The 144,179-nt window shown below is 29.7% G+C and overlaps 8 protein-coding genes across 12 annotated transcripts; 5 read left to right on the plus strand and 3 right to left on the minus strand.

Moving 5' to 3' along the window:
- Positions 1-3,794: 3,794 nt before the first annotated feature.
- Positions 3,795-9,512, minus strand: LOC123292330 (WD repeat-containing protein 43). Of its 2 annotated transcripts, XR_006535003.1 has the most exons (9): positions 9,264-9,512; positions 8,707-8,957; positions 7,709-7,925; positions 7,447-7,631; positions 7,099-7,267; positions 5,758-6,194; positions 5,316-5,554; positions 4,314-4,642; positions 3,795-4,227 (listed from the first exon to the last, which is right to left on the minus strand). XR_006535003.1 is itself a non-coding variant. In XM_044872953.1 (8 exons), the coding sequence occupies exons 1-8, from the start codon at positions 9,432-9,434 to the stop codon at positions 4,431-4,433; spliced, it is 1,881 nt and encodes a 626-aa protein (XP_044728888.1). In that variant the 5' UTR covers positions 9,435-9,512; the 3' UTR covers positions 3,795-4,430. The 2 variants fall into 2 exon arrangements, 1 of the variants encoding a protein (XP_044728888.1); XM_044872953.1 differs by having other exon boundaries at positions 3,795-4,642.
- A 2,813-nt stretch (positions 9,513-12,325) lies between these two features.
- LOC123292334 (cytochrome P450 9e2-like) lies at positions 12,326-20,646 on the plus strand. The gene is made up of 6 exons (XM_044872957.1): positions 12,326-12,674; positions 13,197-13,363; positions 13,492-13,823; positions 14,133-14,361; positions 14,424-14,906; positions 20,440-20,646. The coding sequence occupies exons 1-6, from the start codon at positions 12,472-12,474 to the stop codon at positions 20,619-20,621; spliced, it is 1,596 nt and encodes a 531-aa protein (XP_044728892.1). The 5' UTR covers positions 12,326-12,471; the 3' UTR covers positions 20,622-20,646.
- A 4,977-nt stretch (positions 20,647-25,623) lies between these two features.
- Positions 25,624-31,274, plus strand: LOC123292343 (glycine N-methyltransferase). The gene is made up of 6 exons (XM_044872968.1): positions 25,624-25,675; positions 27,355-27,591; positions 29,504-29,631; positions 30,097-30,238; positions 30,307-30,427; positions 30,894-31,274. The coding sequence occupies exons 2-6, from the start codon at positions 27,383-27,385 to the stop codon at positions 31,254-31,256; spliced, it is 963 nt and encodes a 320-aa protein (XP_044728903.1). The 5' UTR covers positions 25,624-25,675; positions 27,355-27,382; the 3' UTR covers positions 31,257-31,274.
- Positions 31,275-33,542: 2,268 nt separating this feature from the next.
- Positions 33,543-51,428, plus strand: LOC123291361 (organic solute transporter subunit alpha). Its single transcript, XM_044871620.1, has 6 exons — positions 33,543-33,684; positions 47,923-48,077; positions 48,735-48,973; positions 49,621-49,717; positions 50,301-50,553; positions 51,178-51,428. The coding sequence occupies exons 1-6, from the start codon at positions 33,543-33,545 to the stop codon at positions 51,426-51,428; spliced, it is 1,137 nt and encodes a 378-aa protein (XP_044727555.1).
- Positions 51,429-52,817: 1,389 nt separating this feature from the next.
- LOC123292326 (sodium/calcium exchanger 3) lies at positions 52,818-82,143 on the minus strand. Of its 3 annotated transcripts, none has more exons than XM_044872949.1 (8): positions 80,343-82,143; positions 63,880-63,971; positions 56,380-56,525; positions 55,416-55,538; positions 55,262-55,340; positions 54,449-54,607; positions 54,168-54,339; positions 52,818-53,785 (listed from the first exon to the last, which is right to left on the minus strand). In XM_044872949.1, the coding sequence occupies exons 1-8, from the start codon at positions 82,064-82,066 to the stop codon at positions 53,581-53,583; spliced, it is 2,700 nt and encodes an 899-aa protein (XP_044728884.1). In that variant the 5' UTR covers positions 82,067-82,143; the 3' UTR covers positions 52,818-53,580. The 3 variants fall into 3 exon arrangements, with proteins under 3 accessions (XP_044728884.1, XP_044728883.1, XP_044728882.1); XM_044872948.1 differs by having other exon boundaries at positions 55,413-55,538; XM_044872947.1 differs by having other exon boundaries at positions 55,262-55,538; positions 80,343-82,142.
- Positions 82,144-102,106: 19,963 nt separating this feature from the next.
- On the plus strand, positions 102,107-111,227 carry LOC123292320. 2 transcript variants are annotated; one of them, XM_044872931.1, is made up of 7 exons: positions 102,107-102,693; positions 103,054-103,710; positions 104,973-105,908; positions 106,252-106,401; positions 108,607-108,774; positions 109,589-110,128; positions 110,685-111,227. In XM_044872931.1, exons 1-7 carry the CDS (start codon positions 102,114-102,116, stop codon positions 111,035-111,037), a joined length of 3,384 nt encoding a protein of 1,127 aa, XP_044728866.1. In that variant the 5' UTR covers positions 102,107-102,113; the 3' UTR covers positions 111,038-111,227. The 2 variants fall into 2 exon arrangements, with proteins under 2 accessions (XP_044728866.1, XP_044728867.1); XM_044872932.1 differs by having other exon boundaries at positions 109,589-110,120; positions 110,707-111,227.
- Positions 111,228-117,241: 6,014 nt separating this feature from the next.
- Positions 117,242-126,039, plus strand: LOC123291364 (the record flags this gene model as incomplete). Its single annotated transcript, XM_044871624.1, has 10 exons — positions 117,242-117,390; positions 117,624-117,674; positions 118,086-118,318; positions 119,269-119,375; positions 120,034-120,259; positions 121,562-121,808; positions 122,848-122,898; positions 122,981-123,195; positions 124,597-124,703; positions 125,689-126,039. Coding segments are annotated over 10 exons (1,737 nt in total), but the record flags the coding sequence as incomplete, so codon positions are not given.
- A 3,937-nt stretch (positions 126,040-129,976) lies between these two features.
- Positions 129,977-135,210, minus strand: LOC123292331. The gene is made up of 4 exons (XM_044872954.1): positions 134,764-135,210; positions 132,447-133,104; positions 131,103-131,188; positions 129,977-130,666 (listed from the first exon to the last, which is right to left on the minus strand). The coding sequence occupies exons 1-4, from the start codon at positions 135,179-135,181 to the stop codon at positions 129,987-129,989; spliced, it is 1,842 nt and encodes a 613-aa protein (XP_044728889.1). The 5' UTR covers positions 135,182-135,210; the 3' UTR covers positions 129,977-129,986.
- Between the last annotated feature and the right edge of the window lie 8,969 nt (positions 135,211-144,179).

Below are 144,179 nucleotides of genomic sequence, written 5' to 3' on the forward strand. Positions count from 1 at the left end.
GTTGTAGTAGCAGTATAAATAATTATTTAGTGTGAGGTGTGAGTTTACAATATGACTAGATTTATTATAAACCAACGATTATTAAATAATACAGTGACATATACACAAATAGTATACATATATACACATGTGGTCACTGTGTGTAGTAAAAGGAGTGCGGTAAAAATTGAAGGAAAAATTAACTTAAGAGAGATCAGTCAGAGCTCATTTGTTGGAAAGGAAAACTGATAGTGATTTACTTGCAGAAAAAGATAATTCGGGTTTGGTCTAATTTTTTGCATTTTTGTTAGTTTAGTTACCATAAATCAACTTATAAAAAACCGATCAAGTACCAGTTGGACTCGCACACAAAAGGATTCGTACTATCGTACAAGATATAAAACTATGTACTTTTTAAATACTTGCAACACGCACTACAAGCATGCATTATAAGTAAGCTACCATAATATAATTATAATAAAATACAAATATTGAAATTTTTTTTAAATTTTCCTGGCAGATTTTTTAGAATTCTCCATCTCCATTGTTTGTTGTTATAAAAATTTCAGCAGTCTAACTAATGCGGTTTTTGAGATACAGCTCGCTGATTTAAAGACATTCGAGCGGACAATGGAGCCTTAGTAATAGGGTTTCGTTGGTTTCTCTTCAGATTTTAGACCAAAAAACACATTTGCGGAAACTTCTTCAACACCAATGGCTATCGTTTTCCGATATTAGGCTAAACTCCGTTACAGAAGCGAGAAAAAAAGAACCCGTTATCTTTCATCATCTTACGGTCTTTCAATTAGCTCGTATTTAAGATTTGGGATTACTTTTCAAACCATCCAATTTTTGGAACTTTTTGTATAAAGTGCCTTAAGTGTGTATTTTGTTCGTACTGTGATACGAATATACACGAATAAGAAAAACATATTTGAATTATATTAATGTGTGGATTATATTTTTTGTATAGGTGTATTTTGTTTGTATATTGGTATAGTGATGTGCCGAATCATCATTTTTTACAAAATAGTTCTTTTGCAAATTTTTATGTGCAATTAAATCATTAAAAAATTGAATCAACCTGAAATGATTTATGACCTGAATGCTCAAACCTTTTACAATAAGTGCAAATTTAAAAAAATAAATGGAAGTTTTTCTTTATTCGTTTTTATAAATTAGGATCGTATTTATGAAATTTTTTACTGTATTCTGTTATTTTAACTTTATTAGGGGTTGATTGGTGAAAGACCCTCAAAATTACGTTTTTCTGTTGTATTCATGCTAAAAGGATGGGATTTTCACCAATCGACTCGGAATAAAGTCAAAGTAACAGAATAGTTCTTAACATTATATTATTCACATCGCACCCCCCCCTCGGGAAAATAAGATCCCCCGCCCCCAAATTTAGGCTTTTCAATTTCCAACAACCTGGTTATTTTCTAAATTTTCCATTTTTTGGTATTTTAATATCGAAAAATATTTTTTCGTCTCTATTTCAAGAAAATTATTTAAAAAAGGATTTATTCAACTTTTATTATAATATAAACTTTGAACATCTACACTTATTTAAAATTTTTGAAATTTCATACCTATGATAAAATTTCAAGATGTTAATTTCTTTTTTATTAGCGAAAATATTTAAAGAATTTTTAAATTATCTTTAATTAAAAAGATTAAAATGATTGGTGAATTTTTAAGAAAATAAATATTGTACTTTGTAATATATTATTTGACAAATACTATAGGTAATACAGAAAGTTTGTGAATTAATGAGGGTGGAAATATCGGTAATCCATCATCATAGGCATCAGTAGAATGAAATTATTTAGAAGACACTGAGAACTCGGGTATTGACCGAACTATCGATAAAGGCACATAAAAATTGTGAAGTACATTATTTTTTAATTGGATTTAAAGTGATTGTTTCCCTACAGTCTTGTAAAAAAGACTGTTTATTGCACGGTATACACATATAAACCAAGTACTTGCTTTGTAGTCAAGTAATGAGTTACTTTTGGCTTTACAATACCACGCAACTGCAAAAATATATAATATATTATGTGAAAGTGTTGCTTATAAATTTGATAATATAGATATCGCTCTTCAGTCATCAATACTCTAACTATAGTCGTCTCTATTCCTCGACAACCTTATATTTTTATGGTATTATTATAAATTACAAGATTGTTTAAATATTTTAGATAGTTTTTTATCACACTCTCTAGATTTGTTGATATAGACATATCCAATTGATAGGATAACCTATACCATTCATCATTTTTTCAGCCAACTTTGAACGATAAAATATTAATAAAAAGCTCGATGACCTAGGAATTTTTTGTGATTTTCGGAAACTTTGTTAATCAAAAATGTATTTATAAAGTTTTATTCAAATTCCTAGTAAATACAATCTGCCTTGAATATATTATGAACTTTCTGGATATTATGTCAATAAAACTGTACAATTAAAAGACTGACACATTTGGAAAATATTTATTACGTTTTTTATACTTTTACTTAAACATATTAAAAAATAATCGTAAATTGAAATATTCATACAATTAAAATTTACAATTTAAACAAACAAATATTTGATAACATTCAATAATAGAAGTGAATCAGCTTTTCAAATTTATTTTTTTTTATGATAATCATTTCATTAAGTATTCTTATCCAGGTACTTATTTATGAATACCCGGTTTTATCCACTTCCAACCGAAAAATTTTAACAAGATGTTCATATAGGGAACTTATTGTATCGGGTCGGAAAAACCAAATCGAAATTTTCAGAACAATGGAAGTGAGATTCTACTGTATTTATAATAATTGAATTTTGTCGGTATCATATCGAGAATTGAATTTTGTATCGATATTCTAGATATTCTAGCTTTTTTTCAACGCATTATGTCAGTTGATAAAATACTCTATTTACTTATAGAATAGAGCCATCTAGTATCGAGTAGTACAACTAATAATATGGATTCCGGCGAAAAAGTTTCGTAAAATGTAAGAAATATAATGATATGGCAACTTAGTTTTTGAATTAATTAAATTTTTATGGAATCTAGAGAGTGTAGTTTTTCAAATAGTATATGCAATATGTATTACCTTCATGTAAATTTAAATCTATACTAAGAACATAAATACAAAATTTTTTGTGAAAAGAACGAAAACGTTAAGGAATATTTCGGAAACAGTGGCCTGCTTGATTGGGGAGAAATTTTTTTAACGTTTCACTTTTTTTCTTGTAAGAAAACAAAATTTTTACAATTTGCAAGTAAACTTTAGTATATGTAGTAACTAGTTACCAGTAATTATTATGTTACTTAAAGACAATTTGGTGATTCACTGATAATCATTCTTCTCCGAGGAAAAATGAAAGGCCATATATAATTTTGTAATCCCCTTTTTAATTTTCTTTATTTTGATACCCTACTCGATAGGTTTGGTTTATTTTTTTTTATTCAAGTATTACTATTTCGAGTCAAAAATCCGCCATTTTGCCTTTTTTCAAACATTCAAGGACATGTGGATTTTTAAGACGATGATACGTTAACTGCCGAAATCCATCGAGTCGTTTGGAAGATACGAGGTAATAAATAAATTTACAAACAAATATACATGCAACATGCATACAAGATAGGAACGAAAGACATAACACTCCTTGACAGTTGGGAAAAAAACACACACACAAGAAATCTCGTAACAAATGTATGGTCATACTTTTATTTTTCTGAATATTTACATAACTTACAAATTACAATTAATATTAATTATGTAAAAAAAATGAAAGAGACAAACGTTTTTGTGTGTTTTGTAAAATTCTCTGTATACAAAAATAGTAAAATTACTGTGTGGATCAAATATTATTAACAAACAAATAATATAGTCCGTGGGACAGTAAAAGTGCTTTTTAAAATGATACATACATACTAGAATTTTCGAAAGCGCAACGTTCTCAAATCAGCACGATGACGTCATATTCAAACTATCGATTTGAAAAAACGCAACAAGAAATTTGTCGGACATCATGACCACTTTAAACGTTTAAGCAATAAAATATTTTGTTCGCCAAAAATACTGCATCGCTGAGCTTGCGTACAACCTCGAACATTCTGTAATTAAGTATTTTTGCCTTTCAATACATACGTAGCTCATTTCTGCTGAATTGTTGAATAATTATTAATGTTATCAAGTGGTCATGAAGTCCAAAAAATTGCCTTGTGCGTTATTTCAAATCGATAGCTTAAATATGACGCCATCGTGCTCATTTGAGAATATTTGAAAAGTCGTAAAGAAGAGCTTAATAGAATCGCCAAAAGGAAGCAAATCACAAAATTTTAAGTATGTATAAAGCACCCTTACTGTCCCACGGACTAATATCTTTTCATTTATAATTTTAAAATTATTATAATAACAATTTGAGGACAAAGTTAACAATCTAATTATTAATCATCCGATGACGAATCATTTTCATGATTTTCTTTATTATTCGTAATATCAACCATTTCTATATCAGAATTTTCATCGTCTTCTTCATCATTGTCGTCTTCATTTGATGAATTTCCATCATCATTCATTTCATTTTCATCCCATTGATCATCCGAATCGGATTGATCATTTATTTCAATATTATCATCACTACTGGAATCACTGGAATCTGTTTAACAAAACAAAGGTAATTAATTTAAAATTGAATAATTGATAATAGGGAATATTAATGTATTTTTATTTATATTTTTAATTCATTGTTTACACCGTTATAACAAAGTAAAAAATATAAATACTGCTTAAAAATGCTGTATTTAAGTGTAAAAAAATATTTAAAATACATTATAATTTTGAGATATTTAAACGCAGTTTTTTGGCACTCTCTATTGATGACGTATAAGTACGATATCTGTCAATTGGTGACAGTTCAATGTATAATTTACACTTTAAAAAAATGAATTTACAACACAGAATTTACATTCGTTATTATTAAGTTTTTTAATAAAAAGCCTTAGAATAATATAATTTAATGAAATACCATATAAAATATAAATATTTAATATCATACAGTATGTCAACAAATTTGACAAGCCCGTACTATGATGTCACGTTCGTATAAAAATTTGAATTTCCGTTTTAGAAATTTTTAAATGACCTCACTGAATTTGTACTTTTATTAATTAATTTTAAGTAATTAAAAATATATTAATTACTAAAATAATGGTTTATTTGAAATGTCCAGTCATTAAAGTTACGGAAGAAAAATATTTGAACCAAATTTAAATTTTATGAATATTCCCTATTGTGTATGGCATCCTTTCTGACATCTGTCAACTACTAACCTGGATCTTGATATACTAAAGCAGCCTGTTCAAAATTATCCTCTTCGGTACTTGACGAAATTTGTGTTACCAATAATTCAAGTCGCCCTCGTAATCGTGACAATGATGGTAATACATTCATTCGATGTGTTATCAAACCTAATGTTGGATGAATTAATTCACTCAATTCTGGATTTGCCAGTAGTTGACTTGCATGAATTTGAACAACATGCTTTAACCAAATTGTTCCACTTTGACTCCTAGAAAGAAGAGATATTTGATCTTTAATTTATTAAGGTTTAAAATATTGGCAATAAAAAGCCAATAATTAAAAAATTTGTTCGTAGCATCAATATTTTTAAGCGTTACAAACTTAGGACTGAACTTAATATACAGGGTATAAAAAAAAAGAAAAGAATAGAAAATCGAGATTTATTTTGATAACAAGTTTCAAATAACTTACCACATAGTTTTTCCTTGTATTAAAGCAGTTAATTCACTAATTAACGAACTTAAAACTTGTACAGGAAGTCGTTTAACTGTATTCCGTACAATATTTTCATCTTTATTTGCAAAAACTGTTTGTAAAATATGTTTATCTTTGCTATGTAAACCTTGCACTAATAAATTTGCAACATTATTTGATTTTGGTACAGAACTTGAATCGGGTAAATTAAGAACTAAATTTTCTAAACGTTTTTCCATTGGCACCTCATAATTATCTTGTTCTAATTTTCGTTTTGTTGTTATTTTACTGCTTAAATTATTTGGTGCTAAATATTGTATATTTTTTTCCGTTTCTGGTGTTTTTGTTTTCGATACGTTTTCTGTACTTTGTATTTTTAATTTTTTTGGATCTGATCGTACTAAACATTGTAATTTTTCGAATGTTGAAATTGTCTGCAAAGAGAATATTTTAAGGTTGTTATGAAAATAAATCTTATATTTTTTAAGCAATTATGCAGGGTTTTTTGGGACGAAAAATCGATCTAGCTAAATTGTTTTATTTTTAGAAAATTTTGTTTTATCCGTGTTTTCAGAGAAAACTGAAACATACTGCAAAATACGACTCTTCCTGACATTTATTGGTGTTTATCGTAGCTAACGAAATAAAGTACATTAGCGGGACATTCAAATTGGTATTTGTGTGAAGACATTTTAAACGGTACTTATATTAGTGATACAATTTGTGTCTTTTTAACTCGAAAAATACCCAGCAAAGGTCGGTCATCCAGTTCTGTTCTTGGTTTTCGTGAAAAACGATGTCAAAGTTACTTGTTTAAGACAGGTTATTAAATTGTATTATGGGGAAACTTCGATAAAAACACTAATTATGGTTCATAACTCGAGACCCAGAAATGACAGCTTCACAAAAAACTAACACAGTATTTATTAAAAAATTCTCATTAAGCAGGAGCTGTCACAGTGGTGAAGAGGAGGAGACAATGTCTCATCTTCTCTGTTACTGCCCAGCTTATGTCATGAGGAGATGGGCTTATTTGAGCCAGCCTATCTTTGACGACCCTCCGACCTAAAGTCAGTCGACGTCAAAGCCCTCCTGCTGTTCTTAAACAGCTCCAAATGGTTCATGGAGTAGTGGCCGGGGATGGGCCAACCCTTGTACGTAACACAACGAACGTTATGGTCTAAGTGTGTCCCACCCCAGGACAGCAACTCTAACCTAACCTATTCTCAACATTTCCGTTTTTAGTTTTTGAGATAATTAACAAAAAATTATCACAAAATTAGAGTGATGGTTTGAGCCAAAAAAGAATATAAATTTGGATCAGAAAAGAATACTTACAATTTTTTCGAAGACCGTTACATGATAGGCTCCATAACCAATTAAAACTGAGTTCTCATCATCCATAAATGCTGTTAAAATAGGAATTTTACCGATTTCTTTATTCTTTGAATCATCTCCAACTGCTATTTGTAATGTTACTTTTGGTTTCAATGGTTTCGCACATTTTCTAAACACAAAAAAAAACCATCACTTTTAAACTGAACAAATCTCAAATCAATCACCAATACACCAAAATTTTGTTCGTATCATCAATATTTCTAAGCGTTACAAACTTGAGACTAAAATTAGTATACCCTGGATATATATTTCATATATGCAGGGTTTAACTAGAAAAACTTCGCTCACCCATTTAAAGTCTGCTTATAAATATGTACAACTCCATTTTGTGTCGTTGCAGCCATATTCATTGATCCAGAATCGGATGTTACAATCGATATATTACTCGCCACATCTTCCATAATAAATCTTGCAATAGCATTCTGATTATTCGAATTCTCGTTTAAGCTCCAACAATTCAAAAATCTGTCTGTCTAAAATATAATTCGAAAAGGTAAAAAATAATTTGTTGTTACATCGGAAAAATCGGGGAAAAAAATATATATATTACCTTAGCACCACTGATAAAATAGCCATTTGATTCGTCGTCATTTGTAGGCACATATTTTAAAAATTTCACATCGGATGTATGGCCTGTATACTCTTGAATTATTTCTTTTCGATCATAGTTCCATAATTTTATACTTCTAGATGCGGTCAACAAATAAGGTTTCGATTCCAAAACTAATGCACTGTATACGGTTTCATTTTTATTGTCTTTCCATTTTCTGTAGAGAAATTAGAAATAATGAAATTTAAATTTGGTTCAAATATTTTTCTTCCGTAACTTTAATGACTGGACATTTCAACTAAACCATTATTTTAGTAATTAATATCTTTTTAATTACTTAAAATTAATAAATTAATAATTTATTAATTAATTAATAAAAGTACAAATTCAGTGAGGGCATTTAAAAGTTTCTTAAACGGAAATTCAAATTTTTATACGGACGTGACATCATAGTACGGGCTTGTCAAATTTGTTGACATACTGTATGATATTAATTACTTACATTTTATATGGTATTTCATTAAATTATATTATTCTACAGCTTTTTATTAGAAAACTTAATAATAACAAGTGTAAGTTCTATGTTGTAAATTCATTTTTTTAAAGTGTAAATTATACATTGAACTGTCACCAATTGACAGATCACGTACTTATACGTCATTAACAGAGAGCGCCAAAAAACTGCGTTTAAATATCTCAAAATTATAATGTATTTTAAATATTTTGTTACACTTAAATACAGCATTTTTAAGCAGTATTTATATTTTTTACTTTGTGATAATGGTGTAAACAATGAATTAAAAATATTTAAAAAAATACATAAATATTCCCTATTTAGTGGTTCCAGTCAAAAATTTGATTTGGTCCGAAAAAAAATAGTTTTTTGAAAGAATTCTGTTACAATATCACAGAAACTATGGAGCAATTCGATTTATAAGAATCAGATAAATTGTCTCAATGCCATTAAAATAAGAAAGAATATATAACAAAATATTTACGTTTTAACAGATCCATCCGCTATATTCCATCGAATAAAATGATTATTACCACACGATATTAAACCACTTCGCATACTCCATGTTAAACAATCAATGTTGGTCACAGCCGCAGCTTCATCGGAGCCAAGTGTTGTTAAAATTTTCGATTCAAACGGTGAATAAATTAATATTGAACCGGATCTGGTCCCTAACGCTATACACTGTGAGAATTGTACATCACTGTCGGATCGTTTTCTTTTACGCCATGGTGACTAAAACAAAAATTTTGAACTTGAAATTAGCGTAACACTTATCACAGAAGATAATTATTCAAAATCATTAATTATAGGTCCGCCCAACGTCGTTATAACAGATTTTGAACTTCCAAAATGTTTTTAAAACTTATAAGTCAATCAGCTTTTAAATTTCCGAGAACACTTTTATAAACTAAAATTAACGCATTTAAATGAAACTGATAACTTTTAAAAGTTAATTATAGCTATTCCGAGACACTTTAAAATTAAATAATAAAAATTTTTTGAATATATTTTAAGTTATTTAAAGCACATGGTGCTTACCTGATTACTTGATATTTGTATCCATTTTAAGCAAGTGCATGGTTGATTTAAATGAAGTGATGGTGTATACTCATGTTTCAAAATACTTGTTGATGTTTCCCATATTTTTAGTTTACCATCAACACCCAAAATTGCAAAATATGCACCATCTTTTGAAAATTCTGATTCCATGGTGTTTTTACAACCGCCATATATTAGAATACATAACCCTACTTTATCATCTTTTTTTGATGATAAATTTCAAAAAGATGCTAACTTCATACTTGTAAACAAGGACATGAAGTCTATGGAATGATATGTGTACACATGCTACCATAGACAATAAAAATGTTTTTATGTATGTAAAGTGGTACAAAACTTTTATTATTTTATAATTTTAAGAGCAGCTCTAAAAAACCACCCAAAAATGTATACTTACTTTGACAGGGACACAGGGGAACTTACTGGCAGTATTTTCTCAGTCATCATATCGTACCCACTTACAGGCGCTAGCACATCCATCGCATTCTTTATGTATATAAACTCTTTGGATTCAAAACCATTCAAATGGTTTTGGAAAATTTTTTTTTGGAAGTGTCTATTTCTCGGCAAATATACAGGATTCCGCTTGAAGCTACTTATTGAAGAAATTAAAGCGCATAATTTCTGAGATTGTTTACTCTATAAATTCATTATTGTCAAATTAATTGCAAAGTTAAAATATGTCTTATTTTAATGGTATTTTTAGATTTGCGCGAAAAGTAATTAACGACTTTGATGCTAATAATTCCATTTGATAGGTTTTTACAAAATAAAAAACTTTTGCTCTTTAAGTTTTTGAGATATAAACGATAGATCAGCCGCTAGATTAGAAAAACCGATTTTTTTTATGCTTTTCTATCGAAAAAAAATCTGCCATTTTGTTTCTGCACCTCGTCCTTATAAAAGGACTTTCAATCTACAAGGATTTAATTTGTTATACGTTATGTAAACTATTGGACTTGCTTCTTTTCTTTTCAAGTTTTATTTAACGCAATTGGGTTTTTTTATTAAAAATTTTTTCTACATATTATTATTTTATTACATAATGTTATATTAATTTATAATAATTGATACTTACTTTGTGTAACAATGTTTTAATTAAGTAATTATTATTTTTTTTAAGATAAAGACGTTTTGCAATATTTACAAACTCAGTACTATATGCGAGTTTTAATTTTAATCATGTTGATTTAAACACTTTCATTATTTAATATTATAGTCCATACGCTAGATTTTTAATCCATGAATATAATAATAATAATGGGGTTTAACCTCCGTTTCTCTGACATATACACCTATAACAGAGGCCAGCCACATCATTATTTGTTAATCTTTATTTATTTAATTACTAACATATTTACAATTCGATGTGGGTATGGAGTCGGTTGCTTCGTTCTAATCCCATCGACGACAATGTGATCAATTCTACCGCCCTCATTAATCATAATTGTTCACACTGCCGCTGCCTGGATTCGAACCCGCAACCTAAGTCTAAATGGACAAACAGCCGAAGACAAACGCCTTAGACCGCTCGGCCATTTAGGCTCATGAAACAACACTAAGTTTAGTCCCAAGTTTGTACCTCTAAAAAATATTGATCCTATGAACAAAATTTTGGTATAGGTGTTAACAAACACAGTAAGTCCATTTCCGGTTGCTCTCTGCCGGTCTGTGGACACGAAAAGAAATATCAAACTAAAATTTTTATAGCGTGCTTAGGACGTAAAAAATTAGATCAAGTTCGTAAATGAGCAAGATGGATTAATAAACACCTTTTCTTTGTAACATTTTTTCGTAAACATCACTGTTTACCCGTGAGGGCGCAAATTAAGTTAGAACATTATAGTATTACAAATATATGTTTTCTTAAAAACTACTCTTTTGCTCCTATAATTATCCCGTTGAAAACCGAACAAGATAATTATTTTAAATTTTAAACTCTTTTGCTTATACTAAAAAAAATGACAAATAAACTAAAAAGGCTTCTATCTGCCACGTACAAGTACAATGATTTGCAATTAAAATAAAATCTTCATCACTCTATTACTATTAAAAACATATTTTAATATTGCTGCATCATAAAAAAAAAATAAACATAGATTACTACAAATAAAATAATTATCATTATCTTATTGTCAATAAACTTGACACCATCTTCACAATCCATCTACGAATAACTATCCAAAAATTGCAGAACATAATAAACTTCTAAATTCTAGATAATTTATGGCAAAAAAAAAATCATAATATAAGGTAGATAAATTCTACAAAAGGAGCCATTTTTGAGAAAAGCTCCTAAAAAAAGTTTTTCCCAAGGGTGTGGGCCTTCTTGAATTTTCCTGGATATGTAGCCTATACCAATTCTAGAACCACATTAAGGTTTAGCCTTGTGCCCAGTTTAATCGAAATCGTTGGAGCCGTCTTTGAGAAAACCCGAAAAAACTTTTTCCCAAGAGTGTGGGCCTTCTCGAATTTTTCTGGATATGTGGCTTATACCAATCCTAGGAACACCTTATAAGGTCTAGCCTTGTGCCTGTTTCCTGTTTTGCCCTAGAGGGAAATACCCTTAAAAAAAGGCCTAGGAAAAACATGAAAAATCGTCTGGAATTATGACCAAACTGAACCTATGTACCAAGTTTGAGAAAAATCGGTTGAAAATTGAAGGCTCCAGCTTGGTAACAGACATACCGACGGACACAACATTTAAAAAAAAAAACCTTTTTTGGAATCAGGGACCCTCAAAACGTGTATTTCCGTTGAAACTCCGATATCGATTTTTTTTTTCGATCACAATACTTATAATATAATAAAGTAAAAAAGTAGCCTTACGCATCGCCTTTCGGTCGCCATTTGTACTAGTTTTCAGGAAATTTTTTTTTTGCTTATAATTCTATTTCATTTTCAGCAGGTAATTTTTTTCGTGAAAAAACTTCACAGAGGTATTGATAATTTTCTTAGTAAAAATCTTCAAACTTGACAGCCAAGGTCAAGGCATATTATTAATTGTAGAATTTTATATATCTGATATTAAATTGCCACTTTAAAATCAAATAAAAAATCCAGGATTCAGCGAAATAAAGTTAGTTTATCAATTACAACTTTACTAAACTGTTTGTGTACGCTAAGCTCCTCGATCGAGTCATTTAGCAGTATTTTTTTGTGTGTGTTTACAAATAAATAAAAAAAAATGTTAATCATAGCACTAGTGATTTTAACAATTATTGTGGCATGTTATTGGTATTTAGTGGCACCGTTAAGTCATTGGGAAAAACGTGGTATACCTTACGTAAAAGGGTACCCAATTGTGGGTAACTTCTTTTGGCATGCCATTAAAAAAACATCTATAGGGGACGATTTGATGACACTTTACCATGCGTATCCAGAAAAAAAGTAAATAATACATTTAGATCTAAATCTTTTTGCCAGAACATTGTAAATAATTTGTATACCCTTGAAACTCGAGAAATAAGTTTTATCGATCAAAATGCTCAAAAATACAAAAAATCTTGGATGTGTAGGCGCATATCTTACGCAGACATTAAATTTGACCAATGTTTTCAAGCTCAATGAAGAGGTGACTACTCCATAAATGGTAATCGATAGATGAAAACTTTAAAGTAGAAAGTTGTTATTGATTAAAAAAGCGACATTTTTTGTTCGAAACATTTTTCCGCAAACCGTACAGTTTAGTCAAAAACGGACTGACATGCTTTACCCAAAATTGTAAAAGTATTTTCTGAAACATCATTAGAAAATTTCTGAAAACTGAGAAATGGAGGCCAAAAGTGGTCGCCAAAATTTAATAGATTTTTTAAACTTTTCAAATTTATTAAAAATAATGCAGCCACTGAGTATTTCAACAATTATCTCAGTCAATTTGTTTATTTTCATTTTTGTTTGTTTCAATTTTAGATGTTACGGAATGTTTTTATTTGGAAGACCAGCAATATTTGTTCGTGATTTAGATCTGATTAAGAATGTATTAATTAAAAATTTTGATCATTTTGGTGACCATTCCGATTCGATATTTTTGAATGGTATTAATCCGGTTGTAGATCGAAATCTATTCTCTTTAACCGGTAAGATAATTTTCCATATTCCCATTTTTAAATAAAATTTCAATAAAAGACCTCGCCCAACTTCAGCCAAGGGTCTCTAAACTTAGGATAAACTAAAATTGTCATCAAATAAATTTATCATTAATCAGGGAATGATTGGCGAGACATGCGAACAACCTTAAGCCCGGCATTTACTGGTAGCAAAATGCGTGGAATGTTTCAATTAATGGCTGATGCTGGAGAAAATTTTGTTAATTACTTTATAAATGAAGCTAAAAAGAATGGTGGTAAACCATTGAATGTGGAGTTAAAAGAAATTTTTACACGACTTACAAATGACGTTATTGCAACAACTGCTTTTGGAATTAAAATTGATTCTTTACGCGATCGAAATAATGATTTTTATCGAATGGGTGGAATGGTCTCAAATTTTTCAACATGGCGATGGCTCTTAAGTAATTTTCTCCCACATGTAGCTAGAGTAAGTATATTCGAAACTTTGGTAGAGGTTTTCATAGAATTACCTAAGTAGTCCATTTCCGTTTGTCCGTCTAACAATCTAAGTCAATTGAGTCTTGGATTACGGTAGGATCCATCTTGTAAAACGTTAGAGAGAGAATAAAAGTTTTAATATGAATCTTGTGAAAGATTTTCGAAAAAAAAAAAATTTGTTAGCAAACACTTCAACAAGTTTTGGGAATTTTCAAATCTAGAACAAATGGGCCAACGAAATAGTTAACTATACAGGGTATTTCAACAATTAACTCAGCCAGGTGTTTTTAATTTTCAGTTTTTCCGTATTGGTTTGATTCCTAATGAACCCATCGATTATCTTCGAAAGATCGCACTTGAAACCATAAACATTCGAGAACGTGATAATATTTATCGTCCAGATATGTTACAACTGTTAATTGAAGCTAAAAATGGTTTGTTAAAACAGACTGATACAAACGAAGAAATAAATAAAGGATTTGCCGCTGTAGAAGAATCAAAATTAGTTCAAACAAATAAAAAAATTCGTAAGACCTTTTGAACACATTAGGTGAAAATTATTTTTGTTGATTTTTGTTTTCTTTGGTAGATTTGGGTGAAGATGATTTAGCGGCACAAGCTTTTGTATTCTTTTTGGGTGGATTTGAAACTGTATCTGCAGGTTTATGTTTTGCTGTTTATGAACTGGCCCTCAATCCTGACATACAGCAACGCCTTTACGAAGAAAACGAAAAAATTTTGAACGAAAATAATGGGAAACTTACATACGATGTTTTAAACAAAATGAAATATTTAGATATGATTATGTCAGAAACTTTACGAAAATGGACAATAGCAGCCTTTTTGGAACGAATGTGTATCAAACCATATACTGTTGAAGTGGAGAAGGGTAAAAACATCACTTTAGAGAAAGGAACAGTTTTATTTTTCCCAGTTTGGGCTTTGCATCGTAATCCCGAATACTACCCTAATCCAGAAAAATTTGACCCAGAACGTTTTAGTGATGAGAATAAAGATAAAATAAATCCAACTACATATTTACCTTTTGGAACTGGCCCAAGAAATTGTATTGGTAAGTAAACAAAATTTGAATTTTGTAGAAAAAATTAGATATATTGCGAATTATAGTCTCGCGATCTGTGAGAAAATTATACAAATTATCCGAAATCTTCGAAATCTTAGTTGGTAATAGGTAGTAGCCAACTCCAATTTTTGACCCAAAAAGTACAAAAATCGGGTGCATTTGATGACTGGTCGAATAGTTTTCGAGATACAGACTAAAATCTATCAAAATATTGCGATATCTCAGAAACTTTGCATCCAATCATTAAACCAACCTGATTTTTATACTTTTTGGGTCAAAATTACCTCATCCACCGAGTTTCATCAAATTCCAAAACAAAATATTTTTTGCGATTTTCTCGATTTTTTCAAAGGGGTACCCCTTAAAAAAATGACAAAAAATCGAAAAAATTTTTTTAACTCCAATTTCGATAAAACTCAGTATATAAGGTAATTTTGACCCAAAAAGTACGAAAATCGCCTGCATTTGATGACTGGTCGAATAGTTTTCGAGATACAGACTAAAATCTATCAAAATTATGCGATATCTCAGAAACTTTGCATCCAATCATTAAACCAACCTGATTTTTATACTTTTTGGGTCAAAATTACCCTATCTACCGAGTATCATCAAATTCCAAAACAAAATATTTTTTGCGATTTTCTCGATTTTTTCAAAGGGGTACCCCTTAAAAAAATTGCAAAAAATCGAAAAATTTTTGCTATCTCCAATTTCTATAAAACTCAGTTTATAAGGTTATTTTGACCCAAAAAATACAAAAATCGGGTGCATTTGATGACTGGTCGAATAGTTTTGGAGATACGGACGAAAATCGATCCAAATATTGCGATATCTCAGAAACTTTGCATCCAATCGTTAAACCAACCTGATTTTTATACTTTTTGGGTCAAAATTACCCCATTCACCGAGTTTCATCAAAATCCAAAATAAAATATTTTTTGCGATTTTCTCGATTTTTTCAAAGGGGTACCCCTTAAAAAAATTGCAAAAAATCGAAAAATTTTTTTTATCTCCAATTTCGATAAAACTTAGTATATAAGGTAATTTTGACCCAAAAAGTACAAAAATCGCCTGCATTTGATGACTGTTCGAATAGTTTTTGAGATACGGATTAAAATCGATTTAAATATTGCGATATCTCAGAAACTCTGCATCAGAGTTATTATACCATGTATATATGAAATATACATAGTATATTAAGTTTAGTCCAAAGTTTGTAACGCCTAAAAATATTCATGCTACGAAAAAAATTTTGGTATAGGTGTTCATAGAATCACCTAATTAGTCCATTTCCGGTTGTCCGTCCGTCCGTCCGTCCGACCGTCCGTCCGTCCGTCCGTCCGTCCGACCGTCCGTCCGTCCGTCCGTCCGTCCGTCCGTCCGTCTGTGGACACGATAACTCAAAAACGAAAAGAGATATCAAGATGAAATTTTTATAGCGTACTCAGGACCTAAAAACTGAGGTCAAGTTTGTAAATGAGCAATATGGGTTAATTGGGTCTTGGGTCTGTAGGACCCATCTTGTAAACCGTTAGAGATAGAACAAAAGTTTAAGTGTAGAAAATGTTCTTTATAAAAAAATAAACAACTTTTGTTTGAAAAAATTTTTTGTAAACTTCACTGTTTACCCAAGAGGGCGCTTATTAGGTTCAAATTTTATAGCATGCATTAATTTGGGAATATCAGTGTGTGTGTAGCTATTTTATTATTATTATTATTATTATTTATTTTCACCATAAGATACAAACGTACATAGGTATAGTCAACATGAAAATTAAATAAATTAAATTAAACTATAAATAAATTAAATTAAACTGTATGGGCACGACGTTACAATATGCTTCTTCAGCTCACGTTTAAATTTTGGCATGCTCTCTATGTTTTTTAACTCTCCGGGAAGATTATTGTACAATTCACTTCCAATAATTTCCGGAGAGTTTTTGAACTTTTGCAATCTGTAGTTTGCAATATGCAAATCATTATTATGACGAGTGTTATAATCATGTATTTCATTTCTAAGTGGTAGGTTTTGATAATTTTTTCTGATAAATATTAATAGCTCGTAGTAATAAATGCCATAAAATGTTAGCAAATTATTCCGCTTAAAATGATTAACACATGATTCTCGATAATCAAGATTAAACATGAGCCGAATAATTCTTTTTTGTAGTATAAATATTCGTGTACAATCTGAACATTGTCCCCATAATATTACACAATACTGCATGGCAGCATATACAAACGCATAATACACAGCCAATAAAGCTTCAGTGTTATGAGTTTGTTTTAATTTTTTGATATAAAAATAAGCCGTGCCTAACTTTTTACACACTGTATCCACATGTCGATTCCATTTCATACCTTCATCCAGAATTATACCTAAAAATTTCATTTCGCTTACTTGCGTAATCGGATATTTTATTGATGACGTAATAATTGATGCATCAATAACTTTATTTTTAAAAACTAAAAATGTTGTTTTAGTCATGTTTATAATTAAATGATTATTTTTGCACCAATCAGCAAATTGTTGTATTACAATATTCATTTCATTCATTAAACTATGTATATTATCTGAAGATAATATCACAGAGGTATCATCTGCATACATTAATAATTTACCATACTGTATAAAGGACGGAAGGTCATTTATGTAGGTCAAGAACAATAATGGTCCAAGATTTGAGCCCTGTGGAACTCCAATGTTGACACAGAGTGGGCTTGATTTTATACCTTCAACATCCGTTATTATTTTTCTATTATCTAAATAGGACATAAACCAGGAAAGTGGAAGTCCTCTTATCCCAAGACTTTCTAATTTATTTAACAAAAACCTGTGATTTACCATGTCGAAGGCTGAAGTTAAATCAAAAAATAGTGATAAAACATATCTTTTTTTATCAAGTTCTTTTAGAACATGATGCGCAAATTCATTACTTGCAGAGCAAGTAGAGTGTTTGGGTCGGAATCCATGTTGGCATTTAGTCAAGATGTTTTCCGTTTCTAAAAACTCAGAGAGTCTATTGTACATGATTTTTTCTAAAATTTTAGCAAATTGCGGTAGTAAAGATATAGGTCGGTAATTTTCAGGCTTCGACATTTCACCTTTCTTAAAAATTGGTTTTATCATACTGATTTTTAAAATATCAGGAAATATCCCACATTCAAAAGATAGATTGTAAATATAAACTAGCACTTCCGCTAATTGGGATAAGTTTTCTTTTATAAGTTTAATAGGTATTTCATCAACTCCACATGAAAATTTGTTCTGCATTGATGAAACAATATTAATCAATTCTAACTTAACTACTGGTCGTATAAAGAACGATTTAATGTTAAGGCACATTAATATTTGATTTTCTACCAACTCATTATTGTGGTTTTGTCGGAGTTTTTCGATAGCAGCTGTTGCAAAATATTTGCAGAAAGTTTCTGCATTATCTTTTTTATCAGTGCATAACGAACCATCCTCACTCATTAACTTAATTTCCCCGTTATTAGGCCTCTTTCTGCCTAAAGAATCGTTAATAATTAACCATTGTTCTTTAGTGCGATTGCTACATTCAAGCATTCTGTGCTTAAATAGCACAGATTTTGCTTTTTGAATGTTGCCTTTATACTCATTTTTTTGTTGTTTGTATGCTTGCATTAATCGGCTATTGTTACTAGCCTGGGCTAAATCGTATAAGTTTTTTAACCTCTCACTTTCCTGTATTATGTCGGAATTAATCCAGTCATTTTTTTTATTTATTTTGTTTTGAGTTTTTTTATTGGTATACTAACATCAACATAAAATTGAAAAATTTGCCAGAAAGCATTGTAAGCATTATTAATATCAACACACGCATACACATTATTCCAGTCAGCAGAATTTAACAACCAAGTGAAATACTGCATATTTGAATAAGTGAATGCTCTTTTATAAATATTATTTACACAATTGTCATTTTCAAATTCATTAATACACAGCTCAAGAAATTGACCTTTGTCATGATCCGATATACACGTCGATATGTTAGCTATTTTATAATAATTATAATAATCTATATTATTAATAATCATGTAATCGATACAACTGCTGGTAGATGTAGTTGTACGAGTTGGTTCTGATACCAAATTTTTTAATTTGTACGAATTTAAAATATCTAACAATCGTCGTTTAGCTGTAGTCTCACTCAAATAATCAATATTTAAATCACCACAAACGATGACATTGTTTTTTTCTGACCTTAAATATTCTAAAAGTCGAACAAAGTTTTGTTCGAACAATGTTATATCCCCATCCGGGGCTCGGTAAATAGTCACTAATAATAATTTTTCTTTATTTTTCTTATACACTATACCCGCACATTCGAAATGAATTTCCAAGTATAGGCTTTTTAACTCAATTTCTTTCACATATTTATTAATGTTACTTTTTGAAAATATCACTACACCTCCATGTTTTCTGGTTTTGCGGCAGCAAGACGCAGCTATGGAATAATTGTTTGGTAAACAACAACTTAGTGAGTTTTCATTTTGCCAATGTTCCGTTAAGCATAAGAAGTCAATATCATACTTCTTAATGATAACTTCAACTTGCTCAACTTTATTAAACAAACTTTGGATGTTTTGGTGGAGTATTTTTGTTCGAAGTTTTAAATTATTCATTCTCGATGATTCTTTTATGAGTCTTCCATTTTTGTTTTTAAATTCTCCCAGGTTGTTGCCTACGAAAAAAATACCTTTTTACTATTGCCCCTTTTGGCCAAAAACTTCCATCGTACATGGTATCCTCGAGATCCGCATTGGCTGCTATCTTAAAGCAGGCATTTGTTCCTTTTGTTTCCAGTTTTGACACCTCAAATATTTTACCAGGAATTTTTCCTTGTAAATAATGGAGTATTTGCTCTTCGGTGGTAGTTGCGTTCATTCGTCCAAGGAAAATCCATAACTTTCGGTCAGCAGCAGAGATTGATTCAGGTTCATTTGAATTCCCAACTACTACTCTTCTTTTCCGTCTTCTTACTTCCGTAAATCCATCTGAATCCTGATATTGTCCACTATTGCTTCCTCCAGGATTAATAGTATTAATATCAGGATTAGGCATTACTCTATTTATAGCCAAATCCTTAATAAGTTTTTGTGCGTATGTCACTTGCTTAGTTTTCTGTGGATCGTTCGTTTTTTGTTTACTGTTTGTTGTTGTTTGGTTTGCGCCTCGACTAATTGTACTTAGCTGAAATTGATTATTCTCAGTACCTTGCATATCATTATTTTGGTTCACAACTTGGCTTAATGTATTCAACTCCATTATTTCTCCATATTTAACTCCATATTTAAAAGTGGATATCTTTTTTTATTAACGTGACGTCAAAAAACAAACGATTGCTTCATCAACACTGTCTATATATGGTATTTCAACAATTAACTCAGTCAATTGTTTGTTTTCACTTGTTAGTATTATGATTGTGAAGAATTAAAAATTGATACAATTTATTTTTAATGCAATATACGCTCAAATTATTATTTATTTTTATAGGGTCAAGATTTGCATTGATGGAAGCAAAAATGGCAGTATTTTATATGGTTAAATATTTTGAAATAATTCCAAATGAAAAATCAATGATTCCACCAAAGGTCACAACGAAAAGTGTGAATACAACTTTAGAAAATGGATTTCATGTAGCATTAAAATTAAGAGAACATTGTGATATTAAATAGCAAAAATATACGATTTATATAAAAACAAGTCGATTATTTCATAAATTATTCACCTGCTAAATCCCACGTTTTTGCACAATGCAAAAATTTATTTCAAAACATGTTGATTCCTCATAAAATGTTTTTGGGTACCATAAAATAATCTTTGGAAAAATTGTATATAAAACTTTTTGATGATTAGAGTCATCTCTTATTGAAATGCGTAGTTATTTAATATAATATCATTTAACTTATTATACCTCATATATGAGTCAGCAATCATAGTTCAATATTTACTTAAAAGATGTCATTCTGCTCCAAAAATAAAAGAGTTTTTCGTATGCATGAAAACCAAAGAAAATTCTCCAATCTACGCCAATGATCGTGTTAGATTATTGTTGGATTAACAGGAATAAATTAGTAACAGTATCGTGAATATCGATTGACCATCTGGAAGTCGTTAAATTTTAATTGAACGCTCAACTTCAGATGAGCAATCTTATTAAGGATACCTACCATAATTTCGAAGTGTAATTATTTTCGATAATTAAAATTGAAAACAAATTATTAAACATACAACAAAAAATATATAATATTTATATATAAAAAAAGAAATAATTTTAATAATTAATTAATATTTTTTTAAAATATTAATGTATGGTTTCATGATATGTAATGATCCAGTTGGCGTTAACGCAAACAAACCCATTGCATCAAAAATATTAACAGCTGTAATTAGCATCCATAATGTGAGCTTTGTGGATTTTGATACAAATCGATTTTGTTTTTCTTCGATATGATTTTTTGGGGTTTGATTTAATGTCGAATTAAGTTTTATTTTTAAATCAGAAGATTCATGTTTTGCAACTCCAGATTCTAATGATCCATAACCGGATTCATTATCATTCTTTTTGATTTTATAACTATTTAGATTTAGAAATGGTTTCGATGGAATTCGAATTATTTGTGGAACAGTTTTCAATTCAATTGTGGACATTTCTTTTACTTTGATGTAAATTCTTATCTAAAATCTAAAATAATATAGAAAATATTTATTTTTTAATACAGTCCCTATCCCTCTTCAATCAGAAGAGGGATAGGGACCCACCGGGGGGATATATGTAGCATACATTTTTTTGAAATCCTTATTTTGGCTCAAAATTGTCATCTAATTTTTATGGTATGGTATTTTTGGTTGCTGAATACCAATCCGATGTCAGATTACACTATTACTGGTTAAGCATTTTGACTGTGACATATACATGGTATAAAATTGTAAGACCCAATTTAGCAAAAATACCTGGTAATATTTTCAGCTCCAGAGGAATATTATACCCCAAAATTTCAATCAATAAATTTAGACCTGCCAAACGATGCCCCACAAATACGAAATATTAATACTTACTTAGATAATCAATAAAAACTGAGCACTAAAAAATTGGATTCAGACTAAAGATCAATAATAATTACTTTATTAATAATTAATTATATAAATTGTATTTTATATTAATTAAATAAAAAAAAATCTAGTAAAACGTTTAAAAAAAGTATATTTTTGTGGATATTTGAAGTTTTTAATTTTTATTTTTTTTTAATAAATGTCAGAATTATTTAATTGTGGAAAATTGTCATGACAATATGGCTCAATTGTTCTATAAGACCGATATTCGTTATGTGCGTAGTCATGGAAGGGACAATAAAATCAATGCCAGCGCTTCCAGTGAACAATTTTGGCTTTAAAGGAGGGTGTTATGACTAATTTGAAATTCTTTACATGTAAATGTTATAAAAAATGTCAAAAATTATTGAAAAATACTAATCAATTAAACTTAATGCATTAAAAATTATGAAAATAAGAAATCAAATTGCACAAATATTATTTTTCAAATGTAAATTATCGTAATTATTTTTTTATATTTGTGAGACAATAATATTAAATTTTCAATGTAAGTCATAAATGCAATCTATACAATTATATATGCATCCATACAATTGTATAATTAAAGTAGTGTATCGTTACCATGGAAACGCCTCCAAAAAACTCACGCACGGTGCGAATAGACTTGTTTTAGACATAAAGCTAAAATTTTCGTTTGAAATGACTCACCAGGAATCTTGTTGAAAAAGATGCTCCTTTATGAAAAGATAATTTTTTAGCGCCATGGCGTCAGTTTTGCGCGGTACAGGTGAGTACTGGGGGAATATGAATGTCACACCCTTTTTTGTCTCACCAAATCAGCAAATTTGTACGGAGTTGTTCGATTACTAACTCTACATAAGTATTCGAAAAGAATTAACTAGACTGTGGGACAAAAAGGATGCTTTGTAAAATGATTAATACATACTTGAAACTTCGTGAGTAATCTTTTCTTTACGAGTTTTTTCAGTAATATTAATTATTTGTTAAAAAAAATAAGTTTAAACAATATTCTACCGAGTTATCCTGCACTTTTACGATCAGGAGCATTTTTTAAACGGGATCTTGCAAAAATTTTCCATCCCAAAATTATTTATGCTCAATGACGGATTTTACACACAATCGTGTTTACACTTTTTTTTGCGTCTACAACTGATAGATTTGATATAATTTTGCTAATTAATGAGTCTAAATTCAATGATGAAAATGACTTGACACAATTTTATAGTAATAATTATTATGACTAAGAATATATATTTTATTTGGTAAATAACAAAACTAGCAAAATGGACTAAACTGCAGAAATTATAGTAAACACAAAATGATGTAAATTTTATTATTTTGTAGATGTAAATTTCATCATTTTCATTAACAATTTTTGTTTATTTTTGTGATAAAAAAAAAAATTAATAAAATTACAAAATACCGAACTAACTTCAAAAAAATTCCCATAGAATATAAAAATACATTTTAGATATTACCTGGATCCCCGGACACTCTGGTTGGAACGGTAATGAGAGAGCAGACAAGCTGGCCAAACTGGGAACCACCATGGCTCCCACTTAAGAAAAGCTTGCGAGGATGCCATACCAAGAAGGTCCTGGGTTTCAGTACATCAGTTGTTTATAATAGCCACTGAAAAGTGTAGCGGGGAAAGAGTACAAGGGTCTATTGGCTAGGTGCTCTGAACCATTACTTCGAGGCGCGATGCTCGAGCATGGCCCGCTAGCCTCCATACCATACCATACCATAAAAATACATTTTTTTCGAAAATCGTTAGCTTTCGAAAAAAATACAATTTAAAAAGCCAAAGGTCATCAAGGGTAATAGAGAGGACATTCTCCTGCGTTCTTGACTTTAATCTGAAATTCTATTTTCAAGGTCATTTGACCTGATCTTTAACTTTTACTGTCGTTTGACCTTTATTGTCCTTGAGGGCAATAGAGAGAACATTCACCTATGTCCTTGACTTTAACCTGAAATTCTAGGTTCAAGGTCATTTGATCTTTACATGATCTTGAACATTTACCTGAGCTTACAAGTTATTAACACAGACGAATGAACTTTATTGGCCTTGATAATTTTTGTCTAAAAACCATATTTTGAAGTCGCATTTCCTCCGAAAGCTAACGATTTTCGAAATTACTTTCTAATTTAAAGTGTAATTCTATTTCTTACCTTTTAGGATCTAAATTTAAAGCAACTCTGTGAACTAGACCCAATTTGATATCAGAATTGTATGAACACCAAAGGAAAGGGACTTTTAAATTGAGTAATAAAACAATGCCCACATAAGAAGTCTATTACTTATAAATCATCGTAAAGTCGTATTGAGAAGCTCCTCTTTTTTTTGGAATCGGTGTTCAAAATTTATAAATATCATGATAAAAATTAATATGAACAATTTTATTCTCTATATCAAATAATTTTTTTTAACATATATATGCTTATTAAATCATGTTCACACTTAGTTGGGTTTCAAACGGTGCAGATCTATCGAAAACTATTCGAGTGAGATATATACTCAATCAAAATATTGTTCAAACAAAGTTTATTAAACTTAGATAACATTTCAGTTTGGCAGAGCAAACTGAATTTTTTTGGGATTATATAAATTTATCAGATTTTTAAGTGGAATTCCATAATAGCTTTATTTAGGATACTCTCGTTTTAGACAGACCATTATTTACTTCGTTGGACGAAGTGATATCGAAAAGTTTCAATCTCTGAGCTCAAATCGAATGTTTCTAAAACTTTCTGAATATTTGATGGTTGTAAAGTTCTTGACTGAACTCAATAACTTTAATAACTTAACAATTGACTGAGTTAATTGTTGAAATACTCTGTATAGCAAGTGTTGAATGTCAGTGCTTGTATTTTTTTTATATAATTAATTAGAAGAGTTTAAGAAATCAACACAATTATGTTTATAGCCATTGATTTGCTTTCCGAATTTCATAAATTTTCGATTTGCTAGATTTTTTCCCGTTTTTCCAGAATGTTACACAATACCACTAGTTGAAGCTATCTTCAAATTTTCAACGCCCTATCTTTTATAGTTTTTTTGTTATATCTTTAACCGCTTACAAGATGGCTCCTACAAATCCAAGACACCTAATTGAAATATGTTGCTCATTTACGAACTAAAATTCACTTTTTACGTCCTGGGTACGCCATAAAAATTTTAACTAAATATCTCTTTTCGTTTTTGAATTATCGAACAGGCGGACAGACAACCAGAAATGGGCTAATTAGGTGATTTTATGAACAACTATACCAAAATTTTGTTGGAAGCATCAATATTTCTAAGCGTTACAAACTTAAGACTAAACTGAGTATACCTTGATATATATATTTCAAATAATTTTATTTGTTTCAAATCATAAATTTTCAAGACGTCAGCACCGTGTTATGCTATATTAATTATGAATATTAAAATTAGGTGTCCTTATAAATATGATGAAAAATAACGATTTGTTATTCATTTGCATAAATAAATTTAATCGATTCAATTGTAAATTACTTCATATATTACGATTATAAATTTTATATTAAATTATTTAATAATTATTATCGATTATTGTTAAAATATTTTTTTATTAAATAAATAAATCTTGTGTTTTGTGATTATATTATTTTATTTTTAATATTATTTAAGGTAAATTTTAATAATTATTTTATTTTTAATTTTTATTAATTATAAATTATCGAAAATATGTAGTGTTTTCTTTTAACGCTGGCGAAGGTCTTCTATTGTCCTTGTGACAACTTTTGGCTAAAGAATTTACAATTAACTGTAATAATGACATATTCTTCTCCGAAAGCTAGCGATTTTCGACAAAAATTTTTAAAGAAAAACTATTAGTTTTTAGAACAGAGGGCACCCACATCATTATTTGTTAATCTTTATTTGTTTAATTACAAACATATTTATAATTACATATTGATGTGGGTGGAGTCGGTTAATTCGTTCCTGACCAAGCGACGACAATGTGCTCAATTCTACCGCCCTCATTAATCATAATTGTTCACACTGTCGCTGCCTGGATTCGAGCCCGCAACCTAAGTCTAAATAGACGAACAGTCGAAGTCAAACGTCTTAGACCGCTCGACCATTTAGGCTCTTGCTCTAAATATGCTGAGCCATATTTCCAGTCGTAAATTTCCAAAAGACCCAAAAATTATTTCTTCATACTGTTTTAAACAAAAAAAAGTGATATTGCCTTCTACAAAACTCCAAGAGGGGTTTTGAGAAAAAACTATGCAAAAAATAGACTTTTTCTCAATTTTTATCGCTATAAAGAAAAATTCCTGAAGGTCCATGATAATCAAGATCTCAATAAAATAAATTAAAGTAGTTCAAGAATTGAAGAAACTTTTAGGATATAGTAGGCCTCCACTTGACACGGTTGGCAATAAAATCTCAATTCAGGAGATCTTAAAAACTACAGATTCCAAGTTTGTCTTTTATTATCAGTATTTTTTTTTGATAAATAAAATTTTGTACATAACAAATTTGATCCGGTTATGAAGTTCATTCGAGTTCATCTGACTAATTAGCAACAAGATTGTCAAAATTATTATGATAATAAAAAAAATTTAATTCTATTAATCTCATTCGACCTAGGAATATGTCCATGAGATAACTGACAATGTTATGAAAAACAAATTTGGATAATTCTGTTCTTTTTAATTGAAATATCTGGATGACCGAGCTTTGCTCGGTATTCGCCAATAGATGTCAGCAAGAGTCATATTTTTCACTTTAGACTACTCAAACGCCTCCTTTTTGTTATGTTATAATTCATCAGACATCTATTGGTGTATAACGTAATTAATGAAATACCTTGCATTGTATTTCATTAATTACGTTATACACCAATAGATGTCTGATGAATTTTTCATGGAAAGACGGATAAAACGACATTTCTGATAAATGAAACCTAGCTAGATCGACTTATCGCCCCAAAAAACCCCTACATACTCATTTTCATGAAAATCGTTGGAGCCATTTCCAAGATCGTTGATATATATATATATATATATATATATATATATTTATATATATACAAGAATTGCTCGTTTAAATATATAATATTTCTTATCAAATGATACCATTTTTTCTAACATGTTGCACCACAATTTCCCTAAGGTGCGCCTGTTAATTACCCTTACCTCCTTCGGCATGCCAAAAGCTTTTTTTTGACTCCCTCCCTCTTTAAGTTCTTGGTCTATTTTCCTTAATATCTCTTTTTTGGAAGGTTGTTGAAGCTTTACTCTACTCTCAAGGTCAATTTCTTATCATTAAAACGAAAAAAACAAATCTATATTTTACAGATAAATCGAAACTAACGAGAAAACGAAAATGGCAGATGCAAACGTATTTCATACACGAACACTAGGTTCTGCTGTGGAAGGTGTTCGAGATCAATACGCTGACGGTGTTGCAGCTAAAGTATGGGAAATATTTATCGGTGATAAAAATTCACGAACACAGAATTATAAAAATTTCTTAATTGGTTTATTAACACAACATGGATGCAAACGTATTTTGGATGTAGCATGCGGTACCGGGTGAGTGTTAAATATTATCGCACTTATCTTTATATATATATAAGAAGAAACTGACTGACTAACCAATCAACGCACTGACTGATTCACTGACTGATCAATCAACGCACAGCTGAAATCGTTGGGTCTAGAAACACGAAATTTCGCACAAACGATTCTTAAATGAGTTAAATGTGCACTAAGAATGAATTTTGGGTTTCTCCTAAAAGGATTAAAAGAAAAAACAATATATGAGCTCATGGTTCACAAAAAAAAGTTAACTGTGTGACTAAAAAAATTCATTCTGCAAGTAAACCCATTCTTCAAACATTCTATAGATTTTCAAAAACCAACTTCACTTTTCTGCCCGTAAAGTGAGAATTAAAGGGTAAACCTATTAAAGGTCTAAAGGGGATAAAATGGGCGTAAAAGTTTATTTGAAAAGTGATTTTTCATGTTAGAAATGAAAAAGATGATATATGTGCTTATGGTTTGAGACAAAAATTTACACTATCACTTTTTTATGAAAACCCATTCTTTAAGGGGGTCAAATATGGGATGAAAGTTTTATATGAAACTCTGGCATTTTTGAAGACTTAAACTCTGTCATTTTTTTAAGAATGGATTTAAAATTGAGGCTAAGCGATTGGGAAACTGCTAGTTAGATATTAATAGACATTTAGATGCGCATCATTGCTAATGAATGTTTTATTAATTTGATAAACTTTTGACTCTCTCTCTATGAATTTTATTTTTTTTTATTTGGCCTTAATTACGTAGTTTTATCAATATTCATATTTTTCGGTTTTAACTGGTCTTAATAAGAATACAAATTTTTGTTTGTCACGTGTAGAAAATTTACTCGTTCGACATTCATTTTGTAAACACAAACGAATGAAAGTTATTGACTTATGTTTAAAAGTTACTAGCTGAATACAGAGAATTACAAAATTATTCCTTTTTTGTATCCAATTATTCCATCTGGCAGTCCTGGAGCAAGCTCCTAAATCAACAGCCAAACCAATGTTTATGAAAAATAATGTGATTGGCAAATTCCATCTATGGGGTATGGGTATGGAAGTTAGCGGACCATGCTCGAGCATCGCCAAATAGACCCTTGCACTCTATCCCCGCTACGCTTTTCAGTGGCTATTATAAACCAACTGATGTACTGAAACCCAGGATTTGCCTAGCGCTGAGTTTCTTAATTTCTTCTGGTTCGACTATGGCCGAACCAAACCATTTCCTTCGCTGCTGTATGAGCGCCGGGCAGTAACAGAGAAAGTGGATCGATGTTTCTTCTGAATTTTCTCCGCGTCTGTCACACGCGGGAGATAGTCTTGACCAATCTGATGTTGGAACTTGTTCAGGTTATCATGCCCTGTGAAGAAACTCTACGATGACTCTAATATCAGCTTTGTTTAGTTTTTTTTTCTAAACCATCCCTGAACTATAGCGAACAAAACAAGCAAAAAATTTTGAAAATCGGTCCAGCCGTTTTTGAGTTTTAGCGAGACTAACGCACAGCAATTTATTTTTATATATACAGATTCGTTTGTTGAAGTAAACTTTTACTGATAAGACTCGTCTCTCAATGGTGAAAATATTTTCATGAAATCTCTGATTAATTATAAAAAAGTCTTCTAGGAGAGTCTGAAAATTTAAAATGCAGTCTTCAAAATGCTCGATAACTTTTACATGGCCCTTTTCATACTTTTGATGAATATTTCAGAATTTTTTAGATTTAGGTACTCATTTCTTCTAGAATTGTTTTTCAGAACACTACAAGACTAAATTAGACTATTGGCAGAATCACTAGAGTTTCAAAGCTAACGAACAAAATTAGTTTTTAGTTCATATTAAGACAATAAAAAAGTTCGTTAGCAGCCTTAAAACTACTTAAGTCAAATAAATATATCAATCAATTCTATTACAGTGTTGATTCAATAATGTTATTGGAGGAAGGATTTTCTGTAACATCAGTAGATGCTTCTGATAAAATGTTAAAATATGCATTGAAAACAAGATGGAATCGTAGAAAAGAAAAGGCATTTGATAATTGGGGTGAGATATAATCTTTATTTTGTATACTTTTCATAACTTAATTCATATTTTTATAATTAAACTTGTATACTACTATTTTTATACTTCATATATTATCATTTTGTCTTGTATACTTCATTTATTAATGTCTTCTATTTGTATACTTCATTTATTAATGTCTTCTATTTGTATACTTCATTTATTAATGTCTTCTATTTGTATACTTCATTTATTAATGTCTTCTATTTGTATACTTTATTTATTAATGTCTTCTATTTGTATACTTCATGTATTAATGTTTTGTTTTGTATACTGCATATTAATGTTTTTATTTGTATACTTTATATATTAATGTTTTGTACTTGTATACTTCATATATTAGATAATGTTTTGCAGTTGTATACTTCATGTATTAATGTTTTGTATTTGTATACTTCATTTATTAATGTTTTTTTACCTTTGTATACTCATATTTTGTTTTTGTAGTGATTGAAGAAGCAAATTGGTTAACATTATATGATGATGTAACAGCAGCTGGTATACTTGGTGATGGTTTTGATGCAGTATTATGTTTAGGCAATTCATTTGCACATATGTTAGATTCATTTGGTGATCAACGGGAACAAAAGTATGTAATTTATTATGATGATTGATATCAACAAAATAAGTATACTAATTCGTGTATTTTGTTTACAGAATTGCATTACAAAATTTCGAGAAATGTGTAAAACCAGGTGGATTTTTATTGATTGATCATCGTAACTATGATCATATTATCGATACCGGGTATACACCAGCGAAATGCATATATTATAATGTAAGTACACAGGATTTTTCTTTTAGAAAAACTATATAAAAGTGAAAATTTAAATTAATAACAGTATAGACTAATTAATCATACTTATTTGTGAAATAATTGTTTTAGTTAGGCAATTTTATAAACATGAAAGTAATAATTGTGTATAGAGATACATAAAAAACATAAATTTATATAAAATTTAAATTAATAAGAGTATAGACTAATTAATCATACTTATTTTTGAAATAATTGTTTTAGTTAGGCAATTTTATAAACATGAAAGTAATAATTGTGTATAGAGATACATAAAAAAAAATTTATATAAAATTTAAATTAATAAGAGTATAGACTAATTAATCATACTTATTTGTGAAATAATTGTTTTAGTTAGGCAATTTTAAAAACATGAAAGTAATAATTGTGTATAGAGATACATAAAAAACAAAAATTAATAAAAAATTTTAATTAATAATTTTGTTTACAGAGTAAACATATGACCGATATTAAAACATCCGTACTATATGTAAGTGGTCGTCCTGCTCTAGTAACATTGGATTATATGATAAATATGTCGATGGATCGTACTAAAGATGATCAACAAGAATTAGAAGAACATGGACAAAATGATCATTATAATGATGATACAATAAGTGAATTTCGTCTATCATATTATCCTCATCGCTTAGAACGTTTTAAAGATATGCTATTAGAAACATTCGGTATGCAGGCCCCACATATCTTGTACGGGGACTTTAAAAGTTTAGATGAAATTCAAACACCTGGATTTTATATACATTTTATACAAAAACCAACGAATAATCAACATCATAGTTTTAATCGATTTTAAATAAAATTATTAATTAATTAATTTATATATATATCTATTTTTTTTTTTATAAATAAATATTTTTATTATTTGTGAATATTGTAATACAAATTATTATTTTATTAATAAATTACAAATATAACAACTAACTCGACTTCTTTTTACCCGACTGATCAACGAAAAGAAGTTGTAATGTGTTTATCAGTCTATATATGTGTGTTCCTATTTGGCACACTAGAGACCAAACCTGTGAACCGATTTTGATGATTCAGACATCAATCGATTTGTCTTAACTTTGCGAGTGCTACTGAAGATATTGCAGTAGTGAAAATTCGACCGACCAATTAAATATGGCGACCGACAGACGTCATATTGTGAAAAAATGTATATGTGTTCCTATGTGGCGCAATAGCCATCAAACGCATGGACCGATTTCGATGATTCTTACGCCAATCAATTTGATTTAATCTTGTTATTGCTACTGAAGATATGGCAATAATGAAAATTCAATATGGCGACTACCAGATGCCATATTGAATTATTTCAACTGATGTCCAGACTGCATTAACTTGTCCGCCATAACAATTGCTATTGTTATTTTCCACGATTCGCCCAAAGGTCAAATTAGTATGGCATACATATCGAGACTGACATAGTGATCCACAAAAAGTTTCTTACCGTGTACTAGTAATAATACAAAATTTGTTTATTTGATTGAATGTGCTATGTTTTTGTAGTACCATCGAATTTGAACATCCTGTTTGAATTTGATTTAAGTAAGAGTTGCTAACTAATGATTGATTCACCATTGTGTACACCTAGATAAGTATAGGTTTATTATTTACTACAGTCATAGACAAAAATTATAAGTCCATTTCATATACCTAGACAACGTGCTTAGTTTATTTGAATCGAAAATACCGTCAAGATACCTAATAATAGAAAAGTTTACAATCCAAAAAATGAGAACGGCATTGAATTTGACCAATATTGGGTCAATTTATGTTCATAGTTGATAAAAGAAATACTTACAAAACACAGTGAAATTTATCGTTATTACCTCAAAAACTATTTTTATATTAAATAGTCTACTTTTACAGGGTGTCCAGTAAATTCATGGGCCTAGATTAAGAGAATATGTATAATTTAATAGAATATTCTTTGGAAACCTACTAATTTTGGGTGAAACTTTATATTTTTGTTCTTAGTTTTTCGATACCATTCACCTTTATGCTAAATATCGAGATCTGGACCTCTCATTCTTGAAACTTAATAAAGCTAGGTTCAATTTGGTCACAAATTTGAAATTTATGTCCCAAATTTTGTAGGATAACATACTTGGTTTATCAAAATTGGATATAATTTGGATGTGATAGAGCAAAATCCAATTTTGAAATTTTTATGACGTCATTAAGTACAAAAAATCTATTTTTTTATAACACAGGCCAATTTTATCCACTTTGAATGGAATTTTTTTGAAACCCACTAATTTTGGGACAAGCTTTTCATCTATGTTCTTAGTTTTTCGATACCATTCACTTTTATATCAATTATTGAGACTTGGACTCCTCATTTTTGAATCTTAATACAGCTAGGCTAAATTTGGTCACAAATTTGAAAATAATGTTCCAAATTTAGTAGGATTATATACTTGGTTTAGCAAAATTGGATATAATTTGGATGTGATAGAGCAAAAGTCAATTTTTTATATTTGTATGACGTCACTAAGTACAAAAAATCGATTTTTGTCATAACACAGGCATATCCAAGTTGAAAATAAAGTACAATTAATTTCAACCATAAGCCTTAACTTGCTTTGGCGCTTGTACACCTTAATAAATGCTTCTTTTTAATTCATGATCGTTCGTTAAGAGATTCTGTTTGCATAAATGGGACCATATTTTTTTGTTGTGGACTGTATCTTCTAATGTTTATATAAAAAGAGAAAGTGATTAATAAAATGAATTAAGAGTGTAAGTAACTTTAAAAAAACATTCACTAAGCCACTCTTTAACTCACAATGAATGAATGAATTCAGATTCAATTGAACTTACGTGAAATACTTTACTTAAAAACATGTGAAGTATTGTTACTTAGTATTTTGTATACCTTAAAAACAAAAAGAAGTATTTTGTATACTCAAACGAAAAAAGTATTTATAAAAAGTATTTGAATACTTTAAAGTATTTTTACAAATAAGTTTTTATAAATTAAAAAATTATGTTTTAAAAATATGTGTGATTGGAAAAATATGTTTTAAAATATAAAAATAACTAGTGGAAATTAATTTAAAAAAAAAATAAAAATATGGCCGACAACAATGCTAACAATGGTAGTGATATAACAATGGAATATATTAATGTATTTGGTAGTACACGACAATTCAATTATAATACATCGATATTGTGTCCATTAAATCATGTACCATCAATGAGTGTTTATTTTTCTGGTAATTTCTTTTATAATTTATTTTAAAACTTAAAACGCCTGCTTGCTCGATTTAAAATATAAATTCTATTTTACAAATGGTAAAATATTTTCTATCGTCGAATAAATTTATCTATTTTTTAAAAGTTTTTTTAAAAATTATTTTGAAGTTCGTGAGAAGTCAAGGTGTAAGCAAAAGAATATTAACATCGGAATTTTTCGAAACTGTTTGTGTACTTTCGTTAGTTTAATATAAGTCGTATTCAGTAAATAAGAAAAAACTTGTGATAGAAATATGGTGAAACTAGTTAAAATGAATTGATTCTTTCTGTGTTCTAATATTTTTATTAGATTATTTCTAATTAGCTAGTGCATTAAAAAGTTTTATATAAAATTATGTAGAGGTTATGATTTTCAAAGTTGAAGAATATTTATGTTAGGTTAGGTTAGATTAGGCTATATTGGCTGTCCACGAAGGACACACTTAGGCTATAGAGCTTATTGTGATACCATATATGTGTTTTACCACCTTTCCGCTGATCATTTCATTTATCAGCTCTTCAATTTCAGAGGCTGAGTGCACCTCCTTCATGCATATACCATACCATATACCGCATACCGCGGAAGAATATTTAACGCGCGAAATATTTGACGCATAAGTAGAAAACGTGAACAAATCTTTCATTACGCGACTAAAGATTAACGAACAGGTGACGCGAGTACTGAATTCGTACTCACAAATTCTGAAAAAAGGTTTCTTTTTTGTTTCTCTCATAGGTCACACTGTTCTTGACCTACTAGACCAATTTTTTAGTACATTTAACGTAAAAATTTTGGATTTCTATTGATTGAATTAATATTTCAGATGAGTACAATTTTTTAGCAATGCAATCGTACATATTTATGTTCTTATTATTTTTTCGTAATTCCACAACAGTTGCCAAATACCTATAATAAAATCTCGTAGTGAATTTTAATTCAGTAGTCGGGTAATTTATTTTTTTAGTTTTATATAAAATTATTAAAAATTTAATATGTAAATAGGTTCAAGATTGTATTTATATAATAATTTTATGATTAATTGTTACCTAAAAAGATAAGATATAGTTAAACAATGTAAATTTTATAAATTTCCATTATTTTCTTAATTAGCAAAAACGAAGCTATGAAACGTGTTTGTTAAATGCAAATCTGGCCACAGTTTTTGAAGACATATAGCATTTTCCATGTATAAACAACAAAAATTTGAGTCATTCGCATGTATTTATTAAATACGCGACAGGTTTTTATTTAAAGGGGTGATTCCATGAAAAAGTGTACCATGAATGGAAAAAATATTACTGTTTTTGATGGTAAAAATACTTTAGCATGGTGTAGTACTTTTAGCTTTTTGTATCTTTAGTACCTAAATAATATTTTCTCATCGTTAATGTTAAATTTTCATTGAAATTTCATTATTTATGTTTATAAGAACGTTAAAATTCGTTTATTAGTGACTTTTTGATTCTTTAATATTATTGTACCTACTCAAAAACAGCATTTAAGTAAATTTTGATACCTCTAAAATGAAAAATTCGAATTTCTTTCTGTATTTTTTGAAAAATATATCTCATAATACAACTATTTTGCAATCCAAAGTGATGGTGGTGTCAGTCACGATTTATTTTTTTAAATAAATTTGATTTTTAATTACTAAGGTTCTTTATTTTACCATTTTCCAATAATTTTTTTTAATGTGTTTCGGCCCCCAAAACATATTTTAAAATCATAAATCCTGCAAGGAGGAATATTCGAATTTTAAAAACACTCTCGAACGCGACTTCCTTTTGTATGTAGTGTCAGTCACATTTCCATTTTGTTAAATAAATTATTTATCATATCGTTTTATGAGCACATTTTTTATTCCCAAGGAGTAAATTTTGATTCAACCATGAAACTATACTAAAACTGAAACCATTGACATAATAGTATTCATTATAGTAAGCAAAGTAAAACGCATTTTGGATCAAACCTCAAACCTTTGGGGTTATATTTAAGTATTTTGATAAACCAAAAAAGTTTATCAGCCTTGAAAACGAACATTTATATATATATATATCTACACGAACCACTCAAATATTTAATTATTTATTGCTTGAGGAAACGGTCAATTTTATGAAAGAATAATTATATCAAAAAATTAATTACAATTTTTGCAATGTAATAAAAAAATTTAAATTAGAAACTTTTGACTCTTATAGACAACAAGCCCATGCTAAAATTGTTCGAGTAAAATAACCCATCAAGAATCATGTTGAAAAAGATACTCCTATATGTAAAAGTAAGTTTAAGTACCATGGCGCCAGTTTTGCGCGGTACAGGTGAATGCAGGTGAGAATTAATATGACGTCCCTTGGTGTCTGTCGCGTCCCTGAATCAGCAAATATGTACGGCGTTGCTAAGTATTCGATGGGTATAAATGCCGAACAGAAATAAATCACGTAGAGCTTCGGAAATTGTTTTTTAGCGGAAAGTTTTTCAGCTACCGCCGCTTTTTTTTATGGAACTAGGTTTTCCCCCTTTTACAAGGTTCTAACACAGCTGTATACTGCCCAAAACTAACGCCATGGTGCTTAAACTTATACTTTTACATATGTGAACAACTTTTTCAACATGATTTCTGGTGGAATAGTGATCCGAAAGTTTTTAGCATGGGCTTGTAGTCTAACTTATTATTCAGACACACCTTATAATGCAAAAAAATTGAAAATTCAAATTTGAAATTTTTTTCATAACGGCTCGCACTGTTTATCGTTTTTAAGATATTTCCTTCGGGGTTAGAGTCTTCGAAAGAGAAACAATATAGTTCTATAAATAGTAGTTGTATTAATGCAGTAAATCTATCAACGATATACAACGCATACTCTTATATATTGCTAATCTGTGCACATAGTATAGGAAGCAGCACATGTTGACAGAACATGAATAAATTGAACAACATTGCCGTTTGTATAATTCACTTCTGGATTAGACTAAATATTCGTAAAAAATAATTTTTGTTTATTGTTTTTTCGTAAAGTTACTACTATAAGAAATAAAGATGGAAAAAGGTCACATAAGGTTGTAATTTTATGGAACAATATGACTTTTTATGGGATTCGACTCAAAATTTTCGTATGAGTCTGTTCAAGAAAGTCATATTTTTAGAGATTCACCCAAGCTAATTCTGCTGAAAAATCATGAAGTTGGACCTTACGTTTTGGGATATTCTAAGCATTTTTATCAGTCGCAACATTGCCTATTCCCCTTCCAGATCATTTCCCCCATCTGAAATGCTTCTGATTATAAATAATATACAAAAAGAATCATTTTGAAAAAAAAATCGTCAAAATTGGAGCTGTTATTGAGGACTCCCGAGTAAAAACATTCATTGATGCGACTACTCATGTCTTTAGAAATTATTCAAGAATAAAATTTAGTATCAAAACTAACTCATTTAATTGTTTAAACATCTTATTTTCATTGAGTTGAAATAACTATATATACGTATTATTTTTGAGTTAAAATAAATAACAAAACTAAAAATTGAATTTATGAGTTATAATCTGAATAATGAGTACAACGAACGGATTAATTGAGGGCGAATGCATACTGATTATCCTTGAAATTTATCCTTGCCAGTAAAAGTTACTTTTATATTGACTTTGGAAATTGATTGTCTGATTTCTGATACAAGGTCTGAGAATCCACCCTTCAAAAAACATGTTAATACTAAAAGATATATGATTCAAATATTTCTGTTTAAAGGCGTTAAAAAATCAGACAAGCTAATTATAAATACTTTGACTTTTGTCTTTAGCTGTTAGGAATATGTCATTCTGATATTTTTCTAAACCTTTATAAACCTAGGATCATTTTTTAAGATCAATTTCATAAAATATTTTAACTTAATTATGGAGGTTATTTTGATTTTTTAAAATTATATCAAGTTTCCTAAATCGTACTAATACAGAGTTGTTGAAAACATATATAAAATTAACTTAATTTCTATACTAAACATACGAATTATATTAATTTATAATTTTTGATATTATTTTACCAATTAAATTAAATTTATGATTTATATGAATTATAAAAATTTATAATTTTCGTCCGTCATATTTACTCGAGTCAAAAGACGATTATTTATTATTTTTAGTACCTACTTATATAATAAAACATAAATCCGTGATTAAATAATTACATGAATCCGTGATCCGTACAAGTGATGTTAGATGCTATCTAAATTATATAATTAATTTACAGATTAAAATTTTTAATTTTTGTTATGGTGTTTCTAGCATGAAAGCACTCGTCAACAAATTTTTTTTCACAGTCTCAGAATAATGTTAGCTGTGAGATCTGGAAGTTAATAAAAATATAAGGTTATCAATGATATAGCAACAAAATTTTAATTTAATTATGAGTTCATCGAACATCCATCATTTGATGAACAGAGACGACTATAGTTATGGGTATTGATGATTGAAGAGCGATATCTATATTATCAAATTTATAAGCATTACTTGCAAACAATATATTATAAATTTTTTATTTTAAAGTTAAAAATAACACATTATTTCACTACAAAGCATGTATTTGGTTTATATGTATGTGCCGTGCAATAAACCAAAACTTTTTTACAATACTGTAGGTTTACAATCACCTTAAACACTTGTTATACCATGTATATAAATTATACCAAGGTATACTAAGTTTAGTCCCAAGTTTGTAACGCTTAAAAATATTGATGCTATGAACACAATTTTTTTATATTTGTTCATAAAATCACCTAATTAATCTATTTCCGTTTGTCTGCCTGTCTGTCGTCTGTCTGTCTGTCATCGCGATTACTCAAAAACGAAAAAAGATATCAAACTGAAGTTTTTATAGCGTGCTGAGGACGTAAAAAGAGAGGTCGAGTTCGTAAATGAGCAAGGACTACCATCTTGTAAACCGTTAGAGATAGAGCAAAAGTTTAAATTTAAAAAATGTTTCTTATAAAAAACAAAACAACTTTTGTACGAAACATTTTTTCGTAAACATCACTGTTTACCCGTGAGTGTGCAAATTATGCGCAAATTGTCTAGTATGTATTATCAGTGTTATCAACACTATCTATACATAGTATTTCAACAATTAACTCAATCAATTGTTTGTTTTCAGTTGTTATATAATATAATATTAAAGATTACATCTCATTAAGATGTTATAGTTCACATAATCATATAAACAGTAAAATTTCATTTTATAATTCTTTTATTATAATATTGTATTATGTATTACATAAACAGTAATGTAAGGCCTATTAAATTTTATACACCATATATACTCATATGTATAATAAATGTATACCTACTATTTATAAACAACATAAAGAAAGAGAAAGTTTTTGTTTGATGATAGGACATGAACATGACAGACTCTATTTGCTGATATTTTTTATATTAAATAAAGAAATATACTTATATTTTACAATACTGTAAACACACTTACTTATAGTGAATTACATAAACTGTTTTTTTATTATTATTAGTAAAATTCTTTATTAGTCTAAGAGCTGTGTGCCCATAATCAAGATATATTACCTACGGAAGCCTGAATGTCGCACTGTCAATTCATGAGAAAGTGGCGCTACACTAGCTTATTATTTAAATATGTACTACCCACTAGTTTAAACCAACTAGTTCATTTTCAGCAAGTGAACTTGTGGCATTATGGAAACAAACCTTTTTGAAGATGTCAGTCGGTGATGACTATCCTTTAATTAGCCACTACCGAAACTGTCTGCAATTATTAATAATTGTATGTCCGGATTTAATAATAATATGATAATTTGTCTTATGTATTTAGTTAAAAATTATCTTTAGTATTACTTAAAAAATATAATACTTTAATAAGCCTTTTTCCTCAGAAGATTAAAAAAGATCCACTAGATAGCAGCAGTAGGGGTACACATATTTTTTGATTTCCTGCCATCTAGCAAATCTTTTTTTAATCTTGCACATAAATTGACAGTGAGGCATTCAGGCTTCCGTAATTACCAACCCTTGACCGACAAGAATACTGTACCATCATTAGACTACGAATTGGACATACAAACATGAGCCATATCCATCTAATAATAAAAACTAGGCCAAACCGATGCCCATTTTGCAACTCAATAATGTCGATGAATCGCGTACTTTCTGATTGCCAAGGATACCAACATGAAAGAAATAAAAATGGACTACCCTCAGAAGCCAAAGAAATCCTGAATAATCTCCAATATTTCCCAGGCCTCTTCAAATTTCCCAGGCCCCAACAAAATTCATCATTAAAGTTGAAAATAAGGGATAAATAATTAACCACAAGTCTAAAGTAACCTTAGCGCCCGTACTACCTTAAAGACTCATTAATTGACACACGCAATTTCAGTTTTTTGTAAAAACTTTTGTATTGGTATCGAAACGCCTTAAGATCAAATACCTATTTAAAAACAATTTAGAAAAAACATCTAGTTATATTCTTACTCGCCCACATCTCCTAAACTACATTTAATATGTTATATTGCACATTACCGTTTTATAGTTTTTAGACCATAAACGAGTTTTTTGCACAAAGAAAACGTAAAAAAAAAATTGGAGTAGTGCACGTTTATGATCCGGAAATAATGTTTCGTTACGAATTTTTAAGTGCTGAATATATTTTCGGTATTCACTAAAAATTATATAATATAGAACGTGGGACACCACAGTGTTTTAATGATGAATACATACTTGAAACTTCGTGAGTTCGGCTTTCTTTTGACGAGTATACCAAACTTTCCTTTACGATTTTTTTCGAAAAGTTTATACGTTTTCAAATGAGCATGATGCCTTCATATTTCAGTTCAGAAATTCTCGGACACTATGGCCACTTGATAACATTAATTATTAAACAATTAAGCAAAAGTGAGCCTTGTATAATTCAAAAAAAAAAAAACTTAAGTACTGCATGTTCAAGGTCGTATACAAAAGCTCATCGGTGCAGTATTTTTGACGGACAAAATATTTTATTGTTTAATAATTATTAATGTTATCAAGTGGTCATAGTGTCCCGCAAATTCCCTAGTTTATTTCTTTAGAATGATAACTCAAATATTACGTCATGATGCTCTTTTGAAAACGCAGGAATTCGAAAAAAATCGTAGAGGAAAGTATATGGTAGACTCACGGTCTAATAGTTTTGGTTAAAAGACTTAATATTATTAAGTTTTCTATTTTATCATATATATCTCTTAACAGATTCTGTAATCGCTGTGGTAAAATGAATTGGAATTGTGAAATTTTTCTAAAATTATTTTAAAAATAAATTCGCAATACTTTATCACGATTCGATAGTTTTTTTTAATTTTATATTATTTAACAAATTAAAATAATTATATTTTTAAAATATAATTACAAAATCATTTATATAATTATATATATTAATAAAAATTAAATATAATAATTATATTATACAAAAATATAATTGAAATTAAATTAAGATTAAGATTTTAAGGGCTGTAAAACGAACTAATTAGTTTACAAATTTATTTATGTGAGTATACAAAAATAAATTACTTATATATATTTATTTAACGTTCACTTTTGTTTTTGTACAGCTTCGTAAGGAGCTTCGTTCCTAACGGGGATTCCACGACCAAAACCCTTTTTTTTTTTTTTTTTTTAAACAGACAAAATTTTATTGTGTAAATTAATTATTAAAATTTAGATAACATCTAACATCAATATGTAACCGGATTTACGTATAATTATTTAATTACTAAAAATAATAAATAAATAATAAATAATCGTCTTTTGACTCTGTCTGTCTTGGCGGAGAAAAATTGTCGTTAATTTTTTATCTTATTTACAAAACTCTTCGTCAGAGTATTTATTAAAAGTAGAAGGTTTTTACTTTTTATTCTATAAAAGGTTGAGTAACATAATAAATGGTTTGTTTCTAAACTTCAATATATTATACAACATAACATAATTTTCCATAGAAACAAACTGAAAAACATGAATTTAGCGCAATTGCGATTGGCTCACTGCCTCAACGGGTGTAAAAACGTCTCTACCTTTTTTTTTATTCATAAATATGACTATTTTTTTTATCAATAATTGATAAAAAAAGGAAATATTAATTTTTAAAAAAGTTCCTTAAATATATTTAAGATGAATTAATGCCAGTTCTGTATTTTTGTAAAATATACATGGAAGTTTGTAAATTTAGGTATGCACATGGAAGTAATGCGTGATGTTTTATAGTAAATCAAAAAATTAAATTAAATATGAAAAAGAAGAAAGAAATGATATAGTACATAATAATTTTATATATTTATTCTTTAATAATAATGGCTAGCCATATAATAATGATATTACACTTAAATTAAATTAAATTATTAAATAAATTATTATATTATAAATATTCATAATTTAATTTAATTTGACCTAAAAATTATAAATACCATCATTGTACCTAAATTTATGATTTTTAGTTTTTAATTTTTATTGTTTTATCAAAAAATTACTAATTACCCAATTTTATTCAATAAAAAAAATTATTTACCCTGCTCAATAAAAAAATAGGTAATTACAAACACAAATTTTTCAATTCAATGAAAGACCAAATACAATTTTAGCTATAGAAAAACGAGTATTTTGAGTTGAATTCATAAAAAATTATGATAGAATAGCAACGCCATGAAAACGTTGCTTTCAAGACAGCTAGATTTTTGGCTTTCAAGACATCTAAGTTTAGCCCCAAGTTTGTAACGCATAAAAATATTGATGCTAAAGGTGTTCATAAAACCACCTAATTATTCCATTTTTGGTTGTCTGCCTGTCTGTCTGACGACACGATAGCTGAAAAACGACAAAAGCTGAAATTTTTATAGCTGGTTCAGGTCGCAAGTGAGGTTGAATTCGCAAATGAGCAACACAGGTGCACTGTAGCGCCCAACTTTTGTCTGGATGTATATCGGTTCCTCTATACTGAGGAGTGAGAGGAACGATACTCTTATAACATTGTGTGTAAGAGTGGCTATCTTTTTTTACTTATATGACGTAAAAAAACAAACTAATACATGGTATTTCAACAAGTAACTCAGTCAATTTTTTGTTTTTACTTGTTTTATGTACGTTTACTACGGTTACATTGGGTGCATTACGGCAAAAAAGTTGCAAAAATTGTTGAATTTAAAATCTGAATATTGTTTTTATCAAATTATTTTTTATACACTTTTAGCATAATTGTAATTAAGTCATTAAACAGATTTAAGTCCAAAAAAAATCTGGTATTTACATATTGTTTTAATCTTTCTTTGCTTAATTTAAAGTAAATTTCCAAAATAAATTATGCTACTCAGATGAAATCGCTGTGTGAATCACATTATAAGTTCAGTATATTAAAAATTCACGTGGAAAAGTTAATGCGTCGTGAACGTATCTCGTGTATCTGTTTGTACAAATCTTTTAATTTGAAATAATATTGATTCAAAATAAACAGATTGTGTTGGCGCTGTTTTTCTAATCCAAAAAAAAATTGTTTGCCAATATAAAATTGAAGGAAAGCTTTTTCAGAAATACAACTACATGAATCGCACAGTCGCTTCGCCGCATTGCGTTTTTCCCTTCTGGATGAAAAGATATTATATCAAAATCATCTTCAAGATCACTTTACTTTTAAAATCAGATCGGGTACAGCTTGAAAATATTAAAAACAAAAAAATTATTGACATATAAAAGTAAAATTTTAAGAAAAAATACTTTTTTAGGAGCTTTTATTGTACTAAAACGTAGTAAATAATTTTTATTATTACTCACTCACACATACAAATTTTGATTCGGATGGATTCATGCATAGGATGACTCGAAGCACCTCAAGCCATGTAGATAATCATGTATGAGCACTGCACCAACCGCAGTCCGCCACAAAATTAGCAACGAGTAACATAAGAGTAATTACGATTATCTAATTCATACTGATGATGACTACTTGGTAGTCGAAATACCTATTTATAAAATACAAAAAACTGATCTAGGAAATTGGGGCAAAAATTGGAGTTCTCATTTATTATCTATGATAATATTTATATATGCCAGTGAAATTGTTCAGTTGATGTTATCATGTCTTTTATTACCTAAAATCTTATACTTTTATTTTACTGTACACATGCTTATGCACTCTCCTGTATATATATATTATAATCATAAAATCTATAATGTTTGAATAATATTTACTCTTTTTATATTATGTTTGTTATAGTAGACATTTTAAAGATTTATCTTTTGTTGATTTTTAAAATTAAATTAAGTTTTATAACTATAAACTAAAAATTAAAATAAATATAGTTTTTAAAATACATAAGTAAACAAATCAACCATAAAAAACTATATTTATATTTATTTAATTTATTTATTTAAAAAAAATGTCATTATATAATCCCATAAATCTTAAATTGTCCACTCAACCAGAAAATTTTTACTGTCTAATAATAATAAGTAATTTTATTAGGAAATATTATTTTTATTTTTTATTTAATAATTTGTTTGTAATAATAAACAAATAAAAACTTGAATAAATCTAAATACATGATCAAAATATTATAGTTATTTTCATGTTTTACAAAAAAATCGTAAAAAGTGTATTAATTTTTCACCAATAGTCAAGAAAATATCGTTCTTGAATAATTTACACCAACCGAAAACGTTTTTATTAGCATGCTGCTGAATTATTCGGACGGGCGTTAATTTATCTTAACACTCCCATTTGCGCGTGTATTGCTTTTGATCTAGTCAAACTTCAAACTTTTGGGAAGTTTTGCATTTTGCTTTTAAAATTTTCCATTGCTTGAAAATCATTTCCTTTTAAAAGTTCCTAAGAATAAAATGAACTTAAAATTAAAAACTGTGCCAAGACATGCGTGTTAAGTCGGTAGGAAGATTTTGCTCAAGGATTTTAACTGTGCAAGTCATTAAGGAATTGAATGAATTTAAATCATGCAAGTTTATTGCATGAAATGTAATAGTTTGGAATGCATAAGTCAAACGGAATTTGTGTACACTCGCAGACGTGTACAAAGTCTGGCTTGTTTCTTGGGGAATTTTAGCTTCTCTCATTAGGTCCGGTAAAATCCGTCATTGAGCATGAATAACTTTCACATGGCAAAGTTTTACAGGATCCCGTTTAAAAAATGCTGGTTGAACGCAAATGTGCAGGTTACTGATAGGTAATCCGATAGGATATTGTTTAAACTAACTTTGTTTAAACCAATATGAACGAATCGCTACGAAAAAAATTGTACCATATAATTGGGCTAAAAATTAACAAAAAATGTTCTCTTACGATTTTTCTCTCCCAAAAAGTGTATGAAAAACGTTTTCCAGGGAGTTGTTTCAAATTATCGAAAATTGAAAATTTTGTGTAATTATTCAGCTTTCGAAATTTCAAAAACCAAGGCAGATATCGAAAAATTTCTTGCATATTTTTCGTCTACATTTATGAAGTTATATCAAAATTCATCATCAAAGTTGAAAATAAGGTACAAATAATTTCAACCACAAGTCTAAACTTGCCTTGGCCCTCATACTACCTTAATAGTTTATGGGAAAAACCAAGAAAAAAAAAATCACAAACGGAACACTTTACAAAATACCTACTAGCTGACCCCATGAACTTCGTTTCACCTACAATTAATTTTTTTGATTATAACTTTTGATCAGCGATTATTAATCTACATCAGCACCTGTTTCTATGGAAAATTTACCATACTTTTACAAATACAGTCAAACCTGGGTAAGTGAGAACTGGATAAGTGAGAAAACTCTATGAGTGAGAGTAATAGCCAGGATCCGTCATTTTAAGCTTCCAAAACCTGTATTAGCGAGGAACAGAAACCTCTGTAAGAGAGAGTCGTTTTTCCCTCATGGACCTCCGTAAGTGAGACTACGACTTATTTATACCTCTATAAGCGACAGTGGAGCTTTATTTATTTATATTATTTAGGAGACATATTTATTACATTCGTACTTGCTGTGACTTGTTATTGCTGCGTACCTTTATAAGAGAGAAACGCTACCCATGTACCTGCATTAGTGAGAAACTCAAGTTAGTGAGAAACCTCTATAAGCGAGAATGAGATTGTGCTCCCTTGAACTCTCGCTTATCCAAGTTTGACTGTAGATTTGACTGTAGAAACGACCACCTTCAGATTTCATGACATTCATTTTGATGATAGCTCCAGAACTAATTGAACCAATATAAAAGAATTTAAAATAAATTAATTCTTAAATTGTAAAATTTGGTTGATGAACGAACTAATTTTAATGAACCGTCGTATTAAAATTGTAGTTAAAAATAATAGTGTATTGTATTTCAATTAATTTTTGTTTAAAAATTGATTTGTAACACTTCGATTCTATTCTAATTAGGTAATTCTATGAAGTTATAATTAATTCTATGAATGATATAATTAATAATTACATACACCGGCAGATATATCTACTAGCCGTTACTCGCTAAGCATAAGCTTTATAAGGCATCCTATTCCAATTTGTTTATATAACGACATCTATGAATACTAAACGAAATTAATTGAAATTAAAGGGTGTACCAAAATTACCGCAAGATTTGAATGTTTACTCATTTTCGTGTTAAACTGTTGATAATGAAAAAGCAAAGACAGCGTGACAGCAGACAGTTTAGGCTTATTTAAAATGGAGGACTCCACGAAAAAATAACGCATTTTCACTGTTGAGTAAGTAAGAAATTGAAACCCGGTAGGAACTATGTTCCTTTCGTACAATACAGTAAAGTACAATAACGTAATGGTATAATAAAATAATATTGAATATTTTTTTTTAAGATTTCGTTTATCAAGTTATGAAAATAGACAATTTCTTATTAATTATTATTATAAAAATATGAAAAAATCAATTTTTTGATCATATTTTTATATAAAACGCCATCTATGAACAATAACCAGAAGTTACCAAAGATCAGAATCATTTAATTGTATAGCTTTAATTATTATTTCATAGGTGTCGTTTTTTGGTTACACTATATTTTGTTACCATAGAAATAATATATTATTTTTACACAAGAAATTTGATAAAAATTAAAATATATGTAGAATTATGCTGTTTTTGAGTCATAAAAGCACATTTTTATTTTATTATATTAAAGTTAAAAGTCATCAAAGTTCATCAAGTCATTGGTGCGTGGTTTAGGCGTGAAAATATAATAAATAACAGACAGACACACAGACAGAGTAACTTTCGCATGTATAATATAAAGTTAGAAAGAATTATATAAGTTCTACCTATGTATTATAATTAAATAAGTACCGATTATTTAGCTTGCAATCTGCTGTAAATTTACTTGTAAGTTGAATCAATCAGAACAATATATGTGATTTCATGGCTACACGGTCGGTAATTTTACACAAGGTTTTTACTGATTAAATAATCTGATATTCATTGAATTGTGAGATAACAGGGAAGTTTTGAACTTCTGGTTTGTATATGTTGTTTATTTTTTTTATACGATTATATTTGTCGGTTTTTCATTTTATATAAACACTTAGAAATTGTTTAACCCGCCTCACTCACATGTTCTACACTGTAAAAATAAATTAAAATAATGACAACCTCATCCGAGACTTGGCTGTTTCATATTGAAATAAAGTAAAAATACTTACAAACATTTGTCTAACGATTGGAACAAGTACAGCTAAATATTTGTATTTACAATAGAATAGGATTGAATTTAAAATATGAATTCATTGATACAAAATCACTGAAGTTAAATAAACAAAGTGATTACTTCTATGAAAAAATTGATTTTAGTTTAAAGTCATGCATTTTATTGATGGAAAATAAAATTGTTTTTAGTTGGAATATATAATCGTGTAAATAAAGTGAATCGATGAAATAAAAGAAAATTTCTTTGCGTTTGCATATCTATCATACCTAGTCCATATGTGATTGAGCCAACTACATGAAGATTATTGTTACTAACTTACAGAAAGTTTGAAATAAACTTATTGATTTATCATGTTTATAATATATAACATATTTTTTGGTACATATATATATCAAGCATCCGGTAGCGAAGTTGGTTAAGCTGTAGACTTAGGACACTAAACCCACCCGTCGTTAGAAATTCTTTAATATTTCTTAATCACGCCATTTCCATGGCTATACAAAAGATTAATGTTGTTTTTTTGTTGTTGCAGCAATAAATATCTATGGAGTTGGATTATTTACGATTGGTGGATTTATTGTTGTAACAATTTTATTATTTTACGTGGATATTATAAAATTTATAATGCAAGAATCAAAAACACCACGAGTTAAAACTCATACAACATTTGTAATTAGTGTTTATCCTGTAAGTATATTGTGCAATCATTGATGTCTATATTGAAATCTAGATCACTAGCACTGTTTCGTTTTGTTTAAAAATAACTTTTTGTTTACAAAGTAATTCATCAACCTCTTTCTTTTTCATTTTTAAAGGTTGTCTCAAAGTGAACATAAATAATAATTTAAATAGAAAATGCAGTTTTCAAATTGAAAATTGTAAATTTTTAAGGTATTAGGGGAAAGTGGTTTATAATGATCCCTCAGGGTAAAATGATCCCTCCTTGCTATAATGCCTCGTTGCATATTAGTTTTTGCCGGCTGGCTGTTTTACTCTTGGCTTTTGTTGACTTTTAATAATATTTAAGGTCAGTTTTTATAACGATATTTAAATATGTCGTCATGGGTAAAATGATCCCTTTTATTTACATTAAAATGATCCCTACGTTTATCCAACGTTTTCCATCTAACCATCATCCATCAGAATTGATTTATACTTACCGCATTGCAAGACGTTTGTCGAATTAATGCTTGTCTGCTGTATTTGATTTATTTAAAATCAAATTTAAATAAAAAGAATGTTAACGTTGAAAGTTAGCGATCTAAAATTATGATAGACATCAATATTATTAATAAACATAATGTTTTGAGTTATTAATTATTCATGTATGGATTTCCGTTTCAGGTGATATCAATTGTAACTTATTGTGCAATGATTGTGCCACGTGCACAATTATTAGCTGAAGCTGTCACTCAGGGTGTATTTATGGCAGCGATGTATCAATTATTTTGTTTATTTGTCGCATATTGTGGTGGCGAAGCGGAACTAATACAAAAAGTTAAACCGGATACGATATTGATGACAAAAGTTGGACCATGTTGTTGTTGGCCATGTTGTATATTACCAAAGTTACCAATTGATAAGTAAGTATGAAGGGGGTCTCCGGAATTTCTTTCGGAAATCCATCATTAAAGCACTTCTTGAAAAAGTGAATATATGATTATACTTGAAACTTCTGTTTCGAATTTTATTTATAAATTATAATAGAACTAAGCAAAATTAGTCGAAAATTGAGAGTAAAATTTTCAATGTATACCATAGTTTTTGAAATATTGATGCCTAAAGATTTAAAGAAAATCACTTATAGAAGAAATAACAATCCCTAATTGAAGGCCAACTTTTTTGACGTACACACTTTGCGACCATTGATAATGAGTTGTTAATGTTAGAGTTGGTGTATTTCATGTTGGACCTTACCCACAAAGAGATTAAACAAAAATACATATATACATACAAAAAATACAAAAAATAGCACAAAAACTTGCCCTAGAATGGTACTCGACCATGTATCTTTATCCGTTCTTTATCGTGTTTTGAAAATTGATGGATGGTTAACGGCCAAAATGAGCTTCCCTAGGTTAAAGTATAAATAAATATCTACAAAATAGCAAAAAATCAAATTTTTTTATTCACTTGCCTGATAGTAATTCCAGAATTAACATTCGGGGTATTTAATATTAAGCTCTATAAGCTCTAAACTTTGTAACACAACCAAATTTTTAAATTTTAGGACAACCGTTTGCTTTTTACGAATGCTTGTTTTACAATTACCAGTTGTACAAGGAATGGTTTATATGATTCTCTTAATTATGTGGGCTGAAGAGGAAGTAAGTATTCTTCCAGGTTTTCCTAAATTTATCCCATTAATAAGCAGAATATAGTAATGCAACTCGAGTAAGTTTATTATTAAAATCTTGAAAATGTTTAAGCAATCTTGCTCGAGTTGCAACGAGTGTAAATATGTAGTTAGTTTGAGTGACTCGAAAACTAAAGAAGGACTTGAGTCGAATCACTACAATGTATCAATTCTTTCTTAGAATTTAATCTTTGAAGATAAATAATTCTCGCATGGAAACTTTTTGCAGGATCCCGTATGTAACATGCTTTTGAACGTAAAAGTGTTAGCAAGAATGCGAAGGAAATGAATTTCCCCAAAACTTTATCCCGTATTTTGTGGTATTCAGGAAAGATAAGGGAGTGTTTAACAGCTTCTTGGACACACATTAATGATTAAAATACCTGATCTTTATATATTTCCTTATCCTATCGGACTACCCATTGACAATCTGCACTTTTACGTTCCGGCAAATGTTTTAAACGGAATCCTGCCAAAATCTAAACGAAAATTCAATAAAAATTAATTAATTAAATTTTTTAATAATTTCATAATTAATAATATTGTTTTTTCAGAGCTTATATCAAATAAATTATATGTATATACAACCGATCATAATTATATCAATATTATTTGGTATTTGGGGCATGATTATGACTATAACAATGTTAAAAACAATTTTAAAAACATATTCAATACAATTAAAATTTATGGTCTTACAAATTGTATTAATATTAGCGAAATTACAAGGATTTGCAACACGGATTATAACATGGTCTGATATATTACCATGTAAACCACCAATTACACCACCTGTTTATGGCAATTGTAAGTATATTATACTGCCCTACATCCGATGTCGTTTTGACACTTTTGGGATAGGGAAAAAGCACTGAAATCACGTGATCGTCACGCAAAAAATTAAAACTAAAAATTCAATATGAATTTAACATGCTTGGTGGGTCAATGTCAAACATTGCTAGGATGTCATCCAAAAAAAAACTGCGTTCGAAACCCAGTCAAAATAGTGAAATTTGCAAAATTTAAGAAACCCCCGACCAATGCGATTTATTCCTTCTAAACCGATTTTTAGAAACTTAAAATGTTCTCAATCAAGTTGGTTCGACCGTTTACTGGCTACGATGTCACTGAGAAACACACAGACGCACAGATAAACTTTAAAATTATAACAATCCTTCTTAAATCAATATCAAAGTGATGGTCAAGGATATCAGATAAGATGAAAAGGATACTTAGAGAACTATAATTTTTTGGGACATATTTTTGGAAATATTTTAATTGAAATTGAAATATTTGAGTTGAGTTTGTTCTTTTGAATTATTGTTTAGAATTACCAAATTATTTTACCATTTCACTTTTCAAAATGAATTGAGCCAGGTTTATTTCAAAATTTAATAATTTAAAACATTTTTATTTTGTTATTTTTTTTAGTAATTTATAACTGTGTAATGCTAATTGAAATGCTAATATTAATAATTATTGCACGAATTATTTATAAACGTACATTATCCAATAATTATAAAATTGAATCCAATAATAATAATAATAATAATAACACCATAAATACCATAACTACCATTGATGGATCAAATGGATCAACAGCATTCCAACAGAATATTGTTGGGGAACAACAATTACAACAGCAAACCATTGGTGGACAATTTGAAAAACAAAAATATTAATTTATTTATAAACAAAAATAATACGTAATTATTTTGGTTTTATTTTTAGTAATAATTTGTAAAATAAAAAAGAATTTATTTATAAGGAATAAAAATTGTATATTTATATGAAACTATGAAATTAATTGTTATGTAATAATACCTTGTTCCAAGACATTACGTCCTTCCCACCGCATCTTGTAAAGGTATATTTTAACACGCGCCAAATTTAAGGAGATATGCAAGAATTGAATAATACTAGGGATTTCAATAAAACTTTATAAATACAGTTTTTGATTAACTTTCCAAAAACCACAAAAAATTTCTTGGTCATCGGGCTTTTTATTAATATTTTATCGTTCAAAGATGGCTGAAAAAATGATGAATCATATAGGTTATCCTTTTCAATTGGATATTTCTATACCAAAAAATATAGAGAGTGTGATAAAAAAATATCTAAAATATTTAGACAATCTTGTAGTTTATAATAATACCATAAAAAATATAAGGTTGTCGATGATACACAAACAAAATTTTAATTTAATTATGAGTTCATCGAAGATCCATCATTTGATGAACAGAGACGACTATAGTTTAGAGTATTGATGACTGAAGAGCGATATCTATATTTATAAGCATCACTTTCACACAATATATTATATATTTTTGTAGTTGTGTGGTATTGTAAAGCTAAAAATAACTCAAAGCGTGTATTTGGTTTATATGTATGTACCGTGCAATAAACCAAAACTTTTTTATAATACTGTAGGTTTACAATCATATAATTAATTATATTATTTGGGTAAATTCAAAATCCATATTTTTAAATTTAATAAATATTATTTTATTTTATTTTTTTATTTTTTCATATGTTTTTTTGTTTCTTCTTATTATAAATAAATAAATTTCAATTAATATAATTATATATAATATAATAATAATTAATAAATATATATATATAATAAATATAAATAAAATATAATTTATAATATATAATAATAATATAATATATAATATGTATAATATGATAGATAACAATGAGTTTTTCATTATTTTTTTTTTATAATGGATGGCAATGATGTGTTTTTTTATTTAATATTTCATAGAATGTATTTATTCAGAATTCACTGCAAATTTTAGTGCGTTATAAACTGCAAAACTTGTTCACCTTCGAACATGTACCTTCGGTAGAGCCTAAATGTCCGAGCGGTCTGAGGCATTAGACTCTGACCGGTCGTCTATTTAGACTAAGGTTGCGGGTTCGAATCCAGGCAGCGGCAGTGTGAACAATTTAATATATAATAATAATGAGGGCGATAGAATTGATCACATTGTCGTCGCTTGGATTAGAACGAAGCAACCGAATCCACCCACATCAAATTGTAATTGTAATCATGTATGAAGTTAAATAAATAAAGATTAACAAATAATGATGTGGGTGGTCTCTGTTATAGGCGCATATGTCAGAGAAACGGAGGTTAAACCCCATTATTATTATTATTATTATGTACCTTCGGGATGCATGATTTGAATCATTCAGAAACATAAAGTGTCTTAATTAAATTTAGTTTGTTTAAGTAGTTATTTTGAGTACCGAAAATGTAAATTTATGAACTATACCGCAGGGAAAAGCAGGTAAAATGTGCTCTAATTCCATTTTATATCCACCAGAACATATTTTATGGATTTTTGGAGATACCTGATATAGAAAGTGTTCTATAATTGATTGCAGAACTTCCTAAATCCCTATCCCTATGCCTTTATATTATAAATGTGAAAGAAAGTCTTTTCGAAGATATCAACATTCCAACGCCTTCACAAAATTTAATTTTTTTAGGTTTCAGAAACTTTACCCACCTTCATAGTCTTTCCAAATTGAATTAGATGCTTATAAATCTATATGCAGGTTAATTTAGTATCAGGAAAGTGTTTTTTTTGGGGATGGTAAGTTACGAAATACCCCCAAAACTTCCCCAAATTGAGCTAGAGAAGTAGTTCTGTATGTAGAAATAAAACATTAGAATTTGCAGTGAACATAACTGAAGATGATGATCATAGACTTATTAAATATAATTAATGTACAATATTGTAGATTTATTTATATTTTATTTATTGTATTTAGGTTGGTTAAGAAGATTGGGTATGATGGGTAGGTATGTAGTATAGTTTTGTTTTAGAATCCTTCTACAACACCATAGACTTCTAATATAGACATTAATAAATAAAATAACCATAAACTAAACATAAAAAATGCTGTAATCCATTTACATAATTTTGGGCCACCTAATTCACCACCAACACATTTTGTACGCCGTACTAATAAGATTGATATACATATGAATGCTTCCGTACAAAATATCGTTACCGAAAATGCTAAACTATAAAAAATGAGAGAAAACAAAATTAATATTTAAAAAAATTATTTCATCTTTCTTTAATAACACTGGTCGATAAATGGACCATGTTGCACTTTGGAGTAAGTCCATCTTGAATCAAACAGCATACTGTACTTAACTATGGGTTTGATCCATAGTACATAATGGTATTGTGCCATGAATCACAAATTAATAAAAAATATAAACACCTTTTATCGATAAGTGTTTAATATTTAACTTATCCATGGTATGTAGGAATAATGATGTCATTTTCATTAAAACAATGCTTTAAAAAAACATACAAATGTAAATTCGAGGATTAAAAGAGAAAATAATTGAATTATTCTCGACCAGTGTTTTGAAACTACAAAAAAAATCCACTTACTTTCCAGGATTAACTCTAAATTTGTTGCCATTCCATTCATGGTAAACGGCAGCTATTGACCATGCAACACCAATACCAAGGAACACATTAACTGCATTACTTCCTGTCACATTTCCAACACTTGCATCCGCGTATTTATCTTGTTTTGCAGCGACTTTACTTGCAAATGTATCTTGAAAGATGGGAAAAAATATAAAAAGATAAAGTTTTTTTTTTTTTTTAAAGGCTATAAAACAGCAGAGCTCATTTTTTAATGGGTTCAAAGCACAATCAAAACTCACCAGGTATTGATGTGCCTAATGCAACAAAAACAATTGCTGTCACCGAATCTTCAATTCCTAATGTGAAACCAAAATGTGAAGCAACATCACCAATAACAGCTGTAACAACTCCAATACCAAATATTGATACCACAAAACATAAATAACCACCACAAATATCTGCAAAAAAATATCAGAAATTATAGCAAAATCTTTTTAAATTGCGATAGACCTTTTCAAATATTAAGCTTTGGGCAAGGTTAGATTAGGTTAGAGTGGCTGTCGTGGGTTGGGACAAAGATAAACCACAGAGTCCGTTGTGATACCGAAAAAGGGTTGGTCCATCCCTGGCCACTACTCAATGAACCATTTGGAATTGTTTAAGAATAGCAGGATTGCTTTGACGTCAACAGACTTCACGTCGGAGAAAGCGTCAAGAAAGGGCTGGCTCAAGCGAGTACATCTCCTCATGGTAAGACCAGCAAAATGACAGAGAAGATGAGACATCGTTTGCTCATCCTTTCCAATGTGGCAGCTCCTGCACTAATCGTGATGCACTGGTAGACTCAATCGTTCCGCGTCTCTGCCGTCTAACCAGTTTCCTGGGATACCCGCAATGATTTTGCCTATAGAGGCAATTTGAAGCGATATAAGGTCTTCGGAACACCTATGTTGTCTCCGAATATATGTCTTGCTTTGCCAAAATTATCAGAATTTATGGGATATCCATTTTATTCAAGCAAGGGTTGAACTAGACTTGGAAATTATACGGATTTATTTTGTTCTAACTTCTCAAAAATAAAGGATTCGAGGAAATCTCTAGCTACCACTTACCAGTTGGTGGTACGAATGCAAAGATTACTTTCCAAAAAACTGTTAAAAAATGCATAATATAATCAAATGCCGATGGTGACTGATTCATCGCCGTCTTATTTGTATTTATCGATTCCACATCTCCACCACTATCGATATCTACTTTACCAGCAGCTTTATCATCATCGTCGTCATTACCAGGACTTACGGTCAACGCATCAATGAATTGTTCTTTCCATGATGAGGTACCCACAATGATGGATGCATTCGCACGTTGTACCAATTTATCAACCGTGTTCTGTAAAAAACGTATACTAATTAGATTAATTTGTTTACTTGAAATATATAGGGTGAGAAATTTATTAAAGGCAGCGAAAACACAAATTTTTAATAGGGCTATGCATAGAATAGCATATTCTTAGAACTTTATAGCATATCAAGTAAAATTCCATGATTTTGATGGCTCATCGAAGTTTTTTTGTCGGAATTTTACCATTGTGCATAAATTGTCCCCCAAAACTTGAATGGTCGCAGACTTACTGTCAGAAAAGTTTGACTTCACAAAACTCCATGCAAAAAATCCCATAATGTTAAATTCCGTGGTTTTGGAAATCAATCAGGGTCTATTGTCTCTAATTTTTTTTTTAATTTAACTTTTTACATTGCTTAAGTAACAGCTAATAAAAGTTTATTATTTTTAAAATCTTGCCTAACATGGAAATGTTCTTTATTCGTCAAGTCCTCCAATTTAAAAAACCCTATACTGCCAGCTGTCTTTTCTTTTTCATTGTCAACACTTTACCATGCTTTACATCCTTGTTGAAACTCTGGGCAAAATTTTCGGTAGGGGAACGTTCTTTTTAGCGGGATATGAGACACTTTTGATTACATCCAAAATAGAAAAATCATTTAAAAGAAGTGAAATCCTGCCTAATTTGACTTTAATTAAACTGGGGGAGGGGGGGCTCAGGAACTCCAATTAAAGCCAGAAAAATGGAGTTTGTTTCTGATTTGGACGCCACTCATATATATTGTTAGAATATCCGCAAAACAAATGTGATCATTTTCTGTCAGAAGTCCAACACATTTTTCTGCCTTAAAATAATTATACCCTGATATATAATTTATGAAATACAAACCTTAAATTCCTTACTCTCTTTAATACGTATTTGTGCCCGATTTAAATCACCAAGTATTGGTCGTCCCAATAATGCCATTTTTTCTTCTTTTGTCAATTGATCCGGTGGTTTTAGTTCAGCTCTTTCTGCAATTGATGCTACTTCATCTGGAAATTATTTGAAAAGAAAAAAAAAACAAATCTTTAATATATTAATTTTTAAATTAATTATATTTTATATTATTTATTATATTAATATTACAACAAATATAATATAATGAAGTAATGATATTTAAAGATTAATTAATATATATATAAATAGATGAGAAAAGAATGTAAAAAATTACAAAATAAATACAAAAATATATAAAAATTAGAATGAGGTATCTATCTACTCTAATAATTTAACTACAATATGAATAACAGACAAACAAAATGCAACTTAATTAATATGATTATTAATAATTATGTATTGTATTAATTATGTATTTTGTATTCGTTGTGTGCGTAGTCATGGTAGGGAGAATCAAATCGATGACAGCGCTTCCAGTGAAAAATTTTGGCGTTAAAGGGGGCTGTTATTACTAATTTGCAGTTCTTTACATGTTAATGTTATAGAAATGTCAAATTAAAATTAATGTAAAACACTAATTAATTAAACTTAATGCATTAAAAATTGTGAAAATAAGAAATCAAATTGCACAAATATTATTTTTCAAATGTAAATTATCAATAATTATTTATTTAAATTTGTGAGACAATAATATTAAATTTTCAATGTAAGTCTTAAATGCAATCCATACAATTATATATGCATCCATACAATTCTATAATGAAAGTAGTGGTATCGTTACTATGGAAATGAAACTCACCCACGGAGCGAATAGGCATATTTTTTTAATATACGACATGTTCAAAAAGTTCCCGATCCCTCCGAAATCTTAGAAAATAATGAAAAAAAAGGGGTGTTATAAGTTTCACCGCCATGTGTGTGTGTGTGTGTGTGTGTGTGTGTGTGTGTGTGTGTGTTTGTCTGTCTGTGGCATAGTAGCACCTAAACGGATGAATCAATTTTAATTTTTTTGGTTTCATTTAAAAGGTACTTTAACGGGGAGTGTTCATAGCTATGTTTCAAGTGCGAACTTAAGTTTCCATACCCGAAAAAACTAAAATTTTTTAGGTACTATTTTTGAACTACCCCCCGATATTAAAACTGACGTGTTTTCACTCAAAACAATAATCACATCAGTGATTAAAAGTTATTAAAGGTGGATACTTTTGAAATGAACACAGTGTATATTATCTTGGAAAAATTGAAGTTTTCCGATTTTTTTCAAAGGTTTTAAGCCGCATCTTTCCAGCATGTCTAGATTTGTCTTAAAATTTTTATAAATGAACGTACCTAAAATATTTGTCGTTTTTTTTAAAATTTTGTAAATTTCACTTGTTTCAGTCATTATTTCCAAAAATTTAGGTGGGGAGGTCTCGAAGTTTTCGAATATCTCGTATAATTAGTGTATAATTAATATGTTTAATTAATGTTCCAATGTAGTAAAATTCGTTTAATATAATATTTTTGTTTTGTTTGAAGTTTAATTTAACAACAACACATTTCTAGCTAAATAATTTAATTTTTTTTTTCGATTTTAATATTGTAAAAAATAGAATTAATTATATTAAATGTAATGTAAATATTAATATAAGGTAAAGGTACCATTCATAAATTCTCTCATTCATTCGATTAATTAATTAATTATTAAAATAATTTATTTATAATCAATTAGTGGATATAAAATATAAAGGATTATCTAATTCTATTTAAAATAGATCAATATAAAATAATTATATAATTATATGTGTTTCAATATATTGATTGTATAGGTATATATTGTACAAGATGTACCAAAACAATAACATTAGAAGAGATACAGAGTGTGAAAGAGGATAAAATTCTAAACAGAAAGATTCTTTTTCATGTTTTGGATTCAATGTAACGAGATACAGCATTAGCGGGATATGGCTTCTGTAATAATTGCTTGTGATTATGAGAATTTTTTAATTAAGAAGGTCCCTTCATGTAATTGGTTTAAAAAAAAATTTGTTTTTTTTTTGTGAAAATTGATTCCTTAAGGATGTATGAGCATGACAACAATGTTTGATTTAAAGGCTCAAAATTTGTTTGTAGGTAGTCTTTTACTCAAAGAATATGTGGTTAAAATTTCAGCTTAGGTAACCGTGTAAATTTTTAAGAAAAAAGTCATTAAAAATCGATATAAAATACATTGGCTCTTAGGGAGGAATCTCAAAAAACGACATATTTTGGAAGTTTTTGATAATTTTCATTTGGAATGAATGAAAACAAATTTAAAAAAAACTTTTTAATAGAAAGTAAACATATTAGCAATGAATTAGAAAAGAAAAAAACTAAGTGTCACCGTCCATATAAGGAATGTAAGAGCAGGGTAGATTAAGGGTTGAAATTATTTTTATCTTATTTTCAACTTTGATGATAAATTTTGTTATAACTTCATGAATGTAGACGAAAAATAAGAATAAAATTTTTCGATATGTGTCTTAGTTTTCGAAATATCGAAAGCTAAATAATTAAACAAAATTTTCAATTTTCGATATTTTGAAAATTAAGCCAGATATCGAAAAATTTTCTTCTTACTTTTCGTCTTATATCGTCAAGTAATAATATAAATTTATCATCAAAATTGAAAATATCTATTTTTAAATTTGTGCCCCCACTACCATGCTCATACATCCTTAACTATATGTTCTATTATCAAGTAATCTATCAGAAGTTAAAGATAATAGAGATAATTACAAATAAGTACAAGCAAATTTTATTTTATGACATAATAAATATCCTGTTCAAACCAATCTGTAATGTACGCAAATATTGGGTTGACTACTAAATCAGAAGTATGTCTTTTTTTTAACTAATATTACAATTAATTCATACAGTAAAAAGTAAAAGTAATACCCTTCAATTTTATGAAAATATCTTTTAAATAATAAAGTAATCTCCTCATTTATAATGTACGAAGATACAAAAAGAGCATTGTTCCTACCGCGTGTTCCACGAAACCCCTCGATCTTTTATTTTTAAAGAATTTTTAGAACTACACAAAAACTGATTTAGAACTCCACGTTAAAAAAAAGTCTAATACAGTGATCTTGTACTCCGATTGAATCCAAAATCTTTTTAACAACTTTTTCCTTAGAATTGAATCCTCTATAATAACACTGTACTTTTCTAATGCCATATTTTTTAGGATATCCTGTATATTATTATTGATTGATTGTCTATATAGGGTTTTATATAATATATATGTATATATGTATTCTCAGATTATATAAAATGATATATTTATATTATATTAAATTATTTATAAAATTACTTACTTAATAATTTACATGCTATAAAATAAATAAACAAAAATAAAAAAAAAATAAATATATATAACAAGTATAAATAAATATAAGATATTTGTATATATATATAAAAATACTTACATAACATTTATATAATAGGTGTAGAAGGTATATAGAAGAAACTAGAAGGTTTTGTAGGTTTTAACAAGGTAGATTAATAAGAAGGTAGATTAAAAAAATATAATGTATTTGTATGATGTAGAAAGATGAATTTGATAGGGTTTATAAACATTACAATAATAAAAAATATTATATCTGAATATGCCAGAGAGTGTTTTTGTAAGTCTAAGAGCTATTTGAGCAAAAATTTTTATTTATGCACGGTTTGGAAGTGTAACGCGTCTGGTATCGACATCTAAGGTGACTGTTCAAATAACAAAAATTGTACATGGTTTCTATGGAAATGCCGTTTGTGTAAAAGTGTAGTTATGGGTACTGTAAAATAACAAGTAAGCCCTCTATGGACAGTCGTTGTGAACGGACGCTATTACAGTGTTAAATATATTAGTTGTAAATTTGTATTTACGTAAGGTTTGGAATAGACACTTTCAGTAAATTTTTCGAAACACGTCGAATTGATTGTAGGAGCCAAAACAATGATTCCTACAACAAAATATTTACATTTAAAAGTTTTTTACAATAAATATACTCGCTTAAAAAATTGTGACAATAAAACACTTCAGAATCGTGCTCCATGAATCATGACGTCATGTGTTATGAGAATAGTATACCAAAGAGTTTATACAACTAGAGAACGTCAGGGCTCAAAACTTGTGATATGATGAATGAAAGAGAAGACTGCGAGTGAGTTCCCACTATGTCCTTTTCTAATCTATATGTCATTTGCTACTCGGTTCTATCGCGTTATTTGTGTTCAGCGACCCCAAAAACCTCCGAGTAACGAGTTTTGATCGATTATATATAACAAATATCCCGAAAACTCCAGCAGATGACGGGGATACCGTTTACCTTGGGTAAACGGTACCTCGAAGGCCAATTCTGTCGAAACTTAAGTATTTAGCGACCCCAAAAACCTCCGAATAACAAGTTTGGAATCATTTTCACAAAAAATGTATCCTCGATCTTTACTCCTGGTTAAAAATATGAAAATTCGATAACTATGCGAAATATTTTAACAAAATTTGAATCTTGTAAAAAAGAAAGAAAATTTTTGGACTAACAGCTCTTAGACTTTATATATTTTATCATTCTGTTCTCCACATAAAATTCCTGTAAAGATATGAGTGATAGCGAAAATGTTTTTTTCTGTTCGAGATCTATCTGCGATGTCAAGTGGGAAATAAGATGACGCTATCAATTTTTTTTTATATATTTTATTACGATGCTAAAAAGTGAAATTTATTATGTTCATGGAATTCCCTATTGTAGGTCGTCGAAATAGAAAAATATTTTATGTACGTATAAAGTAGCAATTCTTCAATTTCAAGTACGTTTTATGTGTTACAGTTTTTTATTACAAATAGATTTTTCCACAAAATTGACTTTTAAGAAAGTCTGTTTTATCTTTAAAACGAATAACGTATCGAATTCAAAAGAAAAACTTTTCCAAAATAAATTAATACGCACTAAAAAGTAAAAAAATAATATATTGTACTTAAAATTCTTGTTAATTTTGGAGTCGGTGTCAGCCAAGGAAACAACTCTGACAGAACAGTTTGCTACATTAGCTTGGCTGACATCGACTCAAAAAATAACAATAATTTTAACTACATTATATTATCGTTATTTTTTGACTTTTTAGTGCATATTAATTTGTTTTGGAAAAGTTTTTCTTTTGAAGTTGGTTTTCTTTTTGTTAAAAGTACTTTTTTTTAATGATTTTTAATGAATCTGAAGTACACTCACTAATTTGTCACTAAAAAAAGAATCATCGAAATTGGTTGGCGTGATATTGAGTTATTCGTCCTCTTGCCGTGCATACTTAATGCAAATTTAAGACTTTCATAGTTTCCTCATGGATGCCGTTGTCAGAACTGGACCCAAATGAAATAGGACCACACGGGAAGCACCAGCTTTCAAATAGATAAAGAATCATGAAAATCGGTTCACCCAGTCGAAAGTTGAGGTAACACGCATAAATAAATAAAAAAAAATACAGTCGAATTGATAACCTCCTCCTTTTTTGTTTGAAGTCGGTTAAAAAGCATTAGGAAACCAAAAATTGCTTCAGCATAGGATTTTTATGTAGAATTTTGAGTGATATTTTCGAGATAATGGCAATAAAAATTGACTAATCAGTGAGTTTAACACAATACAGAAGCAAAAAAATTTTTGTGGTTTTTCGATCACTCTAAAATTACCTCCTAGGAGGAGTAGTACCTCCAAATATCATACGATTAATACCTGCACAAGATCCAATGATTAATTATGCCCGATTTTTGTGTTTCTAGGCGAAATATTAACTTAAGCTTCAGCAAACGGAGATTAAATCTTTGAATTCTTTCCTATGGCTCCGATATATGAAACCAAGTAATACTTTCGCCCAGGGGATGGGATGGGGTGGCATTCACACCGTTATAAACGAAAAAAATTCCAAAAATATAATTTTTCATAAAGTTTCACTTAAAAAGTATTAAACAAACTAAAATAAGATTATGCAAACCTGAGCTTTATTATATTATTTATTTGAATACAAAAAAATCAGCATAAAATTTCAAACAAGAAAAATTTGTTCGAATAAAATGCAAAACTTTTTTTTTGCTTTCATATTTTCATGAAAAAAAAAAAAAACAATATAAAAAAGTTTTCCACATATAAACAAAACGAGTTGAAGCGTTCGTTTAACCTTCGTTCGCCGCTAGCTGGTAGTAACGCTATTTAAACAAAACTCTCTGATACTTATCATTTCACATTTCCCCCCAGATCACATCTTCTTGTGTCTAAAACATTTTTGCTCATCACTCACACCACATTATCCTTTCATGGAGAAGTGCTTTCCCGTATTTTTCCATGATGAATAAAATAGAATGATTCTACCCTCTCTAGTATAAATAAAATATTATAGGTCTAGAGCCAAGCGGCGTATTTGATAGTCATTTCAGAGCGATTGGAAATTTTGAAAAAAACTAGTCCTTAGCCCGAGAAATGGATCAGAATTCAGACACATCATTTTATATATAAAATGATCAATAAGCTTATTTCAAACTTTCTGTAAGTTAGTAACAACAATCATCATGTAGTTGGCTCAATCACATTTGGACTTGACATGATAGATATGCGATCATAATAACAAAATCCTCTATTTAAAGCAATCGCAAAGAAATTTTCGTTTAATTCATCGATTCGCTTTATTTACACGATTATATATTCCAACTAAGTACAATTTTATTTTCCATCAATAAAATGCATGACTTTAAACTAAAATTAATCTCTTTCACAGAAGTAATAATTTTGTTTATATAACTTCAGTGATTATGTATCAATGAATTCATATTTTAAATTCAATCCCATTCTATTGTAAATATTTAGCTGTACTTTTTTCAATCGTTAGGCAATTGTTTATGTGTATTTTTACTTTATTTTAATATGAAACGGGCAACTTCGGGACGAGGTTGTTATTAAATTAATTTGTTTTTGCAAAAACTATTTTGTCCGACATTAAAAAAGTTACGGTTTCTGTTTTTTGATACGTCGAACAAAAATAATTTTAGCACTTATCGTCCAGAATTCTAAGTTTATCACGCTCGTTAAAATTTAATAGGCACTCTGATAGACAACCTGTCCTCTGGTATGCAAATTTTCTTAGAAGAAATATTTTACATACAACATCCTCTCAAATTTCTAGATATTCTGAAATGACATTCAAATTCTCCTCCTGGCCTTAGACCTAAAATAAGTATATAATATATAGGGTAAAATAGGGTTTAAAAATGAAAAATGATGCACAAGCACAATATAAGGTAAAATATTAAAAATAATGAATGAAGTATATTAAACAGTAAAGGTAAGTAAGTATAGTAGTAGTAGTAGGTTAATAACTTTTTAATAAAAATGAAAACAACCATCTTAAAAAACAAAGTAACACACCGATATGATTTGAAAAGCTGTTACGTTGACTCACCACCCGACATACGGGGTTCTCCTAGTTGAACATAAAATAATACATCTTTTTCATAACTGTCCTCTTCAATTATATTTAATTGGATTATTTTTCTATAAAAAAGAAAATGGGAGAAAAAGAGAAAAAAAATTATTTTTTTAAAATCAAATAAAAAGTGTTGTATACAGATTGATTCAAAAGTCCGTTAACATTAAAAAATCCATATGATCATTCTGATTTTGTGTTTAGTAATCTCCTTGATTTATAAAGATCTTTATAGCCAAATGTAAAAAGGACTCTTGAATCAACCGAAGTTTTCTTTCATATTCTGGATAAAGTGGTCCATGGAAAATTTTAGACACATAAGTGAAAGGATGACGCAAAAAATTGGTGTTTTCTAAATTCAGTCAAATTTTACGATTTTATTTTAACGAGACGTTCAAAGTTTTCTAGGAAGTGAAATCTGCGTTTTTGAAAATTTCGATGATTAAAAATTTGTTCGTTTTTTAAAAACAAAGAACTTTCAAACTTTTGATCGTAAAATCAATGGATTTGTCATAATTATATCTTAAAAATCTATCGCTTTAATCACTCTAAAATTTCGAAGAAATATTATACAATAATCTTTTGGCAATTTGCAAGATGACTGGCAAACTATCAACCACTACAAAGATGTTCCGATTTTAGTTGTTTTTTTAACCCCCGAACTACAAAAAGGGGTGTTACAAGTTTAACCGCTATGTGTGTGTGTGTCTGTGTGTTTGCCTGTCTGTGGCATCATAGCGCCTAAACGGATAAACCGATTGTAATTTTTTTGGTTTCATTTGAAAGGTATTTTAAGTGCAAACTTGGGTTTCTGTACCCGAAAAAAATAAAAAATTGGCGATGATCTTCAAAATCGATTCAGTTTGGAAAAAGCATGATATATAATTTTAACATATAAATAATTACTATGGAAATGAATGGTCAAATAAACCTGGCTCCATTCATTTCGAAAAGTGAAATGCTAAAATAATTAGGTAATTCAAAACAATAATTCAAAAGAACAAAGTCAAGTCAAATATTTCAATTTCAATTGAGATATTTCCAAAAATTTGTCCCAAAAAATGATAGCTCTATAAGTATCCTTTTCATGTCATCTGATGCCCTTGACCATCACTTTGATAATGATTTAAGAAGGAGCGTTATAAGTTTAAAGTGTTTATCTGTGCGTCTGTGTGTTTCTCAGTGGCATCGTAGTCCCTAAACGGTCGAACCGACTTGATTGAGAACATTTTATAGCTAAGTTTCCAAAAATCAGTTTACAAGGAATAAATCGCATCTGTCGGGGGTTTTTCAAATTTTGTAAATTTCACTTGTTTTGTAAGATTTTACTGGCGTGATATGCATTTTCTAATGTTATAATGTGTTTTGATAATTTGTCAAGTTAAATCGTAAACATCCTATTTATAAATAGTAAATAATTAAAGTTAGCGTGTTTATGCTCGTACGTACGCCCCCATATTTCTGATGTAAGTTTGTTAGTAATATGAATATTAGTTTGTTAGCTAGAACTAACTCATAGTTAGTTTATAGTAATCATTTAAATTACATTTTAAATAATATTTAATATGCTTGCTGTGCTTGCTATATATTTGATACCATATTAAAATTATATAATATATATAATATATAATTATAGATGTAATTATATTTATAATATGCAATACATGTACTTATTATATGTATAAAATATATGTACACATATAAATGTTGTACCTACATGCATAACAGGAAGATAAACAAATTATGGGGATGAGCTTTAGGGATCAGGTTAATAATTTTACGATGAAATAAATTATTTATTGTATTCATTGAATCAATTTATTGTTTAACTTTGTTAAGGTATTTCGATATCGTAAAAATGAAAATAATTACCAAAAATTAAAAAATTTTATTTGTCAATCAATCCTAACCTTTCTTATGTCTTTCGTGAAAATATTATATCGATTCTCTGTGTGGTTTATGAGAAATTAACTACCATAGTCAGGATTTTTCATGAAACTCAATATACATGGATATTTTGGGGCGAAAAATCAATCTAGCTAGGTTTCACTTTAGAAAATTTCGTTTTATACGTGTTTTCAGGAAAAACTGAAACATGCACTGCAAAATATGACTCTTCCTGACCTCTATTGGTGTTTATTGTAATTAACGAAATAAAGTACATTAGCGGGACATTCAAATTGGTATTTGTGTGAAGATATTTTAAACGATACTGATATTAGTGATAAAATTCGTGTCTTTTAAGCCAAAAAATACTGAGTAAAGCTCGGTCACCCAGATACCAAATAATTATTTATAAAAAATAATGGGGGTTTAACCTTCGTATTTGTGACATACGCCTTATTACAGAGGCCACCCACACCATTATTTGTTAATCTTTATTTATTCAATTACAAGCATATTTACAATTACATTTTTGATGTGGGTGGAGTCGGTTACTTCGTTGTTATCCAAGCGACGACAATGTGATCAATTCTGCACTCCCATTAATTATAAATTGTTCACACTGCCGCTGTCTGGATTCGAACCCGCTACCTAAGTGTAATAATACACGTTCTGAGACACACGCCTTAGACCGCTCGGCTATTTAGGCTCTGATGATTATTTAATACCTTATAAAACAGATAGCTGAGTGTTCCATCTTCTGTGCACTTAATTTAAAAAACGTTTCAACGTTTAAAAAAAGCTGAGCTTTCAGACAATGTTGTAGAAAATTTTATCCTATGTAAATAGGATTCAAGGCGAAGGAAACGCGATATTTTCCAAAAAACTGATTCTTGTTACCTTTGACATTGAATATCTAAGGATGCGAACACCTGATCAAAACTTTTGAGAAAACATTTGTACTAGCAAAATAAATAAAGGTTTGTACGCAAATATTCAACTTATTTCGTTAAATTCGAAGGTGAAATCCCAAAGAGAATTGGACCATCATCAAAACTATATAAAACATAAACAAGAATTTCCTTTGTTCAGTTTTTCAGGTTGAATACAATAAGTTTGTATTAAGAAAGTAAATAAAATGTGATTAAATTTTCTTTTAATAAAAAATTCATTATAATATAAAACTATATGGTATATATAATGCTACCATTATTACGCAACCAAGTCAATTGTTTATTAGTAATTCAAGATATTTATCTAAAACTTCTTACTTTTTATGCTTTTATATTGTACTTTATGTATGTATGTTCATATGGTAGGAGAGAGAAGTGTACGATTTTGAAAATGCTGTAAAAAATGAAATCCCATTCATTTCTGCTAATAATTTTTATACCATGTATGTATGAAATATATCAAGGTATACTAAGCAATGACGGATCCACGCAAATGGACATGATGGGCATGCTATCACCTGTTCCTGATTTCATACTAAACTATATAAATACATTTTTTGATTAACAAATTTTCCAAAAATCACTAAAAATTCCTAGGTCATCGGGCTTTTTATTATAATTTCATCGTTCAAAGTTGGCTGAAAAAATGATGAAAGGTTTTTCTATATCAAAAAATCTAGAGAGTGTGATAAAAAATTATCTAAATTATTTCGAGAATCTTGTAGTTTATAAAAAATACCATAAAAATATAAGGTTGTCGATGATATAAAAACAAAATTTTAATTTAATTATGAGTTCATCGAAGATCCATCATTTGATGAACAGAAACGACTATAGTTAGAGTATTGATGATTGAAGAGCGCTATCTATATTATCAAATTTATAAGCATCACTTGCATACAATAAATTATATATTTTTGTGGTTGCGTGGTTAAGCTAGAAATAGCTCATTACTTGACTACAAAGCATGTATTTGATTTATATGTACGTACCGTCCAATAAACTAAAACTTTTTTACAATAAGGTTTACAATCATCTTAAAAAAAAATGATTCATTTTGAAAAATAAAATTTTCATTTATTTGGTATTGAAATATCTTAAGAAATTACATAGATAATTTGAAAAAATTGGTGGTAATTCATTTTCGACAACGTTTTCAAAATCACATACTTTTCTGCCGTACCCTGTGTGTATGTTTGAATGTATGTATGTGTCCTTGATTGAGAGAAAATTACTTTTTCTTTAACGCAACGAGTACCGGAGAACAATATACGAATAGGAAGAAAACAAAGAAAATGTTTGCCTTGAATTGAATCACTTCTTTTTATTTTATTAAAGTTCTTCTTGATACGGTTAACATTGCGATTACCTCGAAAAACGAAATAAAAGAACTCTAACTATAGATATTTGATCCCGAAAGTGTTTAACGTTTTCGATCCGTATATTTAAAAGAATACTTTTCATCAAATTTTCAGGCTAGAATAACTAGATCCAATCTGATGTCAGAACATGATGTTCCCCATCAAACTCTACCACTTAAGGGACGATTATTTTTTAGAATGTTTTATGTTGCCTTTATTCGATAGTTTTTGAGACTTCTTGTACTTTTATTTTATCAAATATCAACAGAGATATTTCAAATTTTGTATTTACTTTACCCATAAACCCTATTTTTTGCTTCACCCTAATATGTATATATATATTGTTAGCATCTTGGTGATCAAATTGATGAAAGGCTTTCATCCCATTGGGATATAGAAAAGTTGAATTGAGGTGTAGAAAAAAGGGTTCATGGTTTCAGGGCTATGTGTAAACATAAAATTTGAAATAAGCAAATCCATATTTCAATTTTCTCATTTTGCTAATATAATAAATCAATAACAAATGCAAAGCCTGTTTGATTTCACGCTCGAAAACTCACGCGTTCGTAGTTATAGAATCGCTTTCATTCTTTTCAAATCAATCATTAATGAATTTACTTAAATATCTGGATGACCGAGCTATGCTCGATTTTTTTGAGTTAAAAATATACAAATTTTATCACTAATATAAGAACTGTTTAAAATATCTCCACACAAATATCAATTTGAATGTCCCGCTAATGTACTTTATTTCGTTAATTACAATAAACACCAATAGATGTCAGGAAGAGTCGTATTTTTCAGTTTGTTTTAGTTTTCCCTGAAACCACGGATAAAACTTGCATCTTCATTTTCATGAAAATCGTTTTAGCCATTGCTCGTTTAAATATATAAGATTAGAAAGGTATTGATCTATTTCCAAAGATCGTTTCCAACGATCGTATCTATCAAAGCTTGTTGTTCCTATTGACTACAGAATGAATGTGTTAAGCATTATATTTTATTCAGAAGCATAAAGGAATAATATAAAGAAATACAACAGAAAAGAAAAAAAAAATTGGAGCAATTATACTTAAGAGAGTTATTATAAGTATTTAGCTACTAAGTACTTACTTGCTATGTGAGTTATTTTAGTTTTTAGTAAAGTTACAGTTACAAGTTAATGTTTGTTGTACTTGGTATATGAGTTTATAAACAAACAACTCGTTATACCCATTTACAACTTACAGCAAAATAATAATGATGACGAAAGAGGGATGAATGTGATGTTTTACAAAAAAGTTACTTTGTTTTGTTGGCAGATTAAGGTAGAATGGACATGGCTTGTTGGTTCTAGTATAGGCATCAAATCAGGGCCGGATTAACAAGTAGGCAGAAAAGGCAGTTGCCTGGGGCCCCCGATTTTAGGGGGCCCCCAAAAAATGAAAAAGACTTCTAAAATTTTCTTACAAACATAAAATTCTAGAGAGTGAAAGGAAATATAATCAGAACTGAAAATAAATTTTACTCAAATAAATAAAACTCAATTGGCCGCATTCAAAAGGCGACGACCGACGAACTAGACAAAGTTCCTAAAAAGGACATTTCCGACTACTTTGACAAAACTTATAGTCATTTGTATAAGATTCTAATGGAAGATCAATTAGCCGATGTATTTCCTAACACAGAAATAGCTCTTCGGATTTTTTTAACATTAATGATCACAAATTGTTCTGCCGAACGATCCTTCTCGCAATTAAAAAAAAATCAAAGCTGCTGAAAGAGCTACAACGCGACAAGAGCGATTCGAGATGTTAGGTATACTTTGCATTGAGTCAGATTAAGTTTGTATTTTTTAATCGAAAAAAGAAGGGAACGGGCGTGAAAAAAGGGCCCCCAAATTGATGGTTGCCTAGGGCCCCGTTGAGGATTAATCCGGCCCTGCATCAAATCCAAAACTGTACACATTTAAATAAATTATTATAAAGAGTGTGGCAATCTTGCGACTCTGAGTGTCGCAAAATTAACGAAAGATTTGAATGTTTGTCCATTTTCCTTAGACCATTAAGTACATGGACTGAGCGTCAAAGGATTTAAAGTGTGTCAACATCTGAAATAATTGCTTGGGTCAAATTCATCATGGTGGCAGTGCAGAATTACAAAACAAGTACATTCGTATGAAAATATGTAAAGTGATGCGTGGGTGGGGGCTGAAATAGCTTGGCAGATACTAAAATAGTGCCAGTTTAATATAAATTAGCATTAAATTAGATTATTTAAATCATCTGCCAGGCTATTTTAGCTTCCCATCAAATCATGCCAGACGATGATAACTCGTCTAATTGAATATAAGACTTTAAAATGGTGTAAGTTTCAAGGTGTCTAGGCCTCAAGAACATTTTTTGCATAGGAAAAATTGCAAATTAAAAATTTCATAGGTCACAAACGCCCCCCAACCTCCCAGCCAGGTTGTCGATTTCACCATCCACACATTCGCAAGCTATTAACTTTAATATTTTCAATGTGCCTCAAATATGTACTCAAAAAAGCCACTCGGCTCTCCAGCTATAGGTAACCTTATACTGCATACTTTATGAGTTAATACAAAAAATTAAAATTTTTATTAAAAGTTAAGCTTGCCAAAATTTTGTTCGTAAGCTAGACTTTACATTAATACATGTGTTTTGGCATTAGTATCTACATGCCAAAATAGTAAGCCGTACAAAATTACTTTACGATTAATTGAATGTCCGCAAATAATAGCTTTGAAAATTCTTTCCTTCATAAAATCAAAATCCGTTCGTTTTAAGAATATCTGACGTTTTAACAGATATTCGAACAAGAACTTTTCAGTAATGTGTTCGAAATTAACGACCCCAAAACAATTTGTTGACTGGGTAAAATATTTGTCACTCATCAAAGGATCTTCCTGATTTCTCTTTTAAAAAGACACGAATATAACGGTTGTTCCACCGTGCGCCATCCTTCTCCACAATTCGAAATTTAAATTTTGTTTGTATTATAAAATTATAATTTAATGAAAAAAATATGTCACAAGTTACATAAAACTTTTAATTCGGTTCTCATGATTATATAATCAAACTTTTTGCAAACAATTGTATCTTCGCCTAAGGAAATATTTGTATAGAATATTCGTCAGTTAAATATTCACGAGCTTCGAAACAAAGAGACTGATATAGATGTAAAATTCAAAATAGAAAATTTCCTTTTACTCGTCATTTTCTTATTCTACCGTTAGATCTCTAAGGATTTATTTATTTTTTAACGAAATTAAATTATGTATATATCCACTCCGACACAAATATTGTGATAATAAAATACAGCATTTTTTTTTCACTCCTTTGCAACAAAACAGCTCTTTTAGCTTTCTCGAACTCTCTGAGTCCTGGATTTTATAGGATATTTTGTTCAAAGAGGAAAACAAGAAAATCAGAATTAGAGCTTTAATTAAGACAATTTTCAAATTTTTTGTTATTAGCATATTTTATTAATAATGGCTGATCCAATTTGAAATATTTTTATTAATCGATAATTAAATTTACTCCAATTAATATGAAAAATGATTTTAGCACAATGGTCGATCACAATTTAGCACATTATTCACCCTAGACCAGAAAGCTAAAATTCCTGGCATATGTGTAGGTTGAGGCGAAACCGAGGCTTATAATGCGCAGGGTATATAAAAATTATGGCTCCTGGTATGTATTCTAGTTTTCTTGGTCATCTAGCCGCTAGTTCGGTCTTTTTCCGGTGAAATTTACTTCTTACTCTAGTTTACTTTTGTGTCATGTAAGAGTGTTGCTATAATTGAAGCTTTACTGTGCAGCTGAACACGAATATTGCAACCGAGATACCTAGTGTTTGTCATAAAAACAGCCCGACGCACGAGTTTGGACCGATTATAAAACGAATTTCCCGAAAAATCCAGGGGAAGTCGGGGATAGAGTTCAGTTTGAGCACCAGGTATCTCGGAGACCAATTCTGAACGCGAAATTCGGGTTCAGCAACCTCAAAAACTCCCGAGTAACAAGTTTCGAATCATTTTCATCACTAAAAAGAGTTTCTTCAGATACTTTTTGAGTGTCTATTCCTACACCATACCAGCATTGTAATAAACGCCATGAATTTCTTACAGTGTAGCCTACCAGATTGATTTATTTATTTTTTTTATTAAGATTTCAATAAAAGTGTAAGAAATATTTTAATTTGGTTCAAGTTTTACGTTACATGCCACAATCTCCAGTAGGTATCGTCATCGGACTGCCTTAAGTAATGTATGTGTATGTAGGTACAAGTTTTGAGATAGATACATATAGTATGTAATCTATTTTAATGTAATAATTAACCTCAAAAACAACTGTACCAGCCAAGTTTTAATAAAGTTGGATATTTTTACATTTACAATATAAAAAAAAAGGATTCCCATTTACATAATATAACATTACATATTACATACCATGTACTTATATAAAAAAAGAACCTCAACAATATTTATAAAAGTTAATAATATGGGCGTTAACAAATATTAATAATTTTGTATAAAAATAAAATATGAGGTTCTATGTTGTTGGCATTGAGAAAACATAGTAATTTATATAGTAATTGATAAGTTTAGCTCAGTTGGTTAAGGCGTAACCAATTCCGTCCGCGGTATGCTTAGGGTAGCGGGTTCGATTCCCGCCGTCGCAACAAAATTAAATTAATTAATAGTTGTGACGGGCTGGTGTAGTGTATGGTATATGCATTGAAACAAGAAATTCTGGTGAAAATAATGGATACAGGCAAATGACCTCTATGTCCTTGGCAACCTCTTTCTGAAGCAGCTTACGACGTTTCTATGGATTAAACGCAATAGTAGCAATTTTCGGAAATCTAACGATTTTCGAAAAAATGTTTTAGATAAAAAACGTTAATGTTTTTATGAGGATGAACTTTCTACTTTAAAGTGATCTGTCCCTTACCTTTGGGATCTAAATTGGCCTTTAAAGTAGCCCTGAGAGAACTAGGTCCAATCTTATGTCAGAACATGATGTTCCCCATTAAACTCTGGTATAAGGAATACTTCGTTTTTAGAAAAACCAATTTTCAATTATTATATTTCGAAGTAAACGTAAAAGAAAATTATCGGAGTATACCAGAAATACTCTTTTAACGATTCTAACAATTTCTTTTTACACATAATATTATTAAATGCTTTCCGAATAAATGTAAGAATTCTTCTTAAGAATGTAAGAAGTTGTTATCAAAACGTTATCATTTTCTATCGTATATAAGTAAATTTACACATACACCAAATTAATTTCAGGTGTCCCATTAAGTGGTTGTTTCTAAAAATTGTTACCTGTTTAAACATCCACCATTAAACAATTTGGAATGATATTGTTTCAATATTCATGAGAGTACATTCGAGTACACCTTCTTCTGATTATTTATTTATAAAAAACAATTTCACTTTAATGGATGGTTACTGCGAAATACTTTAGCAATATTAATGGTAAAAGCATGCTAATTAGGTTTTTGTATTGTTTTAGGTTACACTCTCTTTTCTTTTCCTTTTTCTCATTTCTTACGGTAAAAATGTTTGTGTATATTATGTTGCGAATTCGATCATAAGTTAATCCTTAAATTGTGTAAGTACTTCTATTTAAGAATGACAAAATTTTTTGTTACTAAGTTCAAGAAAAATCATTCCTTTAGCTGTTTGAGCCCGTGGAAAATGAAAATCAGGACTAAATTATTGCCAAATGTATGGTTTTTTTAGATATAGTCTTTATACCTACGACTTACAGGAATTTCGAGTTCAAAAACTTTAAACTTGTAATTTGGTGCCAAAATAGCCTTATAGTACGATTTTCACTAAAATTGATGGACACCTGCCATGCAATCCTGAACGAGCACCAGGGCAATTTTGGATAAAAGGCTTGATTTTTTGGATGAAGTTGGATTAAGTCAAAAAACAAGTAAGAAAATTTGAAGGGGGGTGCCCGATTATTTAAGCAAGTAAATGACTTACAAAAGTAGGCATATTTAACATTGGTCTTGGTGGGAAAACTGTAGTTAGATTATATGTTTTGAGTTTTCGAATTCGAAATAGCGGATTCGAGAAAATATATGAAGACTTTATTAAAAAAAGACTATACATTTGGGAATAAATTAGACCAATTTTTACCACTAATCTAATTTGTGCCCTCACAGTTAAACAGTGATGTTTAAGAAAAAATGCAAACAAAAGTTGTTTATTTATTTATGAGGAACATTTCTTACATTTAATTTTTTGCTATATCTCTAATGGTTTACAAGATTAGTCCTAGGAACCCAAGTTCCAATCTATCGATCTTGCTCATTTACGTACTCAACCTCATTTCTTACGTTCTGAGCACGCTATAAATATCAGCTTGATACCTCTTTCCCGATTTGGGTTATCGTATTTACGTGACGATTACGTGACGGACAGACGAACGGATAAGATAGAATCAGACAATCTGAAATAAGGAACAGAACAAAATGTAACCGATATATTCAACCGTATTGATTACCAAAAAAAATGGTGTTGGACTTGCCATATGCTGCGATGTAATAAAACAAAGTAGAGCAAACAGGTGACTTTATGGTATCCAAGAGACAGTAAAAGAAGACATGGTCGCCCAATAATAAGATGGAAAGATGAAATACGCCAAACTGGACAAGGGTTGCAGAAGATAGAATACAGTGATGATAGTTGGAGGAGGCCTATGCCAAAGGCACACCGAATTGAGAGATGGTTAGGTTGGGTTATATTGGCTGCCCAAAAAGGCCACACTAAGGCTATAGAGCCCATTGTGATACCAGATATGTGTTTTACCACCTTTCCGATAATAATTTCATTTCTCAGCTTCTCAATTTCAGAGGCAGAGTGCTTCTCCTTCATGCATATACCATACGACTCGGAAAAGAAAGGCTATTTTTATTAGTATTTAAAAAAAAGTTCGTAATTTTTTTAAATTGATCATATTGATTTCATATGATGCGTTTTTGTTTTATTCTATTCACAATTTTTTTTTATTTGAACATAGAAAATCTTTTTTTATTTTTAGTTGCTCAGAATTTTCAGATATTATGTACATAGCTCTATCTACACACCACCAGCTCTAGGCAAGTTAGAAGAAGGAAATTAATTTAAAATAAATTGAATTAAATGAATCATGTACTGAATGTACCATTTTAATCAAATATGGCTGGTAGGTGAACAAATTAAAATGGTAGCTCAAAAAAAAGGCGCAGAGTTTGATGGGGAACATCATGTTTTGACGTCAGATTAGATCTAGTTCTCCAGGTGGCTTTAATAGTTAATTTAGATCGTTAAAAGGTAAGAGATTGAATAACACATTAAATTAGAAAGTTGATCCTAATAAGGAAAACTAACATTTTTTCGAAATTTATATCTTAGGATTTAAAGATACTTAAGTCATTTAAGGTGTTTGTTTCCCTACAGTATTGCAAAAAAGTTTTGGTTTATTGCATGGTACATACTTATAAACCAAATACATGCTTTGTAGTCAAATAATATGTTATTTTTAGCTTTACAATACCACGCAACTACAAAAATATATAATATATTGTGTTCAAGTGATGCTTATAAATTTGATGATATAGATATCGCTCTTCAATCATCAATACTCTAAACTATAGTCGTCTATGTTCATCAAATGATGGGTTTTCGATGAACTTGATAATTAAATTAAAATTTTGTTTTAATATCATCGACAACCTTATATTTTTATGGTATTATTATAAACTACAAGATTGTCTAAGTATTTTAGATAGTTTTTTATCACACTCTCTAAATTTTTTGATATAGAAATATCCAATTGAAAATGATAACTTATATGATTCATCATTTTTTCAGCCAACTTTGAACCGATGACCCAGGAATTTTGTGTGATTTTTGGGAAAATTTGTTAATCAAAAAAAGGTATTTATAAAGTTTTTTTTTTGTAATCCCTAGTATTATTTACGTACAGATCATTCTGTATACTAAATAAATGTTTAATTACAATTAAATTGGAAGATTACCAATGTAAATATATATAATATTTGTATTTATAGATTAGTACAAGTACAATATTTACATAGGTATATACGTACGTATTGCTTGCTAACTGTCGAGTAATAACTCATCAATGTTATTGTAATTGTAAATTATAATAAAATTTATTATTTATAAAACTTAATCTATCCATCCTATCTATAGAATTTAATTACAAAATCTAAACTGAATAAAAACTAGGTAATGCATACAATAATACTAGTTGTATAGTCCCATCAAGTTATATCAAACTAGCGACCCGCCCCGGCTTCGCACGGGTGCAATGCTGATACTAAATACACTACAGAAAAACTGTGAACGTTGTATATAAAAAAATGTAATTATTTACGACATCACATTAGAAACCTCAAACTTCTCCACTATTTAATGGATGTTATTATACATATAAACCTTCCTCTTGAATCACTCTATCTATTAAAAAAAACCGCATCAAAATCCGTTGCGTAGTTTCAAAGATTTAAGCATACAAAGGGACATAGGGACAGAGAAAGCGACTTTGTTTTATACTATGTAGTGATGATGATGATTTACTGAGGAATTGGATACAGCCACCTATTTCAATCATTAGTTTTTTACCTGTAGAATAACAATATTCATATGCGCAGAAAAACAAGGTGATTTTGGAAAAATCGACGATTTTCCACGAAAAGTTCGCATATTTTCAGAAGAAACACATTACAAAACAAAATCCATGACTACGAATTTTTGAACAGTTCAAAATTATCGCCGTAAAATTTCGGATCGATTTATATGTACAGTGTGTTCATTTTAAAAGTATCCACACTTAATAACTCTTGGCCTGATATGATTATTGTTTTGAATGAAAATACGTCGATTTAGATGTCGAGGGGGAAGTTCAAAATTGGTAACTAAAAAATTTTAGGTTTCATCCCATCACCACCCTGACCACCCCGACTTTGAATTTTCAAGTAGCAACCCCTACCTTATGATACCCTTTTTGAAAGGGCATACAATTTTCTCTTCAACGATGATAGAAAAAATGAAATCGATCTATTAGTTCTTAAGATAAACTACACAGAAGATGAAAGGAGCGAAGTCTATCTTCTGGGTAATCTATCTTAAGAATCAATCAATCAATTTAATTTTTTTAATCATGGTTGAAGAGAGAATTGTTTGCCCTTTCGAATGAGAAATCACAAAGTTGGGGATGTCATATGCAATGTCAAAGATGGACTACACAGAAAATGGAAGATATGAATTCCGTCTTCTGTGTAGTCCCACTTAAGAACCAATCGATCGAATTCATTTTTTTTGTGGCTGGAAATAGAATTGCCCTTTCTCATGAGGTATTACGAATGTGGAATTCCATTTGAAATTAAAATTTACTGTGGGTGGAGTTAAGAGATGAAAAATCGGAAATTTTTGCGCTCAATAACTTTGGACTGTTCTATTTCTTCTCTAAAATATTTTGTCCTTAAAAGTTTTCGAGTAAATTGCAAAAACTTGTGGGAAAACGTTGACTTTTCCACTTAAAATCACCCTTTGTTTTCTTTTCCTGTGAAAATTTTTATTCTTCAGGGAAAAAGCTAAGATTGACATAGATGGGGCATTGCTGTACTCAAAACTTCAGTAAAACATATGAAATTTCATTTAACTTGATGGGACTATAATGCTTACTATGCCTGTAGAATTAACATGTTTATCAAATTCATCTAAACTTTATTATTTAAATCTATCTAAAACTTTAAATTCATAAAATATAATAATAAATTGAATTTCATTCCATAGGAAATTAGTTTTAAGAATATTAGCTGGTGTTATGTTCACACAAACTTTTCTCATTTTTATGAAAATTGCGGAAATAAGTGTTTAAACAATATCTATATACGTAGATGCCTACACTTTTATTTAGATTCACAGCGAGACAAGTTCTTATTTTAAAATAAGAAGATGTAATATCTGTTTTAATAGGCGTGAAACCAACGGCGGACTATAAAATATGCTTAAAAATCGTGAAAAATGCTATAAGGAAAAGTTTCAAAAGAACACATCATTTACCAACATCGAATTCGTTCTAAGTTTTCAGGTTCAATTAAAACTAAACTCTGATTTATAACTGACAAACATTAGATGAACACTTTAAATAACAAAGTTGTTCTTTATAAATACGCAAACATTTTTTTGTTTATCGAATAATTTAGACAGTAATTGATGGCAAAAATCTACCTTTTTGTGCGTTTATGGAAAAACAAACCACTTTTATTGGATTTTTCGAAGAGTGCCGAAATTTAGTAGAAACAATTATACGAAAAAACAATTTTGAGTAAAACTTTTTAGGTTCGTTTAGGTTCGTTTTTACCTAAATTGTACGGTTTGCGGAAAAATTGTTCGAACAAAAAATGTTTCGTTTTTAATCATTAACAATATTCTTATTTAAAGTGTTCATTTATCGATAACCAGTTATGGTAGAGAGTGAACCTTTTAGCTTGAAAACCTAGGTCAAGTTTAATATCTGCGTAAGATATGTGCCTATACACACCCAACATTTTTCGCTTGAAGTATTTTTATCGGTAAGTCATTTTTCGAGCCACTCTGTATGAAATTAAAATTGAATCAACCTGTATATAATAGTTAATGCATTTTGCAAAGGTCACCGATGCGAAACTACCGACAAAATATTTATTTATGTTAGATATATTAATAACACAGCCATGTGATTAGACATAGAAAAACGTTTTTTTTATTTTTCTAATTTTACTATTTGGCATTAATCGTACTTTTCAAATAATGTCGTTCATGTCTAATGTAATTAATGTACGATACGTATTGGCGATAACTTTCTACCGTGAATCGGTTTTAGACCGATCTTTGAACGGTTTTCGCAATATATCGTCGATATACTGCAATAAATAATTCTAATTGCTTAAATTTTGTTTAAAAACATAGCCCAGATAAATAAGACAACAAAATAGTCGACCTGCTTAAAAAATTCAAGTGAAATTTGTTCACCGGGATTATCATTATTTAAATGCAAGAAATGACCTATGAAAATTCCATTTCAAAAGCATGTGGCTTTTATCATTATATAGTTTTTAAGCTTGATGTGACAGTCGGGACAATGGCTTTTATACAGGGCGGCTTTATGTTGACAGATGCTTGAAACTAGAAAAATCACTTTTATTAATAAAAATACTTCAAGCGAAAAATATTGGATGTGAACCTGAAAAGTTAGATCGAATTTTATGCCGGTATAAGATGTGGGCCTTCGGAACTAACATTTTGCGTTTGAAACAGTTTCCTCGAATAATCGAGTTTCAAGCATATATCAATTTAAAAAAGACACCTAGTATATATATACACGGTGTCCGTAACACCATGGATATAGCTTTAGAGCGTATTCTTTGGACAATTTTAAGTCGAAAAATATATTGTTTTCAGGTAATGGACCAATCAATAATGGACAGATTCCTCCCAATTGTTTTAAAATTCTTCAAATTTAATATTCAAAAAAACCCAGACTTTAAACCATAACAAAACAAGATTTGACTGAATTTAGAAAATAATTTCTGTTTTGATGAGAAATAAGTTTCTTCTATAATAGTCTGGTTAACAAGTTCAAATTGGTGAAGTATAGAAATAATAGTCTTAAAAATACGCGAAGTCGTTCGTTGGATTCGGAATGAATATATTGGCGAAAAATGAAATACATTTTTTTTCATCTTGAATTGTTTATAACTTTTGCAATTCTTTATGTGCTGAAAAATGCAAAAATACATTTTTCTTGACATCATTCCGAATCCAACGAACTATCACACGTATTTTTCCGATCATTTTTTCTATATTTCACCAATTTGAATTTATTTAGACTATTCGCCAATTTGAATTTATTTAGACCATTCGGAACTGATTCTGGTGCTATCTAGTGGTAGAAAATAGAAGCTGTCTATGATTGCAAGTCAAATTTATTCATGGTTATGATTGAATTGTTTATTTATATTTTGATAATGAGTGAAATACAAAAAATAAAAATTATTTAAACTCTGTGATGTGATTTATTTCTTATTTCTGTTTCTGAAATTTGACTTGTCGCATAGACAGCTTCTATTTTCTACCACTAGACAGCGTTAGAATCAGTTCCCATGGCGAATAACAAATCTTACAAATAATTTTAAAAAGAAATTCAATCATATTTACTCAGTTTCATTATTTTCAAACACAAGTTGACCATCTTGAACCGGTTCAAAATCTTTACCATTTTTCGCTGTACCATCTATCGTCCAAAACGGTAGAATAACACGTCCACGTGCGCCCGAATATCTTCGTACTTGCAATTCAAATTGTCCTACACTTTCAATAATTTCATAATCTTTATGAATAAAATTAAAAATCCCGGCATGATCATCATCTAGAATCATAACAGTGGCTAACATTGGTGAAGCTAATTCTACAATCCCACCAGCGTCTTGTTTATCATGGTGAACGTTTTTTAATCGGATATAAAAATGTTCATCCTGTTCGAAAACGTCATCGTCAATTACTTGTAATTGAATACGTTTTTCCGTTTCATTCCGATTGAAATGTAACGTTCCATGTTTTTTAATATAATCAGTTCCCGCTTCAGCAGTTCCATCTTCCGTTTGATATTCCACACTAAATTGTTGATCTAAATTCCCTGTACGTACAACACGTACGGTAAACTCTCCACAATTTTCCATGACCGTATAATGTCCTGGCTCAAAATATACTTTACTAACCGTTTTATTCGCTACATCCGATTCCAAAGTTTCCTCGATACAATCTTTTTGCTGTAATTCCGCTTTAATTTCACTTAAATCACTTTGTGCACGTTCGGAAATTTTCCGTAAAATATTCCCACCCGAACCCATCATTTTCCGTGTCGCTTGTATACGATAGAATGCACGTGATTTCGGTCCATTATTGAGTACAATCTCGTGTGCCATATATTCGAGTTGTTCCAGCTCGTAATGTGGATATTTTTTCCGTAAATCTTTTAATGTGTTAATGTATTCGTTGCGTGTTAGTTCGAAGTCATCATCGATAGGAGTTATTAAATCCTGTTGTGATTCAAGGCCATTTAATTCAATCGGTTGATCGGTAGGACCGTTTAAAGCTTCCACTTGAACAATAGTTCCTCGTTGATTCATACGAAAATCCTTATGTAAATATTTATAAATTAACAATCTTCGATCGGCAATATACGCTGTCAGCACTGTTGTCGGGAAGAATAAAAATGTAATAGCACCTTCCCAAACATCAACAACTCCGGGAGTAATCACCGCTAATATTAAATATAACCAAACGTAAGCGAAAACCGACCATGTTGCTGTGACAAAAAACACACGTAAATGTTTAATTTTACGAACTTCCCCATTTGGTATAACCAAAACACATATTGCAATTATAACAAATAAATTATATGCGGCTGAGCCAACAATTGTTGACGGACCTAATTCACCAGCTTGAAAATTTTTCGCATAAATTTCTATAATCGATAATAATATTTCTGGAGCACTTGAACCTAAGGCCATTAATGTTAAATTTGCCACTGTTTCATTCCAAACACGAACCACAATAATTTGTTCATCCTGCACCTCTTTTTTCGGATTACGTATTTTAATTTTTACTTCACGTTCTTGTGACGTAATCACTTCTATAGCGGCCATAAAACGATCGGAAATTATTGAAACACCAATAAATAAATATAATAAAACTAAAAAATATACACAGCCTCGTCCAACGACTTGAATCGTTTGTAAATTTTCATATGGCCTCCAACATGGTATTACTAAACCGTCGATACATTCTTTTCGCGCGACAATCGTATGATTACGGCTACAACTTATATGACTTACACATACTAAACTAATTATGGCTAATATTCGTAAAAATTTTGGCATTTTGGCAACAAAAATTAAATAAATTTTTTCCAATAATATTCTAACAGAGAAAATGATTTTTCCTACAATCGACTTCTGTATCGAGAATACTACAGAAAAAATTTTTCATCTTTCGATAAAAATTTGAAAAATCGTGAGCAAATTGTTATTATTTAAAAACTGCCCTAGCACAATAAAAAAAAATCAGCTGAGCGAACACATTTCGATGAATTTCGAGGTGTGTTTTTTTCACTTAATCTTAACAAATCCACACACAGTACAAAAATCGGAAAAATTTAAATTTAAAAAAAAAAAAGGTTTTTCACGCAGAAATGTAAATACGGCAAAAAAAAATTGAGCTATGAGTTTTTTTTTTTGTATTGTATACTGCCCTAACACAATAAAATCAGCTGTGTGAAAACATTTCGATGATTTTCGAGAAGGGATCGGGGTGTGTTTAATATCACTTGATGAATATATTTTGATGAACACAAAATCACACGCACTAGAAAAAAAAAAACTGGGAAATTTGAATCCAGATAAAATTAATTATTTTTTCACGCTACGATATGTTGAGATATTTTTTAAAAGCGGCCATAAAATATTTATCACATTTGTTGTATAAAAAAAAATAATAATATTTTTTTATTTTTTAAAATAACGCCCTTTTTTCACCATTGTTCTCTGATAAAACCTAACAACACTGACTATAGTATGGTAGTAACGTTGAATGTATAATGTATAATAAAGCGTCGAGACGCGCGTCGTCGCATAATCACAGAACTGTTGTTCCTATCACGTTTTTTTTTTCGGTGTATAACAAAAATATATACTTTTTTTTAGGTATGTGTTTAAAACCAGCCTAACAACAATGGTATATTATGTGAACAACAACATTTGGTATAACAAACAACCACACATATAACAACAATAACACAACAATGTGTGTGTGTGATAATATAACGCAACAATTGAATGAGATGCACACCGTACCGTATCGAATACGATCAAGAACTGAGTTAAATTACATTGTTAGATATATGTGTAATGTGTGTTGCATGCTCTGAAGACTAGCATAGTATTTTTCTATTGCTTAGAATTCTTGTATCGTTTTCTAGTATGAGACGCTTCTTCTACCATATATTGCATATTTAACTGTATTCGACGATTCGAGTTTATGTCATGATTCATGATGATTCGTAAATATATTACGTATTGATGTAATAAAAATATTATTAGATGCTAGCTAATACGCGGCCACTAGACCAAAAGCCCATTTGAACATTTTTCGGGTGAAATGATCCACCAGGAATCATGTTGAAATGATCCACCAGGAATCATGTTGGTGTCTCACCCCTGCTTCGTTGCTGGGTACTAACTCTGCATAAGTATTCGAAGCTAACTTCGTAAATATCGTAAAGAAATAAACACGTACTGCTTCGAAATTTGACGAGAGATCAAAAATTTTTTTTAACTTCCGGCACCGAAGCCACCTGATTTTCAAGTCGATCTATCGTGTACTTTTCAAGTTTTGCAACCATAAACATACGGAAGCTAAATTTTTATACAGTGTGTCGCATTTAAGATGAAGACACAGTAATTTTTCAAGCGAACTGAGGACGTAAAAAGTGAGTTCGTAAATGAGCAACATAGGTCAATTGGACAACATAGGTTATGGATACGTAGGGCCTATTTTGTAAACCGTTGAAGATAAACAAAAATTTTAATACACAAGTTATTCCTTAGAAAAAAATAAACAACTTTTGTTTAAAAATTAACTCAATGAATTGTTTCATATCACGTGTTATATATGAATTCGAGCAAGGCAAATTCTCTTATTTTTCTGACACGTGAATGAACTTAGAACTAAATGTCATCATAAATATTATAATAATATTTTTATACAGCCGGTACATTATAATATCAAAACAATCTACATACATTATTATATGTGTATTAGCATTAACCACATTCATATGCGTACTACGTTCCTACTATGCCATAATGTACTTGTATTCCTGTACTTACAGACCAGTCCACCAATTTGGAGACGAACTTTTTTGAGGCACACACTTTGCGATCATGGGGAGTGGGTTCCTAATTTTTTTTAGCATGCTTTTTGAAAAATTCTAAAAATTCTTATCCGTTCTCTAGTTATTAGCAATTGGAGTTTTGAAATTGGCAAGTTTACGGCGGGGTTGGGGGTTTAATAATAGTATAAGAAGGTAGCACTTTTTATGGACTCTATTTTTGATATTTTTTTAACTTTCCAGTATATTATAGGCATGGGCCAGCTACGAGGGAGGACGAATCGCCAAAAGCCTGTTGGGTGAAGGAAACTCGCTCGGTAACAGAGCCGAGGAGATCTTGAAACAAAACAGAGCTGATATTAGAGTCATCGTAGAGTTACTCACAGGGCATGATAACCTGAACAAGTTCCGACATCAGATTGGAAAAAGACAATCTCCCGCGTGTGACAGATGCGGATAAAATTCAGAAGAGACATCGATCCACTTTCTCTGTTACTGCCCGGCGGTCATACAGCAGCGAAGGAAATGGTTTGGTCCGGCCATAGTCGAACCAGAAGAAATTAGGGAACTCAGCGCTAGGCAAATCCTGGGTTTCAGTACATCAGTTGGTTATAATAGCCACTGAAAAGCGTATAGAGTACAAGGGTCTATTTGCCTAGGTGGATTTTTGTTTTTGATAACATTAAGAATCCATCCCTTATGGTTCCAAAGTGTATATACCTCAAAAATGCTAATCTCGTTTTTTGGCTGATTTGGGTGACTGGCCTATAATTGTGTGGCTGGCAGTACATATAACTTGATTTTAATAAATAGACATGCGATGTGAATGCGACACCATCATATGACCTTCATATATTTAACAACTATAAATAATGATAAGTCAATTAATTGTAATAACTATGATTTTAATTTGATCTCATTGTTTGATCATCATCTCTAATGTAGGAAGAGCATATACAATAACCTTTTAACTTACAGAGTGTCCTAAGACAAGTTAAAGGACAGGGTGTGCAAGATGATCATCACATATAAACACACTTTAGTTAATATTTGGAAGGCTCTAAGTCACTCTGATAAACTTCCATGGCTCTGTGAAAGACGAGTGAATTGTGAGTTACCATTTACATGAAATATTCTTATCAATATTCCTCAAGTTTTAAGCTTTATAATCATACCAAATTAAGAAATTTCTCAGTCATTTTGAAATTGTAAAAAATCGAAAAATTTTTTTAATCTCAAATTTCGATAAAACTCAATATATAAGGTGATTTTGACCCAAAAAGTTCAAAAATCGGGTGCATTTGTTGTGGATGTTTGACTAAAATCGATCCAAATACTAGGATATCTCAGAAACCCTACATCCAATCATTAAATTAACCCGATTTTCATACTTTTTGGATCAAAATTACCCCATCCACCGAGTTTCATCAAATTCGAACAAAAAAAATTTTTTTGCGTTTTTCTCGATTTTTTTAAAGGGGTACCCCTTAAAAAAATTGCAAAAAATCGAAAAATTTTTTTAATCTCCAATTTCGATAAAACTCAGTATATAAGGTAATTTTGACCCAAAAAGTTCAAAAATCGGGTGCATTTGTTGACTGGTCGAATAGTTTTTGAGATACGGACTAAAATCGATCCAAATACTACGATATCTCAGAAACTCTGCATCCAATTATTAAATTAACCCAATTTTCATACTTTTTGGATCAAAATCACTCCATCCACCAAGTTTCATCAAATTCAAAACAAAAATTTTTTTTGCGTTTTTCTCGATTTTTTCAATAATTGAAATAAAATGAAAAACCGATATATACTCATTCAAAAATAAACTCAATTTGAATATATAATTGCAATTTTTCTTTTAATCTTTCGGAAAGAGTTAACATATATATATGTAATTTTTATTCTTTTTATTATCTCGATAAATTTTTTTTTAAATCATATTTTCGAAAAAACGGATATAACATTTAAATAAATTCATGATCAGGTTCTGAAAATAATACTTTTCTTATTATTTTTTTCGTTGAAAATACCCAAATATCGTTTAAATTTTACTTTTAAAACAGATACTATATATATAAAATATATACTTATATATATACATTTAAATAACAAACATCATGAGACACGGAAATTGGTTTTTCTTTTTTCCATTTCTCTGAAATACCACAAAGAATGTGGGTGGCAACATATTTTTAGGGATTCATTTCCAAAATAGACAAGGCTACGAAAAAGTGCATGAAAAATTAGTCTCAATTTTTCTAAACAAAGCCAACCCAACCCAACCCAACCCAAAGTGTGATAAAAAACTATCAAAAATATTTAGAAAATCTTGTAGTTTATAATAATACCATAAAAATATAAGGTTGTCGATGATATAAAAACAAAATTTTAATTTAATTATGAGTTCATCGAAAATCCATCATTTGATGAACATAGACGACTATAGTTAGAGTATTGATGATTGAAGAGAGATATCTATATTATCAAATTTATAAGCATCACTTGCACACAATACATTATATATTTTTGTAGTTGCGTGGTATTGTAAAGCTAAATATAACACATTATTTGACTACAAAGCATGTATTTGGTTTATAAGTATGTACCGTACAATAAACCAAAACTATTTTACAATACTGTAGATTTACAATCACCTTAAATAATCGCTGTTCGTGACCTTTGAGGCCATCCTATCTCTAAATATGCATGCATGCAACTAATTGTAGTACTAATTTATCCAACTTCCACAACAATTAATAATTAATCGACATTGTAGGTATATACTATTTTGTTGGATTAGACTTGAATTGACTGAATAATTATCCTATAATTATCCTAATTTGTAGAACAATTATTGTAGGAACAACTTACTAGGAAAATAAATTTATTAAATATATATAGGAGAAGATTATTCCGTGTGGGTTTAATTGATTTTAATAAGCATATTTATGTTGACTTTGTTTTAATACGTTGCTTTGCAAATGTGGACTATTTTACATAAAGGGGAGACTATACAAGTTTGAATACTTCGCAGTAATACAAACGAGACACTTCTTGCCAAAAATACACAATAATTGCAGGCATATAACTTTAATATTCTTGATATTCTTGAAATTCTGCTTATAACTTAGAACATCCAGTAAAAACATTGACCCACATTTGAATTTGAACAAAATTTCAAACTAGTAATAAAGATATTACTGCGCATTTATAGGATATGTTCAAAATCAAATAAAAGTTTTCTATAAAATTTATTCGCAATAAATTTTAAGAATTAATAGCAGAGTTGATCGTAGTAAACTCACCTTGAAAATTCTAAAAATTACATCATAATTTCATATAGTTTTTACAATAGTTAAAAAACAAAGGTTTATTTAACTTTAAAATTGTTAATAACGAAGGTTTATAAAGCAATTTGCACAAAAAAAGCGAGGGTCTAATAAGTTTAAATTTGTCAATTGGTGACAGTTCAATGTATAATTTACACTTTAAAAAAATGAATTTACACTCGTTATTATTAAGTTTTCTAATAAAAAGCCGTAGAATAGTATAATTTAATGAAATACCATATAAAATGTAAGTAATTAATATCATACAGTATGTCAACAAATTTGACAAGCCCGTACTATGATGTCACGTCTGTATAAAAATTTGAATTTCCGTTTTAGAAATTTTTAAATTTCCTCACTGAATTTGTACATTTATTAGTTAATTTTAAGTAATTAAAAAGATATTAATTACTAAAATAATGGTTTAGTTGAAATGTCCAGTCATTAAAGCTACGAAAGAAAAATATTTGAACCAAATTTAAATTTCATGAATATTTGCTATTTAGAAGTGAATTAATTAATTCAAAAATAGTCCTGTGGGTGATTAGTATTTTTGGTATGCATTTTAACAAGGCCAGAAGGAAAGGATTTTTATAACGGATGGCGCTAATATTTGTAATTGCGTACAAATAATCCGCTTTTAGTTATCAGAAGAGAGGGCTTACTAAAGCCGACTTTTTAAACCAAAATAAATATAAGTATCATAAGTTATTTTCCCTATAACATGAAATAAAATTGTACTGAAATGAAGCGCATATGCTATACTGTATAGTGGAGGTAAGAGGCAGAAGCCAATGGAAATACGTCAGTGACGTTAAATCATCAAAAATACGAGTGTTTTGTACGTGACACGTATTTATAAAACATTCCACAGCCATATAGAGAGCCATCAGAAAACCAATAGATTTTATTTTAATGGAGGAATAAAAAAAAATGAAAAGAAACCAAATATAATCATCTATATTCTATGTATTTTAAGTATAGAAAAGAGAAGTTAGAAAACACTGACTAGCAATTTATATTCCAAGTACATTCATCGTCTTGAAACTATAGAAATGTAGTAAATATGAAGAACAAATAAAATAAAGAAATTTTATATTTTTAAGTATTTTTGAATAATTTTTTTTGTAAGGAGGTTGTAATCCAGTAACTTTATACGTAAGAACTTGCGTTAAATTCGATAGTTCCGTTTTTTTGCAGACTTGTCTTTGGTTAGGTTAGGTTAGGTTATATTGACTGTCCACAAAGGAAATACGTAGGCTATAGAGCCCATTGTGATAACATATATGTGTTTTACCACCTTTACCGCTGATAATTTCAGAGGCTGAGTGCATCTCCTTCATGCATATACCAAGCACTACACCAGCCCATCGCAACTATTAATTAAATTAATTTTGTTTCGACGGCGAGAATCGAACCCGCTACCCTAAGCATACCGCGGCGGGAATTGGATACGCCTTAACCAACTGAGCTAATAGGGTGACGACAGACTTGTCTATGATGCTGGCCCAATAAATAATCCAAGTTTGTGAACTCGAGTGCCAAACGCAGCTTTGTCAAAAATCGAAAAAACCGCGAAAGTTTTGGCTTTTTTCAGTTTATGGCAATAATAAAGACTAGTTTTTGATACTACTTTTTCAGGACGTTTTTAAAGTACACTAAATTTGCTGACTTGAACACTAGAATTTTGTCTGTAGATCCAATAGTTTCTGAGGTAACGCTTTTTAAAGTGCAAACACTGAAGGCGTGAACAAAGAGGCAAAGCTCTGCTTTCAATGAGGATTTTGAAAAGGCGATGCTAGAATACATGACATCCATCTGATGCTTTGCCCCTTCCGCATCTGTTGTAAAAAATTGCACGTTGGTTTGAGATCGTAGTGAGGATAATCAGAAAAAACTAGTTCTATTAAAAACTAGTTCTTTAGGATTATAATGGCCAAAATCTAAAAAAATCCGAAATTATCGCGGTTTTTTAGATTCTTGACAAAGTTGAATTCGGCATTCCAAGTCACAAACTTGAATTATTCAGTGAGACAACATCGTAAACAAGTCTGCAAAAAATCAGAATTAGCAGATTTGACCCAAAGTACCATCACCGCTTCACCTTTTTGGCGTCAAGGCTACTGGACTATTTAGGCTTTTAGTAAAAATTTGTTTTTTATTAGGAATATTTTTACACGAAGTATTTGTCTAAATTTGGGTTGTAGATATAAGAAGACGGTCGGTGGTGTATTCTAGTTCTACACGAAATTATAAATAACGAAGATCACTTTCAAAAAAAAACTGCGAAAAAAAACTGCGAATCCATCACAAAATAACTTAAACAAAAGTTGCAGATTTTGATGGGGAACATGTTTTAACATCAGATATGACCAAGCTCCCCGGGTTGCTTGAATAGTTAATTCAGATTCGAAAAGGCACTTAAATTAGAAAGTTGATCCTTATAAAAGCAATCAAATTTTTTATTCAAAGCATTTTTTTGCGAAAATCGTTGACTTTCGTTGGGAAAATAATATGTCAATATTGCATTTTAAAATGATTGCTGATTTGACTAAGCTGTTTTCTGCAAAATATATAAAAGGTATTAAAATGATTGAATACCTATTATTATTATTTAAATTTATTGATTTAATTGTTTGATAAAATATAATATATTGAATAAAATTTTATTAATATTATAGGTATATATTTTTAAAATAAATATATATTATATATTTTATTATAATAACCTTCTGTTCTTGTGTTCAAAAGGTATTTAAAAAAGTTTTAAAGCTTTTTATAAGTAGGATATAATAATACACATAGATTATATTTATATAGGCACCACTAGGAGCTTGTAATCATCGTATCGTCATTGAGTAAAATAATAATGTACAGAATGGATGGGAATAAATAATGTAGATAATATGAAAAATTAACAGTGTGTTAATATTATTCAGTACTAGCTGTGAACTACCCGCCTTGCTTTGCAACATCCCCACTTGCACCCCCCCTCCACATTTCCTTGCGTGGGATAACAGTTTTGTAATGTACACGTCATGCTCTTTTATTTGATACCCCACTTAGGTATATTTGTAAATATTCGATAATTCCTTCCCACTTTCTCGCTACACCTTTCTACCCTCCGAAGGTTAAAAGTAGATAAAAACAATAGATCTTTGAAGCTGGTTGTATATCGTGTCAATATTTGAGCTTAATCGATGCACAACTTTTTTAGTTTTTGAAGCATATCCCTTTCAACCCCTATTTCAACCCCTTACTCTACTATAATATGGATGTATTATACATAAAAACCTTCCTCTTGAATCACTCTATCTATTAAAAAAAATCCGTCGCGTAGTTTCAAAGATTTAAGCGTACAAAGGGACATAGGGACAGAAAAAGCGAGTTTGTTTTGTTGTCATAGCAAGACATAAACCTTAATGTAAGGTTTTTTCTGCATAGCTTTTCCTAATACACCATATACATACATATTTTATGTACAACAAAGTACTCCCGTTATGTATAGTTGATTTCGCTCAAGAAGGTTATTTTTTTCGTTATTTTACGTTTTTCGAGTGTGTAATATAGACAGTCCATCTTACTATAGACTCAGATTTTTCCAATATGCCTTATATTTTCATAATATTTTATATGTTTAGGCCCATGATGATGACTCATAGTATAAGAATCAGATTGTTGTAAAATATAATTATATCGTAGAAGTATATTATAATTAGTAATATTGTTGTTGTATAATGACATGGCATGTCATGTCATGTCATGTCATAGCATGCTATATAGGTATAGGTAATAAATATATGAGTGATATGACGTAACAAAATAAATACATATCTATTGCCATTTTAGATAAGAGAATAAATTTGCATTCGATAGGAAAAATTTTGACATGTGTAACTTACGCAAAAAATGAATAGGGTTTATGTAGAGATGCTCGCCAACGAACTCGATTCTGTGCCATGGACTTGACTTCTCTCCAGAATTTGCCTTCTTCAGTAATTTCTTGCTCCAGGGTTCTTCGCCAGGAATGACGAGGTCGGCCCACCTTTATTTTTCCTTGGAGGTTCCACTCAAGTGCTTCCTTGGCAATGCTGTTGTTTCGCCTGAGTGTGTGACCAATCCGACCATATTTGCGTTGCTTGATAGTGTGTCAGGAGTTTGGTGACAGGTGTCCAGCAGGTTTTCATTGGAAATCGTGTTGGGTCAATAAATGTTGAGGATGTGTCTGAGACTACTGTTGATTAAGACTTGCAGTTGTCTGGTGATGCTTTGCGAGACTTTCCAGGTTTGACATCCATACAAAAGAACACTTTTAACATTAGTCTCGAATATTTTCAATTTAGTGTGTCTTCTGAGTTGGTGTGATCTCCAGATGGGTCGAAGTTGCGCAAACGCTGTCTTGGCTTTTCTGATTCTTTGTTCTACATCTTCATCAGTGCCGCCGTTTTCAGAAACAATACTTCCGAGGTATTGGAACTGTCGTACTCGCTCTATGGGTTGTTTGTTAATGATAAGATCTTCGTTGTTGGCGTTGTTTATTTTCAACTCTTTGGTTTTTTTTCGTTGATTTTCAGTCCCATCTTGTTACCTTCTTCGACTAGATCGTTTATTTTGCCTTTAATGTCATTGATATTATGTGACATAATGCAAAGATTATCAGCATAATCAATAGCTTCTAGTCGTTCTGTCATCTTCCACCTGATACCTCTGCGTCTGTTTTCTTTGACCTTTTTCGCATCACTTTGTCAAGCACTATTAGGTATAGGAGGGGAGAAAGCAAGCAGCCCTGTTTTACACCAGTTTTGACGGGAAAGGGGTCGGCAAGTTTGTTTTGGTGTGTAACCTGACACTCATACCCCTCGTAAGTTTCCTTGATGATATTTACCAACTTTGTATATTATATTTATGTAAATAAATGGTCTTCCCAAAAAAACGTGTTTTTTACGCTCGCAACTGGATATAATCCCTCGTCTTGTCTAATTCTAACCAACTAACATACTTACCTACTGCGTTATATACTCTAGTATTGATATAGTTTTTTTTTTTTTTTTTGTAAGGATTAGATAATAATTTGTATGGTTTCATATAATTGAACAAATATGCTGATTGTATTCAATTTGTTTCACCACTTCTACATTCACACTGCTTTCAGCCTGTTGTGTCCTTACTGTGCTTACTCCTACGCAATACGCTTCACAATCCCAAACAAAACGTTTATGTAACTCTCAACACAAAATCCTTAAATTTCAAGGATATTCATTTGTTCATTTCACGCAAATTTCGAATGTTTGTGATTAAATTCACGTTTTAAATTGGAAATTAGATGAAAAATTTACAAATTTTTTTAGTATCTTTATCTTGCGTAGTTTTTAAGGTATTGTAACCCTGAAAATGAACGATAAATGAAATGAAACAGCATTTAATAAAAAAAAAGTCTTCCTTATCAAGAATGAAGGATGAAAAATACGTAAAACCAGATCATGGTGATTATTTAGATAAAAATTAACAAAAAAGGGGTGGTTTTCAAGTCAACGCATATATTTTTTAACCTCTGAATCCAAAAAAAGGGTGTCAATCTTGGTGTCTGTCTGTCGGTGGCATCGTAGTGCCTAAACGCATGAACCGATTTTGCTTTTTTTGTTTCGTTAGAAAGGTAATTTAATGGAGAGTATTCTCAGCTCTGTTTCAAGTGCGAGTTTAGGATTACATACCCAGAACAACTAAAAAATAGTCGATAATACTCAAAATCGGTTCAGTTTGCAGAAGGCTCTAAGGAACATGGTAATTTAATAGAGAGTGTTCTTGGATATGTTTCAAGTACGAGATTAAAGTTCCGTCCTCCAAAAAAAATGTCGTGGATTCTTAAATTTCGTAAACGGTTGTTTTTAATGTATAACCACACATAACATTTTACAGAGAAGTTCAATTTTGATAATTCTTTATTATTAGATATACCTCGAAGTTTTACCCATATAAATTTGGAAAATTCTTATCCAAAAGGTGGGAAAACAAGCGTGATTTATTGTTCACTCACAGATTTAATGCTGAGCTATATGTATTACAAAAACTCACTAAAAACTAAAAGTATAAAATAAAAATTGTTTGCAAAAAATAGAACCGACGCAAGATGCAATGCGGTAACTTCGGTAGCCTTGAAACAAACTTCATAAGGCCTTCTATGATTGTTTCAAGGCCATACCTGTATTTCATTAATAGATTTTGTCTTAGCGCCGTGAAAATAGCACTCCCAAATGCTAATTTTTATAAAACTCTGATTGGATTCGTTTGTCCATCGTTTGTCTACCCTACGTTCTACGAAAGTTATGATACAATTAATAATTATGACATCAGCACCTCCAGATGCTAATTTTCCTAAAATAAGGATAGCATTCGTTTGACAACGATTTGTCCACATTTGTTCACCCTTCAATTTTAAATTTTAAAGAAATTTAAATAGCCCTCAACACCCAAAAACGCGAATTTTAACAAAATGCAAATTCCTTTATTTTTGCAACGCGTTGTCCACGTTTTTTCACCCAATCACTGTGTGCAGCCTATCCTTCAATATTTAAATTTTTTCAAAGGTATTTAATTTTTTATTGGTAAGGTATTTAATAAAAAAACTTTTAACAAAAAGAAAATCGACTTCAAAAGAAAATCTTTTCCAAAACAAATTAATATGCACTAAAAAGTAAAATAATAACGATAATATAATGAAGTTATAATTATTGCTATTTTTGGAGTCGGTGTCAGCCAAGGAAACAACTCTGAAAGAACAGTTTGCTACATTAGCTTGGCTGATACCGACTCCAAAAATAACAATAATTTTAACTGCATTATATTATCGTTATTTTTTACTTTTTAGTGCATATATATTAATTTGTTTTGGAAAAGATTTTCTTTTGAAGTCGATTTTCTTTCTGTTAAAAGTTTTTTTATTTTGTGATTTTTAGTGAATCTGAAGTACACTAACTAATTTTTCACTAAAAAAGAATCATCGAAATCGGTTGACGTGATATTGAGTTATTCGTCCTCTTGTCGTGCATAATGAATGCAAATTTAAGACTTTTATGGTTTTCTCATGGTTTATTGGTAAGGTATTTAATATAATGAGTCAAATTATTTATGTGTGTCTATAAAAGGTAAATAAATAAATAATAAATATCAAAATATAGATTTACTTATTCGCAAATTTTTTAAATTATTAATTTCTTAAAATATATAAATGATAAAATAAATATTTTCTACAATTTATTAGTAACCTATTGTATAGTTTTCTTTTGAAGATTAATGTGTCACCAAGAAATTTACTAAAATGAAACGAAAAATCCGTTCCTAGTTTAGGTTGAATGTCCTTCATAGTCAAGTTCATAAAAACATGCACTTGTATATATGTACACTGTGTGTCACAAAAAATGCAAGTATTTACCATTCAAAGTGTTTAACATTTTATGTGAATTACATGTAAGTTATAGAATGCAGATTAATTGGATTATAAAACAAGTGAAAACAAACAATTGACTGAGTTAATTGTTGAAATACCATGCATAGTCAGTGTTGATTTCTTTATCACATTACACATACAAACATGTAACACATACATAACTGATAATCAAGTATAGTACATATTATACAATGTCCGGCTAATTGACGCCCTCACAGGTAAACAGTGATGTTTACGACAAAATGTTTCAAACAAAAGTTGTTTAATTTTTGATAAGGAACATTTAAACTTTTGTTCTATCTATAACGGTTTACAAGATGGGTCCTACGGACCCAAGACTCTATTGACCTACGATGCTCATTTACGAACTTGACCTCACTTTTTACGTCCTGAGTACGCTGAAAATTTCAGCTCGATATCTTTTTTCGTTTTTGAGTTATCGTGTCCACAGACGGACGGACGGACGGTCGGACGGACAACCGGAAATGGACTAATTAGGTGATTTTATGAACACCTATGACAAAATTTTTTTCCTAGCATCATTATTTTTAAGCGTTACAAAATTGGGACTAAACTTAATATACTATGTATATTTCATATATACATGGTATAAAAATTTTCATGGGAAATATGTTATTTTTACCATGAATCGAAATTTTGACGATTTCTTAAAAGATTTTAATGCACTTTTACAAAAATTGTATTAGTGAAAAAAAAAAGCATAACTATAATGGTGAGGCTTTGATTCCGTTGAAAACTGGTAAAAATATTATCAAAGATAATAAATGAGATCTCTAGGATATTTCGCAATAGAATTCGATTTTTACCCCAATTTCCTATATCAATTTTTTGTATTATATAAATACGTCAAATTTCAGCATGGGCTTGTGGTCTAAAAGTCCGAACATTTCTAACTATCATTATCATTCGTTAATTGTTCTGACCATAATTCTGACAATTCGTAGAACACTTCAATCAAGTTGAATGTTTGATGATGACAAACGTTATTAAGTCCCAGATTTGTTCTATCTAATAATATTTGTGCAACGACCCGACCAATTTTTCATCCCCCTACACGCCCTCCATCCATCACTGCCTTAGTTAAATTTAAGTTTAAAATAAATTTTCTTAATAAGCGTATAGTATTTGTGCATGCTCATTGAGACATAATATACAGGGATATCATAAACAATATGACGTTATAAAGTCACTGGCTATATTTATCTTAGCACACTATTGGTCCGGGAGATAACAGGATTTTTTTCGGGATAATAAACATCAAGGTAATATTTCGTAAGTGGAAAATTCTTGTGAGTGGTAGGTACAACCTCTTTCAAGCGGCTTAGCCTTGTTAACAAATTCAACTTATAGCAAAATATAGAATAAACGGTCCGAAACATCGGACAAGACTTTATTATATTATAAAATTGATATATTATTCGTGTAATATTTTAATTGAAAGCAGCCAATTGCAAGTGTGGGCCTTCTCGAATTTTTCTGGATATGTAGCCTATACCAATCCTGGGAACATTTTAAGGTATAGCCTTGTGTCAAGTTTAATCGAAATCGTTAGAGCCATTTCTAAGAAAACCCCAAAAAAAGTTTTCCCTAGGGCGTGGGCCCTCGAATTTTCCCGGATATGTGGGCTATACCAATCCTAGGAACACCTTAAGGTCTAGCCTTGTGAACAGCTTAATCGAAATCGTTAGAGCGGTCTTTGAGAGAACCCAAAAAAATTTTTTCCCAAGAGAGTGGGCCCTCTCGAATTTTCCCGGATATGTGGCTTATACCAATCCTAGGAACACCTTAAGGTCTAGCCTTGTGCCCAGTTTAATCGAAATCGTTAGGGCCCGTTTTGAGAAAACCCCAAAAATCCTGGTTTGGCCTAAAGGGAAGTAGGGAAGGAAAAAATGAAAAAATCGTCTGGAATTATGACCAAACTGAACCAATGTACCGAGTTTGAGAAAAATCGGTTGAAAATTGAAGGCTCCAGGTTGGTAACAGACATACCAACATACCGACAGACGCAACATTTTTTAAAAACCACTTTTTTGGAATCAGGGACCCTCAAAACGTGTGTGAAGACAGGATTTTCTCTATGACCACCAACTCCAAGCAACTACCCGTTGGAGCAATCAAGCACCCCTTGGTCTGCTGGTGACAGTAAGAGTTTGGTTACGGTGGATGGAAGTGAGTGATTGTGGGTGGAAAAATGTGGAAAAATATATATCTGTCCTTTTCTTACTCATGTAAACTTACGGAAATTTTTGGAATGATCTAGAAAGTTCCAAAATTTGTGTACCGGTCAAAATTGATTCGAAAATGATCTAGAAAGTTTGTTTAAACCGACAACTATAACCATGATCAACTTTAAACTGATCGCCGAGAGCTGTTAGCGCCATCTCTCGACGACCAATCTTAATGCTTTCAAACCGGAAAAAACCCTTCGGTCTCCCGGACCATTATGTGACATGACGTAGTTAACGTAGCCAAATGAGAGATGCTGTAGCTCACAAAAACTGTATATATAGCTTGCCAGTAATATGTCTATACATACGTACATCTAGTCTGTTCTCTTTAGCTAGGTGCTAGGTGCTGTATCCTAAATGAAAACAGAAAAGGATAGTCTAATAATAGTTTAAAAGCATACTCTTTTTTTCTTTGTTCATCGAAGTGTACTACACCGGAGTTAAACAGAACATACTCCAGTATATACATGTGCAAATACAATTAAATGATGAGAACGTTAAATTTCATGCGCATTACAAGCCGCCATCTGGCAGATATCCTATGCTCCTGGTCTGCTGCTGCTGTTGTTGTTACTGCATGAAAAACTCATTTTCCATCACATCTGTAGCTGTATGTATGTGTGTAACCCCTACGCTAGCGATGTAGAATATAGGATACAACCACCTCTCACCACATCATAATGCTTGTGCCTGTATATGCTGCTTGTTGGTTTCGGTGTAGCTATCCAGTGCTGCTGCTTCAAGGACATGTCGGGAATCTTCTCTCTCTCGCGTCTGTATCCACAAATATACATTTATATATAGAGGGTAGTTTACCCCAATACGGGGACATTCGTCTAAACCGAGATGGAGCAAATGTACCACCTTCTTGCAAAAATATAATTCTCTAATTCAATGAACGTGTCTTCCATATTTAGTCATCAACATCAGAATACTAACCAGGTCCCAGATTATTTATCCCTATCCCTATCCTTATCCTTATATATTATAAATGTTAAAGTAAGGATGTTTGTTTGTTTTTTTGCTATGCTTTCACGCGAAAACTAGTAAATGGATTTTAATGAAACTGTGCAACAATATAGCTCATACACCAGAATAACACATTGGCTATAATTTATAAAGATATATCTTTTTTTTAAATTAAATTTTAACTTTAAAAATTTAAAATAGAAAATATCAAACAATTCATGGCTACCTTTTCTGATATAATTAATTCTCATATTTTCTGATATACTCAATGAATTATGATTAGTTTAAACTTAAAAAAAATTGAAAACTGTGCATATTGCTGTGTAAAACAATTCCTTCGAGTGTTATAGAAGGGGGATAAGTGAGATCAAGAGAGATGGATGCTTTAAAGCGGTGGTATTTACTTTTCAGCCCAGTGAACCGGGCGGGTATCAAGCTAGTATATTATAAATGTGTAAGGAGTGATGTTTGTTTGTGTATTTGTTACGTTTTCACGATATACAATTCATGGCCACCTGTTCTGACACACTCAAGACTATTTTTTTGTTTACAAAAATTCATTATTCATTTTGTGGTTGAATTGTTAAAAAATTTTTAATATTATCAAGTTGTCATAGTGTCCGACAAATTTCCTGCTGCGTTTTTCCAGACCGATAACTTAAATATGACGTCAGCGAACTCATTTAAGAACGCAGCGAATTCGAAAAAAGTCGTAGAGAGGTAGGAGATTGGTAGACTCGGCAAAAGGAAGCGTGGTAGACTCACGAAATTTGAAGCATGAATTAATATAATTTTACAAAGTACCCTTTCTGTCCCACGTTTCTGTTTATAGACTTTTCCGTCAATGTGTCTTTCCTCATTTTCCAATGTCCATCAACTAGAATTCCGACCCTAGATACATTTTCTCCATATATATCTATATATATATATACAGCAAATGCATGGCAGAGAAAAGAGTGACTGTCGATTGTCGACACATACTGTAAATACCGATTTTAAACGAACCACTCTGAATGAGTATGACGATGATCATGGTGAAATTTATCACACATTATCTATCTTATGGTGCGATTCTGTTTGCGGCAACATGATTCTGAAACGGAAAAAAATATTTTTAGAAAACATCCCAAAAAAAAAAAACTATTTAAATTAAATACAACAAAATAAATATATATAATTAATATATAATGGCGGAATTAAACTGTAAATATAATAATAATAGTGCAGTTGTACAGTGGGTTTGTGTTTTATTAATAGAATACACTTAAAAAAATAAAAAGTGAAGTGCTCTCTCAAATATATATACATACAAACATCATTGTATACACAAATCAAGCTGCAGCGAAGTGATTAAAACTAAATTATCAAATTAATCAAAAATTATTTTTAAAAAATCCGAAAAATTGTGTTTAATCGCTTACAGGGAGTTTCAAAAATCATTAATCGGTGTATTTAATTATTTACAGTGTATCTAAAAAATAAAACAGTGTAATAAATCTTGTCTGGCGATGTTATTTTTTTATTTTATACGCATTACGTCAAAATTGATGATGAATAATTGAAATTTTCATTTATGTATATATATATATATAATATATCCATTTTGTGTATATAAATAAATGATAAAGGGGGGTACAATCCGGTAATTAATTATCTCGGAAAATATACTGCATTTAAATCGAAACACAATACACACGACTGCAAATCCTAAAGGTCAATGATATCTCATTGTGTCTCGATATGCCCGAACTATTTCGATAATATATACATATATATATATATATAAATTTATTATTTACTAGTTGTGCCCTGCGGCATAGTCACGTGAGGTTTTTAAGTGTTCAACTACCTATTAGAAATCGAAATCGAGAAAATACAAAAATCTTGCATGAAAAAGATTCTTAGTTTATAATTATAGCTTTTTTGCTATTCCCATATTTTTTTTTTTTATTAATAGAATTTTTAAATCGAAAATAATTTTAAGAAAAAAACTTTTGTTTTAATAAAAAAAAATTGCGGTATTTTACTAAAACTTTCCCCCGTAATTTTAGCGTAAAATCTGAATTAATAATGAACAAAGAGTAGTTTATATTAAAAATAGTGCTTCCCTGCGCCAACACCATTTTTTAAAATTGTATTTATTTGTATTGTATGTACAGGGTACAAAGAAAATACGCCTAAAGTTTATTGATAATTGTAGATCAAAGAGGCAGTTTGAAAAAGTTTCACAGAAAGCCAATTTCCTAGTCATACTAAAACCATATTATATTCGCAGCTTTGATCACTCGTAGCTCGAAAACTACTCCTTAAAAATGTTGTGGCCCTGAGAGAGCTTTTGATCAGAATGGTCCAAAGAATATTTGAGAGTGGGTTCGAAAAAGTTTCACAGAAAGCCATTTTCTTATCTAATCTTTGCAAGGTCCTTTGTTTCTTTTTTAGGATATATCGAAATCTTTCGGATAAGGAATGTCAAACACTAAATTTTGTTGACCAGAAACATTAAAAAAGTTAATGAATTCTTTTTTTTTTAAGTATTCTTTGAAAATTATTAGGAATCATATTTTTGAAGCACCTTGTAAACGATAAACAGAATCAATTAATTAATTTTATTGGTGTAGTGTTTATATTTATAGTTTTTTTTTTTAATAATAAATCGTGTTTACATCCTTTTCTTAAATTAATAGATTTCAATTTACTTAATTAATAAAACAACAACACAAAAAACTTTAATTAAATGAAAACGAAATTAAAATATCGAAATAATTATGAAGGAAGAAGAAATCATTATTAAAATAGAAAAACGATTAAAAATTAATTTGAACAATAATTTTAATAATCATTTATTAATCACGGTTAACGATTCCTATCATAATAATAATAATTATAATAATAATCCATCTTCCATTATTCTGGAATTGTATAGAAATATAATTTTATTAAAATTAATAATTAAACCAACAAAATCGTTCTCTTCCAATGCACTTGTATCTTAGTATATTTTTAAAAAAATAACAAAAAAAAAAAGCAACCGCACGATTTTATTATGGACAATAATTGTTAATTAACAGTGAGATCCATCCAGATTGGTTACAGGATCAAAAGTGGTTTTTAATATGATTTATTCAGAGAGAATATTCTATTAGGTGAGTAAGTGACGGATATTTATTTGGACTGATAAATTATTACAAATCCATCAAATCGATTAAAGCAGCATTGTGTTGAGTTAACACGGGTTGATCTAACACGAAATAGCTACCGCAATATTGCATTAACAAGGGTTGACGCGTCGACGTACTGCGGTTTTAAAAAACAATTTGTCAATCACAGTCCATTTCTTGTACTAGACCCGGCAAAATCCGTCATTGAGTATAATTAATTTTTGCAGGAAACATACTCCTGAACGTAAAAGTGTAGGTTGCCGGTGGTTAACCCGATTAAGATATTTTTTAAATTAATTTTTTTGTAACAAATAAGTAATATTGTCCCAAAGCCTTCGAAAACTTTGATCTAAGACATTTTTCTCGTAAAATTTGAAAAAACGTGATTTTTATGATTTTCATCCCCCAAAATTAGTTTAAACAATATCCTGCCAGGTTACCTAGAGACATGTTTTAAACGTGATCCTGCAAAACTTTTCCATGCGTAAAATTATTCATGCTCAACGACGGATTTTGTCGGATCTATACGTCTTAATGGTTTAAATTTCTCGCCTATTCTTGGTTAATATTAAGGCACTCTCACAAAATTTCGAACTAAAAACTATCAAAACTCAAAGGTGATATTCGAGATGAAAAATTAGCTTGTAGCTAATAAAATTATGCCTTACACTGTAAAAAAATTTGTTCGAAATTTATTGTTAGTGTCTCCAAGTCTATAAGTTAAAAATACGAATCAAAATTCTCTGATCACTGAACTTTCTAGGAAGCAAGATGCATGGATTGATTCAACTGATGAAAAAGCTTTCGATACAAAAAAGCTTTAAAAAATTTTAATAATATATTTATAAATATAATAAAATTAAAGCCAGCATAAGCTGGCATCTCCATGTCCACTGCCAAGCGTTTAGTATTGTCCTTTCGTGGACGAAATCAATCATCATATCAAAGTGGTGGTGCAGGTGGGTGTGCTCCCACCTCTAGTAATAGCAGACTGGTGAGTTCATCAGGTGGTGGCGTTATTACGCCAGATAGTACTCACGAATTAGATGAAATCGCTATCGTTTCAAGTAATGCTGATCCGTGTCATGTTAAATATGGTAGTGGACCATTATTAGTGAATGGACCTCGTTTAGTTCCTGGTATAATAACATCATCACGTGGTACATCACATGGTGCTAATAGTGTTGGACATCATTCACCAGATCAAATACGAAATACATGTTTTGGTGATAGTAGCGGCCGATTAGATGCAAATAGTTCAAGTATATTAATATCGTCATCGCCACCGATCCGACGTAGTGCATTAAATGATTCATCACAGCATCAACATCATATAAATAATCATCCTGGAACACATTCTAGACCACACCATCACCATCACTACCAATATTTCCATAATTCGACAAAACATAGTTGTGAAACAATTGCCAGAGGAATTAAATCTGTATCACGTCAAAGTTTATTAGGTAAGTTAAGTCAAACTTTAATATCTTACATCTGTCTCGATGGAGGGACAAAGACCACCGAAGAATGTGGCAGAACTTTCTGAAAAAGATTCTTTCTGTAGTCATTTTGCAAGGAAATTTCGGAAAATTAACACTCTCCTTTTTACGAATGACAGTGAAATTTCGGATACAAAAATCAATTATTACAATTGATTCAATCAAAATGTTTCTTTGATAAATTGTTTGCAATGTAAAGGCAATGTTAAATCCAAGTTTTCGACCTTGGAAATGGCCGGGTGATGACGAAAACTGTTTACCCGTGAAGGCACGAAGTTCTTTTTTGTGCGAAGTAAATAAGAAAATTTATTTTTTTTATTATAGATTTAGTAAGTGGTAAACTTGGAATGAGCAAATCGACACGACAATTAGTATCTAGTCAAAATTACCTACATCACTACACAAGCCGTGATAGTTTAAATTATTCGGCGGGTGCACCAACCTCATATGCAGATGATAACATAACGACAACGTTCAACGAACCCTCCCATTATCTGCACCATGGTGATACCACATGCACGACCACCAATCAAATACAACGTTTACATGCTGTCTCGAATGCAGCTAGTGAATTAGATTTATCCCGAAAAACTCGTCGGCGTGATTTACGCGGACGCTTAAAATTACCTTCAGGAGCAGCAGCAGCATTGGCTGCAGCATCAAGTGGCGGTGATGCACCATTATTAGGACCACCATGGCGTTCTGGATACGATTGTAGTTCAATGTCCGCGGGTGGAACAAATGTACAATCAACGAATCATTTAAATTCAACGGCATCGAGTTGTAATGGTACGGAAAGTCGATATGGATTCCGGCGTGGTGAAACATATCATTCTAGATTTCGTACGGGTGCACCAAATTGGTCATTTGTGTTTGATCCGGCTGGACGATTATGTTACTATTGGTCAATGGTTGTATCGTTAGCATTTTTATATAATTTTTGGGTGATTATTTATCGATTTGCATTTCAAGAAATTAATGGTAAGTTAATACGACTTTTACACGAAGAAAAACTGAAAAAATCAGAGAAAAAATTACTATTCATTATTCGTTAAGCTAAGATACTTTAAGGTTCGCTCTTTTAGTCTGCATAACGCTCGGTATTGAATAATCTCATATCACAATACCAAATTGATCTGAAGAAGCTTATCTGCCACAAGAAAGTACATATTAAATACCTCATTCATCGGGGTTTCTTTTTCTTTAAAAAAGATGATTGTCTTAAAGTTACTCCAGGTAGATGAGTAGTCGACTAAGTAACATTTCCATAATTTGGAAACTTTGAAGACCATGATGCTTAAGTACCAAACTTTTAATCAATTTCAGAGACCTCTGATAGATTCCTGTTAGGAATCTTGCTTTTTTAATACTAACTTCGCCAGATTTCTGTAGTTTTCTCGGAGCGACTATTAATCTGTTACTTAAGAACACTAAACTACAAAGTTTATACCTATAAAAAGTTGGGAAAATTATTGCAATTATAAAAGACTAGGGAAGAAATATAGGTAAGCAAAAAAAGACTAGGCACAGCAAATTAAAATGTACAATGAAGCAGGTATCTTTTGTCTTTTCATTTAATGAAAAAATCATTTTTTTTATTCGTGACGCTAACATCTTAGCGTTAATGTCCCTTACATGGACCGTTTCATTTACCGAGTAGTTACAATTTATTATTTATTAGCAATATTTATCTTCATTTATCATTCCGCTTATCTGACATCAGATTCGTAGACCTTGATAACCGTTTTGGCGATAAATATTTAGTTTTCCGTTTTTGTGCACAAAAAGTGGAATTTTTAGTCAAAAATTGCATGATTTTTGGAATACTTGACTGAATTAGTGTAATCTGACATTGGATTCGTATTCAGTGACCAAAAATACCTTCTAAATGGCAGTTTTAAGCCAAAATAAGCATTTCAACTAAAACTTAGGCGTCATATGCCCCTCTACTGGGCCCAATGCCCTTTTCTGTCTAGGTTAAGTTGGCTGAATGTTCCTTGGGGTCGTATAGACACGTTACAAAAATTTTCATTCAAATCGGTGCTGTTTCCCCACTTTTTAACTTTTGATCCTTTTTTCTGGCTTATTAATTGTATTGATTAAAACATTTGCACAACTAAGAAACACATTCCACCAGGTTTTACTAAAAACTGAACGGTTTATTTCCTTTTTGCCTAATCTGTTACATTTTTTTGATTGTACTAAATATGATTAATCATGATTGAAATTTATTATTTTTGTAGGTGAAACACTTGCAGTATGGTTCTCCTTAGATTACCTATCAGATTTTTTATATTTAGCTGATATTGTATTCCATTTTCGTACCGGATATTTAGAAGATGGTGTCCTTCAAACCGATAGTACCAAATTACGGCATCATTACATGAATTCCACAACATTTTACATAGATTGTTTATGTTTATTACCGTTAGACTTTTTATACTTGTCAATTGGTTTCAATTCAATTTTACGATCATTTCGCTTAGTGAAAATTTACCGTTTCTGGGCGTTTATGGATCGTACAGAACGTCATACAAATTATCCGAATTTATTTCGTTCGACAAGTTTAATACATTATTTATTAGTGATATTCCATTGGAATGGTTGTTTATATCATATAATCTATAAGAATAATGGTTTTGGATCAAAAGATTGGGTATTCCGTGATTCGGAGAGTGCCGATGTTGTTAAACAGTATTTACAAAGTTATTATTGGTGTACGCTAGCGTTAACAACAATTGGTGATTTACCGCGACCACGTAGCAAAGGCGAATATTTATTTGTAATTTTACAATTATTGTTTGGTTTAATGTTATTCGCTACGGTTTTGGGACATGTTGCGAATATCGTTACTTCCGTATCGGCAGCTCGAAAAGAATTTCAAGCAAAGTTAGATGGTGTAAAAACGTACATGCGTATGAGACGTGTTCCAAATCATTTACAAGTGAAAGTGATTAAATGGTTTGATTATTTATGGTTAACACAGAAATGTTCAGACGAGGAAAAAGCTGTATCATGTTTACCGGATAAATTGAAAGCGGAAATTGCGATAAATGTACATTTGGATACGTTGAAACGAGTGGAAATCTTTCAAAATACAGAAGCAGGATTTTTATGTGAACTTGTTTTACGACTGCGTCCAGTATTGTTTTCACCAGGGGATTATATTTGTCGAAAAGGTACGCTTTTATTCAGTGTTCATTTCTTACTTTTGGAAACGCGGTTTCATATTCTGTCTCCAAAAAAAAATTTTGCAAAAAGGAAAAGTCTTCGATTTAGATAAAAATCCTTTGTTTTATTTCCTTAGAGTATTTTACCCAAATAAAACAAAAATCGAATCCCTATGAACGATTTATTTCTAATGTATTGAAGGAATCGTTTACGTTCGATTATATTCCGGAACTATATTTACGCTCTGGTATCATAAAAAACATCAATAATAATTAAAAGACTTTGACGTTTTATAGAATTTAGTAAACAATTATAACTAATAAAATATGTTTTATCTTTTTTTTTGATTAGGCGAAGTTGGAAAAGAAATGTATATAGTAAATCGTGGACGTTTACAAGTTGTGGCAGATAATGGTAAAACCGTTTTGGCAACGTTAAAAGCTGGCAGTTATTTTGGTGAGATCAGCATATTAAACATGGGAACCGCAGGTAAACATCTTGGTAAATATCCAAACAAACAACATCGTCCGAACTCGATCGAATCCGAGAATGATTCATTTTATATCTCAATCATTTTTATATATATTTTTTTATTTGTTTCATAAAAGTAACGTTTTTTTTTTATAATACTGTTTTTTAACTGTTGTTTGAAGTTAAAGTTAATTTTCTTTGAAGTTTTTCTCATTCTTATTTCGTTCATTTTGAATATTGCATCGATCGCATTGTGCACATTTTGGAATGCATGATTTGAGAAGCATATTGTTTTGAGCAAGATGACTTTTGAATTTTGTATGTTTGTCTTTCTCACACACATTCAATATTTCTTGTTCATTTTCACAAGTTACATTTTCAATCCTAACCACCCATTTTACTATAAACTATTATAGGGTGTCACGAAAATCGATGTTCATCGATCGATTAAGAGATGAGATATCGCCAAAAATCGATCCTAGGACTCGATTTTTTCAAAATCTACCAGCCCAATCGTCAAATGAACTCGATTTTTGAATTTTTTGGGTCAAAATTACCTTATAAACTAAGTTTTATCGAATTCTGAAACAGAAAAATTTTTTTGATTTTTTTCGATTTTTTCCAAGGGGTACCCCTTCAAAAAATTGCAAAAAATCCAAAAAATTTTTTTGTTTCGGAATTTCATGAAACAAAGTTTCTAAGGTATAATTGACCCAAGAAATTCAAAAATCGGGTACATTTAGCGATTGGGAGGATAATTTTTGAGATATCGCCAAAAATCGATCCCATTACTCGTTTTTTTCAAAATCTACTAGCCTAATCGTCAAATGAACTCGATTTTTGAATTTTTTGGGTCAAAATTACCTTATAAACTAAGTTTTATCGAATTCTGAAACAGAAAAATTTTTTTGATTTTTTTCGATTTTTTCCAAGGGGTACCCCTTCAAAAAATTGCAAAAAATCCAAAAAATTTTTTTGTTTCGGAATTTCATGAAACAAAGTTTCTAAGGTATAATTGACCCAAGAAATTCAAAAATCGGGTACATTTAGCGATTGGGAGGATAATTTTTGAGATATCGCCAAAAATCGATCCCATTACTCGTTTTTTTCAAAATCTACTAGCCTAATCGTCAAATAACCTCGATTTTTGAATTATTTGAGTCAAAATTACCCTTATAACTGAGTTTTATCGAATTCTGAAACAGAATTTTTTTTTTTTGATATTTTCGATTTTTTTTTGTTCAAAAAATTTCGAAAAAATTTTAGGCTCCGATTTTGATAAAACTCATAAAACTCATAGAGGTAATTTTGACCAAAGATGCAAAAATCAGATTCATTTGGTGATTGGATACATAGAGTTAGAAATATCGCCCAAAAACCGCATACAGGGATCGACTTCTCGGATCTATTTCAGATAATTTGAACCACTAGAATTCGGCCGCCATTCTCTACAAGGATTTCTCCCACAAAGGATGTGTTATGAGTTCCCGAATGTTTTTCAAATTATAATCAAATTTGATGGCTTATTGATAAATGGTAAAAAAAAATGGTAGAAAAAATTGGAATTAATGAAAACGGGTTCACTTTCTGTTTAATTTCGATTGGCTTTTAAAAAAGATAAGAACAAGTATTGTCATCTGGTAGTTGACAGTGGAACTACAGGAAACTGATCCAATTTTTGTTTTAGTTAGTACAAATTATTATCGACAGTTGCCATTTGCGGGCTCAAACTACCAGTTAGCAATAAAAAAGCTGTTTTGTATTTAAAATTTTATCTCTCGCAATAAAGCCAACTCGTTTCCTGAAAATTAGCCACCAAATATCGCAATATCTTGCCTTTTCGTTGACACCCATGTATATTTACTATATTCACAGATATCTGTATTAAATCTAGATTGCTTAACAGTAATTGAAAAATTTTATTGAAGCTAATTTTAATTTAGTATGGAAATCTTTTTGGAAAAAACTTCTGTGCATTTAATAATCATTTTCGTATACTTTACTAATTAAAAAAAGAATTAATTATTTACTTTATTACTTGTAATTTAATTACGTTTGAATATTCTTTGCCCGAGTATTTAAAGTTCGTTTGTTTATTGCGCATAAATATAAAAGAGTTTAAACTTTTTGATTGTACATGTTGTTGCTTAATTAATTTTGAATTTGAATTAAATTATTTCTGGATTAAATTTTAATTGATTTAAATTAAAATATATGTTTAATAAATTTTTAAAGGAAATCGTCGTACAGCAAGTGTTCGATCTGTTGGCTACAGCGATTTATTTGTATTAAGTAAAAAAGATATGTGGGATGTATTAAAAGAATATCCAGCCGCTCGTGTACGATTAGAAGCGATTGCTGTTAAACGATTAGAGAAATATAAACGAGCACCATTAGAAAAAGGTAATGTGTAATTTTTTTATATATACCTTTAAATACTTCTTCCCCCCTGCCCCACCAATTTCTCTTACCAACGAAATTTTTGCATGCATCGCGGTCGGTATATGGGAACGAACTCTATCCTTTAACGTTTATCCTTTGAATCTAGCACTGCCACTCTTCTATTTTTTAATAATAAATAATGTAAAATTTCAACTTCTCACAAGCACTATATTCTACCTTTAATATTAAAAACGAAAAAAGTTTTTCTACAATAAAACTAAAAGTGGTTTTATAGTCCAGTTAATAAGCCGGGAAAAAATGTTGAAAGTGGGGAAACAGCACCGATTTTAATAAAACTTTTTAACGTGTTTATAGGACCCTATGGAACATTCAGCCATCTTAACCAAATCAGAAAAGGGTGTAGGGTCCCAACGGAGAGCATATGAAGTCCAAATTTTTTTGAAATGTTTATTTTGGCTTAAAATTGTCATCCAGTAGGTATTTTTAGTTGCTGTATACGAATCTCGGCACAATTTTTGGAATATGTGACTAAATTCATGTAATCTGACATCGAATTCGAATTCAGCGACCAAAAATATCTATTAAATGAAAATTTTAAGCCAAAATTAGTATTTCAAAAAAATTTGAACTATATATGCTCCTCGCTGGGCCCTATGTCCTCTTCTGAATGTTCCTTGGGGTCCTAGAAACACGTTACAAGAAGTTTCATTAAAATCGGTGCTGTTTCTCCACTTTTTCTATGCATCCCGGCTTACGTATTCGACTATTATTCCATTTGAAGTGGGTTTTACCAACGTTTCGTTTATATTTTTAGCTGCAATGGGTCGCAGTCAATCAACACCTGGTTTAATCGAATCTCGCGGTCGTATACCGTTAGAAGAAATGTGGATCCCTCCGATACACACCGTTCCCACGTTACCATCTAGCGGTGGTGGTACAGCACCGCCATCTTATCAACATAGTCAACATTCATCGATGTTCTCACCGATGGAAATGTTGGATAATAATATCCTAGATGATGATGTCATCAGCTATCATCGGTATAGTGGTGGTGCAGGGGGTGCAGGTGGTACTGGAGGTGGTGGTGCAACAACAACATCGGGCGGTGTAGTTGGACCATCAGATAGTCCAATCAGTGTAGCTAGTAGTGGTGCATTTAGTTCAATACATCATCATCATCATCACCATCATCAGAGGCATGGACGTCAAGGAAGTTGTCCTGGTGGTGTGCCTGGTACACCAGGTTCAATTAGTATACCACCATCATCCATACGTTGTGATAGTATTACGGGTTTATCGGATGGACAATCATTAGGTGGGGGTGGGGATGGCACTACACCTTTACTCTTATTAGGTTATTACTAACTAATATGTGTATTTGTATATACAGGGTGATTTTTAAAGAACCTTGGAAAACTCTACTACGAGATTAAGCTCATCATGACAAACAAAAAACGTCTTTGCTAAATTTCGATCCTATGCCTAATTTCTGAGATATTCAAAGATATCTTTCATCCAATGAAAAACCACTCAGGAAGCGAGTAATCAAATGTTATTTTATATTCAGTTGCAGAATAATATTTTATCAAGGCTGTACAATTTTGATCATTGTAAATGTTACAAATGAGTAGATTTTCCAACTTTCATTTAGCTATAACATGAAATCCTGTCATTTTCATGACGTGTAGCCATGGAAACTTTTCTTTAGAATGACTTAAACTATCATTTTCCAAAATTTGAAAAAGTTTGACAGAAATTCAGATTACATCTAATTTGTGCGAGGTCTTTTGGTAAAGATAGCCTTAATCTCGTACTACACTTATCCAAGGTCAATTAAAGATCACCCTCATAGATTATTGCAGAAAATTCTTGATGTGATCTATAAGCACGATCAAAATTTAATTTTCTAGGTACAAGTATCGGTGGTGCTAGTGGTTCACATGAAGCGCTTGAAGCCGAAATCAAACGTTTACAAGAAAAACTGCACATAGTTGAAACGGAGAATGCAGCAATGAGTATGAAACTATCGAATCAACAATGGGATCTAGAAACACGTATCGCTGATATTGAAATGCATATTTGTAGTGGGGGTGTTGGTGCTAGCACCCAACATTTAAATGGTAATAGTAATGATAACAGTGGTAATAGTAATAATGGTAATGGCAATGGTAATAATGATAATAATGGTGGTGATGATCAAGCATGTACATCATCCACATCCAGTTTAGATGAACATGAACGTAATAAAGAATCTGTCATTTAACAACACCCCCCACTACCATACAATGTTACATACAATGTTGGTAGTCAATTTAAACATTATTATACACGAGCACAATCAACAACAACAACAACAACAACAATTGTATGTCATTATATTATTTAAATTTCGAGAACATCCCAACAAACAACACACAAACACCGGAATCCGAATCCAAATACAACATCACCGAATCGAATTCATTATTTATTAAAAAAATATAATTAATTTATTTATCTAATTCTAAACTGATAAACAAATTAAAACACTTTTTAAATATCGAAAAAATCATTCATCATCTAAATTGGCTCGTTCATGCTCGTTTTTAACTGTTTTATTTTTATTTGCAACTCGCCAACTGGCGATAATAGTTCGTACTAATTAAAATTAAAAGAAAACCCGTATTCATTAGCTGTAATTTCGACTACCAGATGGCAATACTTGTACTTTAAAGGCCAATTAAAATATTCGAATTTAAATCAGATAAATCCCGCCAACTGGCGATCAAAATCTATACTATTAAACAAGAAATGAACCGCTTTTTCAGTGGTTCCAATTTAGACCAACGAAAGTACACGAACTTGCTCGAAAAGTTATATTTTTTTGCTTATACCTTTACTCTCGTGATGAGAAAAATTCTCACAATTTCTGAAGGACTTGAAAAAAATATATTTTTTAAAACTTTAGATAGGTTGAACAAAATCTAAAAAATTAATAATTTGAAAAAAGATAAAGTTGCATGAAGAAAGAAAAAGTTGCAATCACATATACAATTTGAAAAATAAAAGTTCTTTGAGTATGATTTAAGCCGACCGTGAGCAAAATGCTCATAACGTGAGTGCTGACCTGTAATTATACTTCGTCTAGTAACATTGATTATAAATCTATTCCGTGTTTTTTTTTTTTTTTTTTTTTTTTTTATAAGCGAGCTCATTTAGTTTTATAAATAAAACTTAATAAAAAAAAAATTTTAATATGCCTTCTTTTAAAATTAAAATTAAAACAGATAATAAACGAAAAATTTAATAAAATATAAATTTAAAAACACTTTTAAAATATTAAAATAAAAAAATTTAATTCTTTCCAATCTAAATTTATAAGAATTTAATAATTATTATTGATAATAATAATAACAATTAATAAAAAAAATTTTCTATACAACAATTAGATATTAAAATATTAATTAAAATATTTTTTAATAAAATATTTAGATAAATAAATAAATTAAAATATATTACCAAAAAAAAAAATCAATTTATTACTATCCTTAAAATATATATATATTTCATTTGTTTATATAACAGTTCAATTATTTCAACAACAAAAAAACGAAAAAGTAAAAAGTGATTTAAAAATAAGTGATTAAATTTTAAAAAACTGACAGAAAATCAAATATGTAGCCAAAACATTGTGTACTGTTACCTAAAAAAAAACCACAATAGTTAACATACCTAATTAATTAAAATTAATTAATAAATAATATTAATGTTTATTAAATTAAAAAATAAATGTATTTGTTAAGTATATTCATAACATTTATGTGAAACACACTTAAAATTATAATATTGGTATCTACTTTATCGATCTCATTTTCTTTTTAATATTATTTTTAATTTATTTGTTACTTTAAAAAAAAATAAATAAACATTAACTAAAAATATTTCCAAAAAAAATATATTTCTCTTTTTATAAATTAAAATTTTTTTTAATTAATTTTATTTTAATTAAAAATATCTATTATTGCAGATGTCTGTTTTATCTACATTAAATTTTATTGTATTTTTAGACATCTAGCATGTAAAATAATTGGTTTTCGTATTGAGTACAAGTGGTATTATGGGATTTTAATCTATCTAGCGATATAAAAAGGACTATAGGTGTTAGTTCGCATAGATTTATAATATTTAACGGAAATGCATCGCAATTTTATAACAGACTAAGGGAGCAATGACTATGGCACAGCATATTACAATGTATAATAAAATGTAAAAAAAGGCATCTTTTGTCTTTTCATTCAATGAAAAAATCAGTCTAACAAGTATGGATGACTTCTTTTTCGTGGCGCTTACATTTTAGGAGTTAAAATCGAATAATTCTTTTTCCAAACAAAAGTGATCATATTTATTGTTTATTGTTTAATTTTTAATTAAAGTGGAAAATTTCTATAAATTTTCTTAACTAATTTAGAGTTTATAACGCTTAGACATATTCATGATAGAAACAAAATTTTGTAATAGATAGTAGTTAGTCTATTTTCATCTGTCTGTCCATCTACATGAGCTCACAAACTCCAAAACAAGAACGGATATCGAGCAAAAATTTTTAAAGCATGTTTTAAAAAATTGAATAAAATCAGTTAATTAGAATGTTTAAAATTTTTGCAAACTACAAATTTCAGCCCGACTCGCACATAATACCACTTTTACACGTACCATTTTTGAATTCTATTTGTTTAAATCGAACTATAAAAATGAATGTCATAAATTAACGAATATGTGTATATGTTATTTATGTGCGAACAAAAAAAAATTGTTTAAAAGATATTTAAAGTCGATACAGATAATCAATAAAATCATAATTAATATTTATTTATTTAAAACAAGAACAAATAAAATTAAAATATTCATAATTAATATAGGTTTGATGAACTGATAAAACACATCAAAAATGTCACACACACCTATACTACACTGCCAATGTTATTAAATCAATTTCACATAATTTTAATTAATGCATTTAACAGAAAAAATAAATAAAAAATAGTGAAATAAAATTGAATTTTAAACATATTTATTTAATTATTTTTAATATTTATTTTATAAATTATTACTTTTCATTAATTTATAAGTGATTTTTTCTTAATACAGAATTTAGAAATAGGTCAGTCATAGTGTTTAGAATCATTGATAAATAAGTGGTGCTGAATAAAGTGTCTTGGGTTCAAATCCCAGTGATGGCATTTCTTCAATAATATGTTTTTTTTTTTAATTTATTTATTTTTTGTTAAAATATTTAAAATTATGATGTGAATCTAAATCTATGCGAAATGTTATCTTTGAATGATTCATTTTTAATCGAATTTTAAACGAACAGTGAAAACTTGCAGAGAAATCGTAATATGTGGCAAAATTTTGTTAAATGCTTGATTATTCCTATGTTTTTGAGGTTGTTGCTCACATATCTGGAGCACAAAGACAAAAGTTGTAATTGAATAACTGTCTTCTACATAAAAATAAACCTTTCTAATTTTATTTTGTTTAAAACTGGCTGGAACTGGCTTCGAATCTGAAACAATCTTAATATTATTTTTTAATTATATCCTTCTAAGATTAAATATCAATATTTATAATTTTCAAAATAATTCAGAAAAAAAAATTCGAATTAATTAACTCTCATACATTTAGAAAGCATCCTCGAAACATAGATCAATTAAAAAATTGTAAAAAATCGAAATAATTACAATAAGCAAAGCACTCTGTCACAGATTATTTAAAAAAAAGAAAAACAAAAACCCATTTGAAAAAGTTATTAATTATTATATATCTCATTTACAATTAGATATTTATATAAAAAAAAAATTATAAAAATTACTAAAAAAAAATAATTACAAAAAAATATTACACCTGCTTTAATAGAAATGTTTAATTAATTACTAATTGTTATTTAAAAACTCGACGTTATACGAAAATTCTATATATTATTATTTATTAAATTATATAAAAATGTATAAAAAAAAATTTATTGAAAAAAATATTGACGGACGCACAGACTTATTGAGACGAATTGTTTAACGCAGAAATATTTCATTGATAATAATACAAAAAACTTCTTGTCATTTTAGAATTCGGTGAGAAGTATGATAGGCTTCAATGCAATATGGCGTTTTTTTAGTGTTAAAGCCACTCCAAATATACGAGTTCATAGTTTTTCGCACTTCCAATCTCGGTATTTTACAACACATTTAGGTACTAGGGAAAACCGAATCCATGTAGTTTCGTAAATATTCGATTATTCGATTTTGACCTTCTCCTTTCTCTAAATATTCAGCTTACAGTTTTCTCAAACAATAGGGGTTGAATTATAATAGAGAAGTTGCATTGTTTTTTATTTTTTTTTTTTTTTTTTTCGAAATTTTTTCTAAACTATAAATTCAAATGGCAGTGACGCCATCACCTCGTTTTCGTAACGCCATCGCACGGAGAAATGATAATATAATATGAATAATGATAAATGGTTTGTTTCTCAGCTGAAGTTCACTATATTATAATGCAAATTTCCATTGAAACCGATTGGCTCGCAGCCTCAACGGAGGTTAATACGTCAATACTGTTTTATTTATTCAAACATGTAACTATTTTTTTTATTAATAATTAGTAAAAAAATGGAATTATTCATTTTTTCAGCCAACTTTGAACGATAAATAATAATAAAAAGCTCGATAGCCTAGGAATTTTGTGTGATTTTTGGACTTATACGTTAATGGTGTCCGTAAACGGCCCGGTCGTTATAAAATTTGGGGTCGCTATATAGGTAATATCGAAAGTTACCTCTGTCCACATCGAATTTTAAAAAGACAAGGTTATTTGAATTATTTCTCTTTCATTATTGCCAATATTAATAAACTACTTGTATAAAAAAATTTATTTAAAAAAAAAAATATTGGCGGACAAATAGACACTCATCAGACGAACTGTTTATAACGCATAAAAAAAGCCACACACAATAGTTAATATTATAAATTATATAGAGCTCAGTGGGGTCCAAATACGGATATTTCCGATGTAATCACGATTGTTTTCAAATAAAAAATAAAAAAAAAACTTTCATTATTATTAATATGAAAAAAAAATGATTGATAATAATATAAGAATAATAAATGAAAAAAAAAATATATATATATATATAAATTTAAAATAAAAAAATTGTTTATAAAAATATTGTTTTTGTTATTATTTGTATATTGAGAGCATCCATTCATCTATGAAATTCAACCTAGACAAATCTGTGTAGATCACACATAGGGAAAACTACGAGTTGTGGCTTGTTGCAAATAAATCCAAAAAAATATTCACTGGCCTTACACCTATAAGAAATTTCTCGGCGATGATCGCAGTAAGCATGATCGTCTAATTTATGACATGTAAAAAAAAAAACTTGTAACAAAAAAAAAAACCGACCTTAAAAGAAAAATTTTTCCAAAACAAATTAATATGCATTAAAAAGTAAAAAAATAACGATAATATAATGCAGTTAAAGTTTTTGTTATTTTTGGATTCGGTGTAAGCCAAGGAAATAACTCTGACAGAACAGTTTTGCTGACACCGACTCCAAAAATAACAATAATTTTAACTATATTATATTATCGATATTTTTTTACTTTGTAGTGCATATTGATTTATTTTGGAAAAGTTTTCTTTTGAAGTCGATTTTCTTTTTGTTAAAAGTTTTTTTTTTATTAGTGATTTTAAGTGAATTTGAAGTACCCTAACTAATTTGTCACTAAAAAAAGAATCATCGAAATGGGTTGGCGTGATATTGAATTATTCGTCCTCTTGTCGTGCATACTTATTGCAAATTTAAGACTTTTATGGTTTTCTCACGGATGCCATTGTCAGAACTGGACCAAATGAGACAATACAAGAAGCACCAGCTTTCAAATAAAAAAAGAATCATAAAAATCGTTCACCCAGTCGAAAGTTCTCCTTTTTGAAGTCGGTTAAAAAATATAGTCGAATTGAGAACCTTCTCCTTTTTTGAAGCCGATTAATAATCGAAATCCATGTCTTTTAATGTAAAATTTTTTTAACTTTTTATTATCTTTTGGAAAATGAAAAATCCAATTGTATAAAATCATCAATATATTTAAATATATTTCAAATCAAGACAAGAAAAATGTCGTCGAAACAATTATTAATGAATAATACCATTTTAATATTAATTTTTGTGTTAATAATTAATATACAATTGAATGAAACACATTTTAATTATAATAATTTAAATAACTATCGACGTACAACAATTAAACCAAATATTAATAATAATAATCAACAAATTGATAATACAAGACCCATAATTGGTTAGTACTCAGCAATCAATCGATCAATTTCATTTTTTTATCATGGTTAAAGAGAGAATTTAATGCGTATTTCAAAAGAGGAATCGCAAAGTATTTAAATAGTTAATTCATTTTGTTATATTTCATATTTTATTAATTTTTTACCATATCTAGGTGTTTTAAGTCAAGAATTAAATTCACAAATCTATCGATTATGTACGCTAGCAACGTATAAATCATATATCGCAGCATCTTATGTGAAATATATCGAATCAGCTGGAGCGCGTGTTGTTCCTATTAAGTAAGTATAGAAATTTATTCAAAATTTTCCAGTGAAATATGAATCATAAAATATATCATAGTATTACACACAATTATTTAAAAAATTGTTGAAAAAAGGCTTTACAATTAGAATCTAGACAAAAATGGAAGTTATACTTTTATGAAGCCTGGTTTTTCATCAAACAGCTCATATTATTGCTTTTGAGGAAAATGTCTCGGGAAATTAGGACCCTGTATAATTGAATGTTTTAGAATTGGTCAACCGGATTCTTATTATGAAGAAATTGTTAATTCTGTAAATGGGTAAGTAACTGTTAAATAGTTATACCTTTAAAAGTTTTCCAAAAAAATATTTATTTTTACCCGCAACAAATTCCTACATAAAAGATCTCTATAATAGTCAATAGCCTTTCTTATGTGACATTTACAGTATAAAATCAATAACTTCTAGAAATTTTAAACTTCTATCATTAGCGATTTAGGCTGGGCGTCGATATATCAGTCGCGACATGCTTACCCCCCAACCGGATTATTTCCCCCCTCTGAAATGTTTCTGATTTTAAATAATAAAAAAAAGAATCATTATGAAAAAAAAATCATCAAAATCGGAGCAGTTATTGAGGATTTCCGAGTAAAAACATTCATTGCTGCGACTAAATATTAAATATTCATTTTTTACAAATAATTTAATGCAAATAATATCCTTATATGTAGTATTTTATTACCTGGTGATAATGCATTACTAAATGAAACACATGGTTATGGTGAAGCTGCACATAAAATTTATAAATTAATAATCAATAAAAATAAAAATAATCAACAACCAATACCATTATTTGGTATATGTTTAGGATTTCAAGCAATCATCTATAATGCATTAAAACAACAAGATATTCGAACACGATGTCATATAAGTGGTATATCGTTACCATTAATTTTCCAATATGGTACGTATTTTTCTAGAATATGATGGGCGTATTTGTTAGCTGGATAACTCAAAAAATAAGTTTCATTTGATAAGTAAAAGTGATTGAGTTTTTGGGCAAGAGTGACAAAATATGTACTTTTTAAAATTTTGGCAAATGATAGTCGTTCTAAAGAAAAGTTTCCATGGTCACAAGTCATGAAAATGACAGGATTTCATGTTATAGCTAAATTAAAGTTGGAAAATGTACTCATTTGTATAATATATGCCTATGTGTGTATAGGCAAATACATATACAGATATGTATAACTACATGAATAAGTGTGTTTTTTAATGTAAGGGTGTTGTTTTTTAATTATTGTTTTTTTGAAGAATATGTTACAAAATTCAAAGAAGAAACAGTGTTAAATGTTCAATGGATCAATAATATGAATTTTTAAGATCAATATTTTCAGCTACATTAAATTACAATAATTTTTTTTCTATATAAATGAGTACTTTTTCCAATTTTAATTTAGCGATAACTTGAAATCCTGTCATTTTCATGACTTGTGACCATGGAAACTTTTATTCAGAATTTCTTAAACTATCATTCCCGAAAATTTGAAAAAGTTTGACCGAAATGCAGATAACATATAATTTTTGCGAGTTCTATAGAGTTGTTTTCAATAACATTGAGCCTTTGGTTATTGAGAAAAAAAGGTACGAAAATCTGGTTCATTTCGCGATTCAATGACAAGTGCTTGTATGGTCAACTGAAATTGCTTCGGAATGTCACCTTCCATAAATGATTTTAAGCAACATATCTGACATTCAATCCCATATCGTCAAATAGATCTGATTTTGAAAGGACCAATTGTTCCACGATAGCCCCTTTCTAGATTCGATCTCTCTAGATACAGTAAAACTTATTTTTGGAGCTACTATTGTCAAGATTAAAAAAATAATAATTAACTTAAGTGAATTAAATAGATTATACAAAAAGTCGTTTATTCAAAACAGCTCCATATGAGATTATAAATATATTAAAATCACAATCCGTAACAGCAAATAGTCATTCATATTGTATTACATCGAAGGTAAGCAAATAATTTGGTTAATATCATATAGGAAGGCTTTCGAAAACTATCGCATTGAAATAGTAAAGTGAGATGGAGGATTAACTGTTTTTCTATCTTAAACGGTTTCCAAGATAGATCCTTTTCCATTTGATGGAATGAGCAAAAAATGCTCCATTTTAAAAATAGGCATATCTCGATCAATTTTGAAGCTAGAAAGTTAAATTGTAAAAAACTTCAAACCTGCTAAAAATTTCGCATTTATTTTGCTCCTTAAGTTATATAAGTACACCTCCTGGGATTGGACAAACTTGGATTACACGCATTAAGGACCAAATGAAACTATTAAAACCATTTCCAACTTACTTTCGAAATTTTAATTTGATTAGCCTAGCCTATTATACCCATGATTAAAATTTTGTTTTTATTACCGTTCATAGTTCATAATCATTTTCAAATTTTATGTCAAAAGCCATCTATGAACAGTAATAAGAAGTTACCAAAGATCAGAATCAGAATTAAAAGTTATTTAAATTAAAACTGTAATTATTGAATTCTGCACTTTTCTTCTCAGAATTTTATCCTCTATCTTCCAGTCTTCTTCCAATGCCATAGTTTAAAAGTCACCTCCCCCTCCCGCCTTCGGTATACTATATTAATGTCCAATATATTTTGATAGGATGCAATAAAATATAAATTAAATAAAAAATGGTTAATATTATCAACGAATAAAATCCGTAATCTATTATATATCTCATCAATTGAATCTAAACATTATCCAATATGGGGTATACAATTTCATCCAGAGAAAACAATGTTTGAATGGAGTAAAGAACATTATGATCATACTATACATGGTATATTAGTATCACAATATTTAATGAATTTCTTTGTAAATGAATGTCGTAAAAATAATCAAACATTTCATTCTAAACAAATGGAATTATCATCATTAATATATAATTTTAATTTATTATATACAGCTAAAAATGGTTGTCAATATGAACAATGTTATGTTATATCATAAATTGTGCATTTTATATTTCATTTATTTAAATAAACCGCGGACTGAAGAATTGTGTTTATTTTTGTTCAATAACTGAAGGCCAGGACAAAATAATACACCAAAAGGTGAAACAAGATGTAATTTTGCAAAAAATCGTGTAACTTGAAAAAATAGACAAATTTTGAAAAGCTGCATCTCCGAAACTATCGGTTGTATAAAAACTGGTCTCAAATTGTTGCAAATACGAAATAAAACTACGATATGCACTAATAGATGTCAGGAAGCGTCATGTTTTGCAGTTTGTGTTTCAGTATTTCTTGAAACCACAAGTAAAACGAGGGTTTTTAAAAATGAAACCTAGCTAGATCGACTTTTCCCCCCAAAAAACCTCTATATACTCAATTTCATGAAAATCCTTCGAGTCATTTCCGAGATTGTTGATATATTATCACTACATATTATAAAACAAAGTCGCTTTTTCTGTCCCTATGTCCCTATGTACGCTTAAATCTTTGAAACTACGCAACGGATTTTGATGCGGTTTTTTTTAATAGATAGAGTAATTCAAGAGGAAGGTTTTTATGTATAATACATCCATATTATAGTAGAGTAAGGGGTTGAAATAGGGGTTGAAAGGGATATGCTTCAAAAACTAAAAAAGTTGTGCATCGATTAAGCTAAAATATTGACACGATATACAACCAGCTTCAAAGATCTATTGTTTTTATCTACTTTTAACATTCGGAGGGTAGAAAGGTGTAGCGAGAAAGTGGGAAGGAATTATCGAATATTTACAAATATACCTAAGTGGGGTATCAAATAAAAGAGCATGACGTGTACATTACAAAACTGTTATCCAACGCAAGGAAATGTGGAGGGAGGGGTGCAAGTGGGGATGTTGCCCAGCAAAGCGGGTAGTTCACAGCTAGTATATATATACAATGATTGCTCGTTTGAATATATAAGATTTTAAGTATAAAATTTGTAAATTATTGCTATGGAAATAAAATTTTGATTTGCAAGGCACGACAAATAATTATTTACCATAAGTAAACTTTCGAAATGATTTTTGGAATAAATTAAAATATAACTAACAAAATTATAAAAATAATGTTTAAATATTTTATAATAATTTATTTTTTAATATTAATAATAATCCCGTTAAATGATACATTTCATCAAATCAATAAAAAAACGAAAACGATTAAACGTAAAGCTCAAATTGCTCAACATATTAACGAATTACATCAGCATGGTCATGGAGAATGGCCACCATTCATGGGTCCACATAATTCACGACCAATAATTGGTATATTAAGTCAAGAAATTAGTCCACCATTAGTTAATTGTGTTCCATTTTACCTGTCGATATCCAAGTATAAATCGTACATTTCTGCATCTTATGTAAAATATATTGAAATGGCTGGTGCCCGTGTTGTACCTATCAGGTGGGTGATTTTCGAGTTTCATTTAAGGCATTTCTAACTATAAATGCGACTAAAAATAGTTTGATCATAAATTTGAAAAGTATGACCCAAATTTAGTAGGATTACATACTTTGTTCATCAAAATTGGATAAAATTTGGATGTGATAGAGGAAAATTAAATTTTTTGGATTTTGATGACGTCATAAAGTTAAAAAATTTCAATTTTTTGATAACACAGGCAAATTTGATCCGATCTTAATGGAATTTTTTTTGAATCCCACTAATTTTGGGTCAGTCTTTATATATGTGATGTCAATTTTTCGCTAGCTATCACTAATGTGCTTAATTCAAGGACCAGGACTCCATATTCTTGAAACCTCATAAAGCTAGGTTAATTTTTATCACAAATTTGAAAAGTATGACCCAAATTTAGTAGGATTACATCCTTTGTTCATCAAAATTGGATAAAATTTGGATGAGATAGAGCAAAATTAAATTTTTTGGGTTTTGATGACGTCATAAAGTTAAAAAATTTCAATTTTTTGATAACACAGGCAAATTTGATCCGATCTTAATGGAATTTTTTTTGAAACCCACTAATTTTGGGTCAGTCTTTTTATCTGTGATGTCAATTTTTCGCTAGCTATCACTTGTGTGCTTCATTCCGGTACCAGGACTCCATATTTTTGAAACCTCATAAAGCTAGGTTAATTTTGACCACAAATTTGAAAAGTATGACCCAAATTTAGTAGGATTACATACTTGGTTTATCAAAATTGGATAAAATTTGGATGTGATAGAGCAAAATTAAATTTTTTGGATTTTGATGACAATTTTTTGCATAATATGGGCAAATTTGATCCAATCTAATTGAAATTTTTTTTTGAAACCCACTAATTGTGGGTTATTCTTTCCAACTGTGATTTTTGCTAAATTTCCAAATTTCGTTTTTAGACTTTAATTGCTCGTAAACTATGGAACATTTAAATTTGAACTATTATTGAGCTTAAAACTTAAATATATGGATGTGAATAGGCTGTTTTATGATTTTTTGTTTCAGAATTGGACAATCAACACAGTATTATCAATTGATGGCGTCCTCATTAAATGGGTAAATTATTTATATCCCTAGGATAACTATTTCCGAAAATAGACAATAAACATATTTGATTTGAACTTATACAAATTTTTAGAGTTGTTTTTCCTGGTGGAGCCGCCATGTTAACAGCAAATGATGGATATGCAGATGTTGCAAAAATATTTTACTCGTATGCAATCAATCAAAATTTACCAATATGGGGTACATGTTTAGGTTTTGAAATAATTCTTGTATTAAGTGCTGGAACAGATCTTCGAACACGATGTAATGTAATTAATAGTATAACAAGACCGTTAAGATTAAGAAAAGGTAAAATTATAGCTAGAAAAATTTTTTTCTTTGACAATCTGAAATGTTTTAAATTTTTCTCTTACGATTAATTCTGAATAAGTCATACACTTACTTTAGCCAGATTTTCATAAAATTTATTATTAATTCTGAAAAATTCTTCAAGAAGAGTCCAAAAATGTGTAATAATGCTTCAAACAGCTTCATAGTATTCTCATTCTTCTAGAATTGTTTTTCAGGAAACTGCAAGACTAAATAAGACTATTGGCAGAAAATATTTCCATCAGGGTAAGATAAGGTGTGGGTATGATTGTGGCTTGCGTTCAGCCAAGCATACGCCATTGCAATTCTTTTTGTGCGATTTTCTTAAGGATGTATGAGCATGGTAGTGGGGGCACAAATTTAAAAATAGATATTTTCAATTTTGATGATAAATTTATATTATCTCTTGACGATATAAGACGAAAAGTAAGAATAAAATTTTTCGATATTTGGCTTAATTTTCAAAATATCGAAAATTGAAAATTTTGTTTAATTATTCAGCTTTCGATATTTCGAAAACCAAGACACATATTGAATTTCATTTTTATTTTTCGTCTACATTCATGAAGTTATAACAAAATTCATCATCAAAGTTGAAAATAAGATAAAAATAATTTCAACCCTTAATCTACCCTGCTCTTACATCCCTTATATGGACGGTGACACTTAGCTTTTTTCTTTTCTAATTCATTGCTAATATGTTTATTTTCTATTAAAAAGTTTTTTTTTAATTTGTTTTCATTCATTCCAAATGAAAATTATCAAAAACTTCCAAAATATGTCGTTTTTTTGAGATTCCTCCATAAGAGCCAATGTATTTTATATCGATTTTTAAAGACTTTTTTCTTAAAAATTTGCACGGATATCTAAGCTGAAATTTTAACCACATATTCTTTGAGTAAAAGGCTACCTATAAACAAATTTTTAGCCTTTAAATCAAACATTGTTGTCATGCTCATACATCCTTAAGAATCGCGTCTATAACAAGAAACTGCAACGATGTAGCACCCAAAAGCTAACATTCGTCAAGTTATAGCCGACCCTGGTGGAAAAAATATTTGAAAAAAGAATAAGTCTTAGTAAGTCTTAGGAAACTCTGAAAAAGTCTTAGAAACTTTAAAAAAGTATTAAAAACTCTGAATAACTATGAATTAGACTAGTCCGAAAACGTTGAGAAATTCAAAGTTTATAAGACTTTTTCAGAATTTCTTCTTCAAATATTTTTTCCATCAGGGATAGCCGAAATAATCCCCCGAAAGAGTCACTACAGATTACTAACAAATTTTAGCAACTTATATCACTGATTCAGTGACTACTTCAGCGATTAGAATTGTTCAAGAAGAGTAGGCAGTAAAATTTTGGTTTTCCTTTTGATTTTAGAGTATAAAGCAAGTCGAATATTTAAATTGATGCCATTAAACATATTAAATATCGTACAAAAACAATCAGTGATGACATACATGCATAGTCATTGTGTGACCATGAAGGTAATTGGAGTTCATCAATATTGATTATTATTTATTTGATTTTGCCATATGTGTTTATTCACACGCTAGCAAAAATTCTTTCCATACATATACTGGCAATTATAGCTCGTTTGAATTAATTATAACTAGTTTGAAAACTTGTAATTTTTTAGTTTTGAAATCAATTGCTCAAAAAGAGATAACAAAATTTTAAAAATTTACAGATTCCAAAACTAGAAAGTACAAGTTTGCTAATGAGTATGAGAAGATTTTAGATAAAGCCTTTTTCTTTCATAAAATGGGGGCTAAGTGAAAAAACGCATAAAATATGGAAAATATCTTGTTATTGGCATGCTTTAAAAACAAAATTGGAAGAGTGGTAAAAAAAAATATGCAAAGGCTTACAAGAAGGTAGTTTAGGTTTTCGAATGATATCAGAAAAATTTCAGTGTGATGATTATTTCAGATGATAAAGGATTTTAAATCCAGAAGTGTCAAATAAGTGCGATATCAAGCTGAAATTTGTATAGCTTAATCAAGACGTAAAAAGTGAGATTGGGTCTAGTAGAACAAAAGTTTAAGAGTAAATAATGTTCCTTATAAAAAAAGAAACAACTTTTGTTTGAAAAATGTTTTCGTAAGCATCACTCTTTACCCGTGAGGTCGCAAATTAGGACAAAACTTTTGCGTCGTTTTTCTTCCAAACTATAAAAGATAGGGTATTGAAAATCTGCAGCTAGCTTCAGCTAGTGGTCTTGTGAAACGTTCTCGATAAACGAAAATAAGTTTAGAAAGTATACTTTCGAAAAGTACCTAATACTTTTGGTGTAATCTTAATCTTGGGCTTCAAAAACAAGATTTAATTTTGTTTATCACTTAATGCATTAAACTAATTACTACGTTAGCATGTGACTGGACACAATTTATTAAAATCTATTTATAAAGTTTAAAATATATCCGCCATTCTTAAAATTGTTAAATAATTAATTAAAACTCGACTTTGTAGAATTTCACACATCATAACATGACAAAAGATTGGTTTATTTTAACAACATCAACCACACCGAACAACTTAACATTTATATCCACAATTGAATCGAAAAAATATCCAATCTGGGGTGTACAATATCACCCAGAAAAAGCACTATTCGATTGGACCCACACATCAATTGTACATACATTTAATGCAATTAAAGTATCACAATATTTAATGAATTTCTTTGTAAATGAATGCCGGAAAAATCATAATCGTTTTCCATCGATGAAAAAAGAGCAAAGTGCTCTGATCTATAATTATAAATCGATGTATATTGGAAAATTCGGTTGTAAAATTGAACAATGTTATTTTTTAAATTAATTTTGGTGTTTTTTTTTTTATTCAAAATAAAAAAAGGTTTTTTTGGGGGTTTTTATTTAAAAAAAGAGTTTGTTTGCTTTGAAGAAATCAATCTAGTGCGAGTCGGAAGTTCCCTACCATCGTACAAGATATAACACTATGTACTTTTTAATCAATTTTTTAAAAGAAACAAGACAGGCGCTATAATAATATATAAAAATTTGTAAAGGAAATTGTACGATGGCACGGAACCCTTCATGTACAAATTTGAGTCGCACTTGACTGGTTTTTATTTAGTAGGTATCAAATCTAAAATACTATTATATAGCTCCCAATCTGAAGCTGGATTCAATGATTTATACAAATAGAAAGATATGACATTCGACGCGAAATTGCTTAAAATCTACAGGAAAAATCAAAAATCTGAAAATTTTTCATTGCAACCCCTGATAATTCGAAAAAAATTCCCCAAAATTACGTTTTTCTCTTCTATACATGCTAAAAAGATGGAATTTTTACCAATCGACTCAAAATAGTATCAAATTACCAGTATAGTTTGAAAAATTTTATTACACACATCGCAACCCCTCAGCAAATCGGAATCGCCCCTTCAAAATCAAGTTTATCAGTTCTATACATGATAGAAAATTGTAATTTTCACCAGTCGACTAGAAAAAAAATCAAATAACATAATACTTAGAAAAGTATTATTATATACCACGCAAAACCGCCGAAAATTTGGAAAAACGACCCCTCCCTCTAAGCTACCTCTTTTCTTTTATATATGCCAGAGAGATGAGGCAACATTTCTCCCCCCTTAAAGTATCTATGACGCGGAACAAAGGCCGATAGCCGCTACGGATAGATTACCGTCGGTTTCGATACTAGAAAAAGTGCAAAAAATTTGTGACGTATGGTATGAGAGTTGGCTCGTGCAACGGTGAAACTGGCAATAACACGTAATTTATATTGCTAAAATGGCAGGAAAATGATTTTAAAAATTGTCTTAAATGATTTTAAAATCAACAATTTTCGCAGCTTTTTTCAGGAAGGCGTGCTAGTATACAAAGCCAAAAATCCTTCATCTCTTTTTAATTCCCAATAAGGAAAGAAATATCTACAATTCAACCATCTTGAAATCAACTTTTTCTAGCTCTGTGACGTTTTTACGACGTTTCTAGCTCTTATAAATATTTAAGAATGAAATTTTCCAGGAATTAAGAATTCTGACTGACTTTCGAGGAATTAAAAATTCTGATAGTTCAAGCATATTTTATATGGCTTGTTTGATTGAAAGCCAAAGTGGGTTATTTCAAGAATTTCATTAGAAATATATTAATGTTAAATTTTTTACATAGTCGACGAATGACGATAATTCTTGGAACGATTGCATGTAAAAATAATTTCATAAAAACAATATTTTTTTTAAATATTTTATTTGTTTATTTTATAAATAACATTTTTTTATATACAAATATAAATAAATATATTTTAATGTTTATAAAAAATAATAATAATAATAATATTAATAATATTTATTGTACACGAGTCAATTATTCTTCTAAAGCTTCAATTTTTCCATTTTTCATTTTTATTCGTAAGCAAATTACATGAAATTTAACGAAATTTTTTTAGTAATTTGATTTATTCAAAACATGAACGAATTTCTTTTAAAAAACAATCATTTATTTCCAAAATACTTTTTAAAAAAAAGTAACCCATTATTTTAGTAAATAATACATTTTTAATTACTGAAAATTAATTAATAAAAGTACAAATTCAGTGAGAGATATACAAATTACTAAAACTGACGTGACGTCATAGTATATGGCTTGTCAGACATGTTGACATACAGTATGGTATTAATTACTTATATTTTGTATGGTATTACCATGGATATATACCATAATTACTACATACGTAGGTAATACACCTGTAAGAAACAGTACATTGAATTTGTCAGTCGCAGATTTCATCAAAACCAACGCATAAACTGCCTATCGACAGAAGTGAAAACTTAAAACTATGGAATAACAGTTTATAAAAAATTTAAAAAAATTTCTTCGCTGGGTCGGGTTTCAAACATAGGTTTTATGAAGGGCAGTCCAGCATCGATATCACAAATCCATCAGGCAAGTAGAATTCACATTGATTTTTCAGCGTTTAGTTTCGACGGTCACGGGAATTAAGTGCGTTTTTACGATTCAAGCAATTTTTTCCGGAAAATTTAATTATGGGGAAAAGAAACTCGCAAAATTCATGTAAATTGCTTAGAAAATAAGATTTTTTCCAATAAATCTCTTAAAATTCTTAAATTATATTCATCTTTTTAAATAAAAACATACCAATATAGTCATAATACAGGGTATATCAAAAAGTTGGTTAATTGTAAAAAAATAATAGGACCATAATACTGAGACACCCTGTAAAACAAGTATATAATATTTACTTACACATTAATTAAATGAAGTTAATTAATGATTTGATAAATTATTCTGATTTGAATTTATAAAATTCTTTCATAATTCTTCTCCAACACCATTTTTAAAATTTATCTTTTTGAACTTTTAACTTTGTAATTAATTTTTTTTGTTTTTAAAAACTTGGCATATAAAAATTTGTATAAAAACTTAAAAATAAAAAATAAATAATCTGTAAAAATACTTGTTTAAAAAAAAAAAACATTTGTAAGTAAAAAAAATAATGGCAGCAAGGCAAGAGTGTTTGCGCGGAACTATGTACAAGAAAATGTATAAAAATTTGTGTAATTATCAGTCTATTTTATATTCATTGATGTCTATAGGAAAATCTAGATCGCTATCAAAGGTGAAAAAAATTTTTGAGGAGATGAATTGCGGAAATTTCTGCGTAAAAAATTAAATTATTTTCTTTAACTATAAAACTAAATCATATTGAAATTACAGTCACTTTAAGCAACCCTTAAATCCTTCAGCTCAGTCTATTTAACCTCAAAGGTAGCAACAGCACTGCCGTACGTCCTTAAATGCGATGGCGGAACAAATGAATGTAAACCTAATATGGGAACCGGGACACAGAGACATTGCAAGAAACTGTGAAGCCGACGAATTTACTAGAAATGGCATTCGGAAGTTCTATTCGCGAACTGCATCCTGCTCCTAAAAGAGAATACAATTGTAGGCGCGCCGAAGATCTTATATCCCTTCCAAAAGCCTCTATTAGAAAGTTATTGCGGCTATTACAGGACACTGGTTGGGAGACAGGCATGCTAAACTCGTGGGCCTGACAGTGTATCACGACTACTGCAGAAGCTGTCACAGTAGGGAGGAGAAGGTGGCAATGCCTCGTTTTCTCTGTCACTGTCCAGATCTTGCCATAAAGAGATGGACTTACTTGAGCCAGCCTCTCTTTGACAACCTCTCCGACCTTCGTCGACGTCAAAGCACTGCCGCTGTTCTTAAATAGCTCCAAATAGTTCATGGAGTAGTAGCCGTGGATGAGCCAACCCTTTTTCGGTATCACGACGGATTCTATGGTCTAAGTGTGTCCCACCCCAAGCTCAAATGATTTGAAAACACTTTTTAAGTGAAATTTTTTTATTTTAAACGATCTAAGATTCTTATAGACATCTATGATATTTTATATATGTGTATAAAATTATATACAAAAAGTTCAAATAAAAATTGAAATCAAATATTTAAGTAGTGTATCGATTATTTATTGAATTCATAAATATTTTAAAATATGTCAATCGATTTTAATTTCATCGTGAATTTAATATAATTTTAATTTTTAATTATTTATTTAAAATTCGTATGCGATTTCTCGAAACACTTAAGCAAGCGATATCATAAGATAACATCTGCTAACAAATAGAGACCACTTTTTTTTATATTTAAGCTCCAAGTGTCATGCTCGGAGACCAATATTTAAAATAATCGGTTTTCAATAATCAAAAATTTCCCAAAAAAGATTTATTTACAATTATTTTAAACTAGTGTCGATAGCTCATGCGGTGAAATCCCACTTGTATTATTATTTAAACCCCCATTTGGACTGATACTACAACTACTCGCATCTCGTCGATGTATATTATTATAATGTCCAACACCACCCCCCGTTGTACCCCGTTCACCCAAACCTCCCCCCACTCCAGCTGCAGCACCGCCAACAGCCACTGTTAATTTACCAATAACACTATTACTACTTGTCAAACCACCATTATTCATTAAGGACGGTGACGCAAGCATTCCACCCCCAGTGCCTCCCAATGTTGACAAGTGTGAACTATTTATCAACACACTATTATTGTTATAATGATCATTATTATTGTTATTGGCTATTGACGAAGCATTCAATAAATTTGGATTTGTAATACTAATATTTTGGGATGTTCCATTAAAGATTTGGGTCGATGATGCAATAGCATTTGTTTGATTATGTTGTGATTGTTGTAAGATGAATGAATTGTCATATTGTTCACGTAGCTCACGTGATTGTTCACGTAAGATTTGTGCACGTAACTTGCATGCATTGGTTTTTTCACGTTGCCATATGAACACGTTATGGACCATTGCACAACCGCAGAAGACAATACCTAAACCAATGAAACCGCTTGTCACGATTGCTGGCGTTGAATGGAATTGAATGAATGTGTACAAGATTATACCTGGAAAATGAATAAATTTTTTGTTTCAGAAAATGTAGTATATTAGGACCCTCTAGGCCAGGAAATCCAACATTTTGGCAATGGGTTTTATACTATTTTTCTGGATTTCCTAGCCGAAAGTACGGTTTATAATTTCTCAATCGTTTAAAAAATGATTGAAATTTTGTATACAAATGATTTTAAACTCCATACAAAATTACCACCTATGCTGTAATAGCAATGCTACTATGGATTGTAAAAATATGAGATTGATTTTAAAAAAAAAATACAAATTCAAGTTCTCACTTGCAGTATGTTGTGACTATTTTATTTAAATTATAATAGATAAGTGTTCAAATGATATTTAAGTTAATCGGGTACTTTTGGTAAAATTTTAGAAATTTTATCAAATTTGATTTGTTGAATTGTTTAAAAAATAAGTAATAACATTTTTTACCTGTTAAAAATACTGGTATTGATATAAAAAATCCAGCAACTGCACAAACTCGACTTATTGATGATTTTTGTAAATATTTATTTGTCCTAAAATTAAATAAAAATGGATAAATATTAGTAATCGCGACATTGTCTTAAACATGGCAGAACTAGACACTTAATTTAACGAAAAATGGAATAGTATTTAAAAACTTATGCAGGAAAATTTTGACAAAATGCTTTGTGCTTATTACCCAAAATTTAGCCAAAGACATTTTTATGCCCGCCCTAAAATTCGAGAATTTTACTTCATATTTGCCATTATTTTTAACGCCAGAATGAAAACATCAAAGTTTTATTAACCCATCTGCAATCGCGTTCTTTAATTTTAAACCTGCGTGATATTTAAATTATGTATCGAATTTGGAACAAAAATTCTTTGAAATCAAAGTTGTGATATCATCAATTCTTTTTCAGAAATTGTAATTTTAATCGATAAATTTGTACAAGGTACAGCTCAGTCAAGTTTCGAAAGTAGAGAGCCTAATATATTGCTCACTCAACGAAATGAATCATTGCTAGAGTGGAGAGTGAATTGTTGACATGAAATTACCTAACTTTTCTCTGGCTCTGACTTGATTGTTTTAGAATTTTTTTTTTATTTGCTTCCTCTCCAAAGGGGCGTAGAATACATATCGTTTTATAATACATATCGTTTTATAGTGAAACTTCTTTACGCGCACCATTAATGGCATATTACACACCTGGGGAGCAAAGAACGGCTTGGCCTCGATCCACAACTAGCATGACCGTTCGCTTAAAATCATATTTTGTGATATTTGATCCCGTCTTTCTTTTGTAGCGCCATACGGATCGACGGGTCCTTTGGAATTTTGTTTAGAACCACAAATAGAAGATTCATGCAAAAATTCTGCTTTCCGGAAATTTTTCCCAAGTTTTTAAACAGTATTATTTCGTTTTTCTTTTTGAAAAAGTTGCAATTTTGAAGAACAATCTCAAAAATCTGAGAAATTCAAAAACATTTCGATATGTTTACTCGCAGCTTTACCTGATTTTAATCAGCACCGATATACTTTCGAGTCGCCTCCAAAGCAAAAGTAAGAAAATCGGGCAATTTCTACTTTATATTAAAATATAAATATCACTTACGCCAGTCAAATCTTACATTAAAATCGCAAAGCGTGATATAAAGCTACTTTTTCACGTATTATGCAGGAAGCACAACTTTTTTTTGCTTGCAAAACGTCGTTTCACACTCTCCTAAGTCCAAATAACATACCCATTTTACTGGCGTAACTGGCGTTTTTTAATAAATGAATATTTTAAATAAAACAAACATGATTACCTATAATTAAGATGAGATGCTGATACCGCAGAATTCGATGCCGATTTCACTAATTTCACAGTAAATAAAAATTGTATTGCACAAACTAATAAACAACACAAGTTTAACGAGAGCGTTAACGCACACAATGCCAATGTCACTTCATACACCACCACATATTCTTCGGCCGTAATTAATGTTAATTGTTCAGCACGTAATATTTCACGTATATCCGCTGCCGTCACTGGTGATATTTTCAATAAAAATATTAACGATAATAAAGCTAATAGTAAACTAATTAAACATAGTAAACCTAACGATATTAACATTTCTTTAATACCTAAATCATTTTTTAAATTATTATGATTTGTTTGTGTATTGTTCATTGTTGTTGTTGCTAATGTTGTTGATTTTAGCGGTGGTGGGGGTATTGGTGGGGATACAGCTGATGGGTGTGGTGATGGTAATGATTGTTTACTTATATTCACTGGACGATCAAAAACTGTTTGGTATTTTGTTGATTGATTATGATGATGATGATTTGATAAATGTACTGAGTCCCCTCGGAGTCCACCACCAACACCGCTTGTAATACCACTAACACGTGATTGTCTTGAAATGTTTAGGCCACCATTTTTATATGATGATGGATGCACTGGGCTGATACTGCTACTTCCTCCTGAAAGGTTAAGAAAATTGGTTTTTAAAGCGGAAATTGTAATAAAATATTTTCTGGCGAAACCCAGTTAAAAAATCTTTTTCCAATTCTAAATTTTTCCAGAAACAAAATGACGGAAGGACACCGCACGATTAGATAAGAAAATGGATTTCTGTGAAACTTTTTCAAACTGTCCCCAAGATATTCTTCGGATCGTTCGGATCAAAAGCTCTCACGTGGACAAAATTTTGTAATGGATTATTTTCGAGGTACGAGCGATCAAAGTACCTATATGCCTAGGAAAATGGCTTCCTACAAAACTTTTTCAAACCACCCCCAAGATGTTCTTCAGATTGTTCTGATCGAAATCTCTCACGGCCACAAAATTTTTTAACGAGTAGATTTCGAGCTACACGTATATTCTAGTTATAGTACTTCTATGATTAGGAAAATGGCTTTCTGTGAAACTTTTCAAACCACCCCCAAAATGTTCTTCGAATCGTCCTGATCAAAACATATGTTATCGATTAGTGAATGTCAATTTTTTATAGCGAGGGGATTGATTTTCAACAGCTGGAGGTGATAATTATACAATTTCCTTCAAATCTTATTTTTATTTTTTGTAAGTTTTCAATAGATGGCGCTGAATTTCGATATTTCTTTATAAGAAGGAGTTTTAAGTTCGTAAAAGTAATCCGTGGATTCGAATAGTTGTATAAGGTCACATATAGCAACCTTTTCCTCTACGAAAATTTTCACAATCGTCCGGAATTTCTCTCTTTCATAGCAAAAATTTTTAATAGTGAAAGCACATGATTTTTTTTCTGTGAACTCTCAGACCTAAAACATGATTGTGAATTTATGACTCTTAATTATTTAAAACAGTTTTATTTTTGCATGTCGGATTCAATTGATAATGACCTTGTCTACGTCATAATGATAATAGAGACCGTTCACACGACATATCGACACCAGTAATTATTAAACCGGTTTAATAATTCCGGCTTTGAGATAGCGTGCAAATATGTCAATCATAATTCTTACGTCATTTGATAAAATTTGATTTTTATTTTCATTTTTTCGAAATTTATCGCGAATAATAATTTATCCTCTTAGAAAGTTTCAGTAACCGACTAGATTGAAAGTAAACTTCTTTAGTAAGGCTCTCAAATTAAATTTTTTGTTTTTTTTTTTTTTGATATATTGTTTGTTATGGAAAGAGCAATGTTAAATCCAAGTTTTGGACTTCTTCAGACGACCGGGTCATTTTCAAAAATACCTTATTTCAGATTTTATCCATTTTGACCCAGAAGGACAGGTTTCTCGTCTAAATTACAAATTGTATGCAGTGGCCATAAACCTTTTCCACTCTTTTGTTTCTGGAAAAAATTTTGGATTAGGAGAAACGTGTATTTTGTTCTTTCTCATGTACAAATATGAGATTCCGTCATAAAATTTCTTTTCTTGATTCCCTAAGAGAAAGTACTGGTTTTTCGACCGCATTTAATTCTGGGAAGAGCGATTTTTTTTGGGTTGCATTTTTCTGGTTAAATAGCATAACAGCGCTTTTCGGAGTTAAATGCTGCCGGAAATACCAGGACATTAAATAAAATTGTTGGATCGCATCTTCCTAGAATCGTAATATATCTCTTATTTTTGGAAAAATTTTAATTTTATTACCTAACGAATGTTTCGATGTATTTAAAATGGTTGATATATTTAACGGTTGCTGAACATGTTGCTGATTACGTGCCGATTGTAGATTACGTTGTGATTGTCCATAACGTGCTGTCGTTGATGTCTGTGACGTATTAAAATCATTACGTGCTCCAACTAATACATTCTCCATGATTTCATCTGTTGATAACAGATGCTGTTGCTGTTGGCGTGTTAACAATAAACCGTTTCCAATTAGATTTGGTGGACCAACATTTTGCTGTGAATGTGATGTATGTGAGGATGATATTGATAATGGTGGTGGACCACCACCACCCACACCCACTGTGGGAATCGATCCTCCACCGCCTTGTGATGTTGCTGATGTTGCTGAGGGTGTTGTCGTTGTTGTTGTTGTGGTTGTAAATGTATGTTTCAACATTATTCATAATGAATTTATCAATCAAATCATTCATTTATGATAATTATGATTTTAATTAATTTTTTTATTGTTAATTATTTTTCATTCATTTAAATTTCTCTTTGAATTAATTAACTAACCATTCTTGTTGATTTTAATTCATTTATTGAGATTTTACTAATCAATTCATTGAGATTTTAATTAATTGTTGATTATTTTAATCCATTTAAATTTAATGATATTTTAATAAATTAATTAATCGCATTCTTGTTGATTATTCTTTATTCATTTTAATCAATAATTAATTGCCCATGATAATTGTTGAGATTTTTTGATTATTTTAATTAATTAATTGTTCTTGTTGATTATTAAACAATCATTGAGATTTGATAAGTACTTTCAATGTTTATTATTCTTGTATTTGTTGATTATTGAGATTTGATGATAGTTTTAATCAATTTATGTTGTTGGTTATTGATTTAATTTAAATTTAATGACTTTAATTAATTTTTTTGTTTCGATTCTTGTTGATATTATTGATAATTAATGTGATGACAATTTTAATTAGTTCGTGTTTTTGTTTTTTATTTGTTGATAATATAATTGTTTATATTAATTAAAAATATAAACAATATTATCATTTTGCATTAATTTATATGATAATTTCATTTAATTAATTTTTTACCTAAAACAAACAAAATAAAAATAAATTAGTTAACATTAGCTATATATTATGTTTAATAGACTAGATGGTATGGGTGTTATCGAACCAAATTAGGATTAGGAATGATTTTCTTTCGATAAAAAGAAGTTAACAAACTAAATGGGAGAATTATAGAGCTCAAAAAAATTTATCCATTAACGCCTGCGTAGGTGTCGAGAAAACTTAAAAAAATTGAGCGAAACTTGTTTTTAAACAGCTTTCTTAAAACCTTTCCTCTTGGTCGAGGGATTATGATAGAGTGGTTTTTCGGGACTTAATCTCTTCCCCTAGACTTCTTCTATCAGGATATTTTAGCCACAAGTGAAATTTTTTAATTTTTGATACCTAAGTCGGGCCTCAAAAAAGTGCGCTTTTTGGGAAGTGTTTTTCTCGGTAAAAAGTAAAAATCGTAGAGCTCTGAAACTTGCACACGTTACTGATAAATACTCATTTAAAAATATATTTGCAATTGTTATCTTTCGTGAAACGAGGGCTATGATACCGTTGAAATCGAATGTTTCTGCGTCTCAAACAAATAAACTTTTTCAAGGCCCGATTTCAGCATCAAAAATTAAAAAATTTCACTTGCTGCTAAATATCCTGATAGAAGAAGTCTGGACCAAGTCATAATCCCTCGACCAAGAGGAAAGGTTTTACAAAACGTGTTTTTTTTTCGAATAAATTCGTTATTATATAACTTTTATCTATTACTCATAACTTCACCAAATATCAGCTTTAAAATCGAAAAAGAAAAAAAAGTTTGTTTTCTGATAGCAATTTTGTCATTCGTTTCGCAGATTAATTGGATTATAAAGGATAAAAAGAATTTAATAATAACCGCCAAAAAAATAACGAACAATTTGAAACGTTATCTATGATGAAAAAAAACAAACAAACATAGATTGTTAGAATATAATATGTATAACAGTTATAATCATACCTATGTTGTTACATATAACGTCTGTTAGGATATATAAACGGTTATACAATTATAGTTATAGGTATGTTATATATTATATACTACACCTGTTTATTTATTTTTATATACAGGTTGGACTCTTTTTAAAAACACATGTTGGTTCCTTTTATTGTTCAATTTTATTGTAGATATTATTTAAGGATTATTTTTGTCAAAAACCAATTAGTTACGCTACAATAGGTACATTATATATAGGGTGAACCATTTTAATCTATTATAGCTAATAGTTCGTTTTGTAGTTAGTCAATCATAAAATAACTTAAACAAAAGTTGCAAAGTTTGATGGGGGATATCATGTTCTGACATCAGATTGGACATAATTCTCCGGGTTGCTTTATTAGTCAATTTAGATTCTAAACGGTAAGCAATGGAATTACACTTTAAATTAGAAAGTTGATCCATATAAAAAAACTATCATTTTTTCGAAAATCGTTAGCTTTCGAAGGAAATGCGACTTAAAAATATGTCATTTTTGCTGTTAATCAAAAGAAAACGCTATTGATTTAAAATATGAAGAAAAAAAAACCTGCAAATTTTTCCACAAAAACTTACTATCATTTTTCATGTCTAGAAACGGATTTTTACTGAGTAATATTAGTAAATTTTATAAATTATCCGACTGATATACGACAAAGCTCGTTAAATGCATAAAATTTCAAAATGCTATAATATCCATAAAAATCATCTGTATTAAAATTTATTGTTATTCCCCGTGAGTTTTCATGATCGATTATCAAATATAATAAACCACTACTTGACTTTGAAAGTATTTCCATCGGGGTGAGAGAGAAAGAGAACGCGATATTTTAGAAAGACAAAGGTATACTTATCAAAATAGTAGTTGTATTAATGCAGTAAATCTATCCCACGATATACAACGAATACTTTCATTCATTGCTCATTTGTGCAAAAAAATATAGCAAGCAGCACATGGTCATAGCACATAGGAAAATTGAACAACGTTGCCACTTGTACAATTAACTTCTAGATTTGACTAAACATTCCTCAAAGAGTAATCTTAGTTTAATGTTTCTACGTTAAGTAAACGTCATATATATATAACTATATTTAAAAGCTTGGGGCGCTCAAAATTATCTTTAGTTTTTAATTTAGTGCGTCAAATTTTTACAAATAGCCGCATACGAGTGACTTAAGAAAAAGTATTATTTTTAAAAACGTATGAATATTAAAATATGGTGGAAGCGATGTGAAAACAAGGGATACCATACCAAAATTATGCCGGAAGCAATGAAAAGAAAAATCAATCTAATTTTACAATGCTTTCACTATATTTTTATTATTTATTATGTCATAATATTGTATTGTTATTCGATTAACACATGTTCTGAAAATTGCAGGTCACTATTTCATCGGGAACAATTTCGGAATTTCAAATACAAAGTTTATACCGAACAAACAGACAGCCATGAAAAACGAGTTAATAAAAAGTTCATAATAAAATAGAGGATCGTTTGTAATAAAAGAAGAATAGAATAGTTTTTATGGCCTAAGGGCGCCAAAGTTATGAATTCCACCCTTTTCAAAACAATTAAAATTCTTTAATCTTGATCAATCTAAATTCCCGCCATACACTTTTTTTATTCGATTTATTCAGAAAAAAGTTAATAGTTTATTCAAATAATAATTAATTTTTTTAATTCGGCCTTTTAAATTTTCTTGAAACTTAAATGTCATCCCTACTTAAATTTAAATTCATGCATCTCACTCACATTCCAAAGTATTTTTTATAATAAATATTTTACGCAACGTTTCGGAACATTTATTTTTGCATCATCGGGCACACAAAAACGCGTTAACATTTTGTTTATATTTCAATAACACTTTAATAAAAGTCCAACCTGTATTTATAAATAAATAAATACACTAATTTTTTTAAAATATATATATATTATTTAATTAAATTATTTAAAAATATAATAATATAATTAAATAAATTTTATTTAAAGTCGATAAATTAGGGAAATTAAATTTGTACTTTTTTTTATTTTACATTTTATTATAAAAGTAAAGAAAAAATTTGTAAATAAATAAATATTTTCTTACGTGGCTTTTACACACACAAAATAACTGGTTAGTTAGAGGTACATGAGATGTTTCTTCTCTCATGAGATCTAGGTGAGTTTACTTAAGTTAAGTCACACACAGATAAAGTTAAGAAATACAAACACTATTTTTTTTTTAAAAAAGTAAATATTTCTCAAGTACAACACAAAATTTGTGTTCTTGAAATCAAATTTAAATATCTCAAAATTGATTTCTTATTAATTACGATATTTCAATACTAAGCACAAAAACATTATTTTAAATCTCACAAACGCACACTTTAAGTCACTTTGTTTTAAGACGTAGTAATTTAGTAAATTTTTATACGCAAATTAAAAAACGTATAAAAAAAATTTTAAGTAAAGTTTTACCTTCAAAATCACAAGATACGTACATATATATGTATTGATTGTACGGCAGAGCGCTAAACTCTGCTATAGTAGATAGACTTCAAAACATTTTTACCTACAATCAACAACGGACAGGTAACACAGAGGTAAGTTAAGGTAATTCAACAACATTATGAAGTAAAGTAAAATGTGTGCTCGTTGGTTTGCTCTAAGTGGTATAAATTCTTGTATATAATCAACTTTTAAAAATAATATAAAATACCTTGGAAGGTATGTGTACCTATATCTATGTGTGTATGCTTATTATTATGGAGTTCGTGGCGAACCAAATGGTTCATATGGTTCTTTACCATTTCATCTCACAGTAATTACACATAGATTAGTTTTTGGTAGTTTAAAAAAACCGCCAATTTATGACGTATGATACATTTGTGGCGCATTAATCTATTGCGCATGTTTACGTTTTTTTGTCGCAGCCATAATCGTACTCCATAGCTTTAGAGAGCCAGTATTGGAACTATGTTTCTTATCGCACGTAATCGTTCTGATTTGTTTGCGGGTTGGGAGATAAAACTTAAAAATGTGTAACATAACAAACGACACCAAAATCTGACCATTTTCACCTAGGTCATCAAAGAAACTAAAATTTTTACAGAGCTTAGACAAGAAGTAGTCGAAAAATGTTAGTTTTAGTTCATAAAGTCACAAAATTAATTTTGAAATTCAATTCAAAAGTATTTAGTCGCCATGTTATTACGTCATACGGCTGTGTAAACTAAAAAATTTAAATTATAAACAATTTTTGTATTACCATACAAAATATCAGCGCATTTATTTACGCCATAACGTCATCACCACAGAGTAAAATTTGAAAATGTCAAATTTATTGAGCGCTTTAAATTTCTCTTTTTTAACCACGAAAATATTAATCTGAATCAATCGATACCGATCAAATTTTTATGGTAAAGACTTGGGTTACCTTAAAATTTCCTCATTTTTGAAATGTTTAAATAAATGGATACTGCAAATCAAAGTGTCTCCTGAAAACTCATAGCAGAAAATATCTTATTTCACTTACTTTGTGTTCTTATAATGTCAAGGTCTATCAATCGGAAAACGACCTTCACCCATGTATAGGTATTTTATCTGTAAATAGTATGTATCTTAAGATAGATATAGATGCTGCTGTATTAAAACATGTCTATATAATATTTAATAATATTTATGTAAAATTAATTTAGATAATTACTTAATGGCCAAAAAAAAAGTTAATCTTATCACTGCTAAAAAGTTTCTTATCCCCGTTAGTCAATAGTTAAATCAATTTTCAAAAAATTTATTCCATATCTCGTACAATAAGAAAAATTTCTCTTAAATTTTAAAGAATTTTCATAAATGAGGCAAAAAGAGCAACAAAAATTATAATACGATTTTTAATTTTTTATATAATTCTTTATCTGTCAACGGTTTTATCAGAAATAAGACATTATTTCCACAACTGCATTTTACATTTTTATCTGCCGTTAGTCTTTTTCTGTTTTTTTCACGCCAAATCGATTAGTTTTCTCAGCACACCTTTATGTTATTATGCAATGATTGGCGCCAATCCGAGATCACTATTAATTCTTATTTAAACAATAAAATAGAAAGTCGATATTTACAGATAAAAGTGAAAAAAATAAAAGTAAAAAAAAAAATTTCTTTAAATAAAACAATTTTTATTTAAATACTTAAATATTTAATATAATTATATAATAAAAATAATATAATAATGACATATTAAATATTAAATTATTCTTTTTAATCTGAAATAAAATTCAATTATAAAACGGAATAGGCAACTTTATAAACATTATTGTAAGTGATATAACCACTGTCTGACGAAATGATGTTTGATTCTCGGTACATTCTCGGTGGGTAGTACACATTTAAAAAATAAGCTAGTGTAGCGCCACTTTCTCCAAAATTGATTGTGAGCCATTCAGGCTTCCGTACTTATACTATAACTACTACAATTAACTTATCAATTATTCCATAACATCTGCAGGGGAATGATTTAAATAATCACCTTGATTACTAACATGTGGCAACTTTAAATACTTCTTATACTTATTAAACAATTTATCATTCTGATAAATCGTTAAATTCAATAGATAAGACGGTGTCATTAAATTATCATACGGTTCCAAAATAAAATCTTCTTCTGTGCTCGTCCTATTATTCATACTTTGTATTGCTTTTGGTAATTTTTTATTTTTCGTTTTATTTATTAATTTTAATAAACGTTTAAATTTATCTAAAATAAAACCAATTTCGCTTATATTATAATTATACAATAAACTATCATTATCGTAAACAATTGTTGATAGGGGTCGTAGTGTAGCCATTGGAAGTTCGCTTGTGGTAGAAGTAAGTATTCGCATACTTCCCAAATCACCCCGATGTGCTGGTATCAATCGTATATTCTCATTATTATTTAAGAAATCAAATTTAAATGGTGGGGAATCTTTCATAATCGATGAATTTTTATCGAACATCTGATAACGATTACTATTCTCATTTGCGTTATCACTATATTGAGGTTGCACCATCGATTTTAATTTTAACGGTTTAGTATTAATAAACGGTTCATGGTTATTAATTTCAATCACCGGTGTATCGGTTGTGGTTTTTACTTCCTGTTCTACATATTGAACCGGTCTTAAGGTCGTCGAGGATGTTAGATGATCGGATTCTTTTATTGATATTTTTAGCACAAATGATTTATCGGTTGTTGCCTGTTGTTTACGATTCGCTAAATATGTCCGTAATTCCATACTATTTTTTAAATTACGTATTAGATTTTGCTTATTTATTTTAGTGTGTCCTACTTGTCGTTTGTCGTGTTGCGTTACTCTCAAACGAACTTTACGTGGAGTCACTGGTCTGGAACTTGTTGATCGTTCGGTTATCGCTAAATGTTTACGAAACCGTGTTTTACCAAAATGGTTATCACTATCACTGTTTGATATGTTTTCGTCAAGTTTTGTTGTTGTTTTATTTTTGTTAGTCGATGGTATATTTATTATTGATTTGTTAGTTATCGATTTATCAACAGTTGGTTTGATTGTTGTTGATTTATCAGTAACTGATTTATCAGTTTTCGATTTATCAGTAGTTGTTGATTTTCTAGCGGTTGATATATTATGGACTGATTTAACAGTAGTTGACCGATGAGTTGTGTATTTATTAATTTTATCACTATTTGATTTGTCAGTGGTAAATTTATTAATTTTGAATTTATTCTTTCCAATTCTTAATTTATGATGTGATATATCGGTTGCTGATTTAACAGTTGCTAGTTCATCAGTTGTTAATTTATCACTTGATTTATGATGTGATTTATCATTACTTAATTTTTTTCCTGATTCGGACGAATTATGATAGAATTTATCCCTGATTGATTGGGAAGTTGTTAATTTATTTCTTGCTGATTTATCACCAAAAGTATGATTTTTATGATGGCGGGAATATTTTGGAATATTCTTCTTATAATGTAACAATATTTTCTCAGTTGTTGATTGATCATTCGTGTTATATTCACGGTAACGAAGCTGGCTTGGATCATTATCCCTATCTTCTGTTATAAATTTTATATTATCAGTTGTAAATTTATCAAGTACCGATTCTAATTCATCAGTTTCGTTTTCTGTTGTTGATTCATCGGTTATTGATTTATCATATTTATAAGTTGTCGATTTATCAGTTGCAGAATTATCCGTTGTTGATTTATCAGTTTCAGATTTATCGGTTGATAATTTATCAATTGTTGGCCCTCCAGTAGATGTAATATGTCTACGTAAACGTCCTGTATGTTCTTTATCATCGATGGTTACAGTTACATTTATCACCAATTGTTTACCATTTTTTAAATTTTCTAGTTGATCAGTTCTATTTATCGTTTTTGGAATAATTGTGGTAGAGCTTACTCCTTCTTTGCCAATTTTTGGATAAACGTGTTTTACAATATTTTCATCATGCTTTAATAATATGGTATCATTTATTAATTTCTCAGTTGCCATTGTTGACGTATTAACTGATAATGTTTTTTTAGTTACGCTTTTAGTTGGTTTACGAAAACTAACGTGATTTTGAAAATTATAATAATTATAATTAACGTGATCGTAATTACTTTTTAATACATAATAATCACTTGTTGATGAGTTGTTAGTTGTAGGTTTATCAGTTGTGCTAATTTGTTTACGATAACGTACATATTGTCGATCATTATTATCACTTAATATATTATCAGTTATCGATTTTTCAGTGGTTGATTTATCAGTTGCACGTTTATTAGTTGTAATTTTTTTACGAGAACGTACATCTTTTTTAATATTTCCATAACTTTTAGTATTATCAGTTGCAGAATCATCAATTGTAAATCTATGATTTGATGATGATACATGTTGTGTATTATCGAAACTTCTAGTTTTATCAGTTGCAAACTTACCAGTTGTTAATCCATGATTTGTAAGATTAACTATGCGTGAATGAACATGTTGTTTTTTACCATGTTTTTTAAGATGACCAGTTGCAGATTTATCAGTTGCAGATTCATCAATTGTTCCAATGGATGATGGCGATGGATCAATTGCAATATTTCTTCGTGCATGTTGTGTATTATCAAAACTTCTAGTGTTATCAGTAGCAGATTTATCATTTGTTAATTCATGATTTGTAAAATGAACTCTACGTGAATGTACATGTTGTTTTTTACCATGTTTTTTATTATGACCAGTTACAGATTTATCAATTGTAGTACGTCTACGATAACGTTGATCAACACTACTGTTATTATGATTTAATAAATTATCAGTTGTTGAATTATCAATCTTATAATTATCAAAATAAATATGCCTTCGTACACGTATATTTTGTTTCGAA

This window comes from Chrysoperla carnea, chromosome 2, assembly GCF_905475395.1.
Source record: "Chrysoperla carnea chromosome 2, inChrCarn1.1, whole genome shotgun sequence".
Lineage (NCBI taxonomy): Eukaryota > Metazoa > Arthropoda > Insecta > Neuroptera > Chrysopidae > Chrysoperla > Chrysoperla carnea.

What these genes read in the sequence shown, in the direction of transcription:
- LOC123292330 (XM_044872953.1), bottom strand. Translation starts at nt 9,434, where the DNA reads ATGGAATCAGAATTTTCAAAAGATGGTGCATATTTTGCAATTTTGGGT. An exon ending in TACAAATATCAAGTAATCAG is followed by an intron (nt 8,958 to 9,263) that starts GTAAGCACCATG and finishes TTTTTGTTTTAG; the next exon opens with TCACCATGGCGTAAAAGAAA. An exon ending in TATAAGCAGACTTTAAATGG is followed by an intron (nt 7,268 to 7,446) that starts GTGAGCGAAGTT and finishes TTTTGTGTTTAG; the next exon opens with AAAATGTGCGAAACCATTGA.
- LOC123292334 (XM_044872957.1), top strand. Translation starts at nt 12,472, where the DNA reads ATGTTAATCATAGCACTAGTGATTTTAACAATTATTGTGGCATGTTAT. An exon ending in CATGCGTATCCAGAAAAAAA is followed by an intron (nt 12,675 to 13,196) that starts GTAAATAATACA and finishes TTTCAATTTTAG; the next exon opens with ATGTTACGGAATGTTTTTAT. An exon ending in TTCTCCCACATGTAGCTAGA is followed by an intron (nt 13,824 to 14,132) that starts GTAAGTATATTC and finishes TTTAATTTTCAG; the next exon opens with TTTTTCCGTATTGGTTTGAT.
- LOC123292343 (XM_044872968.1), top strand. Translation starts at nt 27,383, where the DNA reads ATGGCAGATGCAAACGTATTTCATACACGAACACTAGGTTCTGCTGTG. An exon ending in GATGTAGCATGCGGTACCGG is followed by an intron (nt 27,592 to 29,503) that starts GTGAGTGTTAAA and finishes ATTCTATTACAG; the next exon opens with TGTTGATTCAATAATGTTAT. An exon ending in CGAAATGCATATATTATAAT is followed by an intron (nt 30,428 to 30,893) that starts GTAAGTACACAG and finishes TTTTGTTTACAG; the next exon opens with AGTAAACATATGACCGATAT.
- LOC123291361 (XM_044871620.1), top strand. Translation starts at nt 33,543, where the DNA reads ATGGCCGACAACAATGCTAACAATGGTAGTGATATAACAATGGAATAT. An exon ending in AATGAGTGTTTATTTTTCTG is followed by an intron (nt 33,685 to 47,922) that starts GTAATTTCTTTT and finishes TTGTTGTTGCAG; the next exon opens with CAATAAATATCTATGGAGTT. An exon ending in ACCACCTGTTTATGGCAATT is followed by an intron (nt 50,554 to 51,177) that starts GTAAGTATATTA and finishes TATTTTTTTTAG; the next exon opens with TAATTTATAACTGTGTAATG.
- LOC123292326 (XM_044872947.1), bottom strand. Translation starts at nt 82,066, where the DNA reads ATGCCAAAATTTTTACGAATATTAGCCATAATTAGTTTAGTATGTGTA. An exon ending in TTTGAAAATAATGAAACTGA is followed by an intron (nt 63,972 to 80,342) that starts GTAAATATGATT and finishes TCTTTTTTATAG; the next exon opens with AAAAATAATCCAATTAAATA. An exon ending in ATTAGGCACATCAATACCTG is followed by an intron (nt 54,340 to 54,448) that starts GTGAGTTTTGAT and finishes CCATCTTTCAAG; the next exon opens with ATACATTTGCAAGTAAAGTC.
- LOC123292320 (XM_044872931.1), top strand. Translation starts at nt 102,114, where the DNA reads ATGTCCACTGCCAAGCGTTTAGTATTGTCCTTTCGTGGACGAAATCAA. An exon ending in TGCATTTCAAGAAATTAATG is followed by an intron (nt 103,711 to 104,972) that starts GTAAGTTAATAC and finishes TTATTTTTGTAG; the next exon opens with GTGAAACACTTGCAGTATGG. An exon ending in GGATTATATTTGTCGAAAAG is followed by an intron (nt 105,909 to 106,251) that starts GTACGCTTTTAT and finishes TTTTTTGATTAG; the next exon opens with GCGAAGTTGGAAAAGAAATG.
- LOC123292331 (XM_044872954.1), bottom strand. Translation starts at nt 135,181, where the DNA reads ATGTTGAAACATACATTTACAACCACAACAACAACAACGACAACACCC. An exon ending in GCATCTCATCTTAATTATAG is followed by an intron (nt 131,189 to 132,446) that starts GTAATCATGTTT and finishes ATTTAATTTTAG; the next exon opens with GACAAATAAATATTTACAAA. An exon ending in AATACCAGTATTTTTAACAG is followed by an intron (nt 130,667 to 131,102) that starts GTAAAAAATGTT and finishes TTCATTTTCCAG; the next exon opens with GTATAATCTTGTACACATTC.